General features: G+C 39.3%; 1 protein-coding gene and 1 pseudogene across 2 annotated transcripts; one reads left to right on the forward strand and one right to left on the reverse strand.

Moving 5' to 3' along the window:
- Positions 1-13,201: 13,201 nt before the first annotated feature.
- On the reverse strand, positions 13,202-78,899 carry AGTR2 (angiotensin II receptor type 2). 2 transcript variants are annotated; one of them, XM_089323645.1, is made up of 3 exons: positions 78,784-78,899; positions 17,113-17,172; positions 13,202-15,920 (listed from the first exon to the last, which is right to left on the reverse strand). In XM_089323645.1, the coding sequence occupies exon 3, from the start codon at positions 15,883-15,885 to the stop codon at positions 14,794-14,796; it is 1,092 nt and encodes a 363-aa protein (XP_089179771.1). In that variant the 5' UTR covers positions 15,886-15,920; positions 17,113-17,172; positions 78,784-78,899; the 3' UTR covers positions 13,202-14,793.
- A 27,505-nt stretch (positions 78,900-106,404) lies between these two features.
- LOC100350041 (small ribosomal subunit protein uS3 pseudogene) lies at positions 106,405-107,130 on the forward strand (annotated as a pseudogene).
- Positions 107,131-144,179: the final 37,049 nt, after the last annotated feature.

The raw sequence follows: 144,179 nt of genomic DNA on the forward strand, positions 1-144,179 counted from the left end.
GATTCTATCCCGGTTGTTCCTCTTCCAGTCCAGCTCTCTGCTGTGGCCCAGGAGTGCATTGGAGGATGGCCCAAGTCCTTGGGCCCTTCACCCGCATGGGAGACCAGGAGAAACACCTGGCTCCTGACTTCAGATCAGCGCAGTGCGCCGGCCACAGCAGCCATTTGGGGGTGAACCAACAGAAAGGGAAGATCTTTCTCTCTCTCTCCCACTGTCTACTCTCCCTGCCAAAAAAAATATTAAAAAAAGTAAGAGAGACACAAAACACAGCATTACTGTCAAAACCACTCCTACTCAGGAATGCTGAGTAGGGGATATAACCTTGCCAGGAAGGGGGATCTTTATATAAAATATTAGAACTGAGGAGACTGACTGACGGAACACTTCAGTAAAGGAGTGATAAGAATTGCAAATGGCACAGAGACTCTGAAAGTCAGCAGAGAGAAATAAAAAACTCCACTGCCATGGCCACTAGCTACTGCCCACCATACCTATCCTGGCTCCTGGGGGGATACCACCTTGCTGAGAAAAATGACTTTACATATAAAATATTATGGACCAGCATCGTGGCACACTGGGTAAAGCTGCCACCAGCAACATCAGCATCTGATATGGGCACCGGTTCCAGTCGTGCCTGCTCCACTGCTGATCTGGCTCCCTGCTAACACATCTGGCAAAGCAGTGCGAGTCGGCCAAAGTGCTGGGGCCCCTGCACCCACATGCAAGACCTGGAAGAAGCTCCTGGATCCTGGCTTCGGTCTGGCCTAGCCCTAGCCACTGCGGCCATTTCGGGGAGTCAACCAGAAGATGGACAGAGCTCCCTCTGTCTCTCTATCTCTCCCTTTCCCTCCCTCTCTCTCACTATAACTCTGCCTTTCCAATAAAAGAAATCTTTAAAACATTAGAACTGAGGGCTGATTGAAGGAAAAACTTTAGCAAGGAAGTGAGGGGATCTGCAAACAGCAAGGGGGCTCTGAAGGCCATGAGAGAGAGAGGAGCAAAGCACAGCAGCTGCTGCCACTGCCAACTGCTCCTGCTGGGGGATCCATCTTGCCAGGAAGAGGCAGGAGGAAAGCTCTGCTGCCCCACCTTTGCTGCAGAAGGGCAGCCCTAACTACGGGAGAATCTCACAGCCCTTGCTGACTTTCGGCCAAGTCTGCATGACTGACTGGGGGACTGGGATCCAAGTGACCACTTTGCTCCAAAGTGGGAACTTACTTTGCTTCCCTCCACCCCAACATGCAAGACCCGAGCTGCTGCCAAGAAGCTATTAAGCTCCAATTGTCTTAGGAGGAAGCAAGCAGTCCCTTAAATACTACAATCCCCAAGAGAAAGCAAGGGCACTTTCCAGGGCAGAGAACAAGCCCCTGTGAATCCTACAGCCTTGGGAGTTCTGGGTACAAGCACTAGGGCTACACTTGCTTGCTCTCTGCTATCTAGGAAAGTTCCCTGTGGCTTCTTGGGGTTAGTCGTCAGCAGCAGCCAACATATAATCTGAGAGGACCTGATCTGAAGAAGTCCCTTTGTAGTTTTCACCACAGGGTGCTGGGGGTCAGAGCACAAGTTCCCCATCATCGTGGCATGCCCTATTGGAACGGGAAGCAGTCCACTCTATACCCTGCAACTCTTGAGATTGGCGCTGCTGGTATTATAACCCCCAGAATAACTCACATTCACCTCTGAGATCTAGAGGGCTCTGACTACATTCTTCTGCTTCAGGTTGGTGAATGCCAGACCACAATCCCTGGAATAACTGGAACTCATCCTGTGAGACCTGGGTAAGGACCCCACTGTATCCTACAGCTCCAGGACTGTGACTATTAATACCACATTCCTTATACTGTTTAGAACACATACTGTGGGGCCTAGGGAACAGCCTACCTGCGTTGCAATGTTCCAGCTCCACACCTGCCAATGTGCAATCCTCAGTATAACCTGTAATCACCTGTGGAATTAGGGCAAGTTTGCTCTATCATCCACAAGACCTGGAGCATGAGCTATTGGTGCCATAAGCACAAGAATTAGCCATATTCACACAAGCAGAACCTGACAAAGCCCTATCCACATCATGTGGTTTTATGGTCATAGTTATTGGAGCCATAAGCCTCAGCATCACTCAGACTTCCTTAGCAGGACAAGGAAACAGACCCACTCTGTGTCCCACAGCACAAGAAAAAACATATCCATAGCATCATAAATCCTACTGGGATGGGATTGACACCCAACTCGCTGGTGACTAAAGACACATACCTTTGTAAGCTAACATCCATTTCAAAGTCATACTATTATCTCCACAAATTGGTGCAGACTAGACAACTATGGCTTTGGTAGACACTGCTGACACTGGTTGTCAATGAATAAATCACTCAGAGGTAATATTTCTGGGTTTACCTGGAGTCAAAGCAAAAGCAAAACCCCAAGTGGAACTCCACATTCCATCTAAACAAAGTCTTTTCCATTGAAATCTATGCCATAAAAAAAGGAAACATTATGCCAGGTGCACAGACATCAACATAGGGACATAGGAAACATGACACTTCCAAAAGAACACAGTTCCCCAGAACTGGAACTTGATTGGAAGCAAATCCATGAAATGGTTGTTAAAAAATTCAAAATAATTATCCTAATGAAACTCAGTGGCATGCAAGAGAATACAGATAGACAATTTGAAGAAATAAGGAAAACAATAGATGCCATGAATGAGAAACTCAATAAAGTGATTAGAAATCACTGAAATAGGGTCAAATAGGATTTTGGGGTCTGAAAACTTCAATAAGTGAAATTCAAAATAAAATTTAAAGCTTCAACAGCAGAATAGACCAAGTGGAAGAAATAATTTCTGATTTGGAGGGTAAGACTTTTGAAATAATCAAGTAAGACAAAAATAAAGACAAAATAATTAAGAATGAAGCAAACATATGTAACATATGGAATACCATTAAGTAAACAAATAATCATATTATAGGGATACCTGAAGGATGAGAATGGAAAAAGGCAATGAAAACCTACTGATTGAAAAAATAGTTAAAAATTTCCCAAGTTTTGAAAGAGATATGGACAGCCAGATGTAGGAAACACAAAGAACCCCAACCAGACTCAACCAAAATGGAACTTCTCCAAGGCATGTTACAGTCAAATTGTCAAAAGGTAAGGAGAAGAAAGGAATCCTAAAGACAGTATGAAAAAAAAAAAACTTCAAGTTACAGATAAAGGAAAACCAAGTAGACTAACAGCAGACATCTCAGCAGAGAGCTTACAGGCCAGAAGAGAGTGGGATGATATATTCAAGGTCTTGAAAGAAAAAAAAAAAAAAACCCTAACCAAGAATATTATATTGAGCCAAGCTATACTTTAGAAGTGAAGGATGAATGAAATCCTGTCTTTTGCAAAAAAATAGATACAAATGGAAACCATTATGCTTAGTAAAATAAGCAAGTCTCAAAAAGAAAAATACCATATGCTTTCTCTGATATGTGGCAGTTAATATAAAGTACCAAAAAATGTACAGGAATGGAATGGTCATTTTGGGATATGATTGTCAATTTAGCACTTATTTATACTACTGTGGAACTGTGGTCTTCCTACTTATCACTTGTGAATATTAAAGTGAAGGAGAAAATAAAGCATTTCCCAGACAAAAATAGAGAACTCACCACCACCAGACCAGCCTTACAAGAAATTCTGAAGGGAGTCCTACATTATAAGTAAACATCATGGAAATATACGACACTACCAAATTCAGTAATGGAGTGAATACAATCTGTAACCAATCAAGAAAATTACAGAGGGACCAGCACTGTGGTACAGTGGGTTAAAGTCCCGGCCTGCAGTGCCAGTATCACATATGGATGTTGGTTCGAGTCCGAGGTGCTCCACTTCTGATCCAGCTCTCTGCTAATGGCCTGGGAAACTAGTGAAACATGACCAAAGTCCTTGGGCCCCTGCATACACGTGGTAGACCTAGAAGAGTTTCCCTGACTCCTGGCTTTGGATGGGCTCAGCTCCAGCCATTGTGACCATTTGGGGAAGAGAATCAGTGAATGGAAGACCCCACTCTCTGTGTCTCTACCTCTCTCTGTAACTCGTCTTTCAAATAAATAAAATAAATGTAAACAAAAAGAGAGAAAATGACAGGAATTAGTTCTTATCTATCATATTAACCTTCGATGTAAGTAGATTAAATTCCACAGTCAAAAGACTTAGGTTGGGGATGGCGCTGTGGCATAGCAGGTAAATCCGCTGCCTGCAGTACCAGCATCACATATGGGCACCAATTCAAATCCCAACTGCTCCAATTCCAATCCAGCTCTCTGCTATGGCCTGGGAAAGCAGTAGAAGATGGCCTAAGTCCTTGGGCCCCTGCACCCGCATGGGTTCTAGTCCCAGTTGCTCCTCTTTCAGTCCAGCTCTCTGCTGTGGCCCCGGAGGGCAGTAGAGGATGGCCTGAGTGCTTGGGCCCCTGCACCTGCATAGGAGACCAAGAGGAAGCACCTGGCTCCTGGCTTAGGATTGGAGCAGCACTGGCTGTAGTAGCCATTTGGGAAGGAAGACCTTTTTCTCTGTCTCTCTCTCTCTCTCTGTAATTCTACCTGTCAAATAAATTTTTAAAAAAAGAAAATGTAGGGATGGAAAAAGGTATACCATACCATACAAATGAAAACTAAAATTAAGAAGGAGTGCCCATACTCATATCAGATAAAACAGATTTTTAAACAAAACCTGTAAAAAGAGACAAAGAAGAACATTATATATTGATAAAAGTATTGAGTTAGCAAGAATATATTACAATCATAAATGTATATGTATCCAACACAAGACCACCCAGACATATACAACAAATACTATTAGATCTAAAGGAAGGGGGAGACTCCAATACAATAATAATGAGGAACTTCAACACCCCACTCTCATCAATGGAAAGATCATCCAAACAGAAAATCAACAAAGATGAATCAGAGCTGAGCCATACTATTGAGCAAATGGACATTTACAGAACATTTCACCCAATAGCTACAGAACACACATTCTTCTTGAGCTGGTGTTGTGGCACCGTGGGTTAACCTGCAATGCCAGATCCCATAACTACTGATCCAGTTCTCTGCTAATGTACCTGGGAAAACAGGACAAGATGGCCCAAATATCTGGGCCCTTGCCACATATGTGGGAGATCCGGATGGCGTTTCAGGTTATCAATTTCATATTGGACCAGCTCAGCCACTTGGGGAGTGAATTAGCAAATGGAAAATCTTTGTTCTTTTTTCTCTGTCTCTCCCTCTGCCTCTCTCTATATAACTCTGTGTTTCAAAAAAAAATGCACATTATTTTCATCAGCACATGGAACATTTTCTAAGATAGACTGCACAGAAGACCACAAATCAAATTTCAGTACACTTAAAAAGATTGAAATAACAAAACTATATACCAACATCAAGAAAAATAATAGAAAATTTATAAATGCATGGAAATCAAATATGAATGATCAATTGATCACTGAAGAAATTTAAAATAAAATTTAAAAATTCTTAAATGAAAATGAAAACACACCATAAAAAAACCTGCGAGTACAGAAAATTATAGTATTTTTTGTTTGTTTGTTTGTTTGACAGGCAGAGTTAGACAGTGAGAGAGAGAGACAGAGAGAAAGGTCTTCCTTCCGTTGGTTCACCCCCCAAATGGCCACTTCGGCCAGCACATTGTGCTGATCCGAAGCCAGGAGCCAGGTACTTCCTCCTGGTCTCCCATACAGGTACAGGGCCCAAGCACTTGGGCCATCCTCCACTGCCCTCCCGGGCCACAGCAGAGAGTGGACTGGAAGAGGAGCAACCGAGACTAGAACCCAGCACCCCTATGGGATGCTGGCACCGCAGACAGAGGATTAACCAAATGAGCCATGGTGCCAGCCCCAGAAAATTATAGCATTAACAAGGAACTTTATATCAACAAGTGCTTACATTAAAAAATAGAAAGATCTCAAGTAAACATTTTAATGGTGCATTTCAAGGACATAGAAAAACAAGAACAAACCAAATACAAAATTAGCAGATGGCAAAAATAATAAGAATCAGAGCAAAAATAAATGAAACTGAAACTTAAAAAAAAAAGATCAACAAAAGAAAAAGTAGAGTTTGGGGGATGATAAAATAGACAAATTTTTAGTCAGACCATAGAAAAAGAGCAAAAACTCAAATTAAAAAACTAGAGGGGCCAGCATTGTAGCATAGAGTGTAAAGCTGCCCATTTCATAAGGGCGCTGGTTATGGTTCCAACTACTCCACTTCTGATCCAACTCCTTGCCAGTGTGCCTGGGAAGACAGCGGACGATGGTTCCAAGTACGTTGGCCCCTGAACCCACATTGGAGACCAGATGAAGCTCCTGGCTCCTGGCTCCTGGCTTCAGCCTGGCCTAGCCCCAGCTGTTATGGCCACTTGCGGAATGAAACAGCAGAAGGAAGGGTGCTCGTTTGCTATTGTTCTCGCTCTAGCTCTAGCTCTCTTTCTGTAACTCTGCCTTTCAAATAAATAAAACAAGTCTTTAATAAGTAAATAAAATTAGAGATGAAAAAGATGTTATAAGTAATACTACAGAAATACAAAGGAGCATAAGAATCTACCATGAGCAGTTATATGCTAATAAATTGGAAAATCTCAAAGAAATAGGTATATTCCTGGAAAAAATAAACTGCCAAGATTAAATCAATAAGATAATAGAAAACCTTAGCAGACCTATAACATTAGCAATGAAATTGAAGAAGTAATTAAAAGTTTCCTTTCAAAAAAAAAGTCCAAGATCTGGTGGCTTTACAAATAAAATCTACAAAACTTTTTTTTTTATTTTTTATTTATTTTTTTTTTATTTTTGACAGGCAGAGTGGACAGTGAGAGAGAGAGACAGAGAGAGAAAGGTCTTCCTTTTTTTTTTTTTTTTTTTTTTTTTTTTTTTTTTTTTTTTTTTTTTGACAGGCAGAGTGGACAGTGAGAGAGAGAGACAGAGAGAAAGGTCTTCCTTTTGCCGTTGGTTCACCCTCCAATGGCCGCCGCGGCCGGCGCGCTGCGGCCGGCGCACCGCACCGATCCGATGGCAGGAGCCAGGAGCCAGGTGCTTTTCCTGGTCTCCCATGGGGTGCAGGGCCCAAGCACCTGGGCCATCCTCCACTGCACTCCCTGGCCATAGCAGAGAGCTGGCCTGGAAGAGGGGCAACCGGGACAGAATCCGGCGCCCCGACCGGGACTAGAACCCGGTGTGCCGGCACCGCAAGGTGGAGGATTAGCCTATTGAGCCACGGCGCCGGCCTTACAAGACATTTAAAGAGGAACTAACTACAATCCTTCTAAAACTATTCCAAAATATTAAAAATATTGGAACTCTGTCAAAACACCTTTTACAAGGCCAGCATCTCTCCAACAACAGAACCAAAAAGTCACAATACAAAAAGAAAATTACAGATCAATATCCTTGATGAACAAGATGCAAAAATACTCAATAAAATATTAGCAAACCAAATGCAACAACAAAACAAAAAGATCATAAGTCACAACCAAGTGAGACTTATCCTAGAGATACGAGGGTGATTCAACATTCAAAACTCAATAAAAGTCATAAATCACATGAACAGAATAAAGATCAAAAGCCATATTGTCATCGCAACAGATGCAAAGAGAGCATTTGACAAGATTCAATATCCCTTCATAATAAACACAATCCTCAACAAGTTAGGTGTAGAAGGAAAATACCTCAAAAATATGAAGGCTGTATATGACAAAGCACCAGCGAATGACATACTAAATGGGGAAAAGATTAAAGCATTTCCCCTCAGATCATGAGCAAGACAAGCATGTTCACGTTCAACACTGTTATTCAAAATAGTATTAGAAGTATTAGCACACACAATTAGGGAGAAAGAAATAAAGAACATAGAAATTGGAAAAGAGGAAATCAAAAGATGTACATTTATAGATGGCATAATATTCTACACTAAAAAACCTTAAGTACTCTATGAAAAAGCTGTTAGAATTGGGGCCAGTGCTGTGGCACAGCAGGTTAAAGCCCTGGCCTGAAGCACTAGCATCCCATATGGGCACCGGTTCGAGACTCAGCTGCTTCATTTCCGATCCAGCTCTCTGCTATGGCCTGGAAAAGCAGTAGAAGATGGCCCAAGTCCTTGGGCCCTTGCACCCATGTGGGAGACCTGGAGGAAGCTTCTGGCACCTGGCTTCAGATCAATGCAGCTTCAGCCATTGCAGCCGTTTGGGGAGTGAACCAACAGATGGAAAAACTCCCTCCCTACCTCCCTCCCTCTCTTCTCTCTGTGTAACTCTGACTTTCAAATAAATAAATAAATCTTATTAAAAAAAAGCTGTTAGAATTGATAAACCAATTCAGTAAAGTTGCAGGATACAAAATCAACACACGAAAAAAGTAGCATTTTTAAATACCAATATTGGTATCACTGAAAAATATTTGGAAATAACTTTAACCAAAGAACTGAAAGATATCTACAATAAAAATTGTGAAGCACTGATGAAAAAAAATTATCAAACACAAAAAATCAAAAGCTATTCCTTGCTCATGGGTTACAAGAGTTAATATTGTTAAAATGTCTATACCACCTAAAGCATGTCATTGTAAAAATTAAAAGAAAAAAAAAGGAGGGAGGGTGGAAATGAGGGAGGATAAGGTAAGAAATATTATTATGCTCTTAAAACTGTATATATGAAATACATGAACTTAGTTCCCTTTTTATAAATAAACATTTTAAGTTTATGGATAATATAATTAAAATATAAGTATATATTGATGCAAAAATTTTTGAAATCCACATTTTTTTCAGAATATACACTTTCCATGAACTTTTTGAAGATCATTCATAAATTTTAGACAAACTTTAAATTTTTGCATTTTGAGCAATGAACATCTAGTCTGAGTGTAAATTCATGTATCCTTTCTGGCAGGCAACATGGTGAATGATTAAAAAAGAATAATATGCCTATGCTGTGGTGCAGCATGTAAAGCCAGGTCAAGTCCCAGTTGCATCACTTCTGATCGAGCTAGCTCCCTGCTAAAGGCCTGAGAAAGCAGCAGAAGGTGGTCCAAGTGCTTGGGCCCCTGCACCCACATGGGAGACCCAGAAGCAGCTCCTGGCTCCTGGCTTTGGATCTGCCCAGCTCCAGCCATCAGCCATTTGGGGAGTGAACCAGCAGATGGAAGACTTCACTCTCTGTCTCTCCCTCTGTCTCTGTAACTCTGCCTCTCTAATAAATAAATAAATAAATCTTTAAAAAAAAGAATATAACCCTTTTGTCTAGCAATTCCTCTTTTAGAAATATGTAATAAAAACCTGCACAAAAGTACATATTAAAATTTAGTTATGGGCCAGCGCCGTGGCTCACTTGGTTAATCCTCTGCCTGCAGCGCCGGCATCCCATATGGTTGCCGGGTTCTAGTCCCAGTTGCTCCTCTTCCAGTCCAGCTCTCTGCTGTGGCCCAGGAGGGCAGTGGAGGATGGTCCAAGTGTTTGGGCCCCTGCACCCACATGGGTGACCAGGAAGAAGCACCTGGCTCCTGGCTTCAGATCGGTGCAGCGCCAGGCGTAGCGGCAATTTGAGGAGTGAACCAATGGAAGGAAGACCTTTCTCTCTCTTTCACTCTCTCTCTATAACTATACCTGTCAAATAAGAAAAAAATTAGTTATAAGAATGTCAATGATAGTATTGCTTCTTTTTTAAAAAATGATTTATGTATTTATTTGAGAGACAGAGTTACAGAGAGGCAGAGGGAGAGAGAGAGGTCTTCCAAAGCTGATCCAAACCCAGGAGCCAGGAGCTTCTTCTGGATCTCCCACATGGGTGCAGGGGCCCAAGCACTTTGGTCATCTTCCACTGCTTTCCCAGGCCTTCAGCGGGGAGCTGGATCAGAAGTGGAGGAGCCAGGACTCGAACTGGCACCCACATGGGATGTCGACACTGCAGGCAGCGGCTTTACCTGCTACACCACAGCGCTGGTCCAGTACTACTTCTTAAGGTATAAAACTACAAAGAATATGAATTTAATAATTAGATATTTATTTTGTTTCTTATTTATTCTTAATAGAATTAATTTTAGAGCACTTTAGTTCAGAGAAAAATTAAGAAGAAAGTTAGAAAATTGAGCAGGAAGTTCAGTTATTGTCGTGTATCTTATACACTGAGATGGCACTTACTGATGTCATCAAGAAGCAACATTAGCCCTACTGCCCACCCTCTTCCCTAATCAGGTATACTTATTTTTACTAAGGAAAAGGTTGACATGTGACTCAAGCTAAAAAGGAGAAGTTTATTTAAGCAAGAAGTCCTAATGTATTTCTGCTGATTGCTCCTGGTACCCTGGAGGTGTAGAAACACAGAAAGAGGAGTTTGAGCCTACGTTTACTGTGGCATGCATCAAAGAGACTTCCTTTTTCTTTATCATCTACCCTTATCAGATAACTTGTGCATGGGTCACACCAAAGCTATTTAACCCCACAGGAATCTACACTAGACTAAGGATCCATCTGTTCTCATATGGATCAACTGTTAAACAATGTAGTAACAACAGCTGCAGATAATGGGCCATGGGACATAGCCAATTTTCCAGCATTTTCCCCCCACTGGACAATTGTCATCAGGTAGGATCTGCTGGATTGATTAAGCCCTGAGGATTTTTGATTTATCATAGGAGCAGAGATCCAAACAAAAGAAAAAAGAAAACTTATAGTCAACCACAAGGGTGTTTAGGCTCAAAATACTTTAAATATTAAAAGAAAGGTATCACAGAGTGATCAAGGGTATATCAAGGGTATATCTGATACGTAGTAGATAAAAAAGATGAATAAAGCCTGAAATATATATATATAGTGTCTGTTTCTATCTATATAATGATCTTACCTCATGCTGTTAAATGGTGATTATCTCTGTAATTGTTATCTGTACCATTACATTTTACAGCAATGAGTAAATATGGATTCTATAGTAAGAAATACTTATCAATTATATCTAATTTTAGACATAATTATTTCAGAGTAAGTGTTTGGTGCAATACTTAAGATGCCATTTGGGACACTCAACCCCAATCAGAGTGCCTGGGTTCAAGTTCTACCAACACTTCTATTAATGTGCACCCTGGGAGGCAGTAGATGATGGCTCAAATACCTGGGTTCCTGCCACACATGTAGGAGACTCGGATTGAGTACAGGGCTCCTGGCTTTGACCTGCCTAGCTCCAACGTTTGCAGGCATTTGCAGACTGAACCAGCAGATGGGAGACTTCTCTCTCTCTCTGTCTCTCTCTCTCTCTCAAATAAAATAAATAGATAACTTTTTAAAGAACTAAGTATTAAATTTTCTTTATTACCTCAACCCTTTCTTGCTTCAGCCACCTCATGTGTCAATTCAGTTTGTCAAGCTTGGGGGTTTCTTTTGTTGATATATAAGGCCACCAAACAGTTCCCCACTCTCAGATCTCTGCAGGAAAAAAGAAAAAGTCAACATAGAACATGCTTACCTTCAGGCTGTCTTCTCATTTGAATACAGGCCACAAAAGATGGGGAATAATGGGATTGTTATAAAAGTTCTATTTAGTAGATATGTTTGAGGCTTAGAAATTGTGGAAATAGTTAACAGTTGTCTTTCCATAATAAATGCATGCATCCTTCTGCAAGTTTCAAGAAATTAATCATTTCTCTAGTAATCCTACATACTCTCCCTAAAATTCTTATCACTGTTTTTTCCTCAAACAAAATGTTTGAGGCATCTGTCTTGATTTGCGTATGCGATGGAGGGGACAGCAGGGGATTGCGGATACTTTAGGTAATTGGTACAGCATGGAGCACAAGAAAAAGGCAGAAGAAAACATCAGTGGAAGCTCATCCATTTGCTTCCTTTCTCTTTCTTATAGGTACAAATACCCCACCTGCCCAGAGGCTCTTGTGATGCTGAGGTTTGGGGTGAAGATTAAAGCACTGTATATGACACTGCCTGAAATTGCTACTTGGTCACCTAGGACTCAGATTTCAGGTACTAAAACTTGATATTAGGATTAACCAGCTCATCCAGTAGAGCCAAATAGAAAGATTAGTCAGTACTCATTCGTGCCTCAGTTTCCTTATGTGAAATGAGAATGAGTCACTGTGAGAATAAAATGGGATAATGCATGTAAAATAGTACCTAGCACATAATGCTCACATAACAGTACCTATTGTTGTTGTTGTTGTATGGTTCCAGGGCATGATATTAAATGGAGTGAAAAAATGTAGGGTCATGGAAAAGGAAGGGGATTAAGTAATATCTTAAAAAGAAGCCAAATGAGAAAAACAAATTTCATTTGCTATCTCAGAAGCTTACCTGAAATTTATGTGTTCAAAGAGGAAGGAGGACATTTATACCCTTGTGCATGCCTATGGTCAGAATTCACATACTCTTGCACTATTCGCTCAACGGATGGTTCTTTTTAAATAATTTTTATTTGAACTGAAACATAAAATTGCACATACATACGCAGCACCATGTGGTGTTATGATACAACAGACATTGTATAATATCCAACAGGGTTCTTTTTAGTGCCAGGATAAATCATTGCATGAACAACTATTCAGGGCCCAATACTGGGCTATTATGGAAACAGTTGCCAAGTGTAAGATCCCATGGACAAGAAGAGCAATTCCGTTTATAGAGGGAACTCCATGGAGTTGATATAATTATTACAATAATTCTTATTTGCTGAGGAAATGGCATGAGCTGAATGTAGAAAGCTGAGACATGGCCCATAGATTGGAAGAGAGGCCCTGGGGGTAAGAATGATTTGAAGGGGTGTTCAGGAAGACAAAGAGTTGCTGAACAAAATCAGAGAGCATTGAAAGAGCAGCAGACTTTCAAAGGTAGTAAGTCATTTTGTGGCATTACATCCTAGGGTGCAAGGGAGGGATGACTGAGAACAAGACTGGTTCTGTCAGATCTTCTAAGGCAGCAGATGAGGATAAGAGAGGTAGATTAGTTCAGCTCAGACTTGATAGTTAATTGTGACTGAATACTCAATAGGGGAACTAGAAGAGTGTGGCAAGAGACCAGGTGAGGAAAGATGGGAACTGAAGCTAAGATTTATCAGTGGAGATTGAACAGAGAATACAGATACAAGAGAAGATAAGAATGTATACTTGGAAATAGTTATTTTTTTAAATAAGCACGCATGATGTTCTAATGAAAGATTTTATTTATATGAGTTGCCTTACAACATTACTTAAAACATGAAGTAATAGTTGATTATACATTTAGCTATTTGTTTTTATTGAAAATAATATGATTACACAAAATGAGGACTCTGCCAGAAAGTGGTGTGAGAGGAGTAGTTGCCCTATGGCCCTGGAACCTGGCAAAGATACTAAACCTTCAGTTGTAACCTCTAAGTCAGCGTTAGTCTGGGAAACTCCTGGTGAATCTGGCATAATACAGGACTGGTACAGAACAGAATCTCAGACATTTAAAATTAGGACTCATATTCTAATACAAGCAACATTTAGGTAACTCAGGCAGTTTCAGGTACTCCTCTAACTTAGGAGTTCTAGTAGTGTTGACAAGATCTAAGGACAGCAATTGGCTTAAAATAGCCCCACAGAGTCCTATAGATTCTGGAACAAGCAGCATCAGTACATGTAGGCCACAACTATCCCTATGGTCTATGTATTAAAAGCCACTTTGCACTGCCAGTACAGGTTCCTTGCTTAACAACAACTTGCCATTTGCTGGATCTCTCTATGCCCCCTGGGTATCCAAAATCCATCCTGGTACAATCTTCTTCTATGCTGATTAAGGGTTCACTACAAGCTAAAGAGTTAAAGAAGCCATCCAGATATTTTGGGAAGTGACCCAAAAGCAAAACATCAGTAATAAAAATCAAGTCAACATACTATATATCAAAGTACCACATCCAAAAGGTCAAGGATATAAAAATTGACCTTTACATTTTATAACAATGCACTGTGTTTAGTCACTGTTTTTAAAAAAATCAGAGAAAACAGAAATCCTTACACAACAGTTTACATGAACAGAAAGTTTTAAAGACGTATTTCTTCAAAGTTTAACTGAGTACTCAAATATTTGACTATTACAATTCTGTTAATATATGTTTTACTCTTATAACTGCAAAAAATAAGCTAAAATGTTGGAGTAGGTGTAATTTAATCTATTTTCCTAGCACTAGTAAATATGTAGCTGTATCTTAACTAAAAATTATGCTCAACTACAATGTAAAATTAGTAGTTTATCATGTTTAAAAAGTAGAAAGCTTATGCTTAGAGCTTGAATAATTCAATCCCCTAATCTATTATAATATACTCAATTTAGAAGTGTTCATCTCTCTTACTATGTAATCTTGTAAATAATGCAACAAGTTAAGACTGCCCCTGGTTCAAAAGGAAAGCCTGATGAAAACAGATATAAAATACCACTAGGAAATACCAGAATTTTTCAAGGAGAAATCTGAAACCCCAAATCATCATTCATAATTTCTCATTACTTATAATTTGAGATAGATCACCAGTTGCTTGTCAGTTATAGATATGTCTCTCCAAAGATAAGCCTAGACTGATATACCAACAAAACAATGGGCGATTCCTGAAAGTCACCAGAAGATAACACTTACAGTTACATTTGGTTTCCTGTTCCAGAAGAGTGAGAAAAGATAAAGGAAGGCGGGAAAACATATTATTTTACCAACACCATTTAAAGATAATCCAGATGGGCCTCAAACCAAGTAGCCCTGTCCATTACATGCATTCTGCTCTCTCGTTTAGGACACAAAGGTTTCCATTTCTCTGAGAGAGCTGCTTTTCCGGCAAGACATACTCTCTCTCTTGCCTTGGAGCCAAGTAATTGGAACCCTAAACACACTGCGGAGCTTCTGTTGGAACCGGTTTCCAACAAAACAATACAGAAAGGGATTAACGCAGCTGTTGGTGAATCCCAGGAGGATGGCAAAAGGAAGTGCCAGGTCAATGACTGCTGTAACTTCACAGCTATTAATGACACCCATCCAGGTCAGAGCATCCAGGAAGGTCAGAACATGGAAGGGGAGCCAGCAAATGATGAACGCCAGAACAACAGCAGCTGCCATCTTTAAGACTTGGTCACGGGTTACTCTGTTCTTCCCATAGCTATTGGTCTTCAGTAAGTGTTTTCTGATTCCAAAATAGCATGTTGCTATGAATATTAAAGGGATAATAAAACCAAGGATATTTTTCATTAGGGCTATCCCAACCGACCACTGCGCATATTTCTCAGGAGGGAAAGCCATAATGCAAGCATTCACTCCTAAGTAGTCAATGGTTCTGACATCTCGGAAATAAAAAGTTGGCAACGAGGACAAACAGGCCATACACCACACAAGGGGAACTATATAAGATGCTTGCCAGGGATTTCTTCTTTGAGACAGAAAGGGGTAGATGACTGATTGGTACCTATCAACACTCATGCAAGTGATAAAAAAAATGCTTGCAAACATGTTCAGGGTCAGAAAAGACCCAAACACTTTGCACATCACAGGTCCAAAGAGCCAGTCGTATCTGTGAGAATAATAGGTTGCCCAAAGAGGAAGAGTAGCCACAAGGAGTAAGTCAGCCACGGCCAGATTGAAGATGTAAATGCTGGAAACCTTTTTAGGACCCTTTTGACAACAAAACAGTGTAACCACAACAGCATTGACAAGAGATCCAATCACAAAAATAAAGTAGTAGAGAATGCGAATTGCATCTAACTGCTTATCTGATGGCTTATATGAGCAGTTCAAGGCAGACTCATTGTTGCCAAAGAAGTTCATGAGTCCCAGATGAAGACTGCCGGTAATGTTTCTGTTGATGGCGGCAAGGGTGAAGTTGTCCTTCATAGTGAAATGTCAGCAGCTTCTAATTCCTACACCTTCTGTGGGGGAAATAAATGGAACTCTTAGAACATACAGAGAGCCTTGGAGATCCTTGAGTCTTTCGAATTTTGAAAGTTTTTCAAAAGCAAATGGGCGGGGGGGGGGGCAGAATTACAGAAGAAATTTAGAACCATACCTTGTGAAATAAGAATGGATTTAACTTCCTGAAGAAAAAAAAAATCCCCGTAGTAGCAAGACGTCAGATATTTCAGCCTCAGGGACTGACAATTCTGAACAAAAATACCTGTTGCCCGTCTTTTTTTTTTTTTTAACCGTGTTTTTGTAAGCTTGAAGGCAAATTAGTATTTCAAAAGGTGAGTCAAGACAGGAAATGTGTGAAATAAATAAGAAGGAATCCAGAAAAAAGAAAAGTTATTCACGAACACGTAAGCACATATATCTCATTCTGTATAGCTCCTAGAAATCACACTGCTGTCGGCTATTGCACAGAGAAATGCTTTTCTTAAGTAACTAATTATATACAAATCAGAATAGCTATGGAAAATATAAGTAAAACAGCTATGGAAAACTAAGTAAGTGTATGAAAGACTGAAAGAATATGTGAAAAAGAACATATTGGAATAGGGGATCCTAGTTGGTTTTTATTCACTATAAACCTGTTTGGTTCTCCTATTTTCATTGTTTTTACAATAATAATATAGTTAAAATGTTATAGAATATATGCATATTTCTAAGAGCCCTCTGTTCTACTTTTAATAGAGAATATTAATTTGAGATAAAGATATTTAAGTGTGGTCTATTTAACATAAGAACAACCCAGTTTCGATTTAATTAGGGAAAGAATAAGAAAAAAACCAGGTAAACATGTTTTAGAGACAAGAAGTAGTTTTGATTGAACAACAAGGATTAATCATGATATAGGCTTATAATTTTTCCTTTGCTAACTAAACAGTCATTGCTTTCAAATGTTATGACTCAATATTCAGGTTTTTGAGGTTTTCTACTAGCAACATTACTCTAAAACAAAAAGTTAAAGATTAAGACACTAAGGGAAAGACTACTACTTAAGATGCTTCCAAATACACACAGATAAGGTATCCAATTAAAATGTAACCACCAAAGAACCTCTTAATAACCATCAAAACTATCGTTTCTGTCTAATGCTCATTATTCATATGATCTAACAGATTAACATGAAAAACTCAGAAATAAATCCTACTGAATACTTACTGGTTTTTGGAGTTTAAAGCAGTTATCATAAATCAGCTTGCCTAGATCCTAAATGCACCCCTGTAAGAGAAACAGCAGTTAGATAATTTAAGAGTTTTGCAAAAGACAGTGTTAAAACACTGAGAAAAAGGAAAAGTTCATCCATAAAAAGTATTTTCATTTAATGGACGTTCTACTTTCTAAGTGTATATAAATTGTTCAGACTTACCTTACAAAATCAGCCTGAAGAATGCTTTGAATTCTGTGCCTATTCGTTCCTTTAGACTCTGGGACGTAATAGCACCAGATCTCTGGTTTCCTTCTTATATGTTCGGTCTGTCCACTGGGAGCCTTCAACCTACATAATTCTAGGGCTGACTTATGAACACTTGCCAGCTTTCCAGAGGGGCTTTTTTTTTTTTTGGCTGCAAAACATTAATCTGAAATTCTCACTGTCTCCAATCATAACAGCTCATTCAAATAAATCTCAAACAAAAAATGAAGTTTCCACAAATGTGTTAGAGAATTTTTAAGTCAGTGGCTTACTTTAAATGAAGAATGCAATTATTTGCAGAATTTTCTCTTTCTTTTTTCCCTGATATTGTCATTCTTCAAATAAGTTTAGAAATGGGAACCATCAACATCTTTTACATCAACATCTTTTACAAATTTTATTACTTTTTGAAATTGTTACCCATTTATTAAATTATGGTCAATCTTTATTTGAAGTCTATAACTTCTACAGTTTCTCCCTTGCTTGAAGCAGCTTTTGTTGGCTTGTGGCTTGGGGGGTTACAGATAGGAAGGATGTAATTCTCATGTGATGGAAAAGAGATATTAATACTTAGTGCCTCTTTCATAGGCAAATTTGTGTTTTAACTACAAAGAGCACAAGCTGAAGGATTGAGTACCTATATGAGCCTAGATCACTGCTGTTGGGACAATGGGGGTGATCAACTTCTCACACCAAGTGCAATAGACAAAATGAGGCCAGACAAGAACAGGTGATGGGAGTAACAATACCAGCTGAAAATAATGCTATGTGCCAAACACTGTGCTAATTGCTTTAGAGTCCAAAGTTTATTAATGGAGAGGTAATATAGCATACTGGTAAACACAAAGTCTCTGAAATCCAACTACCTGAATTTCCATGTCCAGCTCTATCATTACTTCTATGACCTAGGGCCAAGTTACCTTCCTTCCTCACATCTCAGTTTTCTTACGTGAGAAATGGGGTTGATATTAATTACCTACATCATCAAGTTATGAAGATTAAATGAACTAGTATATTGAACAGGGCTTAAAATTATGCCTGGTACATGGTTAATACTAATATAAGCTATTCATATTACCTTCATTGTACAAATCAGAAAACTAAGGCTCACAGGGTTTAAATAACTTTTCTGAGGTCACACAGGTTTTAAAGCAGGACATTTGAACTCAAATAGAAGTCAACTAATGTCAGAAGAGCTCAAGCTCTTAATCTCTATACTATAGGACATCAGCTGGTCCTTTAATCTTACTTTTTGTCCTGAAAAAAGATATATGTGACATTTACAGACAATCACTGATGTCCATTAATAAACTATTACAAAAGTGCCAGAGGGGGATGAGAATTTGAAGGATTGTTATGCAGCAGGAAATATTTTTCTTAACTCTCTTCTAAAAATGGAGACTATAGGAAGGAGAAATGTGTGACAAGATAATTTTCTGTACTTAGCACAGAAAATCAGAGAATGCAGAACCCTTAAGCGGATTCCAACTATTTCTGTGGATCACGTTTTTCAGAGAAGCAGTAAGAGTGCGCCAACGTGTGCTGCAGGTCGAGGAGCAGGGCAAGCTCTGGGGAAGTAAGGCGCTCAGCTGGACAGGGAAGGAGAAGCGAGTATGGGGCACGGAAGGCAAAACTACAAATGACACGAGACATACTAAATGACTTTGGAAATTTGTCTGTTTCTCCACTGATACTGAAGTCAATCTCAGAGCACACAGGTGATGACACCAGGAATTAGAGGTTACTATGGCCTGAAAAAGGTGGTAAGATCCAAAGGCCATCATCGCATTTCTTTCTGTACACTAATTTGAACACTGACAAACCATTCCCGTTTCCATAGGCACCATTTTATTAAATCTCCAAATATTTGTTTCCTATGCTCTAGACAGGTTCAGGTTGAAGCACTGTCCAAAGGATGGGAAACCGACATTTGGGAAACAAACGAGTGGGCACAGGGCAACTGGTTTTACTCTTTGTTTAAGCCTGGTTTCTCCCTCCATTCCAAATGTTTGTTTTTGCCACATACAGGGAAATTTTCCAGGACAGAGCCTCCTGAGTGGTCAAGATGGGTCCGATTCCCACTCTGCTGTATTCCTAGCCCACTCTCACGCCCCTTGCAAAGAAAGAGCCAAGAGCTGAGTTAGAAGAGAACACACAGCAGGCTCTCTTGCCTCCAGCAGACCTAGCCTTGAACACCCCGGAGGAGCAGGGGACCTTGTGTGGGGCTTTTGTCCTTCATCACAGTGAAATTCTGACGTAAATAAAGTCTAAAGAGGCACACATTTCCTAGAAGATTAAAAGGACATTTACCTTTGTTTCTCCGCAATTTTAGGAGTAAAAATTTTCACAAATCAAAGAAAGAGGTTATAGTGTCAAGGAAATAAGGGAGAAAAATGAACAGCAATAACATCGACCCCACTTAAAGCAAGACATACAGTATATTATTGATTCAGCAAAGAACTCCCAGTTAAGCCAACAACGTAAAAACGCTTGAGCGGCAAATAAATGTCAGTTATGGGAAGCAGTACAGCACAAAAAAATTCACTCTCCTGGGGCCTGGGGGGTAATTATTCTGCTGCAGATTGACTTTAAAAGCTTTGGGTCATTTGAATAAATTATGTAGCTCTTCAGGACAAGTGCAGCTGGGATAACAAAATTAAACAAAGGTAAATCTAATGAATACCTATTGTTTCCTGTGAGATTACTTCACAGTAAATTTTAAAGGACCAGGGTCAAAAAAAAGTTACTAAGAGGATTTTCTCCTCTGTTAGAAGATACAGGGCTTATAAAAACCTTTGATTCATACCTCTCACCTCCCACCCATAAAAAGATGAGACTCCAAAGAGGAAAACGAATACAAATAATAGATGTCCTGGTAATAGAGATGGGGATTAGAGGTACAGGGCTATGGAATGATTAAATATATGTCCTCCTTTGTAGTCTACATTTACAGACGCATTTTAATTTCCTCCACCCTAGCCATCTCTCTGACTGTTACCATTTCCAATTATTCTAGTCTCAATGTACACACCCACACTCACCATTCACACCCATTCAGCCACATACAGACTTCACTTCAATCTTCCTTCAACTCCCTCAGCCACAGGGACACATTATCTTAATTGCAATGAGACTTTTCCAGACCAGTGGATCCCTGAAAACAGGTTATTTAAGAAGATTACCCATGCTTGATATGTCTTTGCAGATTAATTTTTGTGTCTCTCTTTAGTTTCTAATATAATGAGCACAAGAATGTCAGGATGAAAACAAATGGGAAAAAAAATTAAAGGCTATTCAGAGCTAATAATTACATTGACCATTTTATAGAAAGCAGCCTAAAAATTCAAAAGCATGACCTACGTGGGTAATCATTTGCATTGAATTAACTGTCTGTCTTGGCAACACATAGTAATTGAGAGGACTACTTAACAAGGTGGAATTGATGTAGGCAGGCAAACAGGCTAAAATTGATTAGATTTGCGAACTGGAAGACCATACCTTCACCACACCCCTGTGTGACCTCATGCCCCTACCTGATGCCTTCACTATGCCCCTAAGTGGCCTCATTCCCCTACCTGGCCACACCTGGGTGCCCACCAGCCAATCAGGTTAATTAACCACTCCCCTTTGGAAATGGGTTAAAAGCCAAGACATGGTGTGGCCCAGCCTGCTCTTCGTCCCTGGCCTCTTGCCAGGAGGGGCTTGCTGTAGCCCCATGCCTCCAGGGCACATGGCCTTCAGGCCATGTGCTCTAGGCTTCCTGGCCTAGATGTTCTTCCACATGGCTGGTTCCTGGTGCTCGGTATGGACCCCTAATTGTGCTACCCTAGTTTCCAGACTTTCCCCTCTCTCGTACCTGAACTGAAGCCTTCAGTTTCCTAGATACCTCTCACACTAAATAAAAGCCTAAAATGTACCATGCTGCCTCGTTTATCTGTGCCAGTATTTAGAATTCTTCTCTAAATATTAAGCAAGAACCCTCTTGGACTTATTAATATTGGGGATTTAGTAATAAGCCCGTGGTGAAATCATATGGCACCCCAAATTCCGGTAGCACATGTGGCACCCCAGATAGCATTTCTAGGGAACTTTAAGGGGCTACGTTTTTAGTATAGATTTTAGGGGGTCTTCTCCGATTTCAGAATGACTTAACAAGGTAGAATCCAGGTGGTAAGGTGAATGGATGTCTGATTCCAGTATATTCCTGAGGCCAGTTGCTGCCAACTGAATCTGGTCCCAAGAAAACAAGAAGGGAGAGTTCAAATTTTCTTTTTCACAGAAACACTTGCAGGCCTGAGCATAATCATGTTCACACCACAATCTCACAGAAGAAGTCCTAGTTTACCAAATAGCATCATCCCAAATGCTCTGTATCCCAACTGGTAGAAAAGTTAAAAACTTGAATACTACCTATTTATTTTGTTTATACTCAAAATGTCAGCTGACCTGCCATTTACCCATAAGGAGATGACCAAATTGCTTAGCTTGGCTAAATTATCCAAAATAGCCTATTGATTACATTGGTCAAACCAAACAGCTCTCTTGGCCATATTTAAACACCAACCTTAGGTGATGGGGATGTTTCCAAGAGATAGTGTTAAATTGTTAAGTGCAGAGCCTGGTTCTCAAGCTTGAGGTCCAGAAACTGAACTAGCTCAGGATACCCAGGCTCTAAGTGATGGTTTTTGCCAACAAAATTCTCAAAAAACTGCTGTGCTACCTTGATTGTTGTTGTTTTTTTTTTTTTAAGACATACTATTTCCAATGACCATACAGCTTGTGTTCCTTATCTGAAACACCTTCCCTGTCTTCCATTCAAAATCAAAAAACAGAAGAAATCTAGCTTGGTGACTAAGTGATCTTAGCAGCAAAGTTGATAATTAGAAGTATATTTCTTTGCAGCTAGGAAATTTCCAATCAGCGATTATCATTCTAGGAGACTGACGAGTCCGTCAAGACATCCTCTCCACCAGTTTGGATGCTCTGAACACAGTTTTTCTGGTAACCACTTCATTGTTTTCATATGCTATTTTAGATACTACTATTATTGTTGAAGCTATAATCAAGTCCCTGCTCCAAGCAGCCTAGGAACCATTCAAGCTCTGCTTTGATTAATTAGACACACTCTTTGAGTGGAAGACTGTGAAAGGTACCCGTCACCACAAGGCAAAATAAACTTCTTTCCAGAACTAGCCTTCAGAAATTCAGAGGAAATATTAACAGCAAATGATAATTTGGCTTTTTTTCTTTAAATATTTTATTTGTTTATTTCATTGCTTCTCGGCCTTTTGGCTAAGATCAAGTGTATTTGTTTATTTGAGAGGTAGAGTAACAGAGAGTGAGAGGGAGAGACAGAGAGAAAGGTCTTCCTTCCATTGGTTCATTCCTCAAATGGCTACAATGGCCGGAGCTGTGCTGATCCGAAGCCAGGAGCTTCTTCGAGGTCTCCCATGTGGGTGCAGGGGCCGAAGCATTTGGGCCATCTTCTACTGCCTTCCCAGTCCATAGCAGAGAGCTGGACTGGAAGAGGAGCAGCCGGGACTAGCACTGGTGCCCATATGGGCTGCTGGCACCACAGGTGGAGGATTAACCTACTGCGCCATGGCACTGGCCCCTTGGCTTTGTTTAAAGGGGTCATGTACCCAACCTCTTCTTCAGACTTCTAAAAGGATAGTAGAGAAATAAAAGTTGTAGAACTTTGGGTATTTTTGTCCTTAAGGAGTACAAAATGACTTAGAATTAGAAGACAGAGAAAGAATACAGGAAGTTTGGAGTGGGGTTCTATATGGATCTTGGGCTTGATTTTTGTTTTTTGTTTCATTTTCTTTTGCTATTCATTGCAGATATTCTTTTTTTACTTTTTTATTTATACAAAGGGAACAAATATCATGTATTTGATACATAGAGTTATAAGAGCATAATGATACTACCCTCCCAATAACAAGGAATTCTGGGATTGCTGAGACTAATATTTTAGATATTTATCTAACAGACACTTGGATTCTTGGCTTTCAATAAGGAAAATCTGTAACTGAAGGTAGAGTTTTTATAGTAAATAATTTGCAATGCATCCAAAAAGAAAAATAGCCTATGTTTGGATATCTAGAAGTTGATAGTGTTCTTCAAAATCATTGCATATTGTTTCAGTATTAACATGTTTATTTTACATTGGTTCTGTTTTACATTGAAACTATTTTCTTTACACTGAGATAATTTGCATACTGTATTATTCATCATTTTGTCACTCAACAGCATATTTTGCAGATTGCTCCATGGCAGTCCATAAGGGGGCTCTGTTTTATTTTTCTTGTCACTTCTAGAATTTCTTTGAATCAGTAGATCATGCAATTCATTGGTTTTTAGTCTATTCACAAAGTTGTGCAACTATCACCAATAAAGAATTCCAAAACATTTTCATCACCTCTAAAATAAACCTGATATCTATTATTACTCACTCTGCCCTCCCCTTCCCCAAGCCTCTATTCTCTTTTACATTCAGCAAATGCATTATAGAAATTCCAGAGGACATTGTCTAAGAAAACAATAACAGATCAACACATGAATGAGTGAACCTTAAGAGCATCATGGCATTACTATTTTCATTGTGCTCCAGTTATTTGCAGTGGCAGGAATCCGTGATCCCACAGATGACAGTAAACTAAACACTCATTCAGAGAACAGTTGGCACTGTTATCATACACCCACTTACCCATAACTGTACATTCTTATGAGTTATTTGTACTAAACTCCCAGTCAGAAAGTTTCTTTGCTATTAATGCAAAAAATAAAAGTCACGTAAATAGCCTCTGGAATTGATTCCATTTGAAGGTCCCCAAAGCTTACATGAAGAGAAGACACTTTTCATTTCCTGAGACATGACATTCTAGGGTTTTGTTAGGGAGGTGCTGACATCAAAGAACATGAATAGTGTTACAGGAGAATCAAATACTGCAGCACATTTAACGTGTACTTTGCAACAATGCTGCAGGACATTGATCATCCCCATCTTCTAAATGGGGAGACTAAAGCACAAAGAGGTGAAGTAACTTGCCCAATGTCAAACAGTTGGTAAATTATTGAACTGAGGCTCAAACTCCGGGCATTATTTCCACTACACGTTTGTGGTAAATAAGAACGCACAATGAATTAATTCCCCCAATATAAAACAGATTTCCAAGTATTCTAGGAGTCCCTGGGTGAGAGTCAACTAGAAAAAATGTTACAAAGGTTAGCAAGACGGTTCAGCAAATGAGAAGGAATATTTTACTTTACTGACCAGGAACTAAAAAAAAAAAAAAAAGAATGCTTGTAGCTAAGATGAAGCCAAAAAGTTGAAAAGTGGTTAAAATGCAGCAGTTTATATATTTGTTTAAAAGAGGGTACTTCAGAAAGTACATGAAAAGTGTGCATGACAGCCAAGTCTATTTGGTGAAGGCTGACCATGTACCAGGCACTGGACCAGGCACTGAGAATACAGAGGTACAGAGGTTAACAAAACTTGCCCTCCTGTCTCCAGGACCTCACAGTCTAATTTACTTAGAAGAATACATTTTTATAACAATTTCCCTCTCTTATCAGCTTTGAAAATACAAGAAAGCCTTAGGAGAGTTCTTAAGGAGATAAATAAGAAGGAAAAGACCTGAGGTCCAACTGTTCTCTGAAATGCTTTCTACTAGAAGATGGGAATGGAAGCAAAACCTTTCACAACTCACTATAGACTGGTGGCTGCTGAGAGTCAGGCTGGCAAAACAGTGCCATTTATCACTGGCACAGCTTGCTCTCTCGCTCTTACTCTATCTTTCAACAATCCATCTTTGCATCTTAACCACATTACTGTTTTTGTAACGTGTTGAACAAACTGAAATGACAAATATAATTTTTCACATGTTATATATTCAAAGTGATAGGCATGCCATGGTCATCATTGGCTTCTAGGACTAGAGAGTTCAAATGCTTAGATAAACAACATATGGATCACGAGGACATATCAAGGTCATGATGTGCCTGGTTGTCACAGAGGGTAACCTAAAAGGAATAGAGCGATTGTGATACAGATTTATAGGAATGTAGGGTATGTTAATCTAAATGACCTTAGAGATCCAACTGTTTGTGACTCTACATACAGAGACTAAAAAGTAAAATGAATAAGGTGGTTTTCATCAGTTACGCCAAATACACTTTAGAAGATTTTTGAATGCATCATCCTATGTGTACCCGCATTTAGTCGTATAACACAGTAATTAAGAACACAAGCCCTGCAGAAAGACAAACCTAGGTTTCATTCCTATTCTAGGATCTACTTTGCTGGGAGACCTTGGAAAAGTTACTTAAAATCTCTGATTTCCAGATTCTTCAAAGAGGTCGCAGTAAGCATTAAATGAGAAAATGAATGTAAAGCATTTAGTGCCTGGAATATAGTGCAGCCAATCAATAGTTGCCACCTGATTAAATCACTATTATTATAAACAACTCAAAAGCAAGAAAGCCAAATAAATCAGTCATGCATCACATTATTCTGCTTCATCACTTTGATTCAAAACAAAGTAAATGCAGTTTTGAATAATATATTAGCAGCATAAACAAAACATTTTCTGGCGGTCAAATGGTTCATGTTCACATTTCTGAAAATGTAAAATAAGAAAAATAACAGGTAGTTGTAAGGATTGTGTAAAAAAACACATATGCAGAAAATATAGATTAGACACCAAGTAAGTGGTAGCATTTATGTGCATTGTTGCTAATTGTGGCTTCTGGTGTTCTTATTATGATGATATTTTAAGTTAACAAAAACAACATACGGTTAAATAGCATCAATATTATTAATAATTATCTAAAATTTTCTAGGTTACTATTTTGCCCAAGGTCTTTGGCGTCTAAACAAAGAATTGAACTAAAATGTGACCTAGTAAAGATAAATGAAGAATTTAGAAAGACAAAGTCAATACAGACAATACATAAATAAACACCAGATCCTGTCACTCCTCTGTTAAAAGTCCCCAGTGTCTATTCCACTCAATATGGCTCACAAGGCTCTTTATGACATAATCTCTTGGTTCCCCTCTCCTCACCCTGCTTTACCACACAAACCACACCACCACAACCACTGTTGACACCTCATCTCTCATCTCTTTTTCCTGGCCATTTGGCTACAGGCACACTGGCATCCATGGCATGCCTCTTATTTCCCAGGCACACTGTGCCTTCAAGGCCTGCACACATGCTATCCCCATTGCATGAAATGTACTTTTCCCAGATAGTCACATGGCCTTTTCTCTCACTTTAGATCTGTGCTTGAATATCATCTTATTAATGAGGATTTCTATTCCTCTCTAACTAGAACACCACCCATATTCTGCATTATCTTTCATCAAAGTGTTTATCATCACTTGACGTAGTATATACACACACAAACATGCACAATCATATTTTTGTTCACTGACATTACTGTCATAGAAAATGAGCTCTACTAAAAGAATTTTGCCTCTTTGGTCACTGTTTTATCATTAGGTCCCACAGCCAAATCTGACACAAAATATGAGCTCAATTAATATTTGTTGAATGAGTGATTGTCACTTTACAAAAAATTGACCTTTAATTGAAGAGCATTTAATTAGGTTGTAACAAAGCACCATACAAAAGATTTTCATATCAGATATACCTACATTTTTGACAATGTTCCATTTAAAACTTTACCCCAAATGTAGATTTTTGAAGCTAGTATGAAACCAAAATTATTCTGCTATTTGCTTTCATTGTTATTGTTGTCCTTTGGTTCAAAATAATGCCACCTGTCATGGCAAACATTTGTCATCATTGGCCCTTGATATATTAACATTTCAAAGACTATTAAAAGTCATGTAATGAAATGCAATCTAAAGCTCTCTTTTGCTAAATAAATTCATCAGCTGTGGAACACAGTTTTATTTGTACTATTTGAATTTCAGAATAGTACATAAGAAGTACAATATTAAAACTGGATTTTAATTATTCAACTACTAATAAGAGAATTAAATCCTGTGAAAGTTAATGCTACCAAAATGAAGTCACTCTTGTCAGACTCAGATAAAATTAGAGTCAGGAAGTTATGAAGGGGGAGGGCTCATGACTGCCTGTATAAGATAAGTACTTTCTCAAGGACTTCCTAAAAGACCAAAAGAGATTTCTTCTCATTCACACACACACACTCCATGCTTTGCACACTTCACACATATGCACAGATTTGTGTAACAAAGTTTAACATTCTGCAAGCCTGTGATAATTCAGACAATAAGCTTTCAACAAAACACCTGCCCAGCAAATGGCACCACCACCAATGAGCCAATGCCAATTACTGCCTCAGGTCTCCATCATCAATAAAATTTGTATCCAAGTAGCTCTTGTGAATTTCTCCCTTTTTGCCTTTTAAACCCTCCCCTTGCCTTGATCTCCTTGAATATAGCCATAATTTACAATGACAAGCATAATTCCATCGCAATGCTCTGTGATTCTCAATAAATATCATTATTTTTAATGATTCTCTAATTGATACTTAGATTGACAAACCTTGTATTATGAGCTGCTTGCCAAAATTTCTAATTGTTCATACTAAGGAAAACTGCTTAATGTCTCTGCCCCAAGCCAGAATATAACCAAATAATTGTTAAGCTATAATTTCTATCTGTTCATTTGATGTTGATTAGAAAAGCCAAGGACTTCCATCAATTCACTTATTCACTCATTCTAAAAACATTTCTTGGGCATCTATTTATATGCGTTAGACACTCTGCCAATCTCTGCAGTGTAATGCAAAAATGACCAAGAATGTCACACCCTTTAGAAAAGAAAGTCTAACTCAATGGAGGGAGATGAATACAAATATCGATTGATGTCAACCATGCATGCAAAGTGGGAAAGGAACGTTAGCTCTATTAGAAAAAGGTTTCAGAGGTGGAGTAATTTCAAGCCAAGTCATGAAAGATATATGCGAGATCATTCAGGCAAAACTAGGAAGAAAGAAATTTAAGCAAAAGGTTGGGGAAAGTGGGAAGCACAAACAGATGGACTTTTGAAGAAATGAGAAGGCATTTGGTGGGGGGCAGGGATGGGATCACTGTTTCTCAAGTTAAGATCTGTTTATTAAGTGCTTTGAAATAATTTTGCTTCTTTTTTTTTAAAGATTTAATTTATTTATTTGAAAGACAGAGTTACCGAGAGAGGCAGAGCCAGAGAGAGAGAGAGAGAGAGGTCTTCCATCTGCTGGTTCACTCCCCAAATGACTGCAATGGCCAGAGCTGAGCTGATCCAAAGCCAGGAGCCAGGAGCTTCTTTCAGGTCTCCTATGCTGGTACAGGAGTCCAAGGATTTGAGCCATCTTTCACTGCTTTCCCAGGCCATAGCAGAGAGCTGGATCAGAAGTGTAGCAGCCAGGACTCAAACCAGATGACCATATGAGATGCCAGTGCTGCAGGCTGTGGCTTTAACCCGCTGTGCCACAGCGCCGGCCCCCATTTTGCTAAAGAACTCTAATACCTGAAGCCACTGCTAGAGGACAAGGGACATGGCTCAAGAGTCTAAAGATTTCAATGAGGTGATGACATGATTCTGATGCACACTAAATTTAAGAACCAGGTACATATCAGGAGTGGTGGTTAGATGACATAGGAAAAGGGGAGCAGAGAACAAAATGTTCAAAAATATAGAAGGTTTCATCAACAAGCTCACAGAATGCATATTATGAAAATGCTATGTGTGGATTTCAAAATCTTTTGCAACAAAATAAACATCTAATTTCACTTTCTACAATTTGTAAGTACCCTCATAGATGGAAGCATTATTTTAAATGAACTTTATAACCCTACAATAGAGCACAGAATTAATTCACTCACAATAGGGGAGGTTTTAGGCAGAAAATTAGAATCATTCTGTCCTCTTTTAAAAAGAAATGATCACGGACATTGTGGTTTTTTGGGTAAAGCCACCACCCGTGGATGCAGGCATCTCATATGGCCACAAATTTGAGATCCAGCTGCTCCATTTTCAAACTAGCTTCCTGCTAATGGCCAGGGAAAAGCAGCGGAGGATGGCCCAAGTTTTGGGGCCCCTGTCTCCCACGTGGGAGACCCAGATAAAGCTCCTGGCTCCGGACTTGGGCTTCTCCCAGCCCTGACCATTGCTGCCATCTGGGGAGTGAACCAGCTAAAAGAAGATCTCTGTCTCTCCCTCTTTCTGTGTGTGTGACTCTGAATTTCAAATAAATAAATAAATAAATCTTTTTAACAAAAACCTATAAAAAGAAATCATTAGGCAATAATGGACAGGATGAGTGGGCATGCAAGAAACTAAAGCCATGCAAATTTGCTGGGAGGAATGATGCTCTTGGCCAGTCTCAAATAAGATGCAAAATTTGTCATGAAAGAAGTGTGGCAAAGCAAACACATGGTCATGACATATAGAACTTGCTGTTGGTTTGAAGGAAAGGCTGCTGAGGTTAACAACCACGAAACTGTCACTTGCTAAAAATGTCTAACATTTTCCTTTGTATTGTACTCTACAGTAAAGCAATATTGATCTGTAAAAATAAACTGATTTTAGTTTGTGGCTGGATTTATTCTGCACAATGATTTACCTGAAATAACTTCTGATTTACAATTTCTATTGATGCCTCTTTAAAGTTAATTATTTTTTTAAAGATTTATTTATTTATTTGAGAGGCAGAGTTACAGACAGAGAAAGGGAGATAGAGTGACACAGAGGTCATCCATCCACTGGTTCACTCCCCAGATGGCTGCAACAGTTATTGTTGGGCCAGGCTGAAGGCAGGAGCCAGAAGCCACAAGAAGCTTCCACTGGAGATACCGGCATCCCATATCAAGGTTCCTGTTTTGAGTCCCATCTCTTCTGTTTCCCATACAGCTTCCTGCTAATTTACTGGGGAAGAGGGTGAAAAATGCCCCAATTGTTGAGTTCCTGCCATACACTCCTGGCTCCTGACTTGGGCCTGGCCCAGCTATGAATATTGGGGCCATCTGAGGAGTGAATCAGCAGATAGAAGATATCTCTCTCCCTCTCTCTAACTCTGACTTTCAAATAAAACTTTAAAATAAAATAAGCAGAATTCAAGGCAATGTTACTGAAGAAAAAAGGTAACCACCAGTTATTTGTGTTCACACATACATACATATACTCATGTAAACATGTTTGCAAATATAACAGTTATGCTACTTAACTGAGATGTTGATACTATTACTAATAATTACTGTGGTAATAATAGTTCCTTGGTTAGTTCCTAGTATTAGGAACTGTGCTAAATAAGTACTTTCAAAGCATGATTGTACATAATTTAGCCCTACAACAACACTTTAAGGTAAGCACCTTTACTGAGTCCCATTTCAAAGGAAACAAAGACAATTTGACCAATGTCACTCATTTGATAACTGACAAAGACAAGATTGAATTCAGATCTAATTGCCTCAAGTGATGATATTCTTCAGACTCATACTCTACCATCTTGACTTAATTTAACTGTATCCAATCTCCTTTACTTTAAAAGATTTATTTATTTGTTTGAAAATAAGAACTGCAGAGAGAAGGAGAAACACAGAGAGAGAGAGAGAGAGAGAGAGAGAGAGAGAGAGTTTCCATCTGCTGGTTCACTCCAGATGGCCACAAGAGCCAGGGCTAAGCCAGGCACTTCATCCAGGTCTCTCACATGGTGCAGGAGCTCAAGCGCTCTGGCCATCTCCCACTGCTCTTCCCAGGTGTATTAGCAGGGACTTGGAATGGAAGTGGAGCAATTGGGACTCAAACCAGTGCTCAGACGAGATGCCGGTGTCACAGGAACACGTTTACCTACCATGCCACAATGCTGGCCCCTCCAATTTCTTTTAAGAATATGTGAAGGATCTTCAAAACATTCAAGGAAAATCATGAAAAACCAATGTATGGAATTAAAAAATATTTAAACCAAAATAAACTTTTCTTTTAATTTCATTTTTCAACAAACTGTAAAGTTCCCTTGTAGAAATGAGAGAATTCATTACTATGCCCTTTGTGTTCCATTATGTAAGATATCACAATGTCCTGTGAACTTAGGGATTCCCCTAGAAACTTCCTTAGCCTATTTTGAGTTATTATTCATAAACATTGGAAGCTCTAGTTTCCTCTAATTTTCCCAAACTCTTACATAAACATATTCTCTCTAGGAATTGCTGATTTGGAGAGTCCTGTACAGGAACCACAATATACATTGATAGCATCTCTGAATTCTGAATCTGAAGAAAAGGGATAGTAGACTTGGAAGGATGTATTATTATATGGCTTTAGAGCATCCACGTTCCCTCATCATAATAGTAACAGTAGATAATTTTAAAGTAATATTTCATGAATTCTGTCATATTTGTTATTCCACAATTATTTCAATTTTTACATGGAAATTGGCATTCAAAAACAGTTAAGTGGTTTTATCATGGTCTTACATATATCAAATCTCCTGTACTCTGTCCTATTGTTCATACAGCCTCTTTTGTACTTTTGCACATTAAAATTTTTTACTAAGAATATGAGAGACAATTCATAAAATAGTAATAATAACAAGTCATTTGTTATGGAAGTTCCATTAGTTTGTTTTTTTTTTTTTTTTACAATCTTAGGAACATGAAAAATTATCTTACACAGCAGGCATTCAGGACACAAGTTTTTATTTGAGATACTAAATTAGCACATTTATAAGGTGTAACAGCTGGAATTTAAAACTTTGTTTGGACTCAAAGCCCATGGTCTAATAAGTGAAAAGAGTTAATAAAAACAGAAAAAAAAAGTGTTCATACTGCCTGATAAGTAAATGCCAATTAAAACAAGTTTTTATTTTCAATTTCAGGCTTAATACAATACACAAAAATTACACCCTGAACTGATGAGATGTTCTTAATCAACGGTGGAATTAACAACTAAAAGGCGATGTGACCATACTTAGTAAAACTCCATTTTGTCACTCGGAATAATTTATCCCAGAGAAATAATTCAACAGCAACAAAATTATATACATGAAGAAGACAACTGAGGCACAATAATAATAATTGGAAGATTTTAAGTTTTAATAAGACACTGCTATTCTATTATGTATAGAAAAAATGTTAGAAAGCTATGGTGGAAGTGGGGAAACGTTTAATAATTTAGTTATACTACCATAACTTAAAATTGGTTCCGCAATGTGGCCACCTGATAAAATAATACAAAATCAAGTTGTATATCTCACAATTTAGACCAAGAGAAGTTCTAGATGAATCAAAAATTGAAACATTAAAATATAAGCACAGTAAGGAAAGACCTTCCTAAGAATAAACCCAGAAGTTATCAAAATGCTAATAATTTTTAAGATCTTTATTTCTTCATTTGAAAGGCAGAGTGAAAGAGAGAAGGAGAGACAGTGAGGAGGTATTTCATTTGCTGGTTCTATCCTCAAATGTCTGTAACACCTGAGATTGTACCAGACCAAAGCCAGGAGCCAGGAACTCCATCTAGGTCTCCCATATGGATGGCAGGAACTCAAGTACTTGGACCAGCACCTGCTGCCTCCTACAAAGATTAGCAGGAGGCTGGGTCAAAAGCAAAGGAGTCTTAACTAGAACCAGGCACTTGATATGGGATGTGGACATACCAGGCAGCAGCTTAACCTACTGTGCCACAATACTCATCCCAAGACTAAAAAATTTAACTACCCATACATTTTTGAAATTCTCAATGCTAAGAAAATACAAATGTACTCCAAAAAGTTCACAGAAAATGAAATTAAAAAGGTTAGAGATGACTGTTGGGGTGCAACAGGGTAAGCCACCACTCAAGATTCCCACATGCAATATCAGAATGCCTGGTTTGTGGCCTAGCTACTGTACTTCCTATCCAGCTTCCTGCTAATGCATACCCTTGGAGGAGGAAGATGACAGTTCAAGTAGCCAAGTCCCTGAAATCCATGTGGGAGTCCTGGATGGAGTTCTTGGCTCCTCACTTCAGCCTGACTCAGCCCTATCTGCTGCAGGCATTTGGGAAATGAACCAGCAGATGGAAGATCGATCTTTCTCTCTTTCTCTTTCTCTCTCTCTCAAAAAAAAAAAACTAAACTTTTCTAAAACTATGCTTGTTTAGGTGCAAAAAACATTGAAATCCATGCACATGAGTGGTCTTCAAAAACTTCATGAAAATGGATATTATAAAAACCATGTATGGATTTCAAAAATGTCTACACCATCATTTTGTTATGTTATCATGCTGCTAAAAATTCAAAAGAGGAGGGACAGGCACTATGACGTAACGTGTAAAGCCTCTTCCTGCGGCACCAACATCCCATATGGGTGCCAGTTCAAGTCCCAGCTGTTCCACTTCTGGTCCAGCTCTCCGCTGAATGAGACTGGGAACGCAGTAGAGGAAGATACAAATATTTGAGCCTCTGCACCCACATAGGAGACCAGAAAAAGCTCCTAGCTCCTGGCTTTGGATCAGCCCAGCTCCAGCCTTTGCAGCCATTTGGGGAGTGAACCAGTGGAGGGAAGAGCTCTCTCTCTAATTCTGCCTTTCAAGTAAATAAATCTTTAAAATTTCAAAAAAGGGAATAGATGATGGCCTACCAATAAAAATGTTCATATCACAAATCAAAATACCTGGACTTACCAACTCCAGCTCCTAACTTAGCTCCCTGATAATGCATACCATGGGAGGCAGTGGTAATGGCTCAATAGTTGGATTACTGTCACCTACAGGGGAGACCAGGATTGTTTTCCCAGCTACCAGCATTCACTCCAGCACAACTCCAGGTGTTGTGGGCATCCGGAAAATGAACTAGCAGATAAGAGTGTTCTTTCTCTCCCTCTCCCCTCTCTCTCTCTGTTCCTCCTCACAAATACATAAAAGTTTTTATAGAAAGTCAAACAGAAGGAGAAAAATGAATATATGTAATATATACAGCAAAGAAATCGTTTCTTTAACATATAAAGAGCATCTATAAATTAATAAGAAAAAAATCAATAGAAACATGGGAGGGGGCCAGCGCTGTGGCCCAGCAGGTTAAATCCCTGGCCTGAAGTGCCGGCATCCCATATGGGTGCAGGTTCTTGTCCCGGCTGCTCCTCTTCCAATCCAGCTCTCTGCTGTGGCCTGGGAAAGCAGTAGAAGATGACCCAAGTCCTTGGGTCCCTGCACACATGTGGGAGACCCAGAAGAAGTTCCTGGCTCCTGGCTTCAGATCGGTGCAGCTCCGGCTGTTGTGGCCATCTGGGGAGTGAACCAGAGGATGGAAGACCTCTCTCTCTGTCTCTACCTCTCTCCGTAACTCTGTCATTCAAATAAATAAAATAAATCTTTAAAAAAAAAAAGAAAGAAAGGAACATGGGGGAAAGACATGAACAGAGAATTAACAGAAAAGGAAAAACTAAATGGCAATTAAACAGACCTAACATATGACCCAGCCAAACTCACTCCTGGGATTTACTCAAACGAATTGAAATCAACATAGGAAAGAGTGATCTGTACCTATATGTTTATTGCAGCTCAACTCACAATAGCTAAGATAGGGAATAAACACAGATGTCCATCAACTGATGACTGAATAAAGAAATTATGGTATATATAAACTATGGAATACTACTCCGTGGTTTAAAAAAAAAAATCCTGGTTTTTGCAACAAAATGGATGCAACTGGAAACATTCTAATTAGTGAAATAAGCTGGTCCCCAAAAGACAAATAACATATATTTTCTTTGATCTGTGGTAACTAATAGAGTACCTAAAAAGTAAAGTATAGCAGTAAAACTGACATTTTGAGATTCAATAATTGTTTACAGCCCTTGTCTTGACCATAGAGGAACAGTGGTTTTTTTTCTAGAACTCTTAGTGTAGGATTAATCTTTTGAGTATAAAGTAAACTGAAAATAGACCTTGGTAGGCCGGCGACACGGCTCACTAAGCTAATCCTCCGCTTGTGGCACCGGCACCCCGGATTCTAGTCCCAGTTGGGGTGCCAGGCTCTGTCCTGGTTGCTCCTCTTCCAGTCCAGCTCTCTGCTGTGGCCCGGGAGTGCAGTGGAGGATGGCCCAAGTGCTTGGGCCCTGCACCCGCATGGGAGACCAGGAGGAAGCACCTGGCTCCTGGCTTTGGATTGGCATGGCGCGCCAGCTGTAGCGGCCATTTGGGGGCTGAACCAACAGAAGGAAGACCTTTCTCTCTGTCTCTCTCTCTCTAACTCTGCCTGTCAAAAAAAAAAAAAGAAAAAAGAAAATAGATCTTTGTAAGAATTCAGAGTGGGAAGAGGAGAGGGAGGAGGAAGAAGGGGGGGAGTGTGGCGGAAGGGAGGGTAGGGTGGGAAAAATCACGATGTTCCTGAATCTGTATATATGAAATTCATGAAATTTGCATGCCTTAAATGAAATAAAAAATAAATGGCAATTAAATAAATGAAAACAACTGTCAAATTCACTCATAATTAATAATTACAGAAAAACTACAATAAAATAACTTTTCAACTATCACATTGGTAAAGATTTTGCAAGCATTTGATAATATATTAAATTGGTGAGAATATATAGAAATGGACACTGATATACACTGTTGGTGAAAGTATGAATTGGTATGATAACTTCAGAAATATTTACTGTTGATGTCTATATTCTTTTCTCCAACAACTTAGATCCACAGAAATGAAGAAAGAGCACTGGAGAAAGAACAAAGGAAGGCAAAAGGGCGGGTGCTGGGCAAAGCAGTTAAGTTGCCACTTGGGACGCCTATATCCTCTTCTGATCCATCTCTCTGCTTATGGCCTGGGAAAGCAATAGAACATGGCCCAAGTGCTTAGGGCCCTGTACCCTTGTAAGAGACCCAAAAGAAGCTCCTGGCTCCTGCCTCCAGATTGGCTCAGCTTCCACCAATGTGGTCATTTGAGGGGTGAACCAGCAAATGGAAGCCCTCACTCTCTGTCTCTATCTCTGTCTCTCTCTCTCTCTCTCTCCCTCCCTCCCTCCCTCCCTCCCTGTCTATAACTCTGCCGCTCAAATAAATACATAAATCTTTTAAAAAATTTAAAAAAAATCACAAAAGCAGAAAAAGAATGATAGATGAAAATAGGAATGAGGAACAAGGACAACCAGTGAATGACAGTAACAAATAAGGTAGCTCTTAATCCAGCTAATAAATCATGTATCATTAAAATTCACTTCTTTAAAATGTACAACTCAGGAGTCCCAGCTGTGGCATGGCAGGTAAAGCCACTGCCTGTAGTGCTGGCATCCTATATGGGTACCACTTCGAGTCCCAGCTGCTCCACTTCCGATCCAGCTCTCTGCTATGGCCTGGGAAAGCAGTGGAAGATGGCCCAAGTGCTTGGGCCCCTGCATCCATGTCAGAAACCTGGAGGAATTTTGTGGCTCCTGGCTTCGGACTGGCCCAGGTCTGGCCATTGAGGCCAAGGAGAGTAAACCAGCAGACAGAGGACCTCTCTCTCTGCCTCTGCCTCTCTGTAACTCTGCCTTTCAAATAAATAAATAAATCTTTTAAAAATGTAAAATTCAATGGTTTGTGGGATATTATATTTTTTAAATTGTGGTAAATATATAAACATATACAAAACATAAACATTTTTATTTTAAAATATCTGGTGAAAGAAAATATATGCATGTGATAAAATTAGTGTAAAAAAGTAGATGTTTATACAGAAATATCTTTAAAAGCATAGAATATCACTAGAAGAAAATTGCAAGTTGTTTCTAAGGACTACCATTTGGGAATTGAGGAAGAAGCAAGGAAAGGAAAATGATTTTTCATTGTATATTCTTCTGTACTATTTTCATGGTTTGCTATCTTAATATATTACCTATTGAAAACAGAAAATGTTTAACACATGGCATTTTTACTGTTCTCTCTTTCACATTAATACCAGACATCACTAATTAGGGTACTTTCCCACTGAGACCTCTATGAAACTTCAGAACCTTTCTCAACACAGGGCTCTAGCCTTTCACTATCACTAAATCATAGCAATTTCCAATGAACAATATAATTGCAAATATGTAAGTAGATGCACATACAGAAAATGTATTCCAATCAGTGATATCTCTCTCTACAAGATTTTCCAGGGAACTTTCCTACTACATTAAAGAATGTACTTTTTAAATTATACTGTTGCAGAAACTAAAATTAAAACAAAGATGAATGAATAGGCTGAATATGAACCATGGTACTATAATTTCTGATTGTATGCTTAGAATATACACACTTCTCTGGCAGATTAAAGACAAAAACAGGATTTAAAGACTTACATATTTACCCATATGTGGAAGATTCCAAACTATGTACCATTTCAACATATCCTGGCAGGTTATCTAACAATGTTGCAACATTTTTAAAACAGTCAGTCGGCCAAGTCTCACAGTATGGGATCCAGATGTGAAAGGTATTTGGAATCTTGTTTTTTCTCCTAGGCAAATCCAGGATATGTCCATGTGAAAGAATTCCAGTCTCCTAACCCCAAAGTGTAGGTTATGAACTGGGATTGTTACGCATTGTTGGTGGCTCTGGAACAAGAATGATCCTATCTTGCATTTGCCACTGGCTAAAACCTCATAGAGAGATTTCTTGGCAGAAAGTCATTTTAAATCTAAGTCAAATGTTCAAATCGTTCATATTTTTTTTTATCAAAGCCGGTAGTGGTTTAAAGTTTTCACACTCTCCAACATCCACTCACACGTGCATTTGCAAACACACACACAAACATCTCAATACCCTAACCCCATCCTCCTCAGGAAAAACAAACAGGGAGCATTATAGGAGTTTCATGGCTAGAGCAGAAGTTTCTATGACATGATTTTAATCTAAACTCCCAGTATTCTACCCAAAAAGAAAAACCTCATAACACAATTTCACAATAGAGGTGACCTTACACAAATAATTTCCTTTATCTGGGCTTTGGCTTCTTTGTCCATTAAGTGAAATAATTTCACTAAGCAAGCTCTTGGATCTTGTATAGTTTGGACATTCTTAAATAATAAGCACCATTTCAACACAAATAGCTTCACATGAGGAATAGGAAAAGTACATAATCCTCACTCACGATTAATATGCCTTACTGGATCAGCTTTTAGCTTTCGATAACTCTTTGAGCTCCAAAAATTCTTCTGGCATTTTGGGTGTGTGTTTTCTAAACTCATAAACCTGCATTTCAGAACACTGAAAAAGAACATCTTAGGGGCCAGTGCTGTGGTAAAGCCGCCGTCTGCAGTGCCAGCATCCCATATGGACGCTGGTTCGAGTCCTGGCTGCTCCACTTCTGACCAAGCTCTCTACTATGGCCTGAGAAAGCAGCAGAAGATGGCCCAAGTCCTTGGGCCCCTGCACCCACATGGGAGACCCAGAAGAAGCTCTTAGCTCCTGGCTTTCGATAGGTGCAGCTCCGGCCATTGCAGCAATTGGAGAGTGAACCAACGGATGAAAGACCTCTCTCCCTCCCCCACCCTCACCCTACCTCTCCTTCTCTCTGTGTGTAATCTTTCAAATAAATAAATAAATCTTTTAAAAATCTTACTGAAATTAAATATTGCAACCTTTGCCTGTTCAACAAAATATGAATGAAAATCTAAGATACTTGTATGAATAATGGTATCCAATGAAACTGTCTGATAACAAGAATGAACTATACATTCCAAATAATAGCAAACAGAGTTTTACTATCATGGCCTCATCCAGAGACAATCAACTCCACCTGATCCAGGAATTTCTATGTCTAGAAAATATCAAATAGGACAAAAAACTAATGCTTTGGTGGGATCAAACTATGCAAGGCCTGTTTATTATGGGAAGCAATAAGATGATTTTAAAGAATGATAAGGTTCATATTCCACATCTACCACTTACTAGCTGTATCACCCTGGATACAGTATCTAATTGCTCAAAGCTTCAATTTTTTTCATTAATTCAATGCAGATAATAATACCTCATTTTAACTTACAGAAATCAATTAATATGTATACTGCAAATAAACATAGGAGTTCACAGCAAATGAATAATTCGCAAAGAGGTAGCTTTCTAACTTATTTTGCATCTTCAAAAGATCAATTTTTATGTAAGACTTTAGTCTTAAGGTTAACATTTCTGCACTACAAAAGGCACTCAAGAAAGTGTAGCTATTATAACAATTGGTGGTCACCTTCTAGACCCTAGACTATATATCTTGTCCCATCTAAGCTCGTTTTCTGATTCATTCAAATAACTCTTCTTTCCCTGCTCCCATATCTCCCTTTCCACTTAGTCTCTGTCTCTCTTTCTCTCTTTCTCCCTCCATCCCTCTCTATCTCCCTCCATCTCCCCCTTCGTCCCTCCTTTTCTCCCTTAGTTTTTACAGTCTACCCAGCTATAGAATATTTTGTCTATCTTTTCTGCTTACCAAAACCCTAAAATCTAACCCATTCAGGACAATCCAGACTGACACTAATAAAAAAAAAACCCAAAACTGTCCATTTCACCATTTCTTCCATCTAAGATGAATGTATGCTAATTTATTTGCAGTCAATATTATGATTGATGGCTATTAAGCAATGTGAAAAATCATCAGTCAAAACACAAATTTTATGGAAGAAACCTAAGAATGCACATGACATTTATCCTAATGATGGAGTCTATCAGTTGTGCCAACAGGAACCAGATCTGATGCCTAGGGCAAAGATGAAAATTTACAAATTGTGGGTGAGAGAACATCTGCTTTCCCTCCAGCATCAACTACTTTAGAAGCAAAAGAAGTATTTATAGTCCTGGATTCTATAGCTTTATTTGGAATGCTAGACTTCTGTGTTGGAAAGTTGGAAAGATGTTTGTGGTGAGTTTTAAAAGTACAAGCTTTGTCGAGAGGAGAAAAGAATTCATCTCTAAAATCTTGCCTATCTGAAGAATCTGTGGACAAGTTCTAAAATTCAAATGAACATAGCTAATCCTTATTTTTGGAAACCAGCCTAAAGAACATTTAAATTGAACATCATACAAGAAATTATCAGACCCTTCTATTTCTCTATCCATGGCTCTGTCAGTACGTTATAAAGAAAATGCTGAAAGGTTGGTTGAGGGTTCTATCCTAGTTCCCAGGAGGATGGTTAACATTTCCAAGTACACTGTACAATCTATAATCAGACTTTTAAATCATGGGTCTTTGAGTCATCATCTTCCATTAAAGGTTATATGAATAGAGTTATTATTATATAATGATCTAGATGTATAATAATTTAATGAAATACCTTTATATATTGTATAGACATTTAGAGAGCTACTTTGAAGTAAAAGTAATGAAAATGAGGTAGCTCTTATCCTTGGATTGAAATCATAGTATTTAGGCTGGCACCGTGGCTCACTAGGCTGATCCTCTGCCTGCAGCACCAGCACCCAAGGTTCTAGTCCCGGTTGGGGTGCTGGTTCTGTCCCGGTCGCTCCTCTTCCAGCCCAGCTCTCTGCTGTCGCCCGGGAAGGCAGTGGAGGATGGCCCAGGTCCTTGGGTCCTGTACCCGCATGGGAGACCAGGAGAAGCACCTGGATCCTAGCTTCAGATCAGTGCAGTGCGCTGGCCGCAGCACACAGGCTGGAGCAGCCACTGGGGGGTGAACCAACAGAAAAAGGAAGACCTTTCTCTCTGTCTCTCTCACTGTCCACTCTACCTGTCAAAAAAAAATATTCAACAGTAAAACATAAAGAAAAGATTCCAAAATGTGCATGAGAAAAGTGCCAGATTACTTTCAGAGGATTTCCAACTAGACTCACAGCTGCCTTCTAATCAGAAATCCTACAGGTTAGCAGAGAATGGAGATACATAGTTCAAGTCTAAAAAGAAAAAATTTGTCAACCCAGAATATTGTACCCTGCAAAGCTCTCATTTATGAATGAAGGTGAAATTAAGACCTTCTATAACAAACAGAAATTTAAAGAAAAACTGTCATGAATCGTTCAACCTTACAAAAGATGCTAAAGGATGTGCTACACACAAAAACACAGAAACATAGTCATCACTATGAAAGAAGGTGAAGGCAGAAAGTCTCCTAGGAAAACTACAAAGGAAACTCAAAGAAAAAAATAGGAATATTTATGGAAAAATGACAGGGCCAAGTTGTTACTTATCAATAGCATCTTGAATACAAATAGCTTAAATTCTCCAATAAAGATATAGGCTGGCCATCCCACTCCTTGGAATTTACCCAAAGGAATTTAAATTGGCAAACAAAAAGCGGTCTGCACCCTAATGTTTATTGCAGCCAATTCACAATAGCCAAGACGTAGAACCAACCTAAATGCCCATCAACAGTAGACTGGATAAAGAAATTATGGGATATGTACTCTTTAGAATACTATACTGCAGTAAGAAACAACGAAATCCAGTCATTTGCAACAAAATGGAGGAATCTGGAACACATCATGTTGAGTGAAATAAGCCAGTCCCAAAGGGACAAATACCATATGTTCTCCCTGATCGGTGACAACTGACTGAACACCAAAAAGGAAACCTGTTGAAGTGAAATGGACACTATGGGAAATGGTGACGTGATCAGCATAGCCCTGACTGTTAATGAACAACTTAATACATTATCCCTCTTAGTAGTTTTTTTGTCTGTTCTACTTAATATGACTGGTTTAATTCTGTAATTAATACACAGTTATTCTTAAGTGTTGAAAATTAACTGAAATGTGATCCCTGTTAAACATAAGAGTGGGAATAAGAGAGGGAAGAGATGTATAATTTGGGACATGCTCAAGCTGACTTGCCCCAAATGGTAGATTTAGAAACATACCAGGGGATTCCAATTCAATCCCATCAAGGTGGCATGTACCAATGCCATCTCACTATTCCAAGTGATCAATTTCAGTTCACAATTGATCATAATGAAAGGACTAAGAGTCAAAGGGAGCACATAAACAAGTCTAGTACCTGCTAACACTAACCGATAGAATAAATAAAGGGGAGAGTGATCCAACATGGGAAGTGAGATACTCAGCAGACTCATAGAATGGCAGATGTCCTAAATAGCACTCTGGCCTCAGAATCAGCCCTAAAGGCATTCGGATCTGGCTGAAAAGCCCATGAGAGTATTTCAGGCATGAAAAGCCAAGACACTCTGGCAAAAGATCTCTGTGAGTGAGATCCCAGTGGAAAGAACAGGTCTTCAAAGAAGGAAGTACCTTCCTCTGAAGGGAGGAGAGAACCTCCACTTTGACTATGACCTTGTCTAAACAAGAGAAGAGTCGGAGAACTCAGAGGGCTTCCATAGCCTTGGAAACTCATGACTGGAGCATAGGGAGATTACTGATGCCATAGACAGGAGTGTCAATTGGTAAAGTCAACAACAGGAGTCACTGTGCACTTACTCCTCATGTAGGATCTCTGTCCTTAATGTGCTGTGCATTGAGATTTAATGCTATAATGAGCACTCAAACAATATATTTCACTTTGTGTTTCTATGTGGGTGCAAACTGTTGAAATCTTTACTTAATGCATACTAAACTGATCTTCGGTTAAAAAAAAAAAAAAGAAATTATCAATTCCCAACTTGACTCTCACTGGGATTAAACATGACAATAGGTCTGATCTGATTTCATCATCATTTAAAAAAAATCATCTATTATTTTTCACTTTATGTTTCTGTGTGGGAGCAAACTGTTGAAATCCTTACTTAATATATACTAAGCTGATCTTCTGTATATTAAGGTAATCGAAAATGAATCTTGATGTGAATGGAAGGGGAGAGGGAGTGGGAAAGGGGAGGGTTGTGGGTGGGAGGGACGGTATGGGGGGGAAGCCATTGTAATCCATAAGTCATACTTTGGAAATTTATATTCATTAAATAAAAGGTAAAAAAAAATATATGCTGGCTAAATGGATTAAAAAACAAGACCTCACCAACAAAAATACACAGACTGAGAGTGAAAGGATGGAAAAAGTTATTCTATGCTAATAGAAAGCAAATGAAGAGCATGTGTAGCCATCCTAATATCAGACAAAATAGACTTTAACACAAACACTGCTAAAAGAGACAAAGAAGGGCACTATGTGATATTTAAGGGATCAGTTCAACAGGAAGATGTGACTATAATAAATGTATATGCACCCACTGCCATTTAAAACACAAAGTCAATGGATCTAAAGGGAGACAGAATGGGGGACTTCAACATCCCACTTTCATTAATGGACAGATCAACTAGACAGAACATAAAAAAAGAAACAAAGAACTAATCTACACTATGGATCAATTGGACATAACTGATATCTATAAAACATTTCATCCCATAGTTGCAGAATAGAACTTTTCCTCAGTGCATGGAACTTTCTCTAGGATAAACCAAATGCTAAGCCATAAAGCAAGTCTCAGCAAATTCAAAAGTCAAAAACATACCATGAATCTTTTCTGGCCACAATGAAATGAAGCTGGAAATTAACAACTCAAGAATCTCAAGAAAATATGCAAAAACATGGAGACTGATCAACATGCTCCTGAATGAGCAGTGGGTGGGTCATAGAAGCAATTAAAATAGAAATCAAAAAATTTCTGGAAGCAATATACCATATGACCCAGCCACCCCACTCCTGGGAATTTACCCAAACGAAATGAAATCAGCATAAGAAAGAGTGATCTGTACCCCCATGTTTATTGCAGCTCAATTCACAATATCTAAGATACGGAATCAACCCAGATCTTCATCAACTGATGACTTGACAATGAAAGTATGGTATAGGCAGCTGGCGCTCTGGCACAATAGGTTAATCCTCTGCCTGCGGCACCAGCATCCCATATGGGTTCCAGTTCGAGTCCCGGCTGCTCCTCTTCTAATCAAGTTCTCTGCTATGGCCTGGGAAAGCAGTAGAAGATGGCCCAAGTCCTTGGGCCCCTGCACCCACAAGGGAGACCCTGGCAAGAGGCTGATGTCCATTTAAGTACTAGGGTACCTGCTACCCACATGGAAGTCCCAGACTGAGTTCCAGGCTCCAGGCTCTTGGCTTCAGGTTGGCTTAACCCTTGCTTTTGTGGCATTTAGGTAGTGAACCAGTGGATGGAAGATGGTTGTCTATGTCTACATTAAAAATTAATTTTAAAAAATTCTGAAACAAATACTTATTCTGTGGTTATTTTAGCTCTAATCCTTTTTTAAAATCAAATTTAACTTTGAATCAGTTAACATATAACTCAGTAACAAAAACATAATAGATACATTTAGAAAAGATTCTCCCAATTTCATTTGCTACAAAAAAACTTCCCTAATACATATAAACTTCATTTTAATGTACTTTTAAATATATAATTTACACAAAATAAAATATACCCTTAAGTGTATACTGTTATGATTTCTCACATACATATACACTCTATTGTCACAACTCTAGCAGATACAGAAATTTCTATGCCCCAATTTTCCTCCTGCCACTTTGCGATCAATATACACACATCATCACCACCACCCCACTACTAGTTCTGGGCAACATTTATGTGCATTCTGTCACTATAGAAGAGATTTAGTTCATACACGATTTTGTCTATACGGAATCATGCAGAATTTAATCCCATCTGTCTCTGGGGGGCCTTCATTCAGTACAATGTTTTCGAGAATCATGCATGTCGCTGAATCTGAGTAGTCCACTCCTTTTTCTTTCTGAGCAGCTCTTAATTACATGGATATACCACTGTTTAGCCATGCACCTTTAGAAAGACAGTTACGTTGTTTCCATTTGTTGGATATTATGAAATGCACGGCAAAATTTTTTCTTAGATATATGTTTTCATTTCTTCTGGGTAAATAATAATAAATATTGGGCCATGAAGTAAGTACATGAAGTATCTTTTCATTCCCTTATTCACATTCCTCGGTACTTACTTATAGCATCTGAAGTGCCTGATAAAATTTTGGTCTGCTTTTAAATGCATAGAAAGAGTTTTTAAGAAATACTTATGTTTTAAGAGATCTGTTGAGATACAATTCACACACTGTATAAATTGCCCATTTGAAGTGTAAAATTAGATGTTTTTTTAGGATATTCACAGATACATGCAAGCATCATCAATTTTAGAATATTATAATAGACTCAGAAAGAAACCTCATACCCATTTAGCTATGCTTCCTATGCACTGTCACTACCCTCCACCGATGGCCCTAACAAACCATTAATCTGCTTTCTCTATGTAGACATTCCCCTATTCTGGATATTTCATATGAATGTCAATAATATAATACATAATATTTAACTGTCTTCTGTCACTTAGAATAATATGTTTAAAAGATGTATTTTATTTATTTGAATAGTGGAGTTACAGAGAGAGAAAGTCTTCTGTGCACTGGTTCACTCCGCAAAAGGCCAAAACAACAGGTGGGACTCAAACCAACACCCATATGGAATGCCTGCACTGCAGGCAGTGCCTTTACACACTATGCCACAGCGACGGCCCCCAAAATGTCATTTTCAAGTGTATACACTATATATACTTTTTTTGTACTTTGTATATTATTTACCACAAATCAGGGAAACCATATGATGCTTGTCTTTTTGGCTTATTTAACTAAGCCTAATGGTTTCCAGTTGTATCCATTTTTTATAAAAGACAGGATTTCATTCTTTTTTACAGATGAGTAGTATTCCATCCTCTGTTGTGTGTGTGTATCTCACAATTTCTTTAGTCATCAGTTGATGGACATATAGGTTGAGTCTATATCTTAGCTACTGAGTTTGGCACTGCTATAAACATGGGGGTACAGATAATTTTTTCATATGCTGATTTCTTTTCCTCATTTTTGTTTTGTGGAGGTTAAAGCTATTAAGAATTTGATTTTCAACAGTTTGCACCCCCATAGAAACACAAAGTGAAATATACTGTTTGAGTACTTGTTATAGCATTAAGTCTCAATGTACAGCACATTAAGGACAGAGATCCTACATGAGGAGTAAGTGCACAGTGACTCCTGTTGTTGACTTTACAAATTGACACTCCTGTTTATGGCATCAGTAATCTTTACTTAATGTATACTAAATTGATCTTCTGTAAAGAAAAAAAAAAGAAAGAAATTATAAGTTCCCAACTTGACTCTCACTGGGATTAAACATGACAATAGGTCTGATCTGATTTCATCATCATTTAAAAAATCATCTATTATTTTTCACTTTATGTTTCTGTGTGGGAGCAAACTGTTGAAATCTTTACTTAATGTATGCTAAACTGATCTTCTGTATATAAAGAGAATCGAAAATGAATCCTCATGTGAATGGAAGGGGAGAGGGAGTGGGAAAGGGGAGGGTTGCGGGTGGGAGGGACGTTATGGGGAGGAAGCCATTATAATCCATAAGCCGTACTTTGAAAATTTATATGAAAGTTAAAAAAAAAAAGAATTTGATTTTCATCATTTTAAGTTATTTTTAAATTCTAGAGTTTTAAACATTTTTACTAATATGTAACAACTGTATATTTTATAAAGTACAAATGCAATGTTGAATGGGAAGTTACAGAAACAGGCATCCATGATTTTCTCCCAATGTTAAAGGAAAACATTTCACTCTTTCTCCATTGAGCATGATTTTAGCTGTGGGTTTTTTCTTTTATTATATGACCTTTATTATGTGAGGTACTTTCCTCATATTTATAGCTTGTTAAGGCTTCATAATCTTGAAAGGGTATTGAATTTTTTCAAATGTTTTTTATGTATAAATTGAGATTATTTTCTCCCTTCATTCTATTAATGTTGTATGTTACACTGACTTGATTTTTATGTGTTGAAACATCCCTGCATTCCAAGAATAAATGTACCGTTTGATTATGTTTGCTAGATTTTTGCATCACTATTCACAAGGTATAATAGTCTGGTGTTTTCTTGTATAGCCTGGCTGGCTTTCATATCAGGGTAATGCTGACCTCATAAAATGAATTTAAAAGATTTCCCTCCACTTAAACTTTTTTCAAAGAGTTTGAGAATTGATGAGAATTCTTAAAACACTTGGTCAGATTCACAGGTAAGGGTTTTTCTTTCTTCGGACACTTGGTTCCTGACTCATCTCCTTACTAATTACAGGTCTATTAATATTTTCTATTAGTTTATGACTTAATTATGGTATGTTCCATCTTTCTAGAAATTTCTCCATTTAATCTAGGTTATCCAAATTCTTGGTATACATTTGTTCATAGTGCTGTCTTATAATCCTTTTTATTTCTATGTAACCAGTGGTAATGCTTACAATTTTATTTCTGATTTTTGCTACTTGAGTCTTCTGTCTTGCTCTTTGTGATTCAGCTAAAATTTGTAAATTTTTGTTGATCTTTTCAAAGAATCAACTCTTGATTTTTCCCTCAGCTTTGTATTTAGTATTTTGAAAAAAAAAATTTATTTCCACTCTAAGCTTTATTATTACCTTGTTTCTGCTACCTTTGGGTTTATCTGACTCTTTTTCATTTTCCTTTTAATGTTAGCACTTACAAATTAACCTGTGAGCACTGGTTTCACTGCATTCCCTGAGTTTTGAGACATTGTGCTTCATTTACATTTTTTCAAGACAGTTTCTAATTTCCTTGTGACTTCTTCTTTGAGTCATTGGTTATTTAATTTTTTCTAGGGAAAATCTAACCTAGAATTCTGGGGATAAATTCTAGTTAGCTATGCTATATTAGCCTTATAAACTCATATAGCTAGGTTCTATTTCATATTCTGTAAGAGTTGTTGCAACTATATTCATGGGATATATTGTTTTTGTAACCTCATTCCTTCTAATTTACTTGGATTTTTTTCATCTGTTATTTGTATGCTTTTTTAAGTTGAGGTAAAAAACCATATTGTAAATTATACATATTTAAAGTATAAATATTGGTACATGATATAATTTTGTGAAACTATCACCACAGTCATGATAGTGAATATGTCATTTGCCTTCAAATGTTTCCTTTTTCTCTTCTGTGATCAAACATTCTTGCCATTCCATGGTGCCCTTCATCCCCAACCTACCACTAATCTATTTTCTGTTACTCTTGATTAGTTTGAATTTTCTGTAATTTTATAAATGTAATCGTATGTACTTTAGTGTGGCTTCTTATCAAAATTTGATACTCATTTGTATCACTGTATATATTGATACTGTATTTCTCTTACTGGTAAAATGATATTCCATTAAATATCACATACTATAAATTCTTTTCCCTGTTTAAGGACAAAGGGGCTGTTTCCACCTTGTGGATAATAAAAATAATGCTGCTATAAGCATTAATATACACATTTTTGCTTGAATATATGTTTTTGAGTCTCCTGGATTGGAATGGCTTGGTCATCTATTTTTTCAAAGCAACTCTACCATTTCACATTCTCCACAGGTAGTATTTAAGTATTCCAATACCTCCATATCTTCACTGTTTAGTGAATCCATACTAATAGGTGTGTGGTAATATCTCATTTTTATTTTAATTTGTATTTGCTTTTCTCCAGGGAATAATGACATTGAGCCATTTTGTATGTGCCTGTCATATGTGACTTCCTTAGTGATGTGTCTACCCAAATGTTTGATCATTTTAGAATTTACATTAGATTGTTCTCTTACTGGTGCATTTTGAGTTTTTTATATGAGGATACTTCAAAAAGATCGTGAAAGAAAATGGAATTTTTGATGCAAATCATGTTGAAATTCATGCATAATTTTTTCATACAATGCACTTCTCATGAACTTTTTAAAGATGACTCGTATATTCTAAGTACTAGAGGCAGCTTGACCAGCTGTGCCACAACACCAGCCCTAAAATATTTCTTACACATAGATAATGTCTACTGTTATTTTACAGGATTTCATACTTTTAACATGATTTTTCCTAAAAAACTTCACAGCACTTCCTGATGCTGAGATCTCTTATTTTCAGATATTCAATTTTATTTTATCAAGTAAGAAGGCTGCATTAGGGGCTGGCATTGTGGGGCCCGTAGTAAGCTGCCACCTGCAATGCCAGCATCCCATATAGGAACACTAGTTCGAATCCTGGAAGCTCCATTACTGATCTAGCTCCCTGTTAATGGAACTGAGAAAGCAGGAGAAGATGGCCCAAGTACTTGGGCCCTGCCACCAACAGGACAGATGCAGAAGGAATTCCAGGCTCCTGGCCTCAGCCTGCCACAGAACCAGCTGCTCCAGCCATTTGTGGAGTGAATCAGCTGATAAAGATCTCTTTCTCTCTGGCTCTCCCTCTGTTTCTCTGCCTTTCAAATAAATGAATATTTTTAAAAGCCTGAATGTATGATTTCTAAGTTCCTTTTTCAAGGGATAAATGATTTACTTTCCTCCTACTTAGAAAGACTTAATGGGGTTCCTAATAAAAGGTGACATTGATAATAATATGCACTTTGATGATAGAAACCAGAAATAACAAACAGGAAGACAGAACTTTCTGCTTTTGGTTTCATTTATAGAAAAAGTTTTAGCTCATACTAAGCTCAAGAAATGTCATCAAATAGTTTATTATCATTATTAATAAAATGCTAATCTATAATTTTCCCCTGATATGTATTTGCAATTCCCTTTTGTGTGATGCTATAGAACAAGTCAAAACATCAGCATTTGAAACTAATTTTTTTATTACTTTATCTTGCTGACTTTTGAAATGTAAATACAACATACAATAAAAATTTTCTGTGTGTCCAGCACGAGACTCAGAACATAGTAGACATTAAATAAGTAGGCATTGAAAAAAAAAGGTCTGCCACATTTTTGAAAATATTAGTTTTCAACAGAAGTCAAGTGTTCTTAACATTCTTCTTCCATCTCTTCTCCAGAATATATAAATATAAATTAACTGATTGTTTTCTTCCCACTGTATTGGATTCCTCAGAGCCTTGCCATATTCCTTCTTACCTTCCATCCCTAATTTTAAGTAGGAGTCAACTGTATTGTCTGTAACCACCTTTATTCAGTGTGCCCTTTGCTACCTTTTATACACTATCAATAGTGTAACCATATTCATGTTAGTTTTTTAATATTCTTATAATTTCTTCTGAGATCTATAGGTAGACCGTGTAATACCATGTAATGCCTTACACAAATGGATATACAAATAAGTCCTTAGGCCAAATTGTGAATCTATATTTGGTTATAGCAGAAATCTCTGAGTTCTCCCATAATGTTTCTGATAGGTATCAGTTTAGTTTATCCCTCCTTCTGCTCATAAGTATAGAATCAGTAAAACAGACAAAAACAACTACCCTTTCAATAGCCTTATGCTATACTTTCTTACTAAATGTGACTCCAGACTATTTAGGAAAAGGTTCACAGTAAGAGTACCTGAATAGCCTTTCCTCATTACTCTTGCTACTTCCGTGTGTTTCCTAATGACCAGTTGAATTTCAGTGTCTTGACAGAATTAACAAAAATCTGACCATCATAATCTAGAAAAAGCCAATTTTTGTGATCTGCCACTATAACTACTCCTTATATCCTCCCACACCAAAAGGAGTCAATATGATGTTAAAAGCACATAATGTATGTTGAATTTCTAGTTTATTAGTTTTATGACATTGAAGTGGTCACTGAACCAACATTGTTTCAGTTTTGTCATTGAAATATGAGATGTTGCCGGCGCCGTGGCTCAATAGGCTAATCCTCCACCTTGCGGCGCCGGCACACCGGGTTCTAGTCCCGGTTGGGGCGCCGGATTCTGTCCCGGTTGCCCCTCTTCCAGGCCAGCTCTCTGCTATGGCCAGGGAGTGCAGTGGAGGATGGCCCAGGTGCTTGGGCCCTGCACCCCATGGGAGACCAGGAAAAGCACCTGGCTCCTGGCTCCTGCCAGGATCAGCGCGGTGCGCCGGCTGCAGCGGCGGCCATTGGAGGGTGAACCAACGGCAAAAGGAAGACCTTTCTCTCTCTGTCTCTCTCTCTCACTGTCCACTCTGCCTGTCAAAAAAAAAAAAAAATATGAGATGTTTACATCAAATACCTTTGAAGTCCTTCCGGATAATGTATTACTACTCCAATCAATCATTGACTTGCTTCTCACTCATTGTTTTAACAAATATTTGCTGGTTGTTTACTACGCAAACAACAATATGTTGTGTTACAAAGTAAAGGAGTTTGAGTCTTTGATTCTGAGAAGTACTCAAGATAATAAGGAATACAAACACTTCAGTGATTTTACAGTAGTAATATAATGAGCTCTATAATAAAGATACAAGTAAAGGAAGCTAATATTGTCTTAGAGAATCCAGTAAAGGCTTCAAAAATGAGATGGTAAATAGTGGCTGAATTGGCTGTCGCCATGGCTCAATAGGCTAATCCTCCGCCTGCGGCGCTGGCACCCAAGGTTCTAGTCCCGGTCGGGGCACCGGATTCTGTCCCGGTTGCCCCTCTTCCAGGCCAGCTCTCTGCTGTGGTCAGGGAGTGCAGTGGAGGATGGCCCAAGTGCTTGGGCCCTGCACCCCATGGAAGACCAGGATAAGTACCTGGCTCCTGGATTCAGATCAGTGTGGTGCACTGGCCGCAGCACGCTGGCTGTAGCACGCTGGCCGTGGCGGCCATTGGAGGGTGAACCAAAGGCAAAGGAAGACTGTGGGCAGCCACAGGCAGTTGCCCCTTTTGTTTACACTTAAACATATGGATGGAGACTTCAGGGCACAGACAAAAGGCTAAGGAGATTCCAGGAAGAGGCAGGAAGAACCCTAATAACATTTTGCCATCTGTTAAGTAGATGAACCTTTTTGGGAACTCTTTGTAACCCCAAAAGTCTTTTAGATATGTAAATCTTTTGTGTGCCTTCCTGTATACAACTGGTCATGTTTAAATACTACTGGACTTGTTGAATAAACGAGCCTTGATCAGGATTTGTCTTGGCTCCATTCTTTGTGTCCTTGTCCCCTCATTCCCACTCTCCGTTTCAGGAAACCCGGTTCTTTGTGCTGCAGGCTGGCACAGAAGACCTTTCTCTCTGTCTCTCTCTCACTGTCCACTCTGCCTGTCACAAAAAAAAAATAATAATAGTGGCTGAATGATAAACAAGTTTCCAATGCAGGGAACAAAAGGAAGGAATTTCTAAGCAGAGGAAACAGTTACACAAATGAATGTAGTAACAATGAAAATAATAGTAATAAGTATGAATGTCCACAAGGGGTAAAAAGTTTGGCGTAATTAGAGCAAGGGCGGAGGGAATGGAGCAGTAAGTGGTTAAAGAATTAAGAGGCAGGTGGGGCCAGCACAGTTAATGCCCTGGCCTACAGTGCCAGCATTCCATATGGGCGCCAGTTCAAGACCTGGCTGCTCCACTTCTTATCCAGCACTCTGCTGTGGCCTGGGAAAGCGGTGGAAGATGGCCCAAGTCTTTGGGCCCCTGCAAATGCATGGGAGACCCAGAAGAAGCTCCAGGTTCCTGGCTTTGGATCGGCGCAGCTCCGGCCATTGTGGCCAATTGGGGAGTGAACCATCGAATGAAAGTCCTCTCTCTCACTTTTTCTGCCTCTCTTCTCTCTGTGTAACTCTGACTTTCAATAAATAAATAAATCTTTAAAAAAAAAAAAAAGAATTGAGAGACAGGGCCTGCACTGTGGCATAGCAGGTAAAGCCACCCCCTGCAGTGCCGGCATTTCCATATGGGCACCAGTTGGAGTCCCAGCTGCTCCACTTCTCATCTAGGTCTCTGCTACGAATTTGGAAAGCAGTAGAAGATGGTCCAAGTCCTTGGGCCCCTTCACCTGCATGGGAGGCCTGGAGGAAGCTCCTGGCTTCTGCCTTTGGATCTAAGCAGCTTCATCTGTTGTGGCCATTTCAGGAGTGAACCAGCAGATGAAGACATTCTCATTCTCTCTCTCTCTCTTTCTCTCTTTCTCTCTGCGTTTGCCTCTCTGTAACTCTGTTTTGCCTGTCTGTAACTCTGCTTCTCAAATAAATAAATAAAATCTTAAAAAAATATTTATTTATTTGATAGGCAGAGTTACAGACAGTAAGAGGGAGAAACAGAGAAAGGTCTTCCGTCGTTGGTTCACCCCTGAAATGGCTGCAACGTCTGGAGCTGCGCCAATCCGAAGCCAGGAGCCAGGTTCTTCTTCCCGGTCTCCCACGTGGGTGCAGGGGCTCAAAGACTTGGGCCATCTTCTACTGCTTTCCCAGGCCACAGCAGAGAGCTGGATTGGAAGAGGAGCAGCCAGGACTAGAACCGGCGCCCATATGGGATGCTGCGCTGCAGGCAGAGGATTAACCCACTGTGCCAGAGCGCCGGCCCCAATAAATAAATCTTTAAAGAAAAAGAATTAGGCCGACGCCGCGGCTCAATAGGCTAATCCTCTGCCTGTGGCGCCGGCACACTGGGTTCTAGTCCCGGTTGGGGCGCCGGATTCTGTCCCGGTTGCCCCTCTTCCAGGCCAGCTCTCTGCTGTGGTCAGGGAGTGCAGTGGAGGATGGCCCAAGTGCTTGGGTCCTGCACCCCATGGGAGACAAGGAGAAGCACCTGGCTCCTGCCTTCGGATCAGCACGGTGCGCTGGCCGCAGCGCACCAGCCGCGGCGGCCATTGGAGGATGAACCAACGGCAAAAGGAAGACCTTTCTCTCTGTCTGTCTGTCTCTCTCTCTCACTGTCCACTCTGCCTGTCAAAAAATTAAAAAAGAAAAAGAATTAAGAGGTTCTTGCTTCCAAGATGGTTTAATAGGGTGTTGCCACACTAACTTCAGCTGATATAGGACATAAAAAGAACAAAGGAAGGACCAAGTTTCCAGGGGTTTGACTGATGGAAATTTTTGGCAAAGAAGTGAAAAGACAATGAAGACTCCATAGGACAAGAGAGAGAAGACAGAGACACAGCTACAGCCAGCCACATGGCACAGCCAGCACCGGACTGTGGGCCACCATCTTACTATGTCAAGGTAGGAAGAAATTGTTGCACGCTCCGCTGCTAGTTTTACCTGAGAGGGAATTGCACTCATTGTCTTTTACTTCAGCCTGGGGAGCTGACTGTGGTCTGGGCAATTGCCAGACCTGAAACAGGGAAGCCACACCTTGCTTCTTCCCCTTTCCCACTCCAAATGAGTGTCTTATTCGGCAGCAAAAAATCGGTCAGGAGGAGATGCCATTTCTGAGAAGTGATAGGAGGAGGCCAGCACTTTGGCCTAAAGCACCCATATGGGAACCAGTTCGACCTCCGACTGCTCTACTTCCAATCCCGCTCCCTGCTACGGCCTGGGAAAGCAGCAGCAGAAGGCCCAAGTCCTTGGGCCCCTGCAGCAGTGTGGGAGACCCAGAAGAAGCTCCTGGCTTCAGATCAGCTCAGCTTCAGCCTTTGCAGCTGTTTGGGGAGTGAACCAGCAGATGGGAAGATGGAAGATGGAAGATCTATCTATCTTTCTCTCTTTCTCTCTCTCTCTCTCTCTCTCTGTCTTTTAAAATATAAAATAAATCTTTTTTAAAAAAAAGAGCCTGCAGCAACCCATGTGACCACTCATATTGCCTCAAGGAAAACCTTGCAGAGCACACTGACTTTGAATACTGCCCAGAGTGCTACTGTGGGCAGGGTACCCACATAACCACATGAAGAGAGAGCACATGGCCTGCTTCCCAGTCCCCCAACAAGGGATCCCAGCGACAAGCAGGGAGGAAGCTCCATCTCTATAAGAAGAGTGCACGCAGCTGTGCAAGTACTGGTTTATAGCCACAGGATAAATCCATGGTGCCTACTGACTTTGAGTTTTACCTGGGGCATTGGCAGGTGGAAGAGTGCCCATTTCAGCCTGTGAGGTGCTCCATTCCCTTCAGTCTATCACAGGCAACTATACTTAAAGTGCCAAGGTGGAACATCTACGGCAGAAGGCCCTCTCTGTGTCGATAGAGTAGGCTCAAGGAGCTGAGAGTGAATCCCCTGGTCCTTGTGACTATGGGAGCCCTGTGGTATTCAGTGAATGAACAATATGGCATAGGATATAGCTGGGTCTCTGTGCAATCACTGTGTCAGCTCTCAGAGGCTCAGAGCTCCCTGACTTCCTGGGGTGGGGCATTGCAGAGGGTTCTGAGCTCACATTGAGGACCACAAAGATCCTTCGTGCAGTTCATGTGCCTGCATGGTTGGGGTGTGTGGCCATGGTGGGCCTGCCCTGGGCATTGATCACTTTTGCAGCTTGGGGTCCCTGCTGCCGTCAGGTCATATACGGGGCGTCTCAGTGTGCTGAACCCTCAACCAGAGTTTTTCCTGGGGGGCATTGGGTGCCGTGCCCTGTTAACCTCCTGCAAGGGCTAGGCGGGCAGTCTCCCAGCCAGGCACAGGATCACCCACAGATCTAAAGGGAGACACAAACTCCAATACAATACTAATTTGGACTTCAACATCCGACTTTCATCAATGGACAGATCAACAAGACAAAAAAAAATAGAGCTAATCTATACTATGGACAAAATTGACTAATTGGTATCTACAGAACATTTCACCCCAGAGCTGCAGAATACATATTTTTTTCCATGAGTGAATGGAACTTTCACTAGGATAGATCATATGCCAGGCCATAAAGTGAGTCTCATCAAATTCAAAAAAATTGAAATCATACATGTATTTTTTTCTGTACAAAATGGAATGAAGCTAAAAAGTAACAACTTAAGAAACTTTAGAAAATATGCAGACACATGGAGACTTAACAAGCTGTTGAATGAATAGTGGGCCATAGAATAAATCAAAAGGGAAATTTAAAAATTCCTGGAAATGAATGAAAACACAATCAACCACAACATATGGGAATACAGCAAAAACAGTGTTAAGAAGGAAGTTTATAGCAATTAGTAACAACATAAAGAAATTGGAAAGGCATCAAGTAATCTCATAAAGCATTTCAAGATCCAGGAAAAACAAGAACAAACCAACCAAAAAAATAGGAGAAGGAAAGAAATAATTAAAATTACAATAAACAAAATTGAAATCTAAAAAAAAATACAAAAGATCAGTGAAATAAAGAGCAGATTTTTTGAAAAAAATAAACAAAATTAATACATCATTGGACCAACTAACAAGAAAAAGAGGGAAAAAATCAATAAAATCAGAGATGAAAAAGGAAATGTGATAACAGATACCACAGATATAAAAAGAATTATCACGAAAGAACTGTATGTACACCAACAAATTGAGAAACCTAGAATAAATGGGTAAATTCGTGGACACACACAATCTACAAAATTTGAGTCATGAAGACATAGAACCAAGACAGAGATTGAATCAGTAACAATGACTCTACTAACAAGGAAAAGCGTGGGACTGGATGGCTTCACTACTGAATTCTACCAAACTTTTAAAGAACTAATTTCAATTCTACTTAAAGTATCAAAACAATTGAAAAGGAGAGAATCTTACCAAACTTATTCTATGAAGCCAGCATCACCTTAATTCCAAAACCAGAAAAAAGATAAAGCAAAGAAAGAGAACAATAAAACAATATCCCTGATGAACACAGATGCAAATATCCTCAACAAAATACTTGCTAATTGAATACAACAACACATCAGAAAGATCATTCACCCACACCAAGTGGTATTTATTCAAGGGTTTGCAGGGATGGCTCAACATTCGCAAATCAATATATGTGATATATCACATTAACAAATTGAACATAGAATTGTCTCAATAGATGCAGAGAAAGCATTTGATAAAACACAACATCCTTTCATGATAAAAAAATTTAAGCAAATGGTGTATAAATGGAACATTCCTCAACACAAACAAGGCAATAGATGACAATCCACAGACAGCATCATATTGAATGCAGAAAAGCTGAAAGCACTTTCACTAAGATCCAGAATCAGACAAGGTTGTACACTTCCACCATTGATAGCCAATATAGTTTTAGGAGGTTAAACTAGAACAATTAGGCAAGAAAAGAAATCAAAGGAACACAAACTGCAAAGGAGGAAGTCAAATTTTCCCTGTTTGCAGATGACATGATATTACACATAGGGAAACCAAAAGACTCCACTAAGAGACTATTGGAAGCTGGTGCCGTGGCTCAATAGGCTAATCCTCCACCTTGCGGCGCCAGCACACCAGGTTCTAGTCCCGGTCGGGGCACCGGATTCTGTCCCGGTTGCCCCTCTTCCAGGCCAGCTCTCTGCTGTGGCCAGGGAGTGCAGTGGAGGATGGCCCAAGTGCTTGGGCCCTGCACCCCATAGGAGACCAGGAGAAGCCCCTGGCTCCTGCCTTCGGATCAGCGCAGTGCGCCAGCCGCAGTGCGCCGGCCACGGCGGCCATTGGAGGGTGAACCAACAGCAAAGGAAGACCTTTCTCTCTGTCTGTCTGTCTCTCTCTCTCACTGTCCACTCTGCCTGTCAAAAAAAAAAAAAAAGAGAGAGAGAGAGAGAGAGACTATTGGAACCCATAAGAGAGTTTAGTAAAATTGCATGATACAAAATTAACACATAAAAATCAATAGCCTTTGTATATACAGACAATGACAGAGCTCAGAAAAAAATGCTAAGATCATCCCATTCTCAATAGCTACAAAAAATTAAATACCTTGGAATAAACTTAGCCAAGGAGGTGAAAGATCTCTATAATGAAAATTATAAAATATCAAAGAAAGATATAGATAAAAAATAGAAAAATCTAGCATGTTCATAGATTCAAAGAATTAATACCATCAAAAGTCCATACTACCAAAAGCAATTTTCAGATTCAATGTGATCCTAATTAATAAACCAAGTCAATTCTCAGATATAGAAAAAACAGTGCTAAAGTTCACATGGAAACACAAGACACCCTGAATAGATAAAGCAATTTAAAAAACAAAAAGAAAGCCAGAGGCATCACAATACCAGTCTTTACCACTTACTACAGGGAAGTTATAATATAAACAATCTAGTACTGGCATAAAAATAGATAAGTAGACCAATGGAACAGAATAGAAACAACAAAAATAAATTCATGCATCTACAATCAACTAATCTTTGACAAAATAAAATCAATTGCTGGAGTAAGGACAGTGTCCAAAACAAATGGTACAGGAGAACTGGATCTTTATATGCAGAAGTAAGAAACAAGACCCCTACCTTAAATCTTATTAAAAAAGGCAACACTAAATTGATCAAGTATCTAAATCTACAACTTGATACCATCAAATTACTAAAGGAAAACATCAGGGAAACCCTGCAAGATACTAGCAAAGAATTCTTGGAAAAGACCCATGAAGTACAGACAATAAAAGTAAAAATAGACAAATGGGATCACAACAAGCTAAGAATATTCTGCACTGCAATGGAAACACTCCACTCAACAAAGAAGAGGAAACTGATAGAATGGGAGAAAAAAAAAGGAAATTATGCAACAAATGATTTATATTCAAGTTCCATAAAAAAGGCAAGAAACTCAACAACAACAAAACAAACAATCCAGTCAATTAAAGGCCAAAGGACATGAACAGGCATGTTTTCAAGGACGAAATTCAGATAGCCAACAGACACATGAAAAAATGCTCAAGATCACTAGCCATCAGGGAAACGCAGATCAAAACCAAAATTAGGTTTCACCTCATCCCAGTTAGAATGGCTATCATCCAAAGATCAAAAAAGTATAAATGCTGGAAAGGATGTGGGGGAAAAAGGTATCCTAATGCACTGTTGGTGAGAATGTACACTGGTGAAGCCACTGTGGAAGACAGTATTAGATACCTCAGAAATCTCAATATAGACCTACCACAGGACCCAGTCATCCCACTCCTGGGAATTTACCCTAAGGAAATGAAATCGGCATATGAAAGAGTCATCTGTACTCCCATGTTTACTGCTGCTCAGATCACAATAGCTAAGACATGGAATCAACCTAGATGTCCATCAACTGATGACTAGATAAAGAAAATGTGGTGTGTATATATATATACACACACACACACACACACACACACATATATATATATATAGTACACAGCCATAAAACAGAATGAAATCCTTTTTGTTATAAAATGGATGCAACTGGAAACCATTATGCTTAGTGAAATACGCCAGTCTCAAAAACACAAATATCATATGTTTTCTCTGCTATAGGACAGCTAATATAGAATACAAAAAAATGTATAGGAATGAAATGGTCACTTTGGGACATGATTATCATTTTTAGCTCATGTTTATACTCCTATGGAACTGTGATATTCCTATTTTTACTTGTTGAAGATTTTGATAACTGGCAAATTAAGCCTGTGAATATAGAGTGGATTAAAATTATGTCCTTGCAAAAACTGATGAAGACAGGGTAGGAAGGGAGGGGGACTGGAGGGAACAGGGGAATGAGGCAAGTGTGGTTGTCTTCTTGGAACTATACCTATGGAATGCATAAAATCTGTTCTTTTTATATTAATACTTTTAAAAGGAACACATAATTTCTGATATCTGTTCAGATTTACTGTTTCTTTCCATTGTTTTACATTCATCTTGGATTATTTTGTAAAGATAATTTCTGAACAGTCAAGACAAGGGCTGCTCAAAAATCACGAAGTGTCAAATTCACCCCTATTGATTACATTTTAGGTACTCTATTAGTTACCACAGATCAGAAAGAACATATGGTATTTGTCTTTTAGGGACTGGCTTATTTTTTTCTTTTTTCTTCATACTATTTATTGAACTCTCTACTTAGTGTAGGGTTACTCTTATGAGTATAAAGTAAACTGAAAATAGATATTTGTAAAAAATACAGCAGGAGGAAGAAGGGTCAGAGTATGGGCGGGAGAGAGGAAAGGTGGGAAGAATCTCTATGTTCTTAAATTTGTATATATGAAATGCATGAAGTTTGTATTCCTTAAATAAAATTTTTAAAAAATATACAATTCCTGAATGGTCACCTAAAAAGGATAATGCTATTCCTTCAGTTATGCTGAACTAGATTTCCATTTGCTTCATAATATAGTATCATTATTATTACTAATATTATTAATCCATTTACGCACACAACACTCTAAGAAACATTTTGTGATGAGGAGAAGAACAAGCCAGGAGAGTAGCTATCACACAATAGGCCAATGCTGGGAGTTCCACAGTCTTTTAGCTGTACATTACAATGACTCTCAGATTCTCAAGCATTTCAGACACAGCATATATTTGTTTTCCTCCCTGAAAGCAGAATTCTCTGGCCACAACAATCAGCTTTGAAGGATATACTAATTAAATGGAGACAAAAGAAACAGAACTAGGGGAACTGCTTGTTTCTATGTTAATAATTGTCTCTCAGAGCACAACTGACAAATTTCGGTGGCTTTGTGTTCTCTTCTTCTTTGGCAGCAGAAATGGGAAGAAAAGAAAAAATTCCTGAGTGCAGTTATTGTCTGACTGGCTGCCATGCCAATGGCATATGAGGGTGAACAGATGGGGTATTTATGGTCATCAAGAGTCGGCTATATATCCTCAACCTGGGAACATTAAAAACTACAGGAAGAAAAACAGAAGCTATCTTTGCGAGCCCAAAATAGAACTTATTTTTCACTCTGTTTCTAATTACTGCCCAGATCAAGGAACTGAAAAGCAAACCCAAAAAGTATGTACCTTTCTAGACATCTTTCCAGTTTTCCTGAACCATCGCCTTGAATAAGTGTCATTTGTAAAGTGTTAACACTTAGCTATTGGGAATCACCATGGTCATTTATGGACTACTTATATTTTGCATCATGATGGCAACATAGTGAGTCCACTCCATACTATAACTTCATTCTAATGCAGCCTTGCAGGTACTAAGAAGGCAAATGTATCTGGCTGGGATCACACTCAAAAACATCTACTTACTACTGTTCTGATTAGACTCTTCTGTAGAAGCTTGAGTCTCTTAAAAACATTCACACAAAGTATTAGCACAACACTGTAAATAGCCATATATTTAGGGAAGCAGAATGGTGGAGTTACTAAGGTAAGAGTGAGAAGGCTGTTCAAATCCAGACTCCATCATTCATTAACTAGGAAATTTCGGAAAATGTACTTAAGCTTCTTGAGCTTTAATTATCACATACATTAAAAAATACTAATGATCGTATGAGAATCAAGTAAAATTATATAAAATAACTAGCACCATGTCTTGTACACAAGAGGAATTTTGCAAAGGTGCCTCCCTTCCTATGCTCCTTGAGCAATGACGTAAAAATACATGTCCGATGTTAATGCATCAGCTATGTACAAATGTGCTTTTCAAAATGCATAAGTAAAGGAATTTGTCTACTTGTATCATTGATTATGAATTTTCAGGACTACGGCTAAAAAGGAAATAACATAATCATAGACATTGTTCCTGTGAATCAGAAAGCTATTAAGATAATATCCAAGGAGAAATGAATAATTCAGTAATTATATGATTGAGTGGGGGTTAACTGTAGAAGAGAAGCAACGATCCCAGATTAATATCATATCAAAAATTAAGTATTGCTTTAAGGCTTCAGTATTAGAAACCCAAAAGCCTTAAAAATGGTGGTATCTTTTCATGAGTGTCTGCTCGTTAATAACAACAAGCAATGGAAACTGATATTTACTGAATGCATGCAATAATCCAAGAAATAAATGAAGTCTACATGAGCTATTTTTTGTCATGTTTATAACTGTCCTGTGGGGCATGTACAATCTACATTTTACATGCTTCTTTAGATAACCAAATACTAAAATCGAAAATAGAGACATTTTTACTGCATTTCGTTGACACACCACTGTTGATTTTGTGGGATCTCCAGTCTTCCTCCAAAACCACATCTCAAATTTCGTTATTTTTTCTAATAATATCTATTATGTTCTAGGCACTATCTTAAGTACTTTATAATCATTTTATCTTGTAATTCTCACTCGGTAAATAAATTTTCTCATTCAAAATCACTGATGAAGAAATTCCAAAATAGGCAAACTTGAAAATGCGCTTGAACCCAAAGCACTTACTCTTAATCACTATGCCTTTGTTTTACAAATGTGCTTGTGTCTGTCACAAAAGAGGAGGTGATGAAACTATATTGCTGATTGTCTTTGAAAAGACCCATAAAAGAGAAAGAATATCATATACTCAAAGAAAAAAGCCAAAATAATAGCATGAACCCACACAGTGTAAACATAGCCAAATTTCCATGTGAACTGAGGCTTGAAAACATGTTAAAGGCTAAAAAGGATTTTCAGTTTTTTAGCTACATTGGAAATAAAAAAAGAAAAAATTGCGCAGGGTGACTGCTTGGATCAAATAGTATAATAGTACTAGATGACAAAACTAAGCAAAGTGATTTAACTCTTATTTTTCTTCTTCCTTTTAATACCCTTCAACTTGAAAGGATAAGATAAACATGGTTTACAAGGGCATTCTAAGATAGAATAGTTAGAAAGCAAACTTTTTGTCACATTAAATTACATAAAATGGGCTCAAATGAATTCCATCTTAAAGCAACAAAAAACTAGTATAAACACATGACTTCTCTAGAAACTTCTCAATTCTACTTTAAAAAGTATATAGACGCTGGCGCCGCGGCTCACTAGGCTAATCCTCTGCCTTGCGGCACCGGCACACGGGGTTCTAGTCCTGGTCGGGGTGCCGGATTCTGTCGCGGTTGCCCCTCTTCCAGGCCAGCTCTCTGCTGTGGCCAGGAAGTGCAGTGGAGGATGGCCCAAGTCCTTGGGCCCTGCACCCGCATGGGAGACCAGGAGAAGCACATGGCTCTTGGCTTCGGATCCGCGCAGTGCGCCGGCCACAGCGTGCTGGCCGCGGCAGCCATTGGAGGGTGAACCAACAGCAAAGGAAGACCTTTCGCTCTGTCTCTCTCTCTCTCACTGTCCACTCTGCCTGTCAAAAAATAAATAAATAAAATAAAATGCATTATTTAAAAAAAAAGTATATACACACAAACTTCTAGAAGGTCATGAAAAAATGAAATTTACAGATAAATATAAGGACCAGAATTGTGGAGTACTGAGTGAAGCTGTCACCTTCGATTAAGGTATCCCATATGAGTGCCAGTTTAAGTATTAGCTGCTCCATGTCCAATCCAGCTCCCTGCTAATGTGCCTAAGAAAGCAGTAGAAGATGACTCAAGTGCTGGGGCCCCTGTCATTCAAGTTGGAGACCTGGATGGAGTTCCAGGCTCAAGGATGCAGCCTGGCCCAGCCCTGGCAATTGTAGCCATTTGGGGCTTGAACCAGCTGGTTGAAGATCTCTGTCTCCTCCTCGCTTCCTTTCTCTCTTTTTCTTTCTTTCTTTCTTTCTTTCTTTCTTTCTTTCTTTCTTTCTTTCTTTCTTTCTCTCTTTCTCTCTTTCTCTCTTTCTCTCTTTCTCTCTTTCTCTCTTTCTCTCTCTCTCTCTCATAAACAAGCAAATAAAAATGATAAAGAATTTTAAAATTTATTTACATAAATGGCTGATGCCATTTATGGTGACTTGAAAGTAATAAATACATAAAATAAGTTTACTAAATTTGTGTCAACATAGATAATGTATCTGGGCTTTCCCAAATCATTTGGTAAAATTTTTTCCCGATATCCTTATGGAAATATACATTCAAAGAAATGATTAGGTGAGTTCACAATGATTTAAATTACCATACTGAAGAGTGTTGATTGATCTATTAATGTCACCCTAGAGGGAGGTCACTGGGTTACAGGGCTGTGTATTTAATGCAGGGGGGAGGGGGATTTTACCTCCTGCTGAGAGTTTATATCTGAATAATGTCTAATCCATTCTATCTAGATTTATAGAAAATCACCAGTAGTGTTTTTAAAATATATATATATATTTATTCTTCCCCACCCTCAGAGATTCTGACTTTGTATGACAGAAGAAGGGCTCTTGGCATCTATGGCAGATATGTATGCCTGAAAAAAATAGATTTACAGTCATTGCTTCAGCTGTTTGACTCTCCTGTTATCCCCACGCTTGGCAGGCAATTTAGACTTAAAAACTTTCAGATATTTACATCACAAAGTGATTTCTGAGTGTAGTGTTCTTCCACCTGAATGAAACAGATTAGCCAATTTAAGTCATCTTGCATAACCTGCAGCTAGTTTTAGTTACACCACATAAAACACATAGCAGAGGACTTTTTAAAATATCTTCCAATGGCTAAGAATGTGCTCTTGGAATGTGGCTAACTTTGGCCTTAGAACATAAAACTCCTACCTCTCAAATAAATAAATAAAAAAATCTTTTAAAAAAATTCCTAATCTGTAAGTTATGCCTCCATGTTAGTATCAGATGTTTGGAAGAGACACATTCTATAAAGTAAAATGCCATATTTTCAAGGATTTTAGGCACTATATTTCTACATAAGATGAAATTTGCTAGTAGAGGGTCAAACGTTACGTTTAGTTAAACTACAGGAGGAACATCATGGACTCAAAGAGCAAAAATATCTTCCTTCTGTGTCATGATTTATTTTCTTAATAAGATAAATATAATTTAGCATTTTTATTATTTCTTAAGGACCATGTTGTTTTTAAAGATCTGCCTACAGTTTGAAAATCCTTTAATCTCTATGAATTCTTTGTAAATAATAAGAAAGCAATCAGATGACTTCAGTGTTGTGGTGGGTGGGAGGTTATCTAAACCTTGCACATGGACTCTCTATGGACTGGGAGGTTGATTTCCCTATAAATCAGTCATCAAGGACTAGCTTATATAATTCAGAATGGGACAAGAAAAAAAATCTTCTGAATTTAATATTTTAAGAGGCAGTTTATGGAATAAATCTGGAACAAACTACACACTTATCTATATCCATCAGGTCAGTATTATTAGATTACAGCTTGCCTCTCCTTGCCAGAGTAAAGAAAATAAACCAGCATACGAATAAATTGTGTAAGCAAAGCAAAACCAAATCTTCAGATTATTATACTATCGTGAAAGAGAATTCATGTTACTAAGAATATGTGAAAGCTAACTGTCACTCAGATTATTTTCCAACATATATATGGTAATGATAATAGCTAACACCTACCAAGTGCTTAATATTTGCCAGGTGCTCCTATAATTATTTTAGATCAAGGTTTTTTAACCTTGGCTGCAAATGAGAACCATCTGGGGAGCTATAAAATACCAGATGACCAGGCCTCACTGGAAACCAATTAAACCAAAATATCTGTGGGTGGCATCAGTCCAAGCATTAGTTTATGAATTTACCAGGTGATTGCAATGTACAGCTGAGGTTGAAAACTATTTTCCTGATACATAAACTTATTTAACCCTTACAAAGCCCTTTGATGTTGGGAACCTTTATCATCACCATCATCATCTCTAACTTATAAGTGAGAAAACTGTGACAGATGTAAAGTTCATTTCCCAGGGCCATCAGCTCATAAATGACAGAACTGGGATTTGAATCCAGGCAGTCTGGTTCTATTATATTATTGCCACTGAAATTAAAAATCACAGATTAACAAAATTTTTGTTAGTCTCTAAGGCACAATCACTAATGTTGTCCTAGTAGCCCTTAAATAATTTTAATTTGCTTGGTTGAAGGCTAAATGCAGAGAAAATAATGTACACTGGGAAAATTAATTCCCCTTTGTCAACATTATAATATGAGCAAACTAACTGGTTTCTATAGCACACACATTGTCATCTAGCAATGTAAAACACTAGCACTTCAGGCCCTTACTATTTAATACAGTTTCAAACCAAATACCATGTAATTCCTGTGTTTAAAACATGCAAAAAGTAATATACCTAGGAGATTGAAGTAAGACCTGTTCTTCTAAATATTCTATGTTTTATTCTTCAAACAAGTGAAACCAGATGAAAGCTCTCATTTGGTTTATATTTTCATTCCATGAAGAATCACCTTAATGTGAGTATTTAAAGGTTTCATATTTGTGAATTACCATTATACTATTGCATGTTATTTCACTGTAAGGTGCTTCAAATTTTTTGAAACAGGATTATAAATAAGGAATCAGATATACCATTTATATCAATGATTTAACCAAAAACATACAAGGCTTATTGTGAACCACATGCATTTAGAAAGTATACCTAAGTTGTTAGATCATAGAATCTGAATGTAACTTTCAGATTCTAGAGGAAAATATAATTACAATTTAACAAGACTGTATTTATTAAGTTACACTGAATTTTAAAGTAGTACAAGGCACAAGTAAAACCCTTTTAGACAATTCATTCTATATTTGCATTTCATGTTAGATAGTGCTCTCTCATATTGAAATGACACAATATCTTCTAACTTTGATCCACTGACCCTGGCTTTTCCGACCCAGGCACGCAGCAAAACATCAAATTACCTGGCAAGACATAAAATCACATTGCATGACATCAAATAGTTTAGTAAATCACCACTACTTTCTCAGGGAAGTGGTAGTGTAGTATGATTAAAGACCTGAGTTCAGATGACAGATATACTGAGTTCAGATTTTACTGGGGTGACCAAGCATCCCAGTTCACCAAGAAATGATGTTTCCTGGTACATAGACTTTTGGTACTAAAACTGTGGAAGTCTCAAACAAATTGGGATAAGTTGATAACCCTAAATTCTAGATACAGTACAGTTGTAGAACCGTGGACAAATTATTAGACCTCTCATTTTCTTCAGTCACAAAATAGGAATAATATGTTTTTTTACCAAGTAATAAAAGGAGTTAATACATATAGAACATAGTTTTCAACAAATGTTAGTAATAATAGTGGTAGTGTCAGTAGTAATAAATGGATTGGGGAGATGTTCATGTGATGAAGTTCTGAATACATCAGTTTACTGCAAAATAATATTTCAGCTTACAATTTAGAGGTTACAGGTCAAGACTGGGTGGCTCCATAATCCAGAAGCTGTGGAGACTGCTCAAGGTGGGTTCAGTGGGAGCAAAGGAAAGATCAAATGCAGAGCCAGGAAGCAGAGAGAATAACTAGACAGAACTCAAAATAAATAATCAAGCCTCTCATAATAACACCCCTCCAAGGGGGTGTCCCAATGATCTAAAGACCACCCCCAAGTTCCACCTCTCAGAGGTCACAATTACCTCAGAATCAGCCCTTAAGGCACTCTGGTCTGGTTGAAAGGCCCATGAGAGCATCTCAGGCATGGAAACCAAGACACCTTGGCAAAAAATAATTTACATGAAGGATCTCAGTGGGTGAGACCCCAGTGGAAAGAAGGGACCATCAAAGAAGGATGTACTTTTCTCTGAGGGGAGGAGAGAACTTCCACTTTGCTTATGGCCTTGTTTAAATACTGACGGAGACTGTGGATTCAAAGGGCTTCCATAGCTTATGCAGCTCAGGTTAAGAGCCTTAGGTGGTCACTGAGTTCAAACATAATAGTGTAAGCTTTAAATTAACAACAGGAGTCACAGTGCACTAACTCCCCATGCAGGACCTCTGTCCTTAATGATTTGTACCCTGACAGTTGAGTGGGAGTGGGAGTGGGAGAGTGGGTGTGATGGGAAGAATCATTGTATTCCTAAAGTCGTACTTATGAAATTTGCAGTCATTAAAAAAGGTTTCTGTGGGGAAAAAAAGAGGTGACAATTAGATCCTAAGTCTCCCCCCTAAATATATCAATACTTAACATTTAGACAGCAGAGTTTAAATACACAGTATCAGTTTGCACAGACAAATCTTGATGTACCCTTAACAACTATGAAAAAAGAAAAAACTAGGGCTGGCACCATGGTGTAGTGAGTTAAGCCTCTGCCTGCAGTGCTGGCATCCCATATGGACGCTGTTTTGAGTCCCGGCCGCTCTACTTCCAATCCAACTCTCTGTGCCTGGGAAAGCAGCAGCAGATGGCCTAAGTGCTTGGGCCCTTGAACCCCATGTGGGAAACCTGGAAGAAGCTCCTGGCTCCTGGCTTTGGATTGGCCCAGCTGCAGTCATTGTGGCCATTTGGGAGGTGAACCAGCAGATGGAAGACATTTCTCTCTTCTCTAGCTCTGTCTCTTAAATAAATAAATAAATGTTTAAAAAAGAAAGAAAATCCAGTGCAAACCTGAGCCACATTAATAGAGCTAGAGTATTCAAAATGAAGGTGATTATACCATTCCAATGCTTTGATAAGCTCACATCAATAATAATGTGATTAATTCTAATGCCTGACAGAGAACCAGGGTGGCAAGTGGTTTTCAAATTATTTCACTAGAGCCAATGAAGAAATTGGAGTGTTCAGCTTGGATGAAAGAAAATTTGAAGGAAAAGTAAAAGCTATCTTCAACTTTGTGGTAGAACTTGTGTTATAATTGGAAGGGAGTCACTGGCAGAGCTAGATAATTTTCTAAATGATATAAAAGCAGCAGCAGCAGATAGGTGCTAATGTGTTTAGGAAAAGAAAAGGTAAGGTGCAGGAAATGGAAGAAACAAAGACATGTGAGCTATTCTCTGCTGCTGCATTGACCTGAGAAGAATTGTCCATTCTGAGTGTAGGTAGAAGGCTGAGAATCCACTGCAAACACTGATGTAAAGCCCCAAAGAGGAGCATTGCAGAGGGAGAGGAAACAGAATTGCTTTTGGCAGAGGTTTAGAGAAGGGACACATGCATGCAGCCAGATGTAGTTCCAAAATATGTGCTGCATGCAGAGGATGCCTGGGCTAGGCAGAATGCCTTCGAAACGTAGAGCCCTTTCTCCATCAATTCATATAAGACAAAGATTAGAATTCCATAGATAAAAGCAATACACTATGCAATCACTAACCAAAAGAAATGTTATAGCTAAATTAATATCAGACATCTAGACTCACAAGGATTACTAGAAATGAAGACAGCAATTTCATAACAATAAAAAGATCAATCAGAATGTAAAATATTGGGGATGGCACCATGGCACAGTAGGTTAATCCTCCGCTTGCAGCACCAGCATCCCATATGGTGCTGATTCTAGTCCCGACAGCTCCTCTTCCAATCCAGCTCTCTGCTGTGGCCTGGGAAGGCAGCAGAAGATGGCCCAAGTGCTTGGGCCCCTGCACTCCCATGGGAGACTGGGAAGAAGCACTTGGCTCCTGGCTTTGGATCGGCACAGCTCCAGCCATTGCAGCCATTTGGGGAGTGAACCAATGGAAGGAAGACCTTTTTCTCCCTCTCTCTCACTGTCTGTAATTCTACCTCTCAAATAAATAAATAAAATCTTTCAAAAAAAGTAAGATATCAAAATTGTAAATCTAAAAATTTACTACACAGTAAAGAATTAACCTAAAAGAGTTTTGACCTCTGCTCTTGACTGCAAAAAGCAATCTATAAGCCCATGGAATGTTCTTCCTTACAGGAGTAGCTTTGCTTTCCTTGGGGCTTATTCACCATTCTAACAACATGATTTAAGATGGGGGCTATAATCCACACCACTTCAGTTTTAACCGCCTGAGGAAATGGAAACCATAGACAGCCCGAACCTATGAAAGACACTGGAAACTAAAGGTCAGACCTGCAAGCTACATGTGATCAAGCCCCAGTAAAAACTCTGGAAATCAAAATCTCATGTCAGCTTCCATGGGAGGCAGTATTTTTTTTAATATTATCATAAACTGGTGCCAGGAAGTTAATGTGTCCATAAGGAAAGTGGAAGATTTACATTCAGAACTTGGCCAGACTTAACTCTAGGTAATGTCCCCTTTAGTTGGTTCTACTTTGTACACGTTTGCTATAATAAAACTATAGTCATAATTATAGTCTTTTCCTGAGCCATTCTGGTAGATTATTGAATATGAAAATGATCACAGCAACCCCTGAATTTGTAAAGTTCCTGGTGTCTGAAGTGAGGGCAGCCATGGGGCACTGTTCCCGATAACTGTGCAGTTTGGCCTGTATTTTACACGCTTCATAAAACAGTTCAAAATACAAAAAGCAAAAGTATGCAAGAACAAGAAGAAAAACTGACACATTGACAATCATTATAGGAGAATATTTCAAATGTTATAATATATTTCTCAAAATAACTTAACAAGCTGAAGGAAAATTCTGCAAAAATATAGGAAACATAGAAAATACAATTAACAAATGAGACTTAACAAATAATTTATATTAAAAATAAATCTATTTTTAACATGAAGAAAGATATATCAGTGAAGTACTATTTCTAACTATATACCAAATGACATAACAGCCACACAATTTTTATACTCTTTGTATATTAACTTCCACAAATAAGAATATGTGATATTTGTGTTTCTCAGTCTGTTTTATTTCATTTAGCATAATGATCTCCAGTTCCATCCATTTTGTTGCAAATGTCAGAATTTCATCCTTTTTATGACTAATACTCCATAACACACATATACCACATTTTCCTGTTTTTTTAAAGAGCCGAGGCAGGTGGTCAACTAAATTTATTTATTTGAGAGGCAGAGTTACAGACAGAGAGGGAGAGACAGAGAGAAAGGTCTTCCATCTGCTGATTCTCTTCCCACATAGCCACAATGGCCAGAGCTGGGTCAATCCTAAACCAGGAGCCAGGAGTTTCCCCTGGGGTCTCCCACATCGGTGAAGGGGCATCTTCCACTGCTTTCCCAGGCCAATCACAGAGAGCTGGATGGGAAGTAGAAGAACCAGTTCTCGAACTGGCACCCACACAGAATGCCAGCACCACAGGCAGACACTTAACCTACTATGACATAGCGCCAACCCCTGTCAGAAGTAGAGTAGCCTAGAATCAAAACTACACCCACACAAGATGCCAGCACTGCCATCTATAACATCTAGGTTGATTCTTTATCTTTGTTATTGTTAATCAAGCTGCTATAAACATGGGAACACAGGTACCTCTTTCCAATGTTGATTTCACTTCCTTTGGCTATATTTCCAGGAGTGAGATAGCTGGGTCATATGTAGATCCATTTTTAGTTTTCTAAGAAATCTCCATACTGTTTTCCATAATGGCTGCATTCCCACCATTCAAACTCTAATAGACTTCAAAATGTTTTTAAGTAAACATAGTCTATTTACCAAAATTGGACAAATGCAACCATTAAATGGACCTCAACAAATAGAAAATGCTTTAATTCATTAGGAATATGTTCTCTGAGCAAAGTGCAACCAAGAAAAAAAAAAAAACAATAAAATTTAACTGGGGTTGGCATTGTGGCACAGCAGGTTAAGCATCCACATGCCACAACCACCTCCAATATCAGAGTGCCAATTTGAGTCTGTGCTCCTCTGATTCTAATGCAGCCTCCTGCTAATGCACCTGGGAAGGCAGCAGATGATGGCACAAGTTCTTGAGTCCCTGCCCTCCATGTGGAAGACTCAGAGTGCTTGGTTCCCCTTATATCCTGTCCCAGGCCTGCTTATTGTAGGCATCTGGGAAATGAACCAGCAGGTAGAAGATCCTCTCTCTCTCTCTCTCTCTCTCTCTCTCTCATATAGATAGATAGATAGATAGATATAGATATATAGATATATTATATATATATATCATTCTCTTCCTCTGTCACTCTACTTTTCAAATAAACAAATCTTTTAAAAAATAAAATTTATAATAGCACCAAATGTTGGGAAATTAAGGAATACCTTAGATATATTACACGTGAAGGAAGAAATCAGAATGAAAATTATAAAATACTAACAGAAGGATATATACAAATATGACAAATAGCTTGTGCTGAGCAGTATTTAGAACAAATACATAGATTATATATTTGAAAAGAAGAATTCAACTTCAGTTATTTAAGTTACCATCTCAAAAAAAAGAAATTTACCCACAAAAGAAAGTATAAAATAACAAAGACCAGAGATGAAGTAGAAAAACCACATGTAATAGAGAAAATCAAAAAAAAATCCTGTTCAATCTTTATGACTACTAAATCTTTAAAAAGTTTCAACCTTTAAAGGATTTAAATTACATTCTCTACTAAGATTAATCAAGAAGAATAAATAGAAAAAAATTACCAAAATCAAGAAAGAAATGGGAAAAACTAACAGAGAATTGAAACATTAAAAGTATGATAGCAATGGGCATTTGGTGTAATGATTAAAAACTCCAGTTACGACTCCTGCATCCTGTATCAGAGTGTCTGGATTCAAATTCCAGCTCCATTCCCAATTCCAGCTTCCTGCTAATGTACACCCTGAGAGACAAAGGTAATGGTTCAAGTACTTGGGTCCTTGCCACCCACCGAGGAGACGTAAATTGAATTCCTGGCTCCTGGTTTCAGCCTGGCTCTACTTTGGCTTTTGTGGACATTTAGGGAGTGAATCAACAGATGGGAATTTTCCATCTTGCCCATCTGTCTCATTTTGACTCTCAGATTTAAAAAAAGTGGGGGGAGGGCGATATAGGGATACTACCAAAAATTGGCAAAAAGTATTTTAATGTTTTTTAAAATATAAGATTTAAAGTCTCTGAAAATTTACCAAAGGGCATATATCAAATGAAGAAGCACTTTTTAAAGAAAATCTACTAAATCCCCTTAAGAACAGTGATACTTTGTGGCAGTTGAGCTATTCTCCCATCCTGCCCCTCCCTAGATCTGCATGCCACAAGTTCTACAAGAGATGGTGTGGCCAAGAAAGGAAGGCTCTATAGTGAATGCTTAAAATTCAGCTGCCATTTTAAATATAATTTGTACTTACCAATACCAGAATCAGAGCTGAATCACCCTTGATGTGGTTCCCAGCTTTACCCTTCCTCATACTTCCTCTATGTTACCCATTCACATATCCATCTCTCTTAACCAACTGTCTCCTGTCAACTGCTTCCTTATGGGAAAGCTAAATACAGTCTACACGGCTTGCCCTATACACCCTCACATACCACACGGACTGTGCAGATTTTCCACAGCGATGACCTCTTAGCTATTTGTGTGACCACTAAGAACTCCTACCTACTTGTTTTAAACCTATCAATTAAAACTGCTTGTGAGGGGCAAGCGCTGTGGCATAGCAGGTAAAGCCACAGCCAGCAGTGCCAACATCCTATATGGGTGCCAGTTCGTCTCCCGGCTGCTCTACTTCTGATCCACCTCTCTGTTGTGGCCTGGGAAAGCAGTAGAAGATGGCCCAAGTCCTTGGGACCCTGTACCCACGTGGGAGTCCCGGAGGAAGCTCCTGGCTCCTGGCTTCAGATCGGCACAGCTCTGGCCATTGGGGCCATTTGGGGAGTGAACCAGCGGATGGAAGACCTCTCTCTCTCTCTCTCTGCCTCTGCTTCTCTGTAACTATTTCAAATAAAACAAATAAATCTTTAAAAAAAGAAATTAATATTTTAGATGTTTTCACTAGTAAGAACTATTAAATATATAAGGAGATATATATATATATATTATGTCCTGATTAGACATTACATAACATATACATGCACTCAAATATCACATGGTACCCCATAAATATTTGTAATTTTTATATGTGTTCTCTTAAAATTTTATTTAAAAATTATATGTATAATTATTTTCAAATTGTTAAGTTAAACTAGAGCCTGCATTGTGGTACATTAGATTAAGACACTGCCTGCAAAAATGCCAGAATGAATGCCAATACAAGTCTTGGATACTCCACCTCCAATCCAGCTTCCTGCTAATGTTCCTGGGAAAGCAGAGGAACATGGCCCAAGTAATTGCGGCCCTGCCACTCAACTGGAGTTCCAGGATTCTGGCTTTATTTGACATGGCCATTGTGGCCATTTGGGGAAAGAACCAGCGGTTAGAAGATCTCTCTGTCTCTTCCTGTAACTCTTTTAATAAAAGAAACAATATTTTAAATAAATGAATTAAACTTAATCTTTTAAATTTATTTATTTCTTCCATCACCCGGTTTACTCCTCAAATGGCCGCAATGGCCAGGGCAGGGACATTCCAAAGACAGGAGCCAGGATTTTCAGTCTACATTTGATAATATTTCACAGAGCTTTATATCAAAAACTACCCAAAATGTAGATTCAGAAAATAAATGTGAAAATATGTAGAATAATTTTTAATGGGAACATGGGGGACCAGCACTGTGGCAAAAAAAGATAAACCGCCATCTGTAGCGCCAGCATCCCATATGGGCACTAGTTCGTGTCCTAGCTGCTCCTCTTCTGATTCAGCTCTCTGCTATGGCCTGAGAAAGCAGTGGAATATGGCCCAAGTCCTTGGGCCCCTACACCCACATGGGAGACCAGGAAGAAGCTCCTGGCTCCTGGCTTTGGATCAGCCCACCTCTGGACTTTGCGGCCATTTGGGGAGTGAACCAGTGGATGGAACATCTCTCTGTCTCTCCCTCTCCCTGTCTGTAACTCCGCATCTCAAGTAAATAAATAAGTCTGAATAAAATTAACAAAGGGGACAGAGCCAAGATCAAATCTGAGACAGAAGCTCCAATAATCTCTCCCTGCAGAGACATGAATGTGAACAGATATACACACACCAAGTACCCTTCACAAGCGCTATAGATGCCAGGCTATTGCCTGTAGATGGAGTCTCTGGACTTGTAATATTTCTGCCCTTAGAGACAGACTTGGCACACAGCACAGCCTTTTCCAGGCCTGATGTGCACCCCCAACGATTAAACAAAACCTACTGACTGTGAGACCCAGATATGACCCACCTAGGGTCTGCCTGAGGAGCTGGTACCCTGAAAAGACCACAAGGAATCACAGGATTGTTTTTGGAATTCAGTGCTAGGCTGATAACACCCAGCATTGTGAAGATTGTTTTTGGAATTCAGTGTTAGGCTGATAACACCCAGCATTGTGAAGATTCTAAGAGTCCCTGTCCTTAGGCTAGGGCTTGGAAATAGTACCTCCAGACCTCCTTCAGTGACAGTGGAACTCTGGGATCCTGGTTGAGCAAACAAAGCTTCATCCCCAGTGGCTGATAGGTGCAACATCAGGGAGACAGCCCCCCTCAGTGGAACAGAGGGCTTAGATTTTCTAGAATGACAGCCACAAGTGAATCTGCATTACTAAAACTAATTCTTTAACGTGAAGATGACATTGTACTCCAAAAAGCATCCAGAGCTTCCAGGGATCCGTGACAAGCAAAATACGATGCCAGAAATCAACATTTCCAAATGCTCAAATGGAGATTGCAAAATAGCTGTTTTAAGGAAACCCAGCGAAATTAGAGAATAACTTTAAGGAAACCCAGCAAAATTAGAGAACATAGAGAACAATTTAATATTCTAATGGAGAGATGGATATAATTAAGCAATACCAAATTGAAAGGCTTCAAATGGAAAATATATTGAATGAAATTAAAAAATATGAATGCAGAAATCAATAGCAGAATAGATAGATCAAATGTGAGAAATAATCAGTGAGTTCCAAGACAGGCTATTTGAAGATATACAATTGGAGCAGAAAAGAGAAGCAAGAGGAATGAAGGAATCTTATCAGAAACATGAAAATAAGCAAATATTCCAGGTATTAGGATTCAAGAGGGACATGAGAATGTCAAAGGCGTAGAAAACATATTCAAAGAGATAATGACAAAACACCAAACCCAAAGAGACAAACAACTATCCAGGTACAGGAAGGTCAAAGGTCATAAGTCAGATTTAACCCAACTGTATCTACCCAAAGTTCTCCGACGTTAAGGAGAGAATTCTCAAACTACAAGAGAAAAAGAAGCAAATAACACATAAAGGATCCCAATTTGTCTGACTGTAGACTTCTCAGAAGAAACCTTTCATCCCAGGAAGAAATAAGATGAGACTTTTACCGTACTGAAGAACAAAGCTGCCTGTCAAGAGAACTATCCAGCAAAGCCATACTTCAGATATCAAAAAAATAAATAAATAAATACAGACATTTCCAGGTAAACAAAAGCTGAGAGAATTTATCACCATCATATCTGTGTTACAAGAAATACTAGAGGGAGTTCTTCTAACTGAAAGACAGTCAAACAACTAAGAAGAAAATATAAAAAGGTGGAAAACTCACTGGTGAGAGTAACTATACTGGTGCTGGGCTGTGGCATAATAGGTTAATCCTCCACCTGTGGTGCCAGAGTCCCATATGGGCACTGGTTCGAGTCCCAGATACTCTGCTTCCAATCCAGCTCTCTGCTATGGCCTGGGAAAGCCATGGAAGATGGTCCAAGTCCTTGGGCCCTTGCACCTGTGTGGGGGACCCGGAAGAAGCTCTTGGGTCCTGGCTTCGGATTGGCCCAACTCCAGCCATTGCAGCCATTTGGGGAGTGAACCAGCAAATGGAAGACCTTTCTTTCTCTCTCTTTCTCTCTCTCTCTCTCTCTAACTCTGCCTCTCAAATAAATAAATCTTCAGAAAAAAAAAGAGTAACTATACTAACAAATTCAGAATGCTCTAATATTGTAAACATGTAGAGCTAATTTATATCTTTAAAGACTAAAAAATAATTATTACAATAAAAAGTTAAAAGTCAATGTGTAAAGAGGTCAAAAGAAACATCAAAAATTCAAAATGGGGTGGGGGCAGACTTGAGGGACAGCAAAGTAAGCTGTCAATTGCAACACTAGCATCACATATTTGAGGCCTGGTTCAAGGCCTGGGTGCTTCACTTCTAGTTCAACTTCCTGCTAATGTGCCTGGGAAAGCAGCAGACTGCCAAAGTACTTAGAACCCTGCTACCCATTTAGGAGACTCAGATGGGGTTCAAGTTCCTGGCTTCAGGCTGCTCCAGCCATAGCTGTTGGAGCTATTTGGAGAGGGAATCAGCACAGAGAAGATCTGACTCTCTCGCCCTCTCCCTCTGTCTCTGTCTCTCCCTCTCTTTCTCTGCCACTCTTTCAAGTAAATAAACAAATCTTAAAACAAAGGGAAACATTTTTAAAAAATCAGTATCATTCCTATACACCAATACTGAGTCATCTGAAAAAGAATTTTAAAAAAACAATTCCAGCCATTGTGGACATTTGGGGAGTAAACCAGCAGATGGAAGACCTCTCTCCTTTTTAATGCTATCAATTATTATTAGCATTAAAAATAAATAAATAATAAAGGAAATTATTATGGTCTTATTTATGTAATACCTTTGATACTTAATCCTCTCTTTATGATCAATTATGAACTTAAACTGAACACTTTAACTAATACTAGCTATCTGAATCCAACAACACATCAGAAAAATCATTCACCTGCACCAAGTGGTGAAGAATAAAAACTGAAGAATAAAAACCATATAATTATCTGAATAGATACACAGAAAGCATTTGATAAATACAACATCCTTTTATGATAAAAATCTTAGGCAAATTGGGTATAGAAGGAACATTCCTCAACACAATCAAGGCAATATATGACAAAACCACAGCCAGCATCACATTGAATGGGAAAAAGATGGAGGCAAGCCCACAAAGATCTGAAACCAGACAAGGATGTCAACTCTCACAATTATTATTCAATATAGTTCTCAAAGTTTTAGCCAGAGCCATTAGACAAGAAAAAGAAATCAAAGGGGAACCAAAGGGAAAGTTGGAAGTCACATTATCCCTGCTTGTACAAGACCTGATCCTATACGATCCTATACGTAGGGAAACTAAGACTACTAAGAGACTACTGGAAAGTTGCAGGATGTACAATCAATACACAATAACAAATAGCATTTATAAACACAGAAAATGCAGGGCCAGCACTGTGGCGAAGCAAGTAAAGTCACCGCCTGCAATACTGGCATCCCATGTGGGTGCCGGATCAAGTCTTGGATGCTCCACTTCCTATCCAGCTCTCTACAAAGGCCTGGGAAAGCAGTGGAAGATGGCTCAAGTCCTTGGGCCCCTGCACCTGCATGGGAGACCTGGAGGAGGCTCCTGGCTCCTGGCTTCAGATCAGCGCAGCTCCAGGTTTTGCAGCCATCTGAGGAGTAGACTAGTGGATGGAGGACCTCTTTCTCTCCCTCTCTCTGCCTCTGCCTCTCTGTAACTCTGCCATTCAAATAAAATAATTAAATCTTAATAAAAAAGAAAATGTTATGGCTAAGGAAGAACTTGTAAGATCATTCTCATTCAAAATAGCTACAAAAAATTTACATATCTTGGGATATATTTAATTAAGGACATGAAAAATTACAATGTTCATGGTTTGGAAGAATTAATATCATCAGAATGTCCATACTACCCAAAGCAATTTATAGATTCCATGCAATCCCAGGTAAATTACCAAAGATGTTTTTCCAGATCTAGGAAAAATGACTCTAAAATTCATACGGAAACACAAAAGACCCCAAATTGCTAAAGCAATCTAAACAATGAAAACAAAGCTGGAGGCATTACAATACCACATTTCAAGACAGATTACAAGAGTCCAAGATGGCAGAACAGGGAGGGAGCTTACTGATCTAGTCCAGGAGAAGATAGTTTAATAAAAGTGGAGATAGTGTAGTCTCAGGGAAGAGTCAGGGGAAAAAATGGCAGAGGAATCTCTTCCGTAATTAGAGGAACACCGTTGGACCTATGTGGAAGGCGAGGGCACCCACGACTCGCGACTCCAGCTGCCGAGTGCCTCTGCACCAGCGCTGGAAAGTGAGGCAAGACGATACCACAGTAGCCCAAGACATTGGCAGAAGAGCCTAGAGGGAATGAGGCTGGAAGCCCGGTGGGGGAAAGTACACCAGCCTAACTAGAAGAAAGAAAAAATAAAATAGACAGTAGAAACACGATTCTCGATCTCCACTCACCTCACAAAGCCACACGAGCCGACAGAGCTGGTGCCATTTTGGAAATACGTAACAGCTGCTTCTGCTCCAGACTGCGCCCGGCAATCAGCCAAGTGGAAAAACCTGATTCTGGTGGGGAGCAAAAACAGGCGGCTAGGAACTTGTAACTACATGAAGCTTCTGAACCGGGAATGTGGGGAAAAAGAAAAAAACTGAGGGTCAGAGTTTGTGAACTCAAGAGTTTTCCATAGCCTTGGTAGCACATGACAATTTTTTTTTTGACAGGCAGAGTTAGAAAGTGAGAGAGAAGCCGGCGCCGTGGCTCAATAGGCTAATCCTCCACCTTGCGGCGCCGGCACACCGGGTTCTAGTCCCGGTTGGGGCGCCGGATTCTGTCCCGGTTGCCCCTCTTCCAGGCCAGCTCTCTGCTATGGCCAGGGAGTGCAGTGGAGGATGGCCCAGGTGCTTGGGCCCTGCACCCCATGGGAGACCAGGAAAAGCACCTGGATCCTGGCTCCTGCCATCGGATCAGCGCGGTGCGCCGGCTGCAGCGGCGGCCATTGGAGGGTGAACCAACGGCAAAGGAAGACCTTTCTCTCTGTCTCTCTCTCTCACTGTCCACTCTGCCTGTCAAAAAAAAAAAAAAAGAAAGAAAGAAAGAAAGAAAGAAAGAAAGTGAGAGAGAGACAGAGAGAAAGGTCTTCTTCCATTGGTTCACCCCCTAAATGGCCACTACAGCCGGCGCTCTGCGCCGATCCAAAGTCAAGAGCCAGGTGCTTCTCCTGGTCTCCCATGCAGGTGCAGGGCCCAAGGACTTGGGCCATCCTCCACTGCCTTCCCGGGCCACAGCAGAGAGCTGGACTGGAAAAGGAGCAACCAGGACAGACTCCGTTGCCCCAACCGGGACTAGAACCCGGGGTGCCGGCGCCGCAGGCGGAGGATTAGCCTAGTGAGCCGTGGCACCGGCCACATGACAATTTTTTTAAAGATTTATTTATTTACTTGAGAGGCAGAGAGAAAGAGAGCTCTTCCAGCCCCTCATTCACTCCCTAGATGGCTGCAATGACCAAAGTTGCCTTGATCCAAAGCCAGAAGCCAGGAGCTTCTTCTGGGTCTCCCACATGGATGCAGGAGCCCACAGACTTGGATCATCTTCTTACTGCTTTCTTAGGCCATAGCAGAGAGCTGGATGGAAGTGGAGCAGCCAGGACTTGAACTGGCGCCCATATTGGATGCAAGTACTGCAGGCAGTGGAGGCAGTGGCTTTAACCATGACACCATAGCACCGGCCCCACAACTAACCTTGGAAAATAAGTCAAAATCACTCCCTGGAGAAAGAACAATCTCTTCAACAAATGCTGCTGGGAAAACCGGATCTCTGCATGCCACAGTATGAAACACCCCATACAAAATGAACTTACAGTGACTCAAGGGTCTAAAGCTAAGACCTGAAATTATCAAATTACTAGAGGAAAACATTGGGGAAATGCTGCAAGACATTGGAATATGCAAAGACTGTCTGGATAAGACCACAGAAGTACAAGTAGTAAAAGCAAAAATAGAAAAATGGGATTACATCAAGCTAACAAGTTTCTGCACTTCAAATGACAGTTAACAAAATAAAGAGGCAACCAACAGAATGGGAGAAAACATTTGCAAAGTGTATATATATATATATATATATATATGGAAAGGCTTAATATTCAGAATGTATCAGGAGCTCAGGAAAATCAGCAAGAGCAAAAAAAAATCCTGTTAAGTTTGTAGATGACATGATCCTATATATAGGAGAACAAAAAACACTAAAAGACTATTGGAACTCATAAGCAAGTTTTGTAAAGTTGCAAGATATAAAATCAACCAACAATAATCAATAGACTTTATAAACAAACAAAACCATGGTTGAGAGGAAACTGGTGAAATCAGTCCCATTCACAATAGTTATTTAAAAAAATTTAAATACCTTGGAGTAGATTTAACCAAAGATATGAAAGATGCCCACAATGAAAATTACAAAACATTAAAGAGAAAAAGAGAAGAAGACACAAAAAATTGGAAAAATTTTCATGTTCCTGGATTTGAAGAATTGATATAATCAAAATGTCAAACTACTCAAAGTAATTTACAGATTCAATACGATCTCAATTAACACACCAATGACATTCTTCTCAGATCTAGAAAAACTGATGGTAAAATTCATATGGAGGGGCAGGTACTGGGGCATAGCAGGTAAAGCCACCACCTGCAGTGCCAGCATCCCATATGGGCACCAGTTCAAGTCCTGACTGCTCCACCTCCAATCCAGCTCTCTGTTATAGACTGGGAAAGCAGCAGAAGATGACCCAAGTCCTTGTGCACTTGCACCTACGTGGGAGAACCAGAAGAAGGTAGTGGCTCCTGGCTTCGGATTGAAACAGCTTGGGCCATTGCGGCCATCTGGGGAGTGAACCAGCAGATGAAGACCTGTCTCTCTCTGCCTCTTACATAAATCTTTTTTAAAAATTCATATGGAAACACAAGAGACCCTCAATAGCTAAATCAATCTTAAACCACAAAAACAAAGCCAGAGGCATGATAATATCATATTTCAAGACTTATTTCAGGCAGTTATAATCAAAACAGCCTAGTACTGGCAAAAAATAGACATTTAGACCATCAGAACAGAACAGAAACCCCAGAAACTAATCCATGCATCTACAACCAACTAATCTATGAGAAATGAGCTCAAATGAATCCCCGAAGAAAGGACAGTCTCTTCATCAAACAGTGCTAGTAAAACTGGATCTACACGTGTGGAAGTATGAAACAAGACCCGTACCTACACTTTAAACAATAATCAACTTAAAACAGATGAATAACCTAAATATACAACCTGATACCTTCAAACTACTAGAGGAAAACATCAGGAAAAACTACAAGACATTGGCATAGGCAGACTTCTTGAAAAAGATACAAGAAGCACAAGTAATAAAAGCAAAAACAGACAAATAGAATTACATCAAACTAAGAAGTTTCTGTACTGCAAAGAAAACACTCAACAAAGTGAAGAGGCAACTGACAGAATGGGAAAAAATATCTGCAAACTATGCAACTGATAAAGGATTCTCTAGCCAGAATTAAAAAAACTCAAGAAACTCAACAACAATAAAAGAAACAATCCAGTCAAGAAAAGACCAAAGCACATAAAAAGGCATTTTTCAAAGGATGAAATTCAGATGGCCAACAGACACATGAAAAAATGTTTAGGATTGCTAGCCATCAGGGAAATGCAAGTCAAAATCATAATGAGGTTTCACCTCATCCCAGATAGAATGGCTATCATCCAAAAATCAAAAAAAAAAAAAATAAATGCTACTGAGGATATGGGAGAAAAGATACACTATTTCACTGTTGCTTGTAATGCAAACTAGTACAAACATTCAGGAAGACAGTATAGAGATTCCTCAGAGATCTGAAAAAAAGTCTACCATATGACCCAGCCATCCCATTCCTGGGCATTTACCCAAAGGAAATGAAATCAGCATATGAAAGAGTTATCTGTGCCCTCCTGCTTATTGCAGCTCTATTCACAATACCTAAGATATGGAATCAATCAGATATCCATCAACTGATGACTGGATAAAGAAAATGTGATATATATAATACACTATTGAATACTCAGCCATAAAAAAGAAGGAAATCCTGTATTTTGCAACAAAATGGATGCAACCTGAAACCATTATGCTTAGTGTAATAAGCAAGTATCTAAAAGACAAATATCATGTTTTCTTTGGTATATGGCAATTAATATAGGATACAAAAATGTATAGGAATGAAATGGAAATTTTGTGGTAAAACTGTCCTCTTGTTTGTACTGCTGTGGAACTGCAGTCTTCATACATTTTACTTGTTGAATATTATTGTTAGTGGTGAATTAAGCCTATGAATACAGAGTGGATTAAAATTATGTTCTTGCAAAAACTGGTGAAAAGAGGGGAAGGAGGGAAGTGAAATTGGGGAGGGGGTTAGTGTGGTTGTCTCCTTTGTACTTTATCTATTTAATCCATGAAATCTGTTCTGTTTATATTAATAAAAAATACAAATACCAAACTAAGAAAAAAAAGACATGTACAGATATTTTTCAAATTATGAAATTCTAATGGCCAATAGATACAGGAAAAGATGCTCAGGATCACTAGCCATCAGGGAAATGTAAATCAAAACTACAATGGGGTTTCACCTCATCACAGCTATTATCCAAAAATCAAAAAAATAAACAACAAATACCAATGAGGACGTGGGAGAAAAGGCACCCTAATCCACTATTGGTGGGAATGTAAACTAGTACAAACATTGTGAAAGACTTAAAATAGATACACTATATGACCCACCCATCCCAATCCTGGAAATTTACCCAAAGGAAATGAAAGCAGCATATGAAACAGTGATCTGTACCCCCCCCCCATGTTTATTGCAGCTCAATTCACAATAGCTAAGATATGGAATCAACCCAGATGTCCATTAACTGATGACTGGATAAAATGTGGTGTATATACACAATGGAACATTACTCAGCAACAAAAAGAACAAAATCCTATCTTTCACAACAAAATGGATGCAACCCGAAACCATTATACTTAGTGAAATAAGCCAATCCCAAAAAGAAAATATCTTATTTTCTCTGATTGGTGCTAACTATATATTTTGTACAAAAAATATAATGTATACAGGTGAAATTGATCTTGAGATTTGATTATTATTGATAGCCCTTGTTTATACTCCTGAAGAGCAGTGGTCTTTCTACATACTACTTGGTGAACTCTTTTTTAGTGGAAGACTAAGCTTGTGATTATAAAGTAAAGTATGTCAAAACAAAAATTAAGAGAAAAATAAAAAGGAAGGAGGAGGAGGGTGGAGAGCAGGAGGGAGGGAAGTAGAGTGGGTTTGAAGTATTATTATGTTCATAATACTATATATATGAAATACATGAAACATGTCCCTAGAAAAAAAGTATGCCATATTATTTGTTATACATTTACAAATGTTGTCTACACTGAAACTACCACTTACATAATATATCCTTATTTCCTCACTTTACGATCATTGTTGTTAAACCCACATTATGTGATATTTATATCTTTGCTTACAAGAGAAACTATGTTTATGTATGTAGTATTTACATATGAAATGAATATAGCAAACTCTGAGAAACTGTAAAATCTAGGGTGGTCACTGACTTCTTCTTTATACTTTTCAGTATTATATGAAATAATTTAAATAAAAAGTGAAAGCATATGAGAATAAACACATGGTCAGGAATTTTAAAACATATTTCAATCAACTATGATAGGGAAATGATTAAATTATTTTTTGTTCTCTCTACAGAAACTCTTCTTATAAGAAATGGCAATTGAAGTGGATGCCATCAAAAGATGAGAAAAAAAATTACAGAAGTGATTCAGATCATTAGCTAATAAAATAATATGTAATTTTTCTGTATTGTTTATGATGTAATGAAATTTATGTCTTTCAAAATATTTTTGTCTTCTAATTCTCATTCTAAATAAATGGTCAACTTTGTAATCAAAATTTTTCAGCTTTAAAATGTGTACTTTTGGCATTCTTTTTCTCATTTTAAATAAATTCCCACCATTATAACTAAAATGAAAATGAACAAAGGGCCTGAACAAACATTTTTATAAAGAAGACAGACAAATGATCTATAGTTATATTCTCAATATCAATATTACCAAGGAATCACAAATTAAAACCACAGGGAGACATTGTGGGGAGCAACTGGGAGCAACTCGGACTAGACTAAGTTACTGGAATTAAGACTTATTCTATACATCTGCTCTCCCACAATATGGCGCTGGGAGAGGAGGAAACAGCTTCTACACAGCTGCCTCCAGTTCAACCAATAAACAGCAGGACCTGCTCCTGATTGCAGGAGAGCACCGTACTCGGCGTGTGGGTAGCAGAGTTGGGATTGGTGGAAGAGGACTATAAAGGAGGAGAGAGACAACATGCACCAGGAACATCTAAGGGGAACATCTATCTGAAGGAACACCTGTGCAGCCCCCGAGAGAGCCGGCCGGCGGTGTGCCGCTCCCCCACGGAAGTGGGGAAAGTGGCCAGGGGGAACCGCCCTTCCACGGAGGTGGAAGGGACGGTAGCCAACCCGGGAAGAACCAGCAGCAAACCCGGGAAGGGCCGAGCAGACAAAAGAACAGCGCAGGGTCCTGTGTCGTTCCTCCACGAAGAGGGGGAGCGACATAATGGTGCCGTGACTCGGCTATGAAACCTAGGCAGGGTCGTGTGTCGTTCTTCCACGAAGAGGGGGAGTGACATAATGGTGCCGTGACTCGGATATGAAGCTTAGGCAGGGTTTAGTGTCGTTCCTCCGCGAAGAGGGGGAGCGACAAGATATCACCTCACATATGTCAGGATAATTACTATCAAAAATAAAAAGACGGCCAGTGCCGCAGCTCACTTGGCTAATCCTCCGCCTGCAGCGCCAGCACCCTGGGTTCTAGTCCCGGTTGGGGCGCCAGTTCTGTCCCGGTTGCTCCTCTTCCAGTCCAGCTCTCTGCTGTGGCCTGGGAGTGCAGTGGAGGATGGCCCAAGTGCTTGGGCTCTGCACCCACATGGGAGACCAGGAGGAAGCACCTGGCTCCTGTTCTGCTGCTTTCCCAGGCCATAGCAGAGAGCTGGATTGGAAGTGAAGCAGCAGGGATGCAAACCAGCACCCATATGGGATGCTGGCACTTCAGGCCAGGGCTTTAACTCACTGCGCCACAGCGCCAGCCCCGTCAAGTGTTCTTACCATACTAAAATAAAAAAGCCAATGATGTAATGTAATCATGGGAATGTCTCATCAGATAGTGCATATCAACAAAGATGGAGTAATATTTTCAAATAACATAATGGAAATTCTGCTAAAAAGCACAATAGAGGAGGGTATTCAGTGCAGTGGTTAGTCAAGACACAGCTTGGGATGCCCATATCCTACATCAAAGTTCCCAGGTTCACGTCCTGGTTCTGCTTCTAATTCCAGCTTCCTGCTAATGCACGCCCTGGGAAGCACCAGGTTATGGCTCAAATAATTGGGTCCCTGCATTCACATGAAAACCTGAGTTGAGGTCCAGGTTCCTAGTTTCAGCCTGGCCCTGTGGCAGGTATTCGGGAGTGAACCACAGATGGCAGATCTCTCTCTCCCTCTCTCTCTTTTCTCAGCTTTATACACATGTAAATAAATTTTAAATACAATAATCCAAATGAAACCTTCCTTAGAAAGAATTGACAGTATATTGGAACTGACAGAAAAAAGAATCTGTGAACTCAAAGATACCTTGATAAAATTACACAAATCAAAGAATTAGACTTAAAACAAAAGATCAGCAATATTAACAAAACTTCATGTAGTCTGACTGAAAAATACTAGACTTCCAGATTATAAATGAAGAAGTGAAAGTATCTCATTTTGCAGATAGCATCATCTTGTATACAAAAGATCCTAAAGAATCTATATAAAAAATACTAGAACTGATAAGACTAGTTTAGCAATATTCAATAACAAAATCACTTAACAAATTTAGCCAAAAAATTTAGAATTCTACTTAAAATACAAAACATTGTTGAAAGAAATTAATGACCTAAATAATACAGACATTCCATATCAATGGACTGAAACACTCAGTATTGGTATGATGGCAATACTGTACAAATTGATATACAGTTTCAAAATTTCTATCAAGATCCTACCTGCCTTCTTGGAGCAATTGAAGAGCTGATTCAATAATTCATATGGAAATGCTAGGATCCAGTATACCTATAAAAAATCTTAGAAAGTAGAATAAAGTTGAAAGACTCACACTTTCTGATTTCCAAACTTGCTACAAAGCTACAGTAATCAAAAAAGTATAATATTAGCATAGAGATAGACATTAGATCAGTTAAATAAAATTTCAAAAAAATAAGAAATAGACCCATACATTTATAGTAAGTTAACTTTTGACAAGGGTACCAAGAAAATTTAATACTCCAAAAGGTCTTTTCAACAAATTAAACTGGGAAACTAAATATCCACATACAAAACAGTGAGCCATATATAGAAGTTGACTCATAACAAGTCACAGCCACAGATATAAGGAGCAAAAACCATAAAATTCTTAGAAAACATGGATTTAAATCTTTGAAATTATGAATTAGGCAAAGGTTTTCAAACTATGCCATCAAAAGCTTGACCAAACCAAAGAAAAACAGATAAATTGGATTTCATCAAAATTGGGAGCTTCAATAGTTATCACTAAGGAAGTGAAAAGATTAGTGACATAAGGGAAGACAATAGGTACATAAAATATCTTTTGATGACCCATATAATTAGCCATCAATGAAATGCAAATCACAGACATTCATATTTAGATACCACTGTACTGACAATGTTACAGATAATAAGTGTTGGTAATGATGTGAAGAAAGTAGAACATTCATATACTGCTGGTGGGATTATAAAATGTATTATTTTTGGTATAGCCCCTTTGGAATATATCCAGTTCATTCTTTACCATATGACCCAGCAATTCAATTCCTAGAAATGGCTAGGCAAAATTTTTTTAAAAAATAACTGCACCAAAATAAACTTATTTTTTATTTCATTTCTCATAAAGTTTTTGAAGTTCCTTTGTATTGTATCTTACTGCTGATTTAACAAACTACCCCAAACATAGTGGCTTAAAACCACGTATATTTTTCTTTTATAGTTCTAGGGGGTCAGACGTTTATAATGAGTCTTATGAGATTCAATGCGATACCAATCAAAATACCAAAGACATTCTTCTTAGATCTGAAAAAATGATGCTGAAATTCACATGGAGGCACAGGAGACCTCGAATAGCTAAAGCAGTCTTGTACAACAAAAACAAAGCCAGAGGCATCACAATACCAGATTTAAGGATGTACTACAGGGCAGTTATAATCAAAACAGCATGGTACTGGTACAGAAACAGATGGATAGACCAATGGAACAGAATAGAAACACCAGAAATCAACCCAAACATCTACAGCCAACTTATATTTGATCAAGGATCCAAAACCACTAGGGAGCTAGTTGAGAAGCAGAGCAGCTGGGACTCTAGCACTCTGATATGGGATATTGGTGTCTCAAGTGGTAGCTTAACCTGCTTCATCCCAACACCAGCCCCTTGGGCCATCATCTGCTGCCTTTCCAGATGCATTAGCAGGAAGCTGGATTGGAAGCAGAGCGACAGGCACTCCAGCCAGTGCTCCAATATGGGATGCCACTGTCACAAGCAGAGACACCTTAATCCTCTATGTCATAATGCCAGCCCCTCTTCTATTTTATTTTGTAATTCTCTAGTGACAAATGATGTTGAGTGTCTTTTAATATGCTTATTTGACATTTGTATATCTCCATTGAAGTATTCAGATTTTTTTTTTTCATTTTTATTGGGTTCTTGTGCCTGAGAAAGCAGTGGACCATGGCCCAGGTACTTGAGCCCCTGCCACCCATGTGGGAGGCCAGGACCAACACTGACCATTGAGGCCAACTGGGAAGTGAAGCAGTCGATGGAAATGCTCTCGCTTTCGCTCTCACTCTCTCTTTGTCTTTCTCTTTCTCTCTCCCTGTCACTCTGCCTTTCAAATGAATACATCTTTTGAAAACAAACACAATGAGATAATACAATACACCTCACAGAATAATCAAAATCTAAAACAATAACAAAAGCAAACACTGGTGAGGATGTAGATCTAGAAGAACTCTCATTCATTGCAGGTGGCAATTCCAAGTGCTATAGTCACTGTTTTTAGTTCCTTACAAAGCTAAATAAAGCCTTACCATACAATTCATCAACCACACTCCTAATTGAGTTGCAATTATATGTCAACACAAAAATGTGAACATGAGTATTTATAACATCTAATTAGATTTGTTAGAAGTGCAATAAATAATTCATCTAATCTTCAAAAACTGGAAGTAACTAAGATGTTTGTCAGTGGTTGAATTGATAAACTGTGGTACACATATGAAACGGAATATTATTCAGAAATTAAGTGATCTACCATGTTTACAAAGCAATGCAGGAACTTCAAATGCATACTGCTAAGTGAAAGAAACCAGTCTAAAAATGCTATGTACTGTATGCTTCCAACTGTATGACAATTCAGCAAAGGCAAAAATATAGAGACGGCAAAAAGATAATTGCATATTAGGAATTTGTGAAGAGAGAGAGAAGGTATAAATAAGTGAAGGATAGGCATTTTTAAGTTAGTGGAACTAATTTGTATGAAACCATAATGTGGATAAATATCATTATGCATTTGTCAAAAGTATAAAACTGTACAATGTAAAAAGTGAAGCTTAATACTAACTGTGGACTTTAGTTAATAAAAATAGTATGTCAATATTGGTTCATTAATTGTAATGAATGTACCATACTTATGTAAAAGATTAATAATAGGACAAGCTGTGTGCCAGGGGTGGTAGCAGAGGTGGAATGACTGTATGGAATTCTATATTATTAAAACCATTTTTATGCAGATGTAAAATTGTCATAAAAATAAAATCTAAAAATTATTTTCAGAAACATAGTTATATTTTTCTCCGGAGGCAATAAACAATCCTGATAAAGTAGAAAGAGTGAATAACTAAATTCACTCAGGGAGAATAAGAACTTTACAAACAAGAAATTTGCCAAAGTCATGATTAGAGTGGCCTGAATAGGTGGAAAACTTTTCTTCCTAAAATACTGTTCTCTTCTTTTTTAAGCTTTTATTTATTTATATTTGAAAGGCAGAGATACAGAGAGAAAAGGGGAGAGAGATCTTCCATCCACTGGTTCACTCCCCAAATGGCCACAATGGCCAGGGCTGGGAAAGACTAAAACCAGGAGCCTGGAGCTTCTTACTGGTCTCCCATGTGGGTGCTGGAGCGCAAGGGCTTGGGCCATTTTCTGCTGCTTCCCAGGAGCACTAGCAGGGAGCTGGATCTGTAGTAGAGCAGCCAGGACTCAAAAGGGTGCCCATATGGGATGCCAGCACTGCAAGCAGTGTCTTAGCCTTCTACATCATAGAACTGGCCCCTAAAATATTGTTTTCATCATAGTCTTAAGAGGTATTACAGAAATAAAGGCCTGTAGAGTTATTAAGTTCTAAATGCTGATTTTCCAAGTGTGAAAACAGGCCCAGAGAATGGGAGTGTCTTTAGATTTGTTGGAAGTGCAATAAAGAAATACAAGTTTAACTCATAATTCAAAGCTCTTACAACCCCAGCATTCTATCACATCATGTCACACCTCTAGTCTAGAAATGATATTCTCACACCAAAGAACCTGTTTATCAGTGATCTGTATGAGCTCAATTCCCCTATGAAGACAAGTGCCAACTCAAAAATAATGGAGAAAAAAAACTGTCCAATTTTAAAAACAGAAAATATGGATCAATCCCAATATTAGGCAATAATTAGAAGCTGAACCTGGTTATACTCTAACCATCTGAATTAAGGTTTCCCAAAAGACTAATATATAGGGGCAATATCTTTCTTACATGCTTCTAAGAAATGTTTACTTCCATTTCTCAGCAGTATTAAAGATCTTGAGAAAACAGAAATAGTTGTCTGAGATGAGAAACAGCTGCTATTTATTTATTTTTTTAGAATCTCATAGGCCATCTTGTCACTACATAGAGCATTGCACTGATCTACTACATACTGAGACCAGGGATACTATTCAGTTCTCCAATGGAGACTTCAGATTACTCTTTGCTCAGCATCAAGATAGAGAAGCAGACTTCATTACAATTCACATCATCAACCAAAATTCAGTCTCAGCAGCAGGTTATATTGGTTGGTAGCACAGGTCCCTCCTAGCCTGGTATCCCAACGTGACCATGAACTGCAAAGTTGAAAGCCAAAGTTTTAGCTGATGTAAGCCCAGTTCTCACTCCCACTGAAATAAGCTTTCATCAGCTATGGAGTATATAGGTCACTACTCCCTACTTTAAACATTTGACTAGTTCACTTCAAAGATGTACATCAGGAAATTTCTAAAACACAAAATAATATTCTGCACCATTAAGCCAGGGTCACTTTATAGAAATTGACAGCTCAGTGTGACCTAGCATTAACTGTTATAGCATCATCCTGTGACAAATAATTAATTATTTAAGAGCAAAATATGTTTGGTACACAGTCCTTTTTCATCAGACAGAACATGTTGTCAATAAGAATGCCTGGCTTTGGCAAAACTGAAGTGGCAATTAATAATACCAATACTGGGGTTGAGTTGTTCTTTTGGGATATGGTTATCTTGTTCTGACCTGCAAGCGAAAGAAAACATGCCTTAGTGTAAGAGACTTATTTTGTCTCAAGGAAAAAGCTTTTCCTAATATCAACAATGCAGGCAAAATTTGAAAATGGAATCTAAGTGGGTAAAAGAAATAACTCATCCTCTCCACATCTGAATTTCCATTGTATTTTGTTGCCGTTGATTTCTCAACAATGTTGCAGTGGATTCGTTTCTGAGAGGAGCAGCGTAGTGGGGGCAAGAGGCGCAGAGTCACCACACAGACCCGGGGAGTCGGGTGAAAGCAGGCTTGAGGCGAGCAGCCGGCAGACTCGTTTATTTCAGTTGAAACTACATCTTATATAGCCAAGACCAGCCAGTCTGGTCAAGGGGCGGTCTATGCCCCATCCAATCACAGCCTGCCTGGCAGTTTCCAAAGCCATCCAATCACAGCCTGTTGCCAGGCAGTTTCCAAAGCCATTCCTGAATAACTAATGCTCACTTGCCAGTGGCCACCTTGGCATGGCCCTCTCATTCCACCACAGTATTTCAGTCAAAAACTGTTCAAGATTGTTTGACATATGAAGAATATTCTGGAACTAGGCAAGAAGGCATTAACTACTATTGTTCTTTCATATGACCAATGGAAACAGAGACGCAGAGATATTAAATAAAGTGCCCTAAAGTCACAAAGTTACTAAATGTTAGAGTTGGGAATGGAATTCAAACAGATCAGAACTAGAGGTTGTGAGTTGTCATTACTCTGCCACACTTCCTTTCAGGAGAGCAAACTGTTCCTTGAAATAAAGGTTTTCTGGATTCGTGGCACTATTTTTATTTATCACTTACTACTTTAAGGCCTTAAATAATGTCATGCTTTATTCTACCAAACCAAATTGAATCAGATAAATTAAAGGAGGCATAGGATCCCATTGCTGCATGGCAGGAGCAACAGTCATCAGTGACGAATCACAAGTGGCAAAAATCTCAGAATGACTTCTAAGAGATTCCCCTTTTGCTTCAGGCATAGAGGTCCTAAGGAAAGATGACCTTACATATAACACTTATTTTTTAAAAGCTTTGATTTAATGAATGCAAATTTCATAGGTATAACTTTAGGAATATTACATATAACATTTAATCTCTCCAGTCAATGCCTTTAGACTTCTCCCATAGGAATCCAAAATCTACATGGCTAAAGGAATATATCTGATACATTCATTCAGACTAAGATTTTAGTGATAGAACCTCACACCATTTAAAAAGAAAGCCAAGGATGAGGAACAAATCAATGCTTAACTTAAAAGGATAATTATTTCTGGAACACAAATAAATGTGCTGCAAAGGATAGCTCAAATCATACCTCTTAGGTACCAGACTGCAAGTCCTATGGGTGAGTCTGTCCCATAGTACAGGAACCATTGTCAATCTGCAGGAAAGGAAGTCTTTAGAACAGACAATATTTTGAGTTAAAAACACTTCAAGAATGGTGAAGTTAACCTTAAGTTTACCACCAGTGAGCACCAAAAGTGACTTATCTGATCAACAGAAGTTATTAAGCAAGCATACGCACCAGAAACATCTGGGATGCCTTGTGAAAAGACAAGTTGAAAGTCCAATTAAATAACCATACTAAAGAGTGAGGACCATTGGATATTAAACCTGGATGAAAGTCACTGGTTCTATGACAAAGAAATTAGTACTTGTTTCATTCATAATCATTATTTACATACTCTAATGAAGGCTTAGATTCTCAGGTTTCCCTGAATAATGGCCAATTCTCCTTTGTTCGTCTGAAAGTGCATATCACAATTAACTGTGATAGCTTTTTAGGATACACATATCTAGGGATCTCAAGTCAGGAGCAACAATTTATTTTGCAATTGCAATAATGATTCTAATGGAACCCTCCTGATTGAAGCATTACCACAGAATTTCACATGCATACATCATTTTATCAGCACTACAAGGAACCTATTCCATTCCACACACTGATAGGAATTGCAGACACTAAAACTAATAAAAAAAAATGAGTATCTTCCAAAGAGGAAGTCACAAGACTAATTTTGGAAGACAGACATAAAGACAGTCTAATAATGAAACCAAGTAAGAGCAGCTTACATCAAATTCTATGGGAACCCAGAATTCAGAATGATCAATTTACACTAGGGAGCAACGATATCTTAGAACACATGGTTCATTCCACAACTGGCTCCAACAACGAGGGCTGGGCCAGGCTGAAGCCAGGAGCCTACATCTGAGTTTCTCACATGGGTGCAGAGGCCCAAGCACCTGACGACCTTTTACTGTTTTTCCAGGTGCATTATCGAGGAGCTGGATCAGAAGGGGAGCAGCCAGGACTCAAACTGGTGCCCATTTTGGTTGTTAGCATCGCAGGCAGAAGTTAATCCGCTATGCCATAATGCCAGCCCCAGAAAACAAAACTATTTCTGTAGAGACCCTATTTAGAAATTAAGTTACATATTAAGGACATGGTCATTATCTTATTTATAATAGATAATACCAAATTTTCTCAACAAAGTATCTATAGTAATTTTTTTGTTGTTGGGGCCAGCGCTGTGGTGCAGCAGGTCAACGCACTGGCCTGAAGCACCGGCATCCCATATAGGCGCCAGTTCGAGACCCAGCTGCTCCACTTCCAGTCCAGATCTCTGCTATGGCCTGGGAAAGCAGTAGAAGATGGCCCAAGTCCTTGGGACCCTGCACCGATGTGGGAGACCTGGAGGAGGCTCCTGGCTCCTGGGTTTGTATTGGCTTTTTTGTTGTTGTTGTTAAAGATTTATTTATTTGAAAGTCAGAGTTACACAAAGAGAGAAGGAGAGGCAGAGAGAGAGAGAGGTCGTCCATCCGCTGGTTCACTCCCCAGTTGGCCACAATGGCCAGAGCTGCGCTGATCCGAAGCCAGGAGCCTCCTCTGGGTCTCCCACGCGGGTGCAGGCGCCCAGGGACTTGGGCCATCTTCTGCTGCTTTCCCAGGCCACAGCAGAGAGCTAAATCAGAAGTAGAATCAGTGCCCATATGGGATGCTGGTGCTTCAGGCCAGGGTGTTAACCTGCTACGCCACAGTGCCAGTCCCTTGTAATTTTTAAAATTTGCACTTTCATCAAAATTATATAATACCAATTCCCCCAAGAACTGCCAAACTTTAATACTGCAAGATATTTTTAAAGTATTTATTTTTGTTTGAAAGGCAGAGTTACAGAGAGGCAGAGGCAGAGAGAGAAAGAGAGAGACAAAGAGAGAGAGGTCTTCCATCTGCTGGCTCACTCAGATGGCCGCAATGGCCAGACTGTGCCTATCTGAAGCTAAGAGCTAAGAGCTTCTTCCAGGTCTCCCACATGGGTACAGGGGCCCAAGGACTTGGGCCATATTCTATGGTTTTCCCAGGCAGTAGCAGAGAGCTGGATCAGAAGTGAAGCTGCCAGGACTCGAACCAGCGCCCATATGGGTTGCTGGCACTGCAGGTGCCTGTAGCTTTACCCACTACACCACAGTGCCAGTCCCATACTGCAAAATTTTTAATGTTTAAAAATATCATCTACAAAAGTATATTATATTATTTCCATTGATTTAATTACTGGTGATGATCATTATGCTTTCTTAGGTACCAACAGAATATTTTGAGATAATTAAGAGCCTGTTCCATTCCTACCCTCTTCTGCATCAATAACTTTACATTTCACCAACAGAGCAGCAACTGAGAGAAGAAAAGTTGATACAAACTAAAACAGAGTTGCAAGTTGAGCTTTTGATATTCTATGGAGATATTTGTCAACCCATAAGAAAGAAATGCCTAAAAATCAAAAGGCTTTTGATTTTAAAGTGTCATGTTTTGTTAGGAAAGAATTGATTCTTATTAGGACTCCAGAAGATAATTTCTGAACATATATACAAAGAAGAGTGGGCTTCCATGCAGCTGCCACTTGGGACATCCTCATCCCAAGTCAAAGTGTTGGTTCCACTTCCAGCTCCTTTGCTTCTGATTCAGCATCCTGCTAATCTGCCTGGGAAAGCAACAGTACTTTTGTTCCTGCCGCTCATTTGAGAGACCCAGATGGATATCCTGGCTCCTGGCTTTGGTCTGGTCCTGATATTTGGGGAGTGAATAAACAGATGATGAGCTCTCTCTGTCTCTGTCTCATATATATATATTTATATTATATTTTTATATTTTATATATAATTTATATTTATATATTATAATACATTTATATTATATATTTATCTATATAATATATATTCATATATATATAAAATCTCAGAGTGAGAAATATCTCTGCCTTTCAAAAAATAAATCTTTAAAAAATAACCTGGAGGCCAAAGAACCTGCCATTTATATCATAAATCCTAGAGCTCAAATGAATGCAGCATCATGTGCTTTCCTGTCTGCTTTAAGATATAAAAGTCTAGCTAGATATACTGAGAAGGGAACTCAATGAGAACAGGACAGAGTTTAAACCCTGACTTGGTGCATAAGAGGCCACTGTTTTACCCTTCAACTGCTCTGGATGTAAAACTGGAGGAGTCAAGTGCTGAGAAGAAGAAAGAAAGAGAACCCTGATAAAAATTTCCCTTATCAAAGTGAATTTTACTGTCAGACTAATTAAACAGTTTGCTATTGTAGTAAAATAAACATACAGATTTTAAAATTCGATTAATATTCTAGAAAAATCACAGAGTTTGGTTTATACAAAGTTGTAACTAATATTCATTGAGAGGAAATGAACTGTTAAACAAATCATTAATTTTACAAGGAACAGTATGATTCTCTCCCACAATACACACATACCCATTTACCACGCACCCACACCCACACACATATACACACACACACTTCCAGACAGATAAAGTATTGCACGAGGAAAACAAAACAATGTTTTCCCCAGGCATATTCTTTGCTTCCTTCATATTTTACATGGAATATATGGGTAAGCAAGATGTAGCAATCCACAAAGGAGATTGTAAAGAACTGTCAGAGATAAGGAAAACAGTTTGCCTGGAAATCCCAGAGAAGACTGACAAAAACGGGAGGATTGTAAGAGAATAATCTTAGAAAATACCCAATGCGCCCTTCAGAGGTGACTCACAACTTTAACTATTTGTTTCCTATGTAATTTTAAAATGTTTGACTTATTCAATATACTAAATGTAAACTCAAAATAAAAACAGTGTCATTAACTCATTACATACCTAGCAATATCGTCTTTAAATTTATTTTTTAAGAAATATAAATTTCAATAATACAACTTTAGGAATATAGTTATTATTCCCACCATACCTGCCCTCCCACCCACACTTCCACCCCTCCTCCTCCTCCCTCTCCCCTTGCCACTCCCCTTCTCCATTAAGATTCATTTTCAATTACTTTGTATACAGAAGACCAACTTTATACTAAAGTATATATTTCAACAACTTGCACACACACAAAAAAACTATTTGAGAACTAATTTTACAGTTAACTCTCATAATACAACTCGTTGAGGACAGAGGTCCTTCATGGGGAATTAGTGCACAGTGACTCCTGCCTAGCAACATCTTGATCAAATCAAATTATCTATCAATCCAATGAGATTCCAAAAAGGGATATTTTACATCAAATAGGTATGACACAAAAGAACACAGTAGATAAAACTGATGTAGAGAAAAATGGAACAAAACAAAGAATCGCAAAGATTTACTAAAATAACAGAAAATACATAGGAAACACAATAATCATAGGCACACTTATATTCCCTAAAGAATAAATAAGAATAAGATGATGAAAAAAATTAGCGACAAGAAACACAACAGAAAATAAAATAACACTCCTCTGCTGAAAAGATACAAACTAATAGATAAGCATAAAATAATCCACATCCTATCATATTACTTCAGGAGAATTTAAAACGACTGATCTCACACTTTACCCCACAACATTAAATTCTGGAAGAAAACAGTCAGCTAACATCTACTAATGGATTATTATGTGTCAGGCACTGTACTGAGTACATTACATAGATCACAATACTTCATAGTCATATAAAATATGTCCACTATAGAAATGACTATGTTTCAGAGAAGACAAGGAATAGTCTAGGTTCTTATAGTTAATCAATGGATTCATAAATCAAACACAAGTGAATATCACTTCAGAACCTATGCTCTTAAAATTTGCTATATTTGGGCCGGCACCATGGCTCACTAGGCTAATCCTCCGCCTTGCAGCGCCGGCACACCAGGTTCTAGTCCCGGTTGGGGCGCCGGATTCTGTCCCGGTTGCCCCTCTTCCAGGCCAGATCTCTGCTGTGGCCAGGGAGTGCAGTGGAGGATGGCCCAAGTGCTTGGGCCCTGCACCCCATGGGAGACCAGGATAAGTACCTGGCTCCTGCCATCGGATCAGCGCGGTGCGCCAGCCGCAGCGCGCCGGCCGCAGCAGCCATTGGAGGGTGAACCAACGGCAAAGGAAGACCTTTCTCTCTGTCTCTCTTTCTCACTGTCCACTCTGCCTGTCAAAAAATTAATTAATTAATTTAAAAAATTTGCTATATTTGGGGGCCGCTGCTCTGGTGTAATGGGCTAAGCCTCTGCCTGAAATGCTGGCATCCCATATGGGCGCCAGTTCTAGTCCTGGCTGCTCCTCCTCTGATCCAGCTCTCTGCTGTGGCCTGGGAAAGCAGAAAGATGACCCAAGTCCGTAGGCCCCTGCACCCACGTGGGAGACCTGGAAGAAGCTCCTGGCTCCTGGCATCAGATTTGCCTAACTCCGGCCATTGCGGCCGTTTGGGGAGTGAACCAGCAGATGGAAAACATTTCTGTCTCTCCCTCTCTGTATCTGTAACTCTACCTCTCAAAAAAGTAAATAAAATCTTTTTTTAAAATTGCTATATTGTATCATATATGTAAGCACACAATGCAAATATAATTATTATGTATAAAGAAAATATTCAAAAATTTTTACAACAAAATAATTGAACAATAATATACAGGTTGAAAACCCAACAGAAAGTGGAGGAGCAAGATGGCAGCTGGGTAAACTGATCCACAATCATCTCCCCACAGAGACTAATTTAAATACCTATTCATGCATTAAGTCCCCTTCATAAGAGCTAAGGAAGCTAGGTGAGAGGCCACAGTGCCTGTTTTAGTATCATAATAAGAAAAGATGCGTTGAAGAAACCAGGAGACAGACATCCCTCCCCAAGGTCCAAGTAGCTTAGCATGCAGAGTGACCCTCATGCTTGGGGAAAAGAGAGGGAATTAAATGCAGATCTCATACTTGAAAAGCAGTCTGGGTCTGTTAAAATTAAACCAATACTATACAGGGCCCCATAGACTCTGCCCCAAGGCCACTATCTGCAGATTGAGCCTCTGGACCCTCCTCAGACATGAAGCCAAGGGACCACCTCCACCAATCCTCCCCCAACCTCCAGAAAACAATTCCAGCCTGAGGGGAGTTAGGCAAGAAAGAGCATTGGATTTTGCCTTGGAGCTCAGTACCAGGTCTGTTGCAGTGAGACCTAGTATAACACTGAGCCCAAAGGCCCCTATACCCAGGGCAATGCTCGCAAATACAACCCCTAGATTTGATCTGGTATCAGGAGGGGATCTCTACCCCCAATGAGATGGACTTGTGTTTCAGCCTGCATCACCACCAGCTACACTCTGGACTAGCATACAAGCCTAAAACTGTGCAGGTTCCAGTAGCTGGGAGACTCAGGTAAAACCCAGCTTGGTATAAGCCTGGGCAGCCAAAAGACTGCCTCCACCACTCCTCCCTCTCAACTCTGAGAGGAACGATATTCTAGACTCTAGGGAGAAGGGCAAGAAAGTAATCCTGGGACTGTATCTTGCAATTCATTGCTGAGATGGTGAAATCTAACACTGGACATTTGCCCTAAGCACTTAATCTGCTCAGGGTCCCATACTGGAGTGCCTAGGTTCAATACATACCTCCACTTTCTGAATCCAGCATCCTGTCAATGGAGACCTGGGAAGCAGCAATAATGACTCCTGCCCTTCAAATGGTAGATCTGAATTGAATTCCAGAATCGTGGCTTTCACCTTCGCTCAATCTGGACTGTCAAAAGCATCTGGGAAGTGACCCAGCAGATGGGGGCCCTTTCTGTCTCTCAAAAAAAAAAAATTCAATGAAAAATTAAGACATTCCCAGAAAAAAACTGATATAGTTATTGCTACTATATCTGCCCTAAAAGAAATACTAAAGGCATTCCTTTAGGCAAAAATGAAAGAACTATAGACAGCTATGTAAAATCTTTGGAAAAAATAAAAAACAGTAGTAACTATGTGAGTAAACATAGGAATTAGTGCTATTGTATATTTATAACTATTTTTTACCTATATGATTTTTTTAAAGTGAAGAAAACAATCATCATAGATCAATGTTAATGGATACATAATACATAAAAATGTAGCTTATGACCATATAAAGGGGAAGGGAGGAGCTGTATACCAATACAGTTTTTGTATACTGTTGTACATAGGATAGTATTAATACAAAATAGATTACTGTAAGATTATAGAATTAAATACTCAGAATAATCAGTGATAAAACAAACTAAAAATGCACAGAAAAGGAAATTATAGGAGTGAGCACCGTGGAGTAGTGGGTAAAGCCACAGCCTGCAACACTGGCATACCATATGGAAGCTGATTCAAGTCCCGACTGCTCTTCTATCTATCCAGCTCCCTGCTAATACGTCTGGGAAAGCAATGCAGAATGGCTCAACTGCTTGGGCCCCTTCATTCACATGGAAGACCCAGAAGAAGCTCCTAGCTCCTGGCTTCTGTCTGGTCCAGCCCTGGCCACTGAACTAGCAGATGGAAGATCTCTCTCTCTTTCTCTCCCTCTTTCTGTAGTTCTGCCTTTTGAATAAATAAAATAAATTTTAAAAAGGAAATTACAAAGGAATTTTAAAGGTACAATACACAGTACAAAAAATGTAATATATACAACCAAAACTGACATTTTGAGATTTGATTATTGTTAATAGACCTTGTCTATACTCCTGAGGAATAGTGGTTTTTCTATTTACTACTTGTTGGATTCTATATTTAGTGGATGGTTAAGCTTCTGATTACAAAGTAAATTGAAAGTATGCCATTATAAAATTATGCACAGTGGCATATCAGGTAAAGCTGCTGCCTGCAGTGCTGCTATCCCATATGGGCACAGGTTCAAGTCCTGGCTGCTCCACTTCCAATCTAGCTCTCTGCTGTAGCCTGGGAAAGCACTAGAAGATGGCCCAAGTGCTTGAGCCCCTGCACCTGCATGGGAGAACTAGAAGAAGCTCCTGGCTTCGAATTGGCACAGCTCTGGCCATTGCAGCCAACTGTAACGAATCAGCAATGGAATCAGCGATGGAAGACCTCTCTAACTCTCTCTCTGCCTCTCCTTCTCTGTGTAATTCTGACTTTCAATTAAATAAAAAAATCTTTAAAAAAAATTAAAAGAAGCAAGAAAAGAGGAGACAGGAGGGTGGGAGTGAGGAAAGGAGGAAGTGTGGGAGGGGAACTAGCATAATGTTCTTAAAATTGTTTATATGAAATACATGAAATTTGTTTCCTTTATATAAATAAAAAACTTATAAAAAGTATAATACAAAAAAACACTTAAACAGAAAAGAAAGCAGGAATGGAGGAACAGAAAAATGAAGAGATGATACATAGAAAAAAATAGTAAAATGACAGAAGTAACTCATTGTTATCCATAATTACTTTAACATAAATAGATTTGGCTTTTCAATTATAAGACAGAGATCTGGGAAATGGATAGAATTTTCAAAAGCTTCAATTATGAACTTTCTATGAAACTAACTTTAAAGCCAAAAACACAAACACATTGAAAATAAAATGAAAGAAAAGATATTCCATGCAAATACTGTCGCTCAAAAAGCAAGAATAGCTATATCAGCAAAATATGATACTTCAAAATGAGATTGAAAGATAAGGGGCCGGCGCTGTGGCATAGTGGGTAAAGCCGCCACCTGCAGTGCCAAAATCCCATTTGGGCGCTGGTTCGAGTCCCGGCTGCTACACTTTCAATCGCGCCTCTAATATGACCTCCTGAGAAAGCAGTAGAAGATGGCCCAAGTGCTTGGGCCCCCACACCCACGTGGGAGACCTGGAAGAAGCTCCTGGCTTCGGATGGGCGCAGCTCCAGCTGTTGCGGCCAATTGGGAAGTGAACCAGTGGATGGAAGACCGCTTTCTCTCTCTCGCTCGCTTTCTCTCTCTCTCTCTCTCTCTCCCCCCCTCCCTCTCCCTCTCCCTCTCTGCCTCTCCTCTCTCTGTGCAACTCTGACTTTCAAATAAACAAATAAATATTAAAAAAGAAAGATGAGTTCATGTACCACAACCAAATATATGACATTTGTGAGATAGGAGATGATAGAATAGGTTAGACTACCAGAAGAGTTTTAACACATTGTAAAATATTAATATCACAAAAAGAACAATCTCAAACCACAATGAGAATTACAAAATCAATAACAGGAAAAAATGAAAAATTCACAAATATATAAGTATTAGACAAAACATGCTGTTAAGCAAGGGAGTAAAAATAAATTGTAAATGAACTTAGAAAATAGTTTAAGATAAAATAGAACAAAAATGCAACATACCAAAACTTATAGGATGCATCAAAAGCAGAGTTCAGAGGGAAATTTATAGTTATATACACCTTTCCTAACTTTATAATTTAATGAACTTTAAAAAAAAGGAAAAAAAGACAAAGATATCAAAAGGATATAATAAACATCAAGGTCAAGACAAATGAACTGGAGAATAGGAAAAACAACAGAAAAAAAATCAATAAAACCAAGTTGTTTCCTCAAAAAGTACAATAAAAATAACAAACTTTGGGGCTGGTGCTGTGGCATAGCGGGTAAAGCCGCCGCCTGCTATGCCGGCATCCCATTTGGGTGCCAGTTCGAGTCCCAGATGCTCCACTTCCAATCCAGCTCTCTGCTATGGCCTGGGAAGGCAGTACAAGATGGCCCAAGTCCTTGGGCCCCTGCACCTGTGTGGGGGATCCAGAAGAAGCTCCTGTCTCCTGGCTTCGGATTGAATCGGCTCAGCTCTAGCTCCAGCCATTGTGCCAATTGGGGAGTGAAACAGCAGATGAAAGACCCCTCTTTGCCTCCCCTTCTTTCTTTTTGTAACTCGGACTTTCAAATAAATAAATAAATCTTTGAAAAAATAACAAACTCTGAGGTAAAGACAATGTATTTATTAATTTACTAGAGTTTCCATAGAAATGTACCACTTGCATCCCTGGCATCCCTACTAGAGTATCAGTTCAAGTCCCAGCTGCTCAGCTTTCATTCCAGCTCCCTGCTAATGTGCCTGGAAAGGCAGCAGAAGACGGCCCAAGTACCTGAACTTCTGCCACTCATGTGGAGACCCAGATGGAGCTTCAGCCTAGCCCAGCCTCGAACTTCGCAGCCATTTGGACAGTGACCAAGTGCGCGGAAGATTTCTTTCTCTCTCTCTGTAACTCTGCCTTTCAAATAAATAGATAAATCTTTTTTAAAAAACCCATAAAACTATTTGGATAGAACATAAGGGTGTCTTAATGACCTTGGATTTGAACATGTTAGATAAATTGGATTGCATCTAAATTAAAAACTTCTGTGTACCAGGGAATATTATCTACAAAGTCAGATAACAGCCTACAGGATTAGAGAAAATCTTTGTGAGTTATATATCCAACAATTCTCTAGTATTCAGAATTTATTTTTTAAAACTCTTAAAATTCAACAACAAAAAGTTAAACAACTCAGTTCAAAAATGTATAAGGACATGAATTGACATCTTTCCAAATAATATATACAAATGGTCAACAACACAAGAAAAAATACTCAACATCATTAGTCCTTAGGAAATTTAAAGTCAAAATCACCATGAGATATGACTCCACATACACTAGGATGGCTATAATACAAACTACAAAATATAACAAGTATTAACGAAATGGGAAGAAACCAGAACCATTGAGTAACTCTGCAGGCAACGTGAAACAGCATAGCCACTCTGGAGAAGTGTGACAGCTTCTCAAAAAGTTCAAAAAGAATTACCACAAGTCACAGCAATCACGCTCCTAAGTATATACACAAATCAATTACAAGCAAGTACTCAAACTAATCCTTAGACATGAATGTTTATAGCAATGCTATTCACAGAAGTCACAAAGTAGAAACAATTCATATGGCCATCTAGAGCTGTATAAACAAAGTGTGGTAAATAAATACCATGGAATATTATTCATTGATTGAAAAGAATCCAAAATGTGGATGAACCTTGACTGTATTATGTGAAGTGAAAGATGCCAGAAAGTATCTCATTTTGTATGATTCCATTTATATGAAATATCCACAACTGATAAACCCATTGAGACAAAAAGTTAGTTAGTGGTTGCCAGGAGCTGGGAAAATAGACAAATTGGGGAGTGATTGCTTAAATGATACAAAGTTTTCTTTTTGGGTGATGAAAGTATTTTGGAAATTGATAAAGGTGGTGCTTATGAAACACTGCAAACACATTAAATGTACATTTTAAAATGGCCAATTTTAGGTGAATTTCATCTCAATGAGCTTTTCAAAGGGAGAGTGAGTTACATTAGCAATTCTAAAGGAAAAAAGATAATGAAAAGAAGTCAAGTTATCCAGGGGACAGAATTAACAAAGACTTTAATAGATAGTATAGCCATTCCCCATCAGATTAATATAAACACCATTAAATAAAAAATTAGAATTTCTTAGCAGAAAATAACTATGAAAGTAAACTGAAATGTTAGAAGAAAAAACTACAGAAAACTGAAAAAAAAACTTCATGATATGGGTTCAAGCACAATGGAAAGGACAGAAAATATAGTTGAAAATAGGTGAATGAAATGATCTTATCTGGAAAGCATATAGAAAGATAATTTTAAAAAATTGAGTGTATCAGATCTATGGGCCAATATCAAAATGCCCAAATTTCATGTCATTGGAATCTTACAAAGTATACGGAGAATACATATGTGAAGAAATTATAGCTGAAAAATATCTATATTCCACTGAAGACAAAAAGTACAGAGTTGGAAAGTTTGGTAGAAATACTAAAAATTACAAACTTCAAGAAACAAACTCCCTTATACATCATAATCAAATTGAAATAAACAAAAAGTTAATTTAAAAAAACTAAAAGATAAAATAGTAAGCGGTTCCTCAATAGTCAGGACATGGGCTGATCAAGTCATTGCTTCTCATAGTGTCAGTTTCACTTCTACAGGTTTCCTTTTAGGTGCTCAGTTAGTTGTCATAGATCAGGGAGAACTTATCATATATTCATCCCTTTGGGACTGGCTTATTTAACTCAGCATGATGTTTTCCAGATTCCTCCGTTTTGTTGCAAATGACGAAGTTTCTTTTTTTTTTTTTACCACTGTGTAGTATTCCATAGACTACATAGTCCTCATGCTGTACTCTAGATCTCTAGAGTGTTTAGCACTTTCTTTAAAAGTTTACATATGTGGGGCCGGCACTGTGGTGCGGCGGGTTAAAGCCCTGGCCTGAAGTGCCAGCATCCCATATGGGAGCTGGTTCCAGTCCTGGCTGCTCCTCTTCTAATCCAGCTCTCTGCTAATGGCCTGGGAAAGCAGTAGAAGATGGTCCAAGTCCTTGGGCCCCTGCATCCACGTGGGAGACCCAGAAGAAGCTCCTGGCTCCTGCCTTCAGAAGCACAGCTCCGGCCATTGCGGCCATCTGGGGAGTGAAGACCGACCTCCCTCCCTCCCTCCTTCCCTCCCTCCCTCCATCCCTCTTTCTCTCTCTCTCTCTCTCTCTCTCTCTCTGCCTCTCCATAACTAAATAAAATAAATAAATCTTTTTTAAAAATTTTACATATAGGCCGGTGCCGCAGCTCACTAGGCTAATCCTCCGCCTGCGGCGCCGGCACACCGGGTCTAGTCCCGGTCAGGGCGCCGGAATCTGTCCCGGTTGCCCCTCTTCCAGGCCAGCTCTCTGCTGTGGCCCGGGAAGGCAGTGGAGGATGGCCCAAGTGCTTGGGCCCTGCACCCCATGGGAGACCAGAAGTACCTGGCTCCTGGCTTCGGATCGGTGCAGCGCTGGCCATAGCAGCCATTTGGGGGGTGAACCAACAGAAGGAAGACCTTTCTCTCTGTCTCTCTCTCTCTCTCACTGTCTAACTCTGCCTGTCAAAAGAAAAAGAAAAAGAAAGAAAGAAAGAAAGAAAGAAAGAAAGAAAGAAAGAAAGAAAGAAAGAGGCTCACAAAAACCTAAATGTGTAATTGTGTATATTTACAGTAGCTTTATTCACATTCACACTGGAAACAAGTGAAATGTCCTTTGAGTGGGGAATGGTCAAACTATGATATGACCATAAAATGCAGTATTATTCACTCAGCAGTAAAGGGTAGCAAAATACTGGTAGGCTCAACAACAGGTATTCATTGGAAAAATCTGAACAATTTTCCTCTAAGATAAGGAACAACATGAGGGTGTTGACTCTCAACACATTCTTGGAAGTCATAGTCTGAGCAATGAGGCAAGAAAAAGAAATTAAAGACATCTAAATCAGAATGGAAGCAAAACTCTTTGTTTATAGATAGCATGATCTTATATAAAGAAAAGGCTAAAAACTCCACCAAAACATTTGGAACAAATAAATGAATTTTGTTAAGTTGTCTGATACAATATCAACAAACAAAAATCAGTTGCATTTCTATAGAATACAAAGCTGAAAGCTTGAAAATCTAGAAATAAACCCAGATATGCATAATCAACAAATCTTTGACAAGGAGACTCAGAATACATAATTGAAAAAGGACACTCTCTTTGATAAATGGTGTTGGAAAAACTGGATAAATATAAGCCAAAAAATGAAATTAGATGCCTACCTTACAACATACACAAAAGTTAACTTGAAACAGAAATAAGACCTAACCTAAAGTCATAAAACTCCTCAAAGAAATCATAGGAAAACATTAATATTGGTCATTGACACTGGTCGAGGTAATCTTCTCATTGCCAAAATCTTAGACAAGAAAAGCAGAAATAAACAAATGGGATTGTGTCAAACTAAAAGCTCTCACATAAGCAAAGGTAACAGTCAAGAAAATAAAAAGACCATCTACAGAATGGGAGAAAATATTTGCAAACCACATAATGTAAAGGAGTTAATACCCAAAATATAAAAAGATCCTATACAACTCAATAATTTAAAAAAAGTAATCCAATTTTTAAATGGGCAAATGATCTGAATACATATTCCTCCAAAAGAAAAAAACATACAGACAGCCAACAGGTGTATAAAAACATACTTGTGGCTATGCACGGTGGCAAAATGGCAGTGCAAATTTCCAAGATGAAGTTTGTTACTAATAGCATTTTCAAAGCTGAGCTGAATGAGTTTCTCATCCAGGAGCTGCCTGGAGATGGCGACTCTGAGTTCAAGTCCAAGTTACACCAACCAGGACAGAAATCATTACTTCAGCCACCAGGACACAGAATATCCTTGGTGAGAAGGACCAGCAAATCAGGGAATTGACTGCTGCCCTTCCAAAGAGGTTTGACTTCCCAGAGGGCAGCATAGAGCTTTACACTGAAAAGGTGCCCTAAAGAGATCTATGCGCCACTTCCGAGGCAGAATCTCTGGGTTACAAACTGCTAGGAGGAGTTGCAGTACAGAAGGCCTGCTATGGCGTGCTGTGGTTCACCATAGAGAGCAGAGCCAAGGGCTTCAAGGGCATGATGTCTGGGATGCTCCAAGGCAGAGGGTTAAATCCATGAAGTTTGTGGATGGCCTGATGATCCACAGCGGGGATGCTGTTTAACTACTTGTTGACACCACAGTACACCATGTGCTGCTCAGACAGGGTGTGCTGGGCATCAAAGAGAGGATCCTGCTACCCCGGGTCCCATGGGGTAAGACTGGCCCTAAGAAGCCCCTGCCCGACCGCATGAGCATTGTGGAACTCAAGGATGAGATCCTGCCCACCCTTCCCATCTCAGAGCAGAAGGGTGGAAGCCAAAGCCACCTACCCTGCCCCAGCCAGTCCCCACAGCATAACAGGGTCTCTTTGGCAGCTGTACCCAATCTGGATGTTACTTTGTAAAGATCTTTAATAAAATCATATGAAAAGAAATAATATATAGGCAAAATCACTAATTATCAAAGAAATACAAATCAAAACCACAGTGGGTATCACCTCAGATCTGTTAGGATGGCTATTAGTAAAAAGACAAGGAATAACCAAGTACTGATGAGGATGTGGAAAAAGAGAACTCTTGTACACCACTACTGGAAATATAAATCAGTACAGCCATTATGGAATACAGTATGGGATTTGCTCAATAAATTAAAAAAACATTATATGATGCAACAATCCCACTTCTGGGTATATATCCAAAATGAAAGAACTCAGGATATTGAACAGATTCCTGCACTCCCATGTTCATTGCAACATTATTCACAACAGCCAAGACATATTAATAAGTCACTAGTGATAGATAAATGGATAAAGAAAATGGGATATACACACACATTCTGTCTCTCTCTCACTCTCTCTCTCTCTCACACACACACACACACACACACACACGGAATTTTATTCAGCCATTAAAAAGGAAATCTTGCAATTTGTGACAACATGGATTCACCTAGAGAATATTACACTAATTAAAAATGCCAAATATGTATGATCCCACTTATATGAGCAACCTTGAAAGGTTGAACTAATATAAACAGATGTAGAAAAGTGGTTTCCAGGGGGTGAAAATTGTAGGTCATGGGCAGATGTTGTTCATATGTTTCAAATTTCAGTTATAAGACAAAGAAGTTCTGATTATCTAATTACAGCATGAAGATTATGGCTAAAAATCCTGTATCCTATATCAAAGGTTCCTAGAATTATGATAAGGTAAAGTCCAAGTAAACTCACTGTAAGCCGAAATCAGTGTAAACTAAAAACATGTTTAATATGCCTAACAGACCAAACATCCCAGCTTAACATCACAGCACACTCTATGAGTTTCATTCGTTTCCCTTTGTGACCATGGCAGTCATTAGGAGCTGTGGCTGCTGCCTCTGCCCTGTACCATGAGAGAAGATTGTACAGCATATCAGTAAGCCCAGAAAATGATCAAAATTCAAGTACAATTTCTACTGAATGCATATCATGTTCACACCATCATAAAGTTGAAAAATCTTAAGTCAAATCATCCATCATACATCAGGGACCATCTGTACTTGAAAGTTCCTAAGAGAATACATTTTTACTTTTCTCATCACAAAAAAAAAAGAAAAAGAAAGAAACTGGCTACATATTTATGAGTCAATTTATATAACATTCTAGAAAAAGAAACACTATAGGGACAAAGGAGTTGCCAATAACATTACAATTGGAAAAAATATTTGACTATGAATGAGCTCCAGAAGGGAATCTGAGGGGTGGGTTGTGGGGAACCATTCTGTAGCTTGGTCATGGTGGTAGTAACATAACTCTATTTTCCACAGAACTTCATAAAAAAGGACAAATTTTACTGTATATGGATTTTAAAATATATGATCTTAAAAGAGAGATTGAGGGAACATAACAACCAACTACAAAAAAGCAACCTATTTCTGGATCCTAATTTAAACTAATTACGCAAAGGCAGGCATGCGGTGCAATATGCTAAGCCACCACTTGTGATGCCCATATCCCATATCAGAGTGCCAGTTCGAGTCCTGGCCACTCTGCTTCTGATCCAGTTTCCTGCTAATATGCATAGGAGGTAATAGGTGATGGTCAACTTCTTGGGTTCCTGAGCCCCATGCAGGAGATCAGAATGGGGTTCCTGGCTCCTGGCTTCATCCTGGCCCACCCCTAGATGAGGAGACACTTGAGGAGTTAACTTGCAAATGGAAGATCTCTGTATGTGTGTGTGTGTGTGTGTCTTTCTGTCTCTCTCTCCATCTCAACCTCTCTCTCTGTCATTCTGCCTTTCAAATAGACATCTCAACATCTACATGGAAACCTGTATCTACATATAAATCTATATCTATATATAATCATACATATATAAAAAATCCAGGAATGTACAAAAATCAAACAATACTGTTACTATACGATAAATATCATTGAGATATAAGAAGTGTTTTTGCCTTCTGTATCTCTTTTAAAATATTTTGTATTTATTTATTTGTGAGATGGAGACAGCGTCCAGATTGGGTTTACTCCCGAAATGCCAACATCACGAAGCTCTTTGCCTACATATTCTTCGAATAGTTTTATAATTTCAAATCTCATGGCTCATTCTTTACCCCATTTTTAGTTGGCTTTTCTATATGGTGTATGATAAGAGCCTAATGTTTCATTCTTCTACATGTGAATATCCAACTTTTCCAATACCATTTACTGCAGAGACTGTTCTTTCTCCATTATGTGTTTGTGGCATTAGTAAAAATCCATCGGATCATAAATACATGAATTTATTTTCAGATACTGTATTCCATTACTGGTCTATATTTTTGCATTCATAACAGTATCACACTGTTTGTGTTACTACAAATTTGTAGTATGCTTTGAAATCAGGTAGAATGATGTTTCCAGCTGTGTTCTTTTTCCTCAATATTGCTTTGACAATTCAAGATCTGTTGTGGTTCCATATGGATTTCAGGATTTTTTTCTTTCTGTGAAAAATGTCATTAGGGTTGCCAAAGGGATTACATTGAATCTGTAGAATTATTCAAGTAATGTGGACATTTTAACAATATTAATTCTTCTTATCCATGAACACAGATGTCTTTCCATTTCTGTCTGTCTACTTCAATTTCATTCATTAAAATTTCAAATTAAAACATTTTGTATAATTCAAATAAACCTTACTAATACATTTTCTAGCACTGAAACACCAATGGTATTTATAAATACAACCTACTTAATCACAGTGTACAATGCTCATAACAATGATAATAATTTACTGGGAGGGCCAGTGCCGCAGCTCACTTGACCAATCCTCCGCCTGTGGTGCTGGCACCCCGGGTTCTAGTCCCAGTTGGGGCGCCGGATTCTGTCCCGGTTGCTCCTTTTCCAGTCTAGCTCTCTGCTGTGGCCCGGGAAGGCAGTGGAGGATGACCCAAGTGCTTGGGCCCTGCACCCGTATGGGAGACCAGGAGGAAGCACCTGGCTCCTGGCTTCGGATCGGTGCAATGCACCGGCCGTAGCGGCCATTTGTGGGGGTGAATCAACGGAACAAAAAGGAAGACCTTTCTCTCTGTCTCTCTCTCTCTCACTGTCTAACTCTGCCTGTTAAAATAATAATAATAATGTACTGCGAAATACTTTGGTATTTTCCATATAAGTGCATAAATAAGATTGGAATATTATTTCTGTTGCTGTGCTATCTATGTCAGATTTTGCTAACAGGATTATGCTAACTTTATAGGTACAAATTAAGCATCCTTTAAACTTCTATTTAATCCTGAAATTGCTTATTTAAGATGCAAGTTATTTCTTCATGGAAGTTTGGGGGAGTAGCAGAAACCTATAAATCTCTTTCATTTTTTAGTGAACATCATAATTTGAGTGCTTTTCAGTATATTCAGTGTTTTATTGATTTATGATTTTTTTCCCAGGGTTATTAAGACAACATTGATCCTTTTCTTTTCTTACAAAATTTTCATTTTCTTCCATATTTTCAAATTTTTAGATCATCTTTAAAATCTCATACTTGGGGCCAGCACTGTGGCACAGCAGGTTAAGATACCATGTGCAGGGCTGGCATCCAACATGAGTGCTGGTTCAAGTACTGACTGCTCCACGTCTGATCCAGCTCCCTACTAATGTGCCTGGGAAAGCAGCACAAGATGGCTCAAGTCCTTTGAATGCTGTACCCACATGGAAGACCCAGAGGAAGTTCCTGACTCCTGGCTTCGGCCTGGCCCAGCCCTGACCATATGGGTAGTGAACTAGCAGATGGAAGATCTCTGTCTCTCCCTCTCTCTGAGCAACTCTGCCTTTCAAATAAATAAATAAATCTTTTTTAAAAAACCTCATACATATCTACATTAACATCCAATTCCAATTTCTAATCTTAGTAGTTTTATTTTTTCTTGTTTTTATCTCCTTTGACTTTGTTTATATATGCATGTTTCCATGGAAATGAATTCTGGATATTTTAAAAATCAATCCTAAACCATTTCTGTTTTCAAATTTATTTACACATTTGTTTTTAAAGGCTCTTTCTTTTCTGTTCCAGGTATTTGGATTATTGATCTTCTAACTTCATGAGCTGAGTGCTTAATTGATTCACATTCTTTCTTCTTCTGACTGAATCATTTACAATTATGGATTTGTTTCTGAGTTTAGCTTTCATTTCCCCATAAATTTTTTATGCTGACTTATGACTATTTTTTTTCCAGAGGAAGACAAAAAGAGAGAAACAGAAAGAGAGAGAGAGAGAGAGAGAGAGAGAGAGAGACTTCTTCCATTCTCTGGTTTACTCCGCAAATGCCTACAACAGCCAAATTTGGGCTGAGCTGAAGCCAGAAGCTAAGAACTCAATCCAGATCTTCCACATGAATGGCAGGAATCCCTTTACTTAAGCCATCAGCACTGCCTCTCAGGATCCGCATTATCAGGAAGCTGGGGTCAGGAGTGGGAACCAGATATCTAGGCACTCCAGTATGGAATGCGGGCATTTTAACCAGCATCACAACTGCTGGGCCTAATACTCACCATAATTTGTCATTATTGATATATTTGAAACACTGTAATCTACAACTAACTACAACTTTGAAATTCTCAGTAACTTGAGGGTTATGTGTGTGTGTGTGTGTGTGTGTGTCTCTATCAGTAATATTCTGATTTGTTGGGAAACTGAAGAGTAAAAAGGGAGCAGTAGGTTATATAATTTATTGCATTGGTTAACAGCAAATGTGGACTGTATAATGTACATTTTTTGAAATATGCAGAAGTCTCTACTGTATCATTTGATTTTGAAAATGTCTTGAGGACTTCAAAAAATTGATTAGGTTAATACTGCTTATTAAATATACTGCTGTAAATAGCATACCAATTATAACTGTATTGTATATTCAGAATTTTTGAAGAGCAAATTTGATGTGTTCTTATCACAACAAAACAGGTAACTATGCCAAGTGATGAAATGTATGTGCTAATCTTTTTACAATGTATACAGTATATCAAATCATCATGCCATATACCTTAAATATATATAATTTTTATATTTGTCAGTTGTATCACAATGAAGCTGGAAAATATATTTCCTAACTTTAAAAAAGCAGAAATATATACCATATGTAATTGAGAGAAAATAACTAATTTGGCCAGTTATATATACATAATGATACCAGTTACATGTGTACATATAAGCATACAACACTGAAAATCTTCCATGGAGAGACATAGAAATATCTGGAAAGATATGCACCAAACTGATAAACACAGTCACCTGTAGGAAAGAGGGATGGCATCAGACATGAAGGAAATGACAAAAGGACTTAGAAATCCGTTACCCTTAATATTTAAATTTTGTATTATTTATGTAATTAAAAACCAATTTTAATGTTACAACTATAATACATTGGTCAACAAATATTTTTATAACTGTCTTTACCGGCTGGTGCCGCGGCTCACTAGGCTAATCCTCCGCCTTGCGGCGCCGGATTCTGTCCTGGTTGCCCCTCTTCCAGGCCAGCTCTCTGCTGTGGCCAGGGAGTGCAGTAAAGGATGGCCCAAGTACTTGGGCCCTGCACCCCATGGGAGACCAGGAGAAACACCTGGCTCCTGCCATCGGATCAGCACGGTGCGCCGGCCGTAGCGCAGCTGCCGCGGTGGCCATTGGAGGGTGAACCAACGGCAAGGGAAGACCTTTCTCTCTGTCTCTCTCTCTCACTCTCCACTCTGCCTGTCCAAAAAAAAAAAAAAACTGTCTTTACCATCAAATTAAAATTAATAATAAATTTACTTATAAAATTAACCTGTTTTTAAAGCATAATATCCAATGTTTGCAATGGCAAGGAATATACAGGCACTTCAATAACTTGCTGGGGGAAGTGAAATTTGATGCAATCTTTCTCTAATTATATCACCAAAATGTCAAACAACTGACCCATCAATTAGCCCAAATAAGAAAGTGTAAGTGTGCACAAAGATTTATGGACCTAGATATTTACTGCAACATTATTTATAAGAGTCTGATTTAGAAAATATCAAATTTCTTTTTTTTTAAAGTGGGCATTTTTAAAGCTTTTATTTAATGAATGCAAATTTCATAGATACAACTTTAGGAATATAGTGGTTCTTCCCCCCATACCCACCCTCCCACCCCCGCTCCCATCCCACCTCCTACTCCGTCTCCCTTTCCATTATTCATTAAGATTCATTTTTAATTTAATTTTATATACAGAAGACCAACTCTATACTAAGATTTCAACAGTTTGCACCCACACACACCCACAATGTATAAAGTACTGCCTTAAAACAAGTTTTGCAGTTAATTCTCATAGTACAACTCATTAAGGACCCAGGTCTTACATGGGGAGTAAGTGCACAGTGACTTCTGTTGTTAATTTAACAATTAACACTCTTATTTATGATGTTAGTGATCACCCAAGGCTCTTGCCATGAGCTGCCAAGGTAATGGAAGCCTTTAGCAACCACAAACTCCATTAGGAAAATACCAAATTTCGAAAATGGTAGATTGATTAAATAAATTACAGTAAATCCATATGATAGAGCCATTTACAGTTACTACAAAATAATGTTTATGAAGATTGTATAATGACATGTAAAAGCATTCATAATGTATACAGTGAAAAAATGGGTTAAGAAATACTATAATTTTGCTTAAGAAATAGTGTTAACGTTCATTATTTTTACAATTATATGTTACATTTATTTTTCTCCATTTCTTCTTCTGTGTTTTTCAAACCATCAACAATCACATAGCTTAACTTTCCAATGAGAACCAGACACGTTAGTTCTAAAAATCTCCTTTATATGCCTATGGAATTGTGGTCTTTCTACTTTCTACTTATTGAAAATTATGGGTAGTGGTACCTTAAGCATGGAATTGTAGAGTAGATTGAAATTATGTTTTTGTAAAAATTTAAAAAACAAAAAAGAAAGGAAGGGAGGGAGAGAGGCAGAGAGGGAAATACAGTAATCCCCTTAGAATCGTACCTATGAAATACTTAATATATGGTTCTCTTTATTTTGGTAAAAAGTTTTTTCTTCACATCATTGTGGTTTTGATCTGCATGTTCTGGACGGCTAGTGATCCTGAGTATTTTTTCAGGAGTCTGTTGGCCATTTCGATTTCCTCTTTTGAAAAATGTCTGTTTAAGTCCATTGCCCATTTCTTATCTGAGTTCTTTGTTTTGTTGTGGTGAATTTTTTTATCTCTTTATATATTCTGGTTATTGAGCCTTTCTCAATTGCATAGTTTGCAAATAATTTCTCTCATTCTGTCAGTTGCTTCTTCACTTTCCTGACTTCCTTTGGCTGTACAGAAGCTTCTCCATTTGATGTAATCCCATTTATTAATTTTGGCTATTATTGCCTGTGCATCTGGAGTCTTTTCCAGCACCTCTGCCTGTGCCCATGTCTTGCAGGGTTTCCCCAATGCTCTCTAATAACTATATGGTATCAGCTCATAGGTCTTTAATCCATGTTGAGTGGATTTTTGTGTAAGGTGTAATGTAGGGGTATTGCTTCATACTTCTGCATATGGTGATCCAGTTTCCCAGCACCATTTGTTGAAGAGACTATCTTTGTGCCAGGGATTGGTTTTACCTCTTTGGTGGAATATAAGTTGGGGGCCGGTGCTGTAGCATAGTGGGTAAAGGCTCCACCTGGAATGCTGGCATCCCATATGGGCGCCAGTTCATGTCCAGGCTGCTCCACTTGCAATCCAGCTCTCTGCTATGGCCTAAGAAACCAGTGGAAGATGGCCCAAGTCCTTGGGCCCCTGCACCCACGTGGGAGACCTGGAAGAAGCTTCTAGCTCCTGACTTTGGATTGGCCCAGCTCCAGCACTTGTGGCCAATTGGGGAGTGAACCAGCAGATGGAAGATTTCTCTCTCTTTCTCTCGCTCTCTCTCTCCCTCTCCCTCTCCCTCTCCCTCTCCCTCTCCCTCTCCCTCTCCCTCTCCCTCTCCCTCTTCCTCTCTGTGTAACTTTGACTTTCAAATAAATAAATAGATCTTAAAAAAAAGAATATAAGTTGGTTGTAGATGCTTGGACTATTTCTGGCATCCCTCTTCTGTTCCAATGGTCTATCCATCTGTTTTAGTACCAGTACCATGCTGTTTTGATTATAACTGTCTTGTATGTCTTGAAATCTGGTATTGTGAGGCCTCCAGAATTGTTTTTGTTGTATAAGGATGCTTTAGTTATCTGAGGTCTTCTGTGTTCCCATATGAAATTCAGCATCATTTTTTCGAGATCGGAGAAGGATGTCTGTTTTTTTTTTTTTTATTAGTTTTGCACTGAATCTGTAAACTGCTTTCAGAAGAATGGACATTTTGATGATACTGATTCTTCCAATCCATAAACATGGAAGTTTTTTCCATTTTTGTCTGTCTTCTATTTCTTTAATGTTTTGTAAATCTCATTGTAGAGATCTTTGACATCCTTGGTTAAATTTATTCCAAGTTCTTTGATTTCTTTTGTGTGTGTGTGTGTGAATAATATTGATCTTAGAAGTTCTTTCTCAGAATGGTCCATCAAAGAAGGAGGTACCTTTCTCTGAAGGGAGGAGAGAACTTCCAATTTGACTATGGCCTTGTCTAAATAAGATCGGAGTTGGCAAACTCAAGAGGCTTCCATAGCTATGGCAGCTCATGACAAGAGCCTCAGATGATACTGACGCCATAAACAAGAGTGTCAATCATTAAATCAACAACAGGGAGTCACTGTGCACTTACTCCCCATGTAGGATCTCTGTCCTTAATGTGTTGTACTATGTGAATTAACAGTAAAACCACTACTCAAACAGTACTTTATACTCTATGTTTCTGTGTGGGGGTAAACTGTTGAAATCTTTACCTAGTATATACTAAATTGATCTTCTGTATATAAAGATAATTGAAAATGAATCTTGATGTAAATGGGATGGGAGAGGAAATGCAAATCAAAACCACAATGAGGTTTCACCTCACCCCGGTTAGAATGGCTCACATACAGAAATCTACCAACAACAGATGCTGGCGAGGATGTGGGGAAAAAGGGACACTAACCCACTGTTGGTGGGAATGCAAACTGGTCAAGCCACTATGGAAATCAGTCTGGAGATTCCTCAGAAACCTGAATATAACCCTACCGTTCGACCCAGCCATCCCACTCCTTGGAATTTACCCAAAGGAGTTTAAATTGATAAAGAAAAAAGCGGTCTGCACCCTAATGTTTATTGCAGCACAATTCACAATAGCCAAGACCTGGAACCAACCTAAATGCCCATCAATGGTAGACTGGATAAAGAAATTATGGGATATGTATTCTTTAGAATACTATACCGCAGTAAGAAACAACGAAATCCAGTCATTTGCAACAAAATGGAGGAATCTGGAACACATCATGCTGAGTGAAGTAAGCCAGTCCCAAAGGGACAAATACCATATGTTCTCCCTGATCGGTGACAACTGACTGAACACCAAAAAGGAAACCTCCTGAAGTGAAATGGACACTATGGGAAATGGTGACTTGATCAGCATAGCCCTGACTGCTAATGGACAACTTAATACATTATCCCTCATAGTATTTTTTTTTTGTCTGTTCTACTTAATATGACTGGTTTAATTCTGTAATTATCACACAGTTATTCTTAAGTGTTGAAATTTAACTGAAATGTGATCCCTGTTAAACATAAAAGTGGGTATAAGAGAGGGAAGAGATGTATAATTTGGGGCATGCTCGGGCTGACTTGCCCCAATTGGTAGAGTTGGAAACATACTAGGGGATTCCAATTCAATCCCATCAAGGTGGCATGTGCCAATGCCATCTCACTATTCCAAGTGATCAATTTCAGTTCACAATTGATCATAATGAAAGGACTAAGAGTCAAAGGGAGCACATAAACAAGTCTAGTATCTGCTAACACTAACCGATAGAATAAATAAAGGGGAGAGTGATCCAACATGGGAAGTGAGATACTCAGCAGACTCATAGAATGGCGGATGTCCTAAATAGCACTCTGGCCTCAGAATCAGCCCTAAAGGCACTCGGATCTGGCTGAAAAGCCCATGAGAGTATTTCAGGCATGGAAAGCCAAGACACTCTGGCAAAAAGATCTCTGTGAGTGAGATCCCAGTGGAAAGAACAGGTCTTCAAAGAGGGAGGTGCCTTTCTCTGAAGGGAGGAGAGAACCTCCACTTTGACTATGACCTTGTCTAAACAAGATAAGAGTCGGAGATCTCAAGGGGCTTCCATAGCCTTGGAAACTCATGACTGGTGCATAGCGAGATTACTGATGCCATAAACAGGAGTGTCAATTTGTAAAGTCAACAACAGGAGTCACTGTGCATTTACTCCTCATGTAGGATCTCTGTCCTTAATGTGCTGTACACTGAGGCTTAATGCTATAACGAGTACTCAAACAGTATATTTCACTTTGTGTTTCTATGGGGGTGCAAACTGTTGAAATCTTTACTTAATGTACACTAAACTGATCTTCTGTTAAAAAAAAAAAAAAAGAAAAAAAGAAACTATCAATTCCCAACTTGACTCTCACTAGGATTAAACATGACAATAGGTCTGATCTGATTTCATCATCATTTAAAAAAAATCATCTATTATTTTTCACTTTATGTTTCTGTGTGGGAACAAACTGTTGAAATCCTTACTTAAGGTATAATAAGCTGATCTTCTGTATACTAAGATAATCGAAAATGAATCTTGATGTGAATGGAAGGGGAGAGGGAGTGGGAAAGGGGAGGGTGGTGGGTGGGAGGGACGGTATGGGGGGGAAAGCCATTGTAACCCATGAGACGTACTTTGGAAATTTATATTCATTAAATAAAAGATAAAAAAAAAATGAATCTTGATGTAAATGGGATGGGAGAGGAAGTGGGAGATGGGATGGTTGCGGGTGGGAGGGAGGTTATGAGAGGGGAAGCCACTATAACCCAAAAGTTGTACTTTGGAAATTTATATTTATTAAATAAAAGTTAAAAAATAAAATAAAATAAAAAGTTCTTTCCCAGCCATGACCTTGCTTAACAAACTGCATCTCTAGGGGCCAGCGCTGTGGCATAGTGGGTAAAGCCGAAGCCTACAGTGCCAGCATCCAATATGGAAGCCAGCTTGAGTCCTGGCTGCTCCACTTCTGATCCAGCTCTCTGTTACGGCCTAAGAAAGCAGTGGAAGATAACCAACTCCTTGGGCCCCTGCACTTGCATGGGAGACCCAGAAAAAGCTCCTGGCTCTTGTCTTCGGATTGGCACAACTCCGGCCATTGTGGCCATCTGAGAAGTGAACCAATAGATGGAAGACCCCTCTCTCTCTCCTGTCCCTCTCCCTTGTCTCCCTCTCCCTCTTCCTCTCCCTCTTTCTCTCTTTCTCTCCCTCTGCCTCTCTGTGACTCTGCTTTTCAAATAAAATAAATAAATCTTTAATAAAAAAAAAACTGCACCTGTAATCTGTGGAGATTTTCTTGTGTTGAGGTTTCCCTGTTATGAGCTAATATGTGCCTGTGTGTTGCAAGTGGAAGCACAGAGCCCTGCCTACTGGGGTCTGGCTTGCTTCACAATGGCAGATGGAACAGGCTTCAGTGTTCGAAATTCAGGACTCTTGTTGTGCAGCTTGCATGGTGGGTATGGAATTCTTCTGAAATGTTGTGGTCCTCATTCCTGGGTAGGGGTGTGGTGAGGTGGCCCCCACAACTGATGGGCATGTACACAGGTGGCAGTCCCCTGCTTACAGTTGAAGATGTGAATAAACAAGATGGCTTCTCACAGCAGGCTGCAGGTCTGGGTGGGGAGAGGTGAGGGAGGGAGATGGGCAGCGGGGAGCCCAACCTCTCTGTTTGTTCCTCTATACCTTCTTTCCGCCCCCCCGCCCCCGCATGGAACTTCAAAAGCAGTTTGCCAAGCTCTCCCTCCTGCTATTTGCAGCTCCATGGACCCGCAATTTTCGGTCTCACCTGGTCCACTGGGGGCTGGCGCCAGCCTCCCGAGTCCATGCCTCCACCGCACCTCTGCGGCTTCCCATTCTTCCTTGCTCTTTCAGCATGGATCTGCACAGTCTCTGTTGGTCTCCTGGGCTTCTCATTGTGAACTTACCATGGCTCTATCTCTGGCATATATCTTGTCTCCTTTTTAGCTATCTATTTTGCCCTGGGTGACTAGAATCATCCTGTTGCTTTATCGTCATCTTGGGATATCCAATAAAAATTTTTAAAAATCAAGTTCACCTTGATTTATTGTTAGTGTAACAACAAAAAGACTTGCAACTGTACATACATACCCTTTGACCTAACAATTCAACACATAAAGATGTGTACCAATCAGAATTTAGGGTCTATTTATCTAATGAAAGATGACCACAAATGAGTTGTATACAAGATTGATTGCTATGGCATAGTATAGAACAGGGAGATTTAAACTCTAACAATACAGCATTAATTAATTATGCTTTATCCTCTTAATATATAACAAGGAATCTTTTACAGCCTTGGTGTATAAAATACTTAATGACATTAGAAAACTCTTCTCATGCTAAGTGAAAAATTATGTTGTGAGCAACATGTAGAGAACAAAACCATCATTGCAAAAAAAGGGTCACATTTAATAAAGTTAGGTAGCTAACTATGTATAAATGCAGGATGTTTTCTAACTGAAACAATTCTGGATTAGGAATGACAGAAAAATTCAATCTTACTTCCAGAACTGCCTGGCACAAAACCAGTAGCCCATAATACTGTTGTCTGTTAATGCTGTTATAAGAAGATATCTGAGACTGGGTAATTCATAAAGATGAGAAATGTATTTCTTACAGTTTGCATGCTGGGAAATGAATGGTAAATGGAATTGGCATGTTTGACATCTGGTGAGGGCCAGGTCTCTGCTTCCAGAATGGTTCTTTGTTGCTTCATCCTGTGGAGGGGCAAACATTGTGTCTACATGTGGCAAAGAGACAGAGATAAATCTACTCCCACAGCCATTTTATAAGGGCCCTAATCACATCCATGAAGGTTCTGACAAGATGAATTCATCATGTCCTCTAGTCCTCACCTCAATACTATGACACTGGCAATTAAGTTTCAACATATTAATTGTAAATGACAGATTTGGACCCTAACGCTTGTCAAATTGGATTCTCTTCCATTCTTTTCCCTCATCTCCATGTGCTACTCTTTAAGATTTCTTTATTTTACTTGAAAGGCAGAGTCACACAGAAAGAGGGAGAGACAGAGAGATAATCTTCCATTCACTGGTTCAGTCCTCAAATGGTTGCAAGGGTCAAGGCTGGACCAGGCCAAAGTCAGGAGCAAGAAGCTCCTTCTGGGCCTCCCACGTGGATGCAGGGACTCAAGTATTGGAAGTGGAGTAGCCATGACTCAAACTGGCACCCATATGGGATGCTGGCATTGCAGGAAGTGGCTTTACCCACTACGCCACAGTGCCAGCCCTTGCATGTGCTACTCCTTAAGAGACAACTATACAAGCCAGCGCTGTGGCTCAATTGGCTAATACTCTGCCTGCAGCACCAGCGCACCGGGTTCTAGTCCCGGTTGGGGTGCTGGATTCTGTCCCGGTTGCCCCTCTTCCAGACCAGCTCTCTGCTGTGGCCTGGGAGTGCAGTGGAGGATGGCCCAAGTGCTTGGGCCCTGCACCCCATGGGAGACCAGGAGAAGCACCTGGCTCCTGGCTTCGGATCAGCGCAATGCGCCGGCCGCAGCGCACCAGCTTCGGCGGCCATTGGAGGGTGAACCAATGGCAAAGAAAGACCTTTCGCTCTGTCTCTCTCTCTCTCACTGTCCATTCTGCCTGTCAAAAAAAAAAAAAAAGACAACTATAGTTGGAAGTTCTAGTCTATTCCTTCAGAGGATGTAAGGCAAAGAGTTGGAAACAGTATTCCCTAAGCAAGTTTAACATGGAGAGGACTCATTTATCGACAAATAAGGATTTTCACAGAGTATAGCTGGAAAAGACTAGGGACCAGTGTTTGGCCTAATAGCTAAGATGTCACTCAGGATGCCCACATTCCATACAAGGCTAGGTTTCAGTGCATGCTCTCCTCCCAATTTCAATTTCAGCTCTCTGCTAATGTGCACCTTGGGAGTAAGCAGTGATGGATCAAGTCCTTGGTTCCCTTCAATCCAGATGAAAGACCAAGATTGAGTTCCAGGCTCCCAGCTTTGTCCTGGCCCAGCCCAGTCCACTGCAGGCATTTGGCAGTGACAGTAGATGGAAGCTCTTCACTGTCTATCTCCTTCTTCATCTCAAATAGTTTTAAAAAATAAGATAGATTGAAAAGTAAGATTTATCCCATGCTTATTTCCACAAATAACTAAAAAAGAAAAGAGAATTGAGGCCAGCAACAGAAACTGGAAGACAGGGTAAAAAGGAAAGCACAGTAAGAAAACAGCTGGATATTTGCATTTAGAGCAATGATGGATGGTGATAAAGATGAAACTTGTGGTGGAGCTTAAAGTTTAAGTTCCAGATTTCAACAGGATTGATGGATGTCACACACCTGATGAGCCTGGTAGCTTGTCATCTTAGGATACTTTTTAGAAGGAATGTTGGTGAATTTCTGGGGTTTCTTCATGGTTAGGTGGCAGGCAGGATCAGCTAACTCCATAAGATGATAGACTTAACGGCAATAATAGAATGTAACAGGCTTCAGTTAACACCTGCTGGAACTGTAGACTCTTAGAATACTTGAAAAGAAGCTGAGGAGGAGACCCTGAAACACAGGAAGATAAATGAGATAAAATAGCATCACAAAGAAAAAGAAAAGGAATTTCAAAAGTGGTTAACCTTGTCAGAAGCTACAGAGGTAGTATTTAGACTAAAAATAGGCCACTGGAAAAAGGACAACAAAACTACTTAGCAATGTATAATAAAATTTCACATCTGTAAAGAATAAGCAGTTGAATCCATAAATCTACTGAAATGGTACAACATATTTAAAATCAGAAGATGTTATGTGTTTTTTTATCGTTATCCAATCTTTTTTTATCCAAAAGACTATCCAAAGAAAAAAAATGAATTGTCAACTCTTTTTTGAGGCTTGAAATTATTTGTATTTTTAAGCTTCATTTTTTTACTGAAGGTCAAACAAATAAAAATCAGGCACTGACAAGGTTGAATTGTCCCATCATATAAGCAAACCTTTGCCTGGAATTTTACTTTGGCAAGCCAGAAGTTCTTTTTCTGTAGTCCTTAGTCCCCTTTCTAGAGAAGAGAGGGTCATCCTGGGAATGTTCCTCCTACGGTCATTTATTTTCTCTCAAGCCAACTGGAGACTTTGCTGTCAGAGGGCTCCATATTTCCATCCAAAAGAATTACAAACACATTTTAGGGGTAACCCAGATGTTGCTTTGTGTAAATGCAGATGTTACTTTAAATCAATGTGCATGTAATAATTACAACTTTAATCTACATTCTTAGATTCTGCATTTCAATCACTGAAAGTCCTATTGAAGATTATCTATTCATTTTATCATATCTTTCTACTTTTACTGTTAATTTTACCTTGTCTCATCAAATGTTAAGATTTGGATTGATAGATTTTTTTTACAACAAAAAAAGGACAATTCTTTCATCTTTGGATAACAAACTTTAATGTCAGCCCTACAAAGATGTTATATGCTGTATTTTATTATTAAGAATATAAATTAGGCCTTGTTCCTCATACTCTTGTCTATTCTTCCCAAAGAGATCAAGCCCCAGTCCTTCAATGACTTCATATTTTGCATGACATAAAATTTCAATCTTGATAAAACCGTGCAGTCCTGTCTTTCTCTTCAGTCTCACCCTGGCCTCTACTGCACTGGCATCTATTGCCCCTATCAATTCAAGCTACTTAAAGCTCCCCAAATGTGATTTTTTTTTCTCTCACTCCTCCAACTTTAAACAATTTTCTCTACCACAATTCCATTTCCACAAACTTTCAACTGAATAATTCCTGTTTTATTAAATGTAAATAAAGGAATCATTTTTCCAGAAATCTCAATACTTCAGTATCTCTCTCTCCCTCTAAGCTTGAGTTATGGACCTTTACCTTGTACCTCCATGGCCTCATGTTCTCCTATTGCATGCATCATCCTGATGCATTCTATGCATCATTAGAATGCTTAACACAGCTCTATTAAGATATCCTTTACAGAAAATAAAATGCAGATTTTCAATGCACTTATGAGTTTGACATGTGTATGTATAAAAAAATCACCAACTCAATCAAGATATAAAATATTTCCATCACTGAGGAAAATTTTCTCATGCTCATATCTTTTTGCAATCTCATTCACACAGGCAGACACTATTCTTATTTCCACAAATACAGTTTTTATTCTACAACTTCATATAAATAAAATCACACCATATGTACTTTCTCGAGGTTGGCTTTCTTCATTTAACATGATGCTTTTAATACATGATGTCATTGCATGCATCAATAGTTCATTCCTTCTTATTGCTGAGGGAGGATTACACTGAATGGATATGTCATATTTTGTTTGTCCATATATCTGTTGAAGGAAATTTGATGTGCTTCCAGTTTGGGACCATTATGGGAAAAAAATTGCTATCAATATTCACAGGGTTTCCAAGATGGTGGAACAGCAACAGGACAGCAACAGGACTCCAGGGGCAAAATTAACATTTAAAAAGAGGAGAGGCCGAGCAGTGGCTCAATAGGCTAATCCTCCGCCTTCAGCACCAGCACACCGGGTTCTAGTCCCGGTCCGGGTGCCGGATTCTGTCCCGGTTGCCCCTCTTCCAGGCCAGCTCTCTGCTGTGGCCAGGGAGTGCAGTGGAGGATGGCCCAAGTGCTTGGGACCTGCACCCCATGGGAGACCAGAAGCACCTGGCTCCTGTCTTCGGATCAGCGCAATGCGCCGGCCGCAGCAGTCATTGGAGGGTGAACCAACGGCAAAAAGGAAGACCTTTCTCTCTGTCTCTTACTCTCTCACTGTCCACTCTGCCTGTCAAAAAAAATAAATAAATAAATAAAAAGAGGAGAAATTACACTCCTAGGATAGAGCCTTGGGAGAGCCCCAGCAAGAGACCCAGCAAAAGCAATAGAAAAGATCCAGATCCGTGCTGTAAGAGCAAATACTCCCAAAAAAAAAAAAAAAGAAAGAAAGAAAAGAAAAGAAAAAAACCAACTTGAACTCAAGAAAGAAGATGCCAGCCCCAGAAAACCAGGTGAGAGGGGAAGTCTATGGGACCATGGCACTGCTGACACAGCTGGAGGCAGAGCTTGGAGAACTGCTTTTAAAGTTCCCTGTCAGCCCCCTAAGACAGCAGAGGAGGGAGGAAAATAGGTGCGTGTCTCTCTCCCATTCCCCCTCCCTGCTACAGCGGAGACGCGCAGGTAGCTGCCACCCCCACTTCCTGTGCAAGCACCAGGCAATAACAGTGGTTGTCTCCCAGCCAAACAGCAAGAGCCACAACAATTCAGGGGAATTCCTACCCCCTCCACACAGCTGCACCATGCCAGTTGCCCGGCAACGGGAGGGGAGGGGGAGCACGGTCTGTGGGACTCTTCTACCTGCCCAGCACCATCAAGAAGTGAGCCAGGTTGAAGTGGGTGGTTGCTCTGCAGGCCCATGATCCACAGACCTAACCAGAGAAGAAAAAACCAACCATCCTCCACTAACACCGAAGGGTGCAGTGGCCCCACTGACAATCCACAACCCCGGAGAGCCCTGGGAGCTAATTCTGAGGAAACAGTGACTGCGTAAGAGGAGACAGAGTGTGGCTAGACCCCAGGCAACTACAGTGTTTTTCTCACTCTCCAAAGTCCTCAGTTACACAGAACAGTTCATAACAGAAGGAACTGTGCTCACAAAAAAAGACTCCACAGATCAAATGATCAGTTCATTAAGCAGTGCAGGTGAGTACAAAGCACACCAGGGCTTCCCACAGCTGTGAGAAGGGCTGGTCACACCAACAGAGGTAACCACTCCTCTACATCCAGTTAACCAGAGGAGAGATACCAAGCCAAATGAAGGTCTTACCTTGTATACTTTCCCCACCCTGGAATACTGAACAGAGCACCCTGGCCACATGCAGCACACACCTAATGATGGAACAATGACATAAACCTCAGCCAATTCTCCCTTATTGCTCAAAATAGATAAACACTGGAATGTATTCCTTGCCCTTGAAACTCAATTGGCTCTCACACCCTATTGCCTTCATACGTCAACCCCCACAGCCACCTGAAAGACCAGTTCCAGGAATTACCCTCTGCCTGATGCCCCCTACCCCCTACCCCCACCCCCTTTGACTATGACCTTGTCTGAATAAGATCAGAGTTGGCAAACTCAAAAGGCTTCCATAGCCTTGGCAACTCATGACTAGAGCCTAGGGAGATTACTGACACCATGAACAAGAGTGTCAAATTGTTAAGTCAACAACAGGAGTCACTGTGCACTTACTCCTCATGTGGGATCTCTGTCCTTAATATGTTGTCCAATGTGAATTAATGCTATAACTAGTACTGAAACAGTATTTTACACTTTGTGTTCTGTGTGGGTGCAAACTGATGAAATCTTTACTTAATATATACTAAATCGATCTTCTGTATATAAAGATAATTGAAAATGAATCTTGATGTGAATGGAATGGGAGAGGGAGCGGGAGATGGGAGGGGTGCAAGTAGGAGGGAAGTTATGGGGGAGGGAAAAAGCCATTGTAATCCATAAACTGTACTTTGGAAATTTATATTTACTAAATAAAAGTTTAAAAAATTAAAAGAACAGGGAAGGAAGGAGGAGGGAGGGTGGGAGCATGGGCAGGCTGGAGGGTAGGGTAGGAAGTATCACTATGCTCCTAAATCTGTATATATGAAATACAGGAAATTTGTTCACTGTGAAATAAATATTTTTTTAAAAAAGAATTGCATGGACAAGCTGTAGTAAATTTGTAAGAATAACTCATTCAAGTGTAATATAACATTGTATGCATTTGGGGGTAGTGAGCTTCAACATAGAAGTAACTAATGGGAGCCAAGATGGCAGTATAGCAACAAGAAGTTCTGAGTCACGGAGGAGGGATGGTGGATAGATAATTAATAAAGAAAAGGGATATGTGCTGGCGACAGAATCACGAGAATTTCAAGTGGAGTAGCCTGGGAGACCAGCAGAGACTGAGCAGGATCACACAGAGGGAGCAAAGTGTCACAGAGACATAGCAGAGGTGTAGTGGAGAAGCCAACAGGGCAACTGATGCCACGCCCTCCTCCCCTCCCTGGGCAGAGCAGGTGAGATGTGAGGCTATGAGTCCTCCATTAGCAGCAGGTGGGAGAGCCAGGCAAACTGTGTTTGAAACTCTAAGAGGGAAGAATAGGGGAAACAGACAGAAGTCAGGCACACTCCTGCCCATCCACATCTCCCCATCCACCCAACCAGACCTGCTGTCCGCTTGGAGAAGCCATATTGTCTGTTTACATCTCTGAATGTAAACAGGGTGCTACAGCATTTGCCTCACAGGTTCACGCCCATCAACTGGGGGAGCCACTTCACCACTCCACCCCGACCTGGGGAATGAGGATCGCAATATTTCAGAATAATTTCCCCCCACCACCACACAAGTTATACAATGGAGAGAAGTTCTAAACATAGAAATCCCTAGCTCATTTCACACACCAGAGCCCAGCCCAAGTAGGCGGGGCTTAGCACACCAGAGCTCTCCTATCTGCCCCCATCATGATCCAGAAGCAAGCAGCACTTCCAGAGGCAGGGTTATGTGTTTCCACTGGCAACACACAGACACATAGCATCTCATAGCAGAGGGAAACCGCGCCACAAGCACCAAGACACACATTAAAGATAAACAGAATCAGAAATGCTGAAAAACAAGGGGAAAAATTTTAACACAACTATGGAAGACAGTATTAACCCCAGAATGGAACACTACCCTTCAATTCAATAACAGAAGGAGAAGAAGAAGAGATTGAGCATATCCCAGAAACGGAATTTAGAAAATTAATCCTCAGATTACTTAGAAGCAATCATGACCTAAATGAAATTCATGACCTAAATGAAAAGTGTTCCCAAGAAATTGAGATATTGAAGAGAAGTGAGAAAGAAATACTATATATGAAAAATTCAATAGAGCAAATAAAAATACAGTGGATAGTCTAAATAATAGAACAAATGAGACTGAAGAAAGAATATCAGAACTAGAAGACAAATTTCTGAAAATAACACAGTCAGACCAAACACAAGAAATCAGGAAACAGAAAAACTCCCGGTGGGGGCCGGCACCATGGCGCACTAGGTTAATCCTCCACCTGTGGCACCGGTATCCCATATGGTTGCCAGGTTCTAGTCCCGGCTGCTCCTCTTCCAGTACAACTCTCTGCTGTGGCCTGGGAAAGCAGTGGAGGATGGCCAAAGTGCTTGGGCCCCTGCACCCGCATGGGAGACCAGGAAGAAGGTCTTGACTCCTGGCTTCAGAACGGCCATTTGGGGAGTGAACCAACGGAAGCAAGACCTTTCTCTCTGTCTATCTCTCTCACTGTATGTAACTCTACCTGTCAAATAAATAAATAAAACCTTTAAAAACAACAAAAAAAAAGAAAAATATGGTTGGAGATCTGCAAGATTCTTTCAAGCGATCCAACATATGGATCCTAGGAAGCCAAAAGGCATCGAAACAGAGAAAGGATTAGAAGGTTTTCTTAATGAAATAGCAGCGAACTTCCCCCTTCTGGAGAAAGAAATAGACTTTCAAGTTCAGGAAAAACACATAACTCCCAATAGACATGACCAAAAAAGATCCTCACCTCGACACAAAGTGGCAAAGCTCTTCTCAGTTACACATAAAAAAAAGATCCTAAAATGTGCCCAACCATCAAAGAAGGAGGCACCTTTCTCTGAAGGGAAGAGAGAACTTCCACTTTGATTACGGCCTTGTCTAAATCAGGTCAGAGTTTGCGAACTCAAGAGGCTCCCATTGCCTTGGCAACTCATGACAAGAGCCTTGGGTGATTACTGATGCCATAAACAAGAGTGTCAATTGTTAAATCAACAATGGAAGTCACTGTGCACCTACTCCCTATGTAGGATCTCTGTCCTTAATGTGTTGTACTATGCGAATTAACAGTAAAACCACTACTCAAACAGTACTCTATACTCTGTGTGTCTGTGTGGGTACAGTTTGTTGAAATCTTTACTTAGTATATACTAAGTTGATCTTCTGTGTATAAAGATAATTGAAAATGAATCTTGATGAAGAATGGAACGGGAGAGGGAGTGGGAGATGGGATGGTTGCAGGTGGGAGGGAGGTTATGGGGGAAAAGCCGCTATAATCCAAAAATTGTAATTTGGAAATTTATATTTATGAAATAAAAGTTGAAAAAAATTTAAAAAATAAAAAAAAATTTTTTTAATGTGCCCAAGAGAAACGCCAAATCACATTCAGAGGAAACCCAATTAAACTCACTCCAGACTTCTCATCACAAACCCTACAAGAAAGGAGAGAATAGCGAGACACACTGCCAAGTCCTAAGAGAAAAAACTGTCAACCCAGATTACTGTACCATGAAAAACTCTCATTTATGAATGAAGGAGAAATAAGGATCTTCCACAACAAACAGAAATTGAAAGAATTTGCAAGTACTCGTCCAACTCAAGGAAACATGCTCCAACACATGCTACACACAGAAACAGAAACATCGCTGGAAAAGCAGATAATTACCCAGCAAAAGAACAAATGAAATCCAAAGTTCATAAACAGAACCATTTACAGAAACGTGGCAGGGCAAAGTTGGTACTTAACAACAGCAACACTGAATGTAAATGGTCTCAACTCCCCAGTTAAAAGACACAGACTGGCTGAATGGATTAAAAAAGAAAACCCATCTATTTGCTGCCTACAAGAAACACATCTTACCAACAAGGATGCTTGCAGACTGAAAGTAAAAGGATGGAAAAAGATAATCCATGCTAATAAAAACCTAAAAAGAGCTGTTGTGCCCATCCTAATATCAGACAAAATAGACTTTAACACAAATTCTATCAAGAGAGACAAAAAAATGACACTATATAATGATCAAAGGATCAATTCAAAAGGAAGATGTGACCATTATAAATATACATGCACCCAACCACAAGGCACCTGGCTATTGAAAGAAATGTTAAAGGTCTTAAAGGGAGATATAGATCCAAATACGATAGCAATGGGGGACTTCAATACCCCACTCTCTGTAATGGACAGATCAACAAAACAGAAAATCAGTTAGGAAACAACAAATTAATCGACACCATAGATCAAATAGACCTAGCAGATATCTATAGAACCTTCCACCCTTCAGCCAAAGAGTACACATATTTCTCCCTGGTACATGGAACTTTCTCTAGGATTGACCACATGCTAGGCCATAAAGCAATTCTTAACAAATTCAAAAAATTGAAGTCACACCATGCATCATCTCAGACCACAATGCAATGAAGCTGGAAATCAACAACTCAAGAATCCCTACATCCTATGCAAACACATGGAGAATGAACAACATGTTTCCAAATGAACAGTGGATCATAGAAAAAATCAAAAGAGAAACAAAAAATTTCTGGAACCAAATGAAGATGACAAGACAACATACCAAAATTTGTGGGATACAGCAAAAACAGTGTTAAGAGAAAAGTTTATAGCAATTGATGCCTACATGAAGAAACTGAAAAAGCATCAAATAAATGAACTATCTATGCACCTCAAGGATCCAGGAAAAAAAAACAGCAAACTAAACCCAAACCAGTAGAAGGAAACAAATAATTAAAATTAGAGAAGAAATAAAAAAATTAAAACAAAAAATACAAAGGATCAGAAAAATGAAGAGCTGTTTTTTAAAAAAATAAACAAAATTGACACACCATTGGCCCAACTAACCAAGAAAAAGGAGAGAGAAGACCCAAATCAATAAAATTAGAGATGAAAGGGAAATGTAACAACAGACACCACAGAGATAAAAAGGAATCATCAGAAATTACTACAAAGAGCTGCATGCCAACAAACTGGGAAACCTAGGAAAAACTGAGAGATTCCTGGGGATATACAATCTACCTAAATTGAGCCATGAAGACATAGAAAACCTAAACAGACCCATAACCAAGACAGAAATTGAGTCAGTAATAAAGGCCCTCCCAACAAAGAAAAGCCCAGGAATGGATCATATAGATAGGACTAAAAGTCAAAGGGATCACATAAATAAGACCAAGTGTCTGGTAATAACAATAGATAGAATTACAAAAGAGAGAAAGTTCCAACATGGGAAGCAGTCCACACAGCAGACTCAAAGAATGACAAATGCCCCAGAATAAGTCCCTAAAGCATTCGGATCTGGCTAAAAATGCCATGAGAGCATAGCTCCTGAACAGCTGTGCCAGTTCATGGTACTCTTTTATAGCAGCTCAAACAGACTAACACAACATGCTAATACAGTTTCTTCAAACTGACATAATAATAGCTATAGGGGTGTATCTGCAAACTTTGGGAAAGACACTCTAATCCAGAACACCTAAATCAAGCCAGCTGGGAGTGTTAGACACTGACAATAGTGTCAGTAGAAATCTGTCCCATAAGAACATCTCAACAGAAATCTACTTGGTAGTCTTAATCTGAAGCCATCCACTACAAATTGCTTTAATTTCCTTTTATTGGGCTGTCAATTTCTTTTAAAAAAATATTGGTTATTTGATTGGCAGAGTCTCTCTCTCTCTCTCTCTCTCTCTCACACACACACACACACACACACACACACACACAGTCTTCCATCTGCTGGTTCACTCCCCAAATGACCTCAATGGCCAGAACTGGTTCAGGCTGAAGCCAGGAACCCAGAATTCCCTTCAGGCCTCCCATGTGAGTGGCAGGGGCCCAAGTACTTGGGTTATCTTCTGCTGCTTTCCCAGGCACATTATCAGGGTAGTGGATTGGAAGCAGAGCAGCTGAGACTTGAACCAGCACTCCAATATAGGATTCTATCATCACAAGCAGCAGCTTAACCTGCAGCACCACAACACCAGGCCCTCAGGTTCACAATTTCTTCCTGAAAAACTCATACCCTCTAATTCTTATCTGAAATCTCAGTGTTGGGGTCAGCATTGTGGTGCAGTGCATTAAGGCACGGCCTGAAATGCCAGCATCCCAAAGGAGCACTAGTTCATATTTCAGTTGCTCCACTTCCAATCCAGCTCCCTGCTAATGCACCTGGAAAAGCAGTGGAAGATGATCCAAGTGATAGGGTTTCTGCCACCCACGTGGAAGACCCAGATCAATCTCCTGGCCTTGGGGCCATTTGGGGAGTGAACCAATAGATTGAAGATCTTTCTCTCTGTTTCTCTCTGTAACTCTGCCTTTCAAATAAATATATCTTTTAAGAAAAAAGAAATCACAATGTTAATGTATTGTATATTTTGATATATTAAAAAACTAGAGGATAGGATTTTGAATGTTTTCACAAGTATATGTTAAATATATGAGGAGATAGATATATTTACCCTGATTTTACATTATAAAATGTATACATGTATATCTAAATATCACATAGTACCCAATAAGTATGTCCAATGTTTACATGTCTGTAAATCTCCAATTAGCACAAACAGCATCTCCTGGAAGACCCCAACATTTTGTCTTCACTAGGCCAGAGTTCCCGGGGTCTTGGTGATACAGCTCTCATGTGGAAAGGTCAGAAATCACATGTGTGAACATAAAATCAGTCCAATGCCACGTGTTTGCCAACTAGGCCTACTTCATAGGCCTAATTTCATGTCCAGGGCCCTTCACTAGTGCATAGATGCCAACTATTCATTTAACACATCTAACATCCCATGAGAAGGTCATCTCTTTCCAGTATTACCTGGATCATAGTAAAGCTACCATTTGAAAATGATACCACTTTAGGTGATACCTTATCTCCTATACAGCATTTTTAGTGAACTTCATAAAATTATATCTCTGAAGTATCTATAAATCGTATCAGTATCTTGAAAGGTGGTAAATAGAAAATGGTTTTCCGTGTATACTTTGGTAATTTGAATGTCCTATTTTCCATTTGACCTGTGCAAAGTCTTAATCTTCTATGAATCAATCAAGACTCTCCTTTACAACCTTCTGTTCTAAGCAAGAGTTCAACCAGAAGAAACAAATTTTACAATTTCACACTAAAGATGTGAACGTCTTCCTCAGATACTCAACATGGACTTGTAAAATGAATCATTGAATGAATGAATATATGAATAGATGGGTAGATGGACAGATGAATGGAACCAAAAGGACAATAATTCGACTATACTGTAGAATGTTTACATTATCTGTAAGTTGTAACTTAAGTAATTTTTGAACACTTACTATACACAGGCACTATTTTTTGAAGTTTTTTATTTATTTAAAAGGCAGAGTTACAGAGTCAAAGAGACACAGAGAGAGAGAAATCTACTCACTGTTCATTCCCCCAAATGGCCACAACGGCTGGGGTTGGGCTAGGCCAAAGCCAGAAGCCTGGAATCCATATGGTTCTCATGGGTGGAAGGGATCCAAGTACTTGGGTCATCTTTTGCTGTTTTCCCAGGTGCATAAACAGGAAGTTGAATCACAAGTAGAGCAACCAGGACACAAATTGGTGCTTCTATATACCAGTGTCACAGCCAGTGGCTCAACCCACTGTGCCACAACATTGGCTTCATGCAGGCACTATGTATTATCTCTTTTCATCCTCCCAACCCCCAAATGAACTAAATGCTAGACCAGTTATACAAGTAAGGGAATGGAGGCTTGGAGAAATAATTTTCTTAAAGTCATACAGATAATAAGTGGCAGAAGAGGAGTATGATCCGAGGCATTCTGACTTCAAATCTTGATTTCTTAAACAGTTAATGCAACTCCTTGTAGTGCATAAGATATTTGTATGAGTATATTGATTTATTAAAACGAGAGGGTAAGTTTATATATGACCATGTGAGAAGGTAAAAGAAATACTCAAATATGGAAGAAATGTAGATGGAAAAAATATATGAACTTATTTTTATGAGAAATGATATACAATGAATTCAGAGGCTCAGACTTTAAGTTACGTACACACCTGGACTCAAATTCCAGTTCTGGTACTAACTTGGTTTTGCGACCTTGAGTAAATTACCAAAACTCACTTTGTTCCAATTTTCTTGACTATAAAATAGGTAGCAATACAGTCCTTATTAAATGATAGTTGAGAGGATTAGAAAATGCAAGTAAAGCCTTTAATTCAGTGTCTAGCCCATAGCAAAAGCTCAATCATATTAGATTTGAAAAGCAGAAAGAGAAAGAAAGCTCCCATTCACTGGTTCACTCCTCAAATGCCTGAACTGGGCCAGGACAAAACCAGCAACCTGAAACTCCATCTAGGTCTCCCACGTGGGTGGCAAAAACCCAAACACTGGAGTCATCACTGCTGCCTCCCAGGGTCTGCACGGGCAAGAAGCTGGGCTGGAGTCAGGAGCCAGAGCTGGATATCAAATCTAGGCATTCTCATATGGGACACAGGAGCCTTAACTGGCATCTTAACCACTAGGCCAACTACTCACCCCTTTATATTTTACCATCTTTATTAATGCTATACAAAGTTCATGAAAAGTTCATGGAAAATAAAAGATAAGTTTACTTGGTGTAAAAACTGCAATCCATGCATATCTATAATAATTTCCCAATTCTACAATAAAACAGAAATAATACATTATTTTAAAATTTCAAGATCTCTATAATATTCAGCACGGTGTTGACATATCCAAAAATTCAGATCAAATGAAAATTAATTCAACCTCAATGAAGACAAAAATCAAACTAATCAAGATGATCTAATTAGAATAGGAATATGTTCATTTATAAGCAAAGAATAGCAGTATATGTCATTTCAGAAAACAAAAATGTGACAGATTAAAATTAAGAAGCACACTTAATCAATTTGCTAAAGAGCCATCATCATTCTGTCAGGCAGATAATTAGACATGAGAGACTAGGGAGGGGCCAAAAGACCCTCCTCCAGGGTGAAACCAAGGTCTCTACTCTCCCTGAGACCCAACCAAGACCACCCACTTTGTTGTTTAACTTGTGGTTAAAGTATCTGAATAAAATTGAACCTCTGTCAAACCAGAAAAATCCAGCTTGTAACCACAAGTACAGAGAGCCCAAATGTTCGCAATTCACAGATGTCAATCACAAATGCCAATCATGAGCATCACTGCCCCATCACCAGTCAACATCCCTCATAGTTTAGGGATAAAAGCCCCAAACCAGGAAGAAAGGAGGCTACATGCTCTCTCGACTGGCCCACTGCTCCCTTGAAATGTACTTTAAGAAACTTTGCTTTATTATCCCTACTTTTGTGTCTCTGAATTGTAATTCATTACTACATTAACAAAAAAAAAAAAAAGTGAGGCAAACCAGCCACCACCAGTGATGATTAAAAGTCTGTCTTCACATTCCCAAAATTTATAAAGGCCTGATAATCAGAAGGCCAGAATGTAAGATATCACTACAACAACACACGTGTGCACATACATCTTTCCCCAAGCCCAGAGGATAATTCCTCACCTAGGAATCATTATAAACAAGATCACCCACAGGGACCAGCACTGTGGCATAGCAGGTAAAGCTGCTGCCTGCAGTGGTGGCATCCCATATGGGCGGTGGTTCAAGTTCTAACTGCTCCACTTCTGATCCAGCTCTCTGCTATGGTATGGGAAAGCAGCAGAAGATGGCCCTAGTCCTTGGGCCCCTGCACCACGTGGGAGACCTGGAAGAAGCTCTTGGTTCCTGGCTTCGGATCAGCGCAGCTCTGGCCGTTATGGCCATTTAGGGAGTGAACCAGCAGATGGAAGACCCCCCGCCCACCTCTGCCTCTCTGTAAATCTGCCTTTCAAATAATAAATAAATCTTTAAAAAATAAATAAAAGATTGTCCACGATGTCTAGGCAAATGTTGCTATATTATAACATTCACCAATCTTAACCCTGACTCTGCCAATTTAACTAAAGTATAGGTTGATGGGAAAGTTTAGTGTGAGATTTCCTGACCACGTCATAGCTAACAAGGGAAACTGGGGAAAAGCACAATTAAACAGAAAAGTCATCAGTTTTTCAGCTTCTATTCTTTCAGATGCCACAGAAAAAAAATCAGCCGATCCCTGACACACCAGGCAGGATATGTCAGGCAAGCAGCCAGAAACAGACAGCAGGATCAAGAGACAGTAATGGGTGGAGAGCAGTCCTGAGCAGAGCCAGCGGACTCTTAGGAGCAAGAGTGATCGTGATCAGGAGAAACAGTGAGTCGTGGCAAACCAGGCAAATTGGAAGCCCCGCAAGGTCAAGCTTCTCTGAAGTCTACTTCAGGAACCTGTGGGGAGTGGGCAGAGAATGGAGGATAAGGGGGTAAGGGTAGAGGCTGAAAACCGAAAGCAGAACAGGAACAAATTAGAAATGGAGAATGCAATTGCATTGCGTCAGAATCAAGTGGACTTTGGCAGCTAAAGGCAGCTCACTGTTCCAGCTTCAGCTGTTCTCCTTCCTCTCCTGCCACGTGAATCTGGCCTAGGGGCTTACAGCACAGGCAATGGAAACAGCTGGCTAAGTGCAGGGTGTGGGGGTGAAGAGCTGCAAAGGGTTCCAGCAAAAAAAAAAAAAAAAAAAAGGAGAGAGAGAGAGAGTATGTTTTGCTTACAAAGGAAATTAGAAATGTGCTAGAGGAGATATTTGAATATGAATAAGCTATTGGGTATTTAAATACCCCAAAGAAAAAATTCTCAATAGCAAGAATGCCCAAGCTTAAAAAGATGTACCAGAAATCAAGCAGACACTTCGGTAAACGAGTTAATAAACCATACAGCTAAACATGCATGACATTTTCAATTCCTGCCCCAGTCTAGAAGCCTCCCAATCATCTCCCACTCTTCTGAAAAGGCAGAGAGCTATTTAACAGTCCTTCAGTGTTCCAGGCAGCAAACAGGCCCTCAACTATTAATGGCAAAGCTGCCAGAGGCCAGACATACCTGGGAACAGATGAAAGGTTTCATTTGTTCACCTTCAACGTTACACTAGTTCCCACTCAGGACCTCTGAGCACATTACTGGAAATTTTGAAAACACAGTTACCGGTGTGAAGAGGTTTCTCAAAACACACAAAGCACACATTCAATAAGAGAGCCCACCTGAAAATCCTACGAGGGCAAAACTTAATTAGAACATTACAGCATGCCTGGTCTTTTTACGAAGACCAAAGAAAGTTCAAAGACTCAGAAACTGTCTTGAAAATGAAAGGTTATGGCAAATTAGGTTTCATCTTGTGTGTCAAATATAGCTCATTGGTAGTTGCTTGCTGAAGCCTCGCATACCTGATCAGATCACTGGTGTCTGCCCTAGGGAAAAAGGAGCGAAGATACTCACCATCATTTACAAGTCTGTCTGGCTTTGGCTCTCAAGGACATCTGGGCATCCTACTGTCTATCCTTGAGGTTGTAAATTGGCAGCTCATAGGTGGGGTACACATTGCAGATATGCTTTCTTTGGCCCTCACAGTATTTTTTTTTAATTGCCAGTATCTGAAAATGGGAGATTTCCAATTTTTAAACAGGATTCACTATTTCTCTTCAAAATGGAAATTTCTGGGTGTGGAGGGATAGAGGAAGGTTGGACAACGGGTACGAAAATACAGAGAGAAAGAATTAATAAGTTCCAGTGTTCCACATCACAATGGGGCAACTATAGTTTAAAATAATGCATTACATGCTTTACAAACAAGTATGAGAGCTAGCAATGCTCCAAACACAAAGCTAAGGAAATGGAAATGCTAATTACCTGCCTTGACCAGTTCATGCTGTGTACATGTGATGAAATATTGTGCTGTACACCTAAAAATGTACAAGTATTCAACGTAAAAAAGAAATTTCTAGCAATTGTAGACCTATATTCCGAATGGCAACTGTCACCAGGGGGCTGCATGCCGGCTGGGGCGTGTCATCTTAAATTCAGCTTCTTTCCCTCACTTTAAAGCCTCTGCAATGTTGGCCTCTGTGAACACCTGCTCCATTCCTCTGCGCAGGTCTTGTGTAATCAAGCCCCTACACGTTACTGAAGACTGAGGTTCAGCTTCCTTTTCTACAATTCTGTCATTTAACTCCTTGACCTCCCAGTTGCTGAACTTGATTAATTTCAACACCCTCCATTTTGGCCACCCACTCTTTTTTTTTTTAACTTTTATTTAATGAATATAAATTTCCAAAGTACAGCTTATGGATTACAATGGCTTCCCCCCCATACCATCCCTCCCACCCGCAACCCTCCCCTTTCCCACTCCCTCTCCCCTTCCATTCACATCAAGATTCATTTTCGATTCTCTTAATATACAGAAGATCAGTTTAGTATACATTAAGTAAAGATTTCAACAGTTTGCTCCCACACAGAAACATAAAGTGAAAAATAATAGATGATTTTTTAAATGATGATGAAATCAGATCAGACCTATTGTCACGTTTAATCCCAGTGAGAGTCAAGTTGGGAATTGATAATTTCTTTTTTTTTTTACAGAAGATCAGTTTAGTATACATTAAGTAAAGATTTCAACAGTTTGCACCCCCATAGAAACACAAAGTGAAATATACTGTTTGAGTACTCGTTATAGCATTAAATCTCAATGTACAACACACTAAGGACAAAGATCCTACATGAGGAGTAAGTGCACAGTGATTCTTGTTGTTGACTTAACAAATTGACACTCTTGTTTATGGCATCAGTAATCACCCCACTCTTAAACAACGGAAACATTCTACCTTCCAAATTTAATTTTAAATTCCATTATTCTAGTGTTTTTTTAAGGATTTACCTATTTACTTGAAAGTCAGAGTCACACAGAGAAAGGAGAGGCAGAGAGAGAGAAAGAGAGAGAGAGAGAGAGAGAGAGAGGTCTTCCATCCAGCCAGCCGCAATGGCCAGAGCTGCACTGATCTGAAGCCATGAGCTCCTTTCAGGTCTCCCATGTGGGTGCAGGGGCCCAAGGACTTGGGCCATCTTCCATTGCTTTCCCAGGCCATAGCAGAGAGCTCCATTGGAAGAGGAGCAGCCGGGACTCGAACTGGTGCCCATATGGGATGCTGGCACTGGAGGCGGCAGCTTTACCAGATACACCACAGCGCCGGCCCCTCCACTATTCTAGTTTTATGTTTGGTGGTGGTGTCGTTGTGGAGTCAGATTAGTACAATCGCCTTAGGCCTTCTTTCCCACAAATCTACTTATTACTTCTCAACAAGGTGTTTAGTTCCTTCATCCTTTGGGTATTTTTCAAATGTGTTAGCTCCTTGCTGGGCCTATTTTGTTTTCATGGCCCATTATGTTGTTGCCTCTCTTGAAGTGATTTTCATTCCATATGTTTTTTTGTCCTTCTCTCACACCTGCTTACCAAATCTCACCCCTAGACCAATCCAATCACTGGGCTTCTCCAGGGTGAAGAGACTGCTGGACAAGATGACACACACTACAAATTCATCAACTCCAGTCTTGCTGAGCCTTAAGTCCCTAATATCACCCTCTCCTATTTCTCTAATGACTATTTCAAAGAATTGCCACTCTTCTCAAACTATACAGTCGATCTCTTGCTTCCTTTTCAGAGGTAATTTTGCTTTCTGGTCTTTGAGAAAATCAAGGCTGTCAGGTGTGAGCTTCCTCAGATTGTTCCTCTACCTCCTATAAATGTATTTGAATTACCATGCATTCTAATCTAAGGTCTCCATGGGACAAACATCCCTCCTCCATTCAGGATGAGTTCTTCCCACCTTAGTGTCCATTCCCTTGCTATCAGCCTTTCTTCTTATGCTTTGAGCCCGAGCTTTATCCCATCACCTTTACCTCCCTCTCATGACTCCAGTATTTCTCTGTGTCTACTTATATTCTTCCTTCTCAAAATACCAACATGTTTAAGTCTATTCCATCTAAAAAAAATCTTCCCTCAACCTCAAGTACCCTTCCGGCTATAATTCTACTTATTGCCATTCTTACCATCAAATTTCTTAAAGAGCAGTCTACACTCCATGTATTTACTTTCTTGTCTTGCAGTTACTCCTCCATATTCTGAGTTTTAACAGATCATTACTCCTTCACTGAAACATTTTATAAGGTCACCAATAAACTCCACATTTCCAAATTCAGTAAGCACTCTTTACCCTTACCTTCTTTGATGGCTGAAGCTTTTGACCAGTGTTGAATGTTCCCCCTGTCTCCACACTCTCTTCTGTAGGTAGACACCCATGCATTTGCTCCTATCTTTACAGTTGTTGACTTTTAAGCCACTTTTGAAGCAATGCTTTTGCTCACCAACTAAATGTTGTTATTACACAGAACTCCAATCTCAGCTGTATATTCTGCTTATTTATACACTCTGCCTTGCGACCAATGCACTTATATAAAACTTCAGCTATTATTTATAAACTATGGTCTACAACCCAGGCCTCTCTCTCAAGCTCAAAAACTCATATCCAAGTGTCCACTGGATATCTCTATTTGGATAATCTAAGGACACTGTGAATTTCATGGCATACTACAGGGCAATTTATAATCAAAACAGCCTGTTACTGGCACAAAAATAGACCTGTAGACCAATGTAACAGAATATAAACTCCAGAAATCAGTCCATGCATCTACAACCAACTAATTTTTGGCTAAAAATCCTTGGAGAAAGGATAGTCTCTTTCACATATATCAAACTGAATCCCCTCACCCTCAACTTATTATTTCCCTCTCCATTAATGACATCAGAATCTACACAGACACTCAAGATGAATGAGTCATTCTGAGTTCCATTCCCCCCTTTTCACCAAGGTCCTGTAACTCCAGATCTTAAAAGTAAGCAGTGCAAAGGAGAAACAGCAAAGCCATTACCTTGTCAATAAAAGAAACAAAGTCTCTCAGTGATATCTTATCATAATTTGGCCCTGGGCAATTCATTTTCCCACAGAAGTCCCACTGGAAATTTCTAACATGCAAATCCGATTGGGTCACTTGCATTCAATGGCTCCTCATAGATCTCAGAATAGAAGTGAAAAAGAAACATAATGCACATGTCCTTACCAATCTTGCTGGTCTCATTGCCTATCCTTCCTCCCATGCCCTCTGTGCATTAGCCATACTGAACTTTTGCCCTCTCCTGAATGTGTTGCACCATTGCATTCCGTACTTTCATCCATGCTGTTTCCTCTGTGTGGAATTAGTCCACATTCCTAATCTTTTTTTTTTTTTCATCATATGCTTGGCTTTTAACCTTTCCTTCAAGACTTAACTCTAGGAAGTTTTCCCTGACTCTCCCATTCTGCACCCTCAGTATTCTATGTATGTCTTTATCACACTGATTTAGAAATATCAACTTACTTGGTATGGTTCTTCTATCAGATGGTAAAGTCCCAAAGGCAATGCTTCACTGGTTGATTTTTTAAGATTTATTTTTATTTAAAAGGCAGACTGGCAGATTGAGAGTAAAAATGAGAGCTCTTCCATCTGCTGATTCACTCCCCAAACACTGACAACAGCTAGAAATGGGCTGGGCTAAATCTTGGAGCCAAAAACACCATCTGGTTCTCCCATGTGAGTGGCAGGAACCCAAACACTTGGACCATCATCCACTGCCTTCCCAGGTACATTAGCAGGAAGCTGGATTGGAGGCAGAGGAGCTGAAACTTGAACCAGTCCTCTGATGTGGGATGCAGGCATCCTGAGTAGCAGTTTAATCTGTGCCACAACACTTGTCCCTTGTTGATATTCATTTCTGTATTTCTAATACCCAGTATCCTAATTAATGCATAGTAGGTACTTAATTAATACCTGATAAAACAATGAAGGAACAAATGAATGGAAAGACTTAAGGTATAAAATACTTAAGGAATAGAAAAGACTAAAAATCCAAGTTGCAATTTCCTTTTCACATCAACTTCAAACATATTTTCTGTAAGGGCATTTGTTTGTTTTTTGTTTTTGTTTTTGTTTTTGTTTTTGTTTATGTACCTGTGCAAGGGAATTGAGGATTTACAAGAATCCATACTTCTGGTCAATTTTGTGTTACTTTACCATTAGCTGGACTGTACTTTGCGTAACTGAAGTGCTGCCTGACTTCTGATATGTCCTGTTATAGAAACTAAGTTGCAGGGGCCGGAGCCATGGCACACTAGGTTAATCCTCCAGCTGTGGCGCCGGCATCCCATATGGCCGCCAGTTCTAGTCCTGGTTGCTCCTCTTCTGATCCAGCTCTCTGATGTGGCCTGGGAAGGCACGGGAGACCAGGAGGAGGCACCTGGCTCCTGGCTTCAGATCGGCATATATCCAGCCGTTGCAGCCATTTGGGGAGTAAACCAACGAAAGGAAGACCTTTCTCTCTGTCTCTCTCTCTCTCTCTCTCTCTCTCTCTCTCATTGTCTGTAACTCTACCTGTCAAATAAATTAATTTAAAAAAAAGAAAGAAAAGAAACCAAGCTGCATCATGTCATCAAGGATTTCTTTCATTTACCAAACCTCCACTGTCTTATAAAGAATATCTATGCAAACCAGGCCTGAGTACCAATGCCTCCAGGTCTGTGTTTTCTGCCACCCCTCCTCCTACTTTGTTTCATCTTGCTCATACTTGCTGCTGTTTACAACTGTTACTTTACTAGGATGAGCTAACTGGGCTCATCCCAGTAAGGTGAGAAAAGTCGCCCAAAAGAGCAAAAATAATTGTTAAATGACCGGCTTTACAAATCAAAATTGTTTCAAACCTCACTCAAAGCTTCCTGTTGTACCTAGAACACATTTTAATAGTTGTGCTTCTGCCCCCTTTGCCACACACTCCCACCATACCCCCCTTCCAGAATCAACACCTTCTTACCAATGAATAGCCTGATTCAGACCTCTCCTTTCCTCTTCAACGGATGGGTCAGGAGGTATAACCTGCTCCCTTCCTGCCTGTCCCCAGGCTGATGTGTCCTGCCCAAATATGCTACAGCCACCCCCTTCCCCAGAGAGGAAACATGGTATATGTCTAGGGAGGGAAGTTCGCCACTATTAGGCAGCAGTACAGCCTCTAATAAGGGGGACCTGGACCATTCCTCTGAGATAGCCCTTGCCATACAGGTGAGCATCAGGGGTCCAGAGTAAACACAAGCTACAGATCACACACTGACAACAATCGAGTCTAGTGACTCAATCCTTCAAAATGCTCTGTCTTATCATTTCTGCATTACCTTGTGTGTGGTCTGCCTCCGTAAACTTATTTATATATTGGTAATACAAATTATTTTCAGAAGGGATTGCTCTCTGTAAAACAAACACAAAAACAAAAACAAAACACACAAATTTAAGCATTCTGCTGCCGTGATAGTGATGTCTTCTATTTCCACAAATCACACAAATGCTTTTGCTGGTACATTTTAAAGCCAGGACATTCACCTACCCAACTACCCTCCACAAGCTTTGAATAGACCACACTGGCTTGATGGGTTCTTTTATTCTGGATGATTTAATTCCCTTGTGAATTGAACAGATACATCTTAGCAAAACTTGGCTGTTGATGTATCTTCATATTAATACTTTGACTTTTAAAGTCAATCAAAATAATTACTCTAATGATCATCAAATCTTCTTATTTTTTCATATCTTTTCTTCCAAAACTTTTAAATTCTACTCAGATATTGTACACCCCATGAGTCTTTAAAATTCTAAAATTTTAACAACTTGATTGATGTAATAAATTGAAATAGGAGTAGAAAAACGAGTTCTGCAAATCCTCCATTTTGCATTTTCTCATCTAATAAAAATCGTGTCTCCTCTTCAGGCATAAAAACTGAACAAGCCTCCCAAGTCATCCTGGCCCCCGAGGTTACCCCACAGAGGTAAGTGCTTTTCAAGTTCCAGTTCCTAGAACTGTCTCAGTACACTGGCTGGACTGTGTTGACAGAGAGAAGGCATAGGCCAGGGATTATTCTGCTCTGCTCCTTGTCAACTAGAACTAGTGGGGCTTGGCCAAGACTTCAGCAACACCTTGCTGCCTGTCTGCCTGGCAAATTATGATGAACAGAAGGACATCCAAACAGCTATGGCTTCCACTCTACCTGCTGCCATGGACAGATTATTTATCATTGCCTTCACCTGGCGTATTTGGAGTAAGACATGACAGGCTATTTCCTGAGTGTGGATGACCAACTACAGGTGAATGTGACAAATGTTTCTTAAGTTCTATATTTCTTTTGGTAATTCTGAGGAAAATGAAACATAAACTTTGTCATTTTATCATGATAATAAGATACTTGACTGGGTAAGGAAATTTAAATTATTTAAAAATAAACAATGAGTAACTTAGTAACTCCCAGGATTCAGTCGCCTCAGGCAGAATCAATCTAGAGCTGGATATGTTTGAATGGACCCAAAGTGAATGGCATATAATTTACCCCTGGGTTCACTTTTTGTGATGTTAAAAACATAAAGCTCAAAAACTCGCATGAAGCATTGGTCAAAAGAGATATTTCTCCCCAGTTATTAAAATAGCCACTTCCAGAGAGACATTGAAAGAACCCTCTGCCTTCCTAACTATCCCAGGAAGGAAGCTAGAAACACTCCAATAAGAGTGATGCCAGAGCAACAAAGGACAATGGGGCTGGACCCTGAATTCGGCCACCAAATGTACAGACAAGGACATAATGCTCCCAGAAAAAGGAAAGGGCAGGTTATCACAGGGACTCCGAGTCTTGGGCAAATCCTACTCCATCTCCCTGCTATCTCACTCCCATGCACATTCAGGTCAAAATGAACAGTTGAACATCAAGGCCAATCAAAGGGACAGATGATGCCACCACCTCTATATCCTATAGAAATATGATTAATACCTTGCAGATGTGAGAGGAGGCTTAGAAATCTGCATCTCTCCTTTGAACAGCCCTTGTCTTGATTGTTGAGGAA

The sequence above is a fragment of the Oryctolagus cuniculus genome, chromosome X (genome assembly GCF_051225735.1).
Source record: "Oryctolagus cuniculus isolate XC-2025 breed Fujian yellow rabbit chromosome X, ASM5122573v1, whole genome shotgun sequence".
Classification (NCBI taxonomy): Eukaryota; Metazoa; Chordata; class Mammalia; order Lagomorpha; family Leporidae; genus Oryctolagus; species Oryctolagus cuniculus.

Bases quoted from the DNA above. Each gene is read 5' to 3' on its own strand.
- AGTR2 (XM_089323645.1), bottom strand. From the start codon at position 15,885: ATGAAGGACAACTTCACCCTTGCCGCCATCAACAGAAACATTACCGGC.